This window comes from Nyctibius grandis, chromosome 2 (genome assembly GCF_013368605.1).
Source record: "Nyctibius grandis isolate bNycGra1 chromosome 2, bNycGra1.pri, whole genome shotgun sequence".
In the NCBI taxonomy this organism is placed as follows: Eukaryota; Metazoa; Chordata; class Aves; order Nyctibiiformes; family Nyctibiidae; genus Nyctibius; species Nyctibius grandis.
In genome coordinates, this window is record NC_090659.1 from 117,473,691 (window position 1) to 117,617,869 (window position 144,179).

Below are 144,179 nucleotides of genomic sequence, written 5' to 3' on the forward strand. Positions count from 1 at the left end.
CACTTGACTCTTCCACTGTTTCTCAGGTAAGACATCTCAGAAAACGAAATACAAGATCCAGTTGCTAAAGATATTACAGAAGTTTGTCTAACGCTCTGGAAGACTTTGCAACTGAAAATAAAGGACAAAACTCATCAAAAATTATATAGGTACTTTTAATGTTTTAAGTGCTAGGGACCCAAAATCCAGTTACCATTAGATAGGTATTGTATATCATTCTGAATCTCACTTAAAAACAGAGGATTCTACACAGGAATTCTATTCTATTCTATACAGGAATAAATGAGGCTTAAAAGTCTATTATTATGAACACAAGATGATTATCTAAATCTTATTTGAACAAGTTAGTCCCTAAATTTTCAAAACTGGGTTGAAAAATCTCTTATGCCTTCCTATCAAGAACAGAAACTGACTTTTTGAAGCTATGCAGACTTCTGTGAGATGATTATTGTGTATTGTGAATCTGTAGTGTTTTGTGCAGGCACAATATATGCAATTTCAAGACTCAATTATAAACCACTATTTGCTTGTACACTGTTCTGTGAAACAAAAAACTCATTCTATTTAACATCCCTGACAAAGAAGACAGATACAGCTCAGTAACCTTCAAAGAACCAATTATGTGTGTGTTAAAACTAACAACAAACTGAGTTTTCAGATTATTTTTCATTTTCTTTAATGTGATACACTACAGAATTTTGAACTCTGAAACAAATACATTCTTGATGGATTTGTTTCTGGAAGATCTAAAGGCACGTCTCCAAATCAGTGAGAGAGTAACTAGGTGTGGAATAGCACGATACTTTTTGGGAACTATATGGATTTTAAATTTTACTTTTCTCCCTACAAGTCTCCTCTGTGAGTGTTTGAACCAAACTTCATTACTAAGGTCATACGAATGCCACTGTTTAATCCAGTAAATAACATGCTGGTAAAATAACGCTTTTTGAATTTTTATAGAAATATTCTCAGAACAGAAATTGTTGCTGCCTCTGCAGAACTGTAACTTTTTTTCATTCCACAAAGCCAAAAAACGTTGGCTCCTTCTAAAAAGGAAGTACGCTTGCTCACTACAGATGAAATGCAACCACAGTCACAGCAATAGCACAAAACTTATTTTATGGATATAAATTAGACTTTTATTCTTATGTGGTACTTTCACTGACAGTGAATAAGATGAATTTAATGTTTTAAGAATGTTTTTTCTGCTTGAAACTAAGCAGCTTATCCTTATGACAAGCCCCGGCGGGAGCTTCAGATCAGAAGCAAACACTTGGTATTTGATGGCTCAAGCAAAAGTGCTTCTCGACCAAGAACGTGTGTATCTTTATCTAAGATACAATGAAGCAAGAAGAAGATATAATGAAGATATAATGAAGCAAGGGGAGCGCATCTCATAAACTTACAAGTTTGCAGAAGTTTAGGGCTACACTAGAGGCAGTCTCCTCGTTATCCTTTTTGCATCCTTAAACTTCCTTTGAAGAAGCACTTGTAGGGATCACTTAACCTGCTCATTCTATGCACATGTGCATTTCTATTTTAAAAACTGTGTAGTAGATGTTTAATTAGAAGAAATCAATTTGTAATTGCCTGCTAAAATGCTATAATTATTATATACAACCTATTATACTGCATCAGAGGAGTTGGCACACTGTAGAGAACACATAAACTTGTCAGCTGACAGGAGCATTCAGGGTAACTTTCAGGGAACTGAGAGAACATAAAAAATTCTTTTTCATAGTAATTTCTGATGTTAGTATCTTTGTTTCTGTGCAAATGAGACAATCCTTTAATACATACATAAAAGTTTTTTTTTTTTAATTAAACTCACATGTATCATAGACATTTAGGAAGTAAGCATTCATAGTTTCCTAATTACAGTGGTTTTATGTAGCCAAATATTTTTTGAAGTGACTTAGACAACATACATTCTCCAAAAAAAAAAAAGTTTAAAACTCGCCAGAGGCTGAGCATCCCCGCCACCAGCCCAGCAACAGCACTGGTCACGGTCGGAGGTGCTCTCCGGCCCCTGATGACCCCAGGCCGCAGAACACAGCCATTGTACGGCGCTTCCCCAGCCAGGCGAGCTGTGACCAGCCTCCCCAGCTCCTCCCGGGCCCAGCCGCCAAACGGGGCCGTGAGGAGGCCGGCCCGGCGCCACAAGGCCCTGGGGACGGGGAGCACCGCTGGGGGCCGGCGGCAAGCCACCTCCTTCTGCTGCAGCTGAAGGGCTTTCCAGAGATGTTTTACCCCGGCGCCAGCCCTGCCGTGGGCGGCGAGGCCACAGGCCCGCCGCGGGCTCACATCATTCGCCCTCCCCGGCGCCGTCCGTCCCCCGCGCCACACAGCCCTGCCCCACTGCGCATGCGCACGCCCCTCCGCCCGCTGCCTGCCCATCCGCCTCGCCGTGCGCATGCGCCCCGCGGCCTCCTGCCGCCCAGCACTTCGTCTGCTTCCTTCTCTCGCTCTGGCACTGGGTCCTGCGCCGGGCGGCGGCGCCTGCGCACCGCGGCTGCCCGCTCTCCCCGCTCTCCCCGCTCTCCCCGCTCTCCTCGCTCTCCTCGCTCTCCTCTTTCCCCGAAGCTTCGTGAAGATTCCGGAAGGCTCCGGCCGGCTCTTTCCGCCGAGGGAGCCGTCCCGCCCCCCCGGCGCTGCCCGGCTTCCGGCTGCCGCCTCCCGCTCCGCCGGGCTCCGCTCTCCCGAGCGGTGGGGCAGGAGGCGCCGCCGGCCGCTCTGCTCTGCCGCCATGTCGCTGCTCTGCTACAACCGGGGCTGCGGCCAGCGCTTCGACCCCGAAACCAATACGGAGGGTGAGAGCAGCGGGGAAAGGCGGTGGAGGGGGAAGGGGGGCGCCTCCCTCATCGCCCCTCCCCCCCCCTCCCAGCTTTCGGTTTGGGGGTTGTGAGGGAGAGCTTCTCGGGGGGTAACGGGGGGTCTGCGGGGGTGGGGGAGGCCCCTCGTCTGAGGGGCGATCTGAGGCGCCCGGCGTGCCCGCCACCCTCTGTGCCCTCCCCGGTTACTGGAGCCGCGTCGCGGTGCGGAGCTGTCACACGGGCCGTGGGCGGCGGGGAAAGCCCTGGCCTGCGGGTGTGTGTACACGGGCTGTGTGTGTGTGTCCCTCCCGCCTTCGCCTGTCTGTTACTGCACGGTGCTGGTCCCGGCTCGCTTCTCCCCCGGGGGAACTCGCCTTTTCATGCGGTGCCTTCTGTCGGTGTAGGGGCGGAGGGGCGGTCCGGTGTGCTGAAGCCGTGCTGGAGGCTGCTCCGTTGCGGGCTTCGCGGCAGCTGGACAGCGAAACCTGCCCGTGCTGGAAGGCGTAACGCGGCCGTGCGGCGCTGGCGGTGAGCCTGGCTCTGGGGCTCTTTAATAGTACAACTGTTCACAGCAGTGTGAGGGAAAAGAGGCAATGAGAAGCGGTTCTGTACATTGCTGTCATATCTTCTGAAGGTAGAAACTGGAGGCCTTGGGCAGCAGACGTTTGTCTCTTGAGGGCCTCTATGGGTGTTGCATACATAGCAGTTACCAACTACTTTTTTTTTCAGTATGTGGACTTGCAGCGGGTAATTAAATGTATCTTATGATACATGTATGTCTGCTTTGCCACGTGGTGTGAGCTCTTGCAGTGCTTCCCCTATGTATACTGGGAATCTAGTACCTGGTGAAACATCAGTAAAGCGCTGTCATTTTAGGTTTCATAGTTCCACGGAGGCTGCAAAAGGGTGATCTGAGTTCTCAGTAACTGGTTTGTAAAGTAACTCTGCTGGCTGAATTTCTAGAATGGCCACTTTGCATTAGCTTGATTTTTAGTTACCCACAAGATTAGAAGTAGGCTAACGTGTTCTAGCACGTGCGTATTCTGTGATTAAGAACCATGGCATAAGGTGTGTTTATTTTTCTGACCTAAGTATTTCCAAAGAGAGGGGCAGCATTTTGAGTAAGACTTACTAATAATGTTAGTAATAACAAAAGCAGGCACGGTTGTGGGATGTTTCCATTTAGTGATCTCTTCCACCACCATCCCCTGCGCCCCTTTGCCCCAAAAGACCGAGTAGATAGGGGGTTTTATACTAAAAATTCTCACTGGGGCTTCATGACCTGTACTCATTATTAAAATAACAGTTCTTTACCATGTGTTCCTCTGTTTATCATCAAGTTGTTGTAGAGTCAGCCTGGTTGGCGTGGCTTTATGCTAACTGTGTGGTGCTTGGATTGGGGAGAACAACTTCTTAAGATGAAATTTGTTTTGGTAAGTGACTGGAACACTTACTGGAATTACTGTGTCCTAGACTAAGCAGTTCTAAAGGTAAATGTAGTTATTCACAGACCACTTCAGAAAACCAAGTTTGACATTTTCTGCAGAAGTAGAGTGATTATAACTTTTGGCATCTCTAACCTTCACCAAGGTCAATGGGGTGATTTCTACTTAGGCATCAAAGTCCACATTTAGCTATGTATGGCTCTCAAGTTCAAATGTTTGTTTGTGTTTCAGAACTGTGTTTGGATTTACCTCTAAAATATTGTGGGGATTAAAGCTAGTACATTTGTTAAACACCAAAATACCCATCCCTTTAATAAGTTTTGCATTGACGTAATCTAATAGTTAAGATTAGGATAAATATATTATTAGGAAGTTTTCTTAAATGAAAATAGGTAGAAAATAAAGCCTTCTGGCCCCAAAACGGTTTTGGATCTTTCAGGGTTTTTTTGTCTACATTCAGCCTGCAGTATAGATATTCCCATAGTGATGATTGATGTAAGAGGCCATTAATCTTCTCTTCAAAATCTGATGGCTGAAATAATGTATGCATGTATTTTCTGTAGAAACTCTCATTGTTTCCAAAAAATGAGCAAGTGGCAACTGGCTGACATGAAGGACTGTGTGCCTCTTAAAGAGAGGCAGAAAAAACAGCCTGAGGGAAAGCATTAAAGGTATGTCTACAGTTGTGACTGAGTGCACAGTTATGAATTCATCAGTGGCGTGCCTGGCACATGCATTTTCACATGCATTTTAGATATGTTAACTACTAGTTAATCCATACTGTTAAAGGCTTGTACAGCAGCTGGCATAGAAGGTAGAACTTAACTTTGAAAGTGGTAGTAGGTTTTTAATTATTTTTTTTTTTTTAACCTGTGAATGACCATATGAATATTTCTAATCCATTTCAAGGCCAGGTCAAATTTTGTCACTAAAACCGTGGTATGAAGTAATATGTGCACACTTTGGCATAGGGTTGAAAGCAGTGCTGCTTAATGACAGTTGAAAAGATGGTGTACAAAACCAGACTGAATTTGTATGTTAATATGTGTTTGTCTCGCTTTCTTCACTGTACTGCAACCTTTTTTTGGTTTAGGCTGTAATTTGGATCTCTCTTAATGTGGTTTATTTTGGTCCATTGCCAGAACAGAAGCACATACTCTTTTGTGTTTGTTTATACCCTTTTTCCTTAGATCAAACTTAGGGATGCTGCACCTGCAGGATAAACATGATCACAGAGCTGATGAAAACTTACTTTATGTATTTCTGAGGTGGCATGAGTGAGAGAGGTGGTTGCAAGAAATTATAGCTTAGATTTTTGGAGTCTGTCTGCCCAGAGTCAGTTTTCTTTAACCTTGTCTGGTCCCCACAGTTCAAACTCTGTTCCTATAAAGTGCACCCCCTGATCCTCTGTCGTCCCCTTCTGTTTCTCAGGCTGAGCCTTTCTTTCTTCTGTGAAGCTCTTGCCATACCATGTTTGTCCTGTTTTCTATGTTTTTTCCCAACACTGTGAGAAATTCAGTGGAATTAGCTTCCTAGCTTCAGCAACCGCTTGAAGAAAACTCCCTCAAGGTGCTGAATGAAGTTCATTAGGTTTAATGACCTTCCATTGCTTTGGGGCTGTAAAGCATGTCTTGCGAAGCGTTGGAGTGTTTCTGTGGGATAGCAGGTTCATTTGCAAGTTGTATATAGACAGATATCTCATCTCATCCTCAAGATTTCAACAGGAATTCATTGTAAATACCTCTAAGTTTGGATGACATATACCGTTTTCTACTTTGACATTTAACAAAAAGGCTAATAAAGTGCTACAATGAATAAGCAAGGATGTAGCAGTAAGGTGACAGCATTGTGTGCATTGTGAGAGTGGGATTGGTTTGGGTATGAAATCAGCATTAAAAAAAAAAAAACAAATAACTGAAAATTTGTGTCACTTTCATCTCCAAAAAATATCTGAGGGTGAGAGAAGATGGCTTGCTTTGAAAAGCCTTATGTTTTTCCTGGTTAAGGAAAGGTATTAACAGCAGTGGAGAGGTAACTTGGTTGTTTGGTTTTTTTTTCAGTGAAAAGTGTAGAATAGCAACCAAAGGCTGGAATCTGAACTCAGACAAATCAGAACTAGAACATGCTTTTAACTGCTCAGGTGACTATCAATGTATCCTAAATTCCCATTTTTCCCCACCTAGTCTGAGATGAAATGGGATACTTTTATGGATGTAAACTTTACTCAGCTAAGAGCTGTTGGACTCAGTATGAGTGAAAACGAGTTGATATTTTACTATCCTGTGGTATGCAGAATGGTCAGACTGCTTAGTGGGTAAGTCCCACTGCCTCTGCTTGAGGCTTTGCAGAGCTCCTTGTCTTAGCATCTTCTGTTGTGGAACATGCATGGCCCTCATGAGATAGCAGCAAAGTGGGCTGTCATTTGCTCGGTGATGTACCCCTTGCAGAGAAGGCTTCAGGGAGCAAGGAAATAGGATTAGCCTTGGCCAGATGGACAAAGAGACTCTTATCTGTTCTCACTGTGAGCTGGAGGAGAGCTGCCCCTGAGTTAATTGATCATAAGATGGTTTTGGTCTCTAAAAATGTTGCACTGATTAACAGTACCTCTCATTTAAACCCACATGCTTGTGAGGGATTAGAAGTATTCATTTAAATCTTATGATTCAGAAATAATATTTGCTAATTATCATGGATAAAATAATGAACTCAAGATTTGTGTTAAGAGAATTTTTTAACAGAGTGCTTCTAGATGGGAAGCCTTGATCAGGTGTAAATAGATGTATTTGATGCTGTAAACCAGTGTTTTATGTCTGTGGGGTGACCATAGGGCCACCTTTTTACTTCTGCTGAATTACCGGTAAGGACTGATTATTGATGAAGGCAAGGGATGGCCCATAGAAGGTTTACTTGCTCCATATGGAAGTAGAAGTTTGTCTTAGATGCCTGCTTTCTGTTGTATAATACAGCAGAAAAAAATTGATTATTTAGGTTTAATATATGCACTCAGAAAGCTTGTTCTGTGGAGTCAGTATTTTCCTTCATAATTATGTGCACTTGGGGAAGTGGGACAGCTCATGGCATACATGAATTGCAAGTGTGAAATTTTTGCTGGGTTTGTGATCAGATGAATAAAGATTCTTGGTATGCCTGAATATTAATAGTAGTCATTTTCTTCTAGATTCATGCACATATCATCCAGGTGTGCCAGTCTTTCATGATGCTCTCAAAGTAAGTATGCAACTAGCTTTTTAAGTCGTATCTTTTCTTCTGTATGTATAAACCAGTATCTTTGTTTTCCTTTTGAATTCCAGTCTTCCATTGTAGAAACTGATGTCCAGCCTGGCATGTTCGAGTGACCCCATGAAATTAGAAAAGCACATTACTCAAACCTGAAGAAGAACTTAAAACTGTACTCATATGGTCTAAATGCCATGCAAGTCTGTATGACACATTTTTCCTGTTGATTGACTTTAGGTGTCTCAACAGTTTTTAATTAGGTCCTCTGAATAGGTCTTTGGAAGCATTGAGAGGTGTCATACTTTCAGTTAATTAACCTGCTTGGAATTCAAACCAGCTGCTTGTGGTCTTGTGTGGCTAGTAAACTAATATGTATGTGACATTTGCCTACTGTAAAAAATAATTGTGTTCTGTTAATCGGCCAAATGAGAATGTTGATTGAGTTGGGACTGGTCACCCATGCCTCTGATGCAGCTGTCCAGGACTCTTGGGCTACATTTTCAGTAATGAATTAAATATACCCGTGACTGGTCTCCAGTGCTTAGGCCAACTGCATATCACATATTAGTTATATTAAACTGTTTTCCTACAGGGAATTATTTGAGACGCAACTGTCAAAACAGTACTGGAAATCATTATAACAATTTAATTGTGTATGGTCAGAACTCTGGTGTTCAGACATGGAGCCTGGCATTGTTTCCTGTATTAATACAGATGTAACCTAAGTGACCTTTCTTAGGACACCAAACTGCTATTTAACTGAGCTTTGGGGCGAGCATTTTTTCTTGATATTTACGAAATGCTTCTACTGGCGGTGCATTTCAACCCTGTGCCATAATGTGGTGTCTTTTGGGCTCATGGAAGCTTGTACGTATGCGCTGGGTAGCGTGTTTTCTGTGAGCTATTGCTCATATTGCAGTACCTAACTCTGGAATCAGCCATAGTGTGCCACTTGCAAATTAGGACAAACACTGTTAGATCAAATGCAATACAGTTACTTAGACTATGGCAATTTGTTTTGTACGAAATTATAGTTGTACTTATAACACAGTACTTAAAACTTCTAATCGTAAAGACAGAAATTATAGTTACCTCAAAAGATTGTGTGTACTCCCTTTTATATATGCACCATTTTTAAAACAAGTACTTCTTTCCCTCCTCTCCTTATCCTATCTCTCGGCCTAATTAAAAATTTATCATAATTTTGTATGGGCAGTTTTCTTCCCGCTATGAATTCTAGATAATCTAAGTGGTCCGGGTGAATCTTTTGTCTCCTCGACTGTGGAAGTAGTTAATATTTTGAGGCTATTTTAGAACCATGTACCTAAAACCCATTGTGTCGCACTGCTTAAGCTCTCAAAGCAGTGGTGCATTTATTAGTCAAACTGTTGCCCTTAATAAGGTTCTTCAAGTTGTGAGATACATTATTCCCGTGGCAAGATAATTTTCCCTAAAATTGGATTTCTGTTTTATATAACAAAAAGTGCTCTTGGCTGATGTGGTTGGATAGATGGCTATGCAAGGCAGGTCTACAGCTTTGTGGTAGGAAATAAGCAGTTGAAAGACTTGACTAGTGTTCAAGGAAAGAAAAAAATCATCATCATCATCATTATTTTAGGAAGGGGGCCTGTACATTCTGCCACAGATGAGCCTAGTCTCAGGTGTAGTATTTGTTCGTTTTGCTTACATGTTGGCACCTAACTTGTCATGGAAATATTGCCTCATGTTTACCGAACTTTCTGATTAAGGCAGCATGAGTGAACTAGAAACGGCAGCCGTGACAAGTTTCTCTAGCTTTTAAAAATGCAGGTGATGATAATATTGTCCAAAGAAAGAAAGAAAATAATCTCTAATCATGATGTGCCGCATCTTGTAATGGAACATAATTAGTCTTTTGCTTTTTATAAGCTGTTGCCAAGTAAGGTAGTCATGCTTGGTTTATTTTTATTCCAAAATGTTTATAGGGTTGGTCGTGTTGTAAGAGAAGAACAACAGACTTTTCTGACTTCTTAAGCATTGTGGTATGTACTCATGGTAATTTACAATTTTTATACTTGTCAAATGACGGTGATAAATATTAAACGGTACATGTGCTTACGTGTCTCAAATTAGCATACTTTTGTTGAAACTGTCTTAAATCTTGCATGCACTATTTTTCTTGATATAATGTTGTAGTCGAGTCTCATTTTCAAGCTTTAGTGGTTATAATTAGTTCTATCAAAAGCTATTTAGACTCTTGTTAACAATGAAGGAAGGTCAATATTTTTGTTAGATGTTTAATTATGGAAAATATGCATTTTTCTTTAACATGCGTCCAAATGAAGGTATTTTCCACTTTAGTTCTAGGATTTCCTTTGCAGCCAATGTTTAGAGCGGCGTAAAGGAGAAGATGGGGCTGAAGAAATAAATCAAGAAAACTTGTTGCAGTTATTGATCATTTTTAATTGTGCACACAAACTACACTGCATATATATAAACATATGCTTTCCATAATAGGGCTGTACAAAGGGTTTCCATAACAGTGAGAAACCTCCTGAGCCTGTTAAACCAGAAGTCAAAACTACCTCTGAACGAAAGGAGCTAGCTGAACTGAAACCCAAATTTCAAGAACACATAATTCAGGCACCAAAACCATTGGAAACAATGAAAAGGCCAAGGTACAGTATACGAAACTAAAGTTTGAGAGATTTGTGGTCAGTTGGCCAAGTTAAAGCTCGTTTGGTTATTCAGTGTTACACATCTCATATGGTGTAAAAATTCCCAAATTAACTTTAAAAGAGCTTGTGTTTGGTTGCAGTGATGATGTTATCTTAAGCTTCAGAATGAGACAGAAGAATTAAGAAAAGACTGGACATGGCACTTAGTGCCATGGTCTAGCTGACATGGTGGTGTCAGGGCAATGGTTGAACTCGATGATCCCAGAGGTCTCTTCCAACCTGATTGATTCTGTGATTCTGTAGTTCTGGTTAGGACAAGGTGGTACTGGATCTCTCAGCATTTACCTTCACAGGAAGCAAAAATTGCAGTCTAAAGCCTTGTTGCTTAGAATGCCTCTAGCAGTTGTGTTTAGTTTTTTAAACAGTCATAAAAATAGTTTTAGGGTGCTTGTATTTAGATTCCTTAATCTCTGTGATGTATTTTTATAGTTGTAGAGTATTTAGGATTTCCTGTTGAAATCCAAGACTGTGTTCTAAATTTCTAGCCTGTTTTTCCATAAACAGTAAGAATTGGCATTTACAAATCTAGTTTGTTTGTTTTTTTGTTGTAAAGGAGGCTGGAAAGGAAGAGCCTTATAGCAACATTAAAAGTTACTACTTTGTTGTCTTTTGTAAATTATTTTTCATGAAGCTGACATGAACACATGGACATTTTTTTTAGCCCAGATGAGCCAATGACAAATTTGCAGCTGAAAGTGTCAGCTTCCTTGAAGCAAGCACTAGATAAACTGAAACTGTCATCGGAAAACGAAGAGAAAAAAGGTAAGGATATAGAGAGGTTAAGGAGGTGTATCACGCTAATTGTCACACAAATAAATGAAATGCTATTTTTTTGTTGTTGTTTCTGAAGTAATTATTTCATGTAATTATGTTTTGGTTCTTAATAATCTGGGAAATACCTTCCAGTCTAGGGAGTGGTAATCAAAGTTTAAACGTGAACGATGTGGAGACTTGAGTGTTAGGAGCAGTATGTTTCCATTAAAATTATTGGAACTGCCTATTTTGTAAGATTTCCTGGTAGAATGGACACGATGGTAACATCCATTTCTGAATATATGACTGAAAGAGTTTCCCAAGAAATGAACTCTACTCCTATGTTACTGCAAACATGATGTCATATAAAGCCTTTCATAAACTGGTGAAATTTCACTGAAGACCAGTTGGTTCTCCCTCATCTGTTTTTCCTCTTTCTTTCTTCCCACAGTTTAATTGGCATTTGCTTCCTGAACTACACTGCTCTTTAAGAAGCACTTTCTAATTTCAGCCTACATTTGTAGCTATTTTATATTCTCTTGTTCTTGTGCCAAAATGTCATTTAGCTCTTCTTTCTACTTGGTATCCAAATTCTTTCCTTGTGTGTATTTATAGGCAGCAGTTGGAGCTTTTTAGATTCTTAGTTTTACAAAAACAAACAAGATTAGTGATTGTTCTCTTCCCCTATGTAATAATCCTTTTCATGATTCTTTTTTTTTTTGCCCCACTTAAAACAGTGTAAAGGTATAGAACCCGGAATCTGATGGATAGGTAATACAGCTTTTGGAACGTCTGCGTAATTTGTGTTTCTTTGTACCTTTCTGGCAGACTTCAGTGCCAGGCAGAAAATAATAGACAGCTTGAGAGTTTTGGTGTTTTTTTCTCATCTACTCCTTAGCTCGTTTTAACTTTCAATAAAAGCAAAATATTTAGTACATGATACAATTCAGTTGCTATTTTCTATATGATTCTGTTTACAGAGGAAGACAGTGACGAAATCAAGATTGGGACACCATGTAAAAATGCAGGCTGTTCAAAAGTAAGTGGTTCAGTTCCACTCTTAAACCCAGCTGCTAAACTATTAAGTGTGCAGTTTTGTTTTCCTTTCTTGGGTGTCTTTTTGTGTGCTACAAATTGATTTGGAAATGGCATAAAGTCCATCAGGCTTAACCAGTGCACATTTGATAACACACTCTAGTATGGACAAATGTGGGCTGTTTTGTACTGTGGATGCAGTAAATCTAAGATTACTTTCTTTAAGCCTGTCCTGAACTTCTGATTAGTAAGCTTGCAGAACCCTTGATACTGATGTGCTTCAACTTAAAATGTTAAATATAGTATTGGTGAGAGGTGGCTTACTGATAACACTTGAATTGCTCTTGATAATCTGTGTGTAGGTCAGAAGCGTCTGCAGATCTTACCAGTTAATGCTTCCTGTGAGAATAATCCACAAAGAAAATGTTTTAACACTTCTAGCATCAAAATTAGTCTTTATATTACATGTTCGTTTAAATTGAAAGCTTTTTGCACTGACACCCATGTGTTGTACAGAATGGGACAGTAGAATTTAAATAGGTATTTCACTGGATATCTGACAGATTTTGCGTTTTCTACTGAAACTGGTGGGAGAAGAATTTATAGCAGTCTCTTGTTTGTGCTAGGAAGAACTGATATGATAGTGGCAGAGTTGTGTATTGTTTATTGTACTTCCTTTTGAGAATCCATATGTTTTATGAATTATAAATTTAATTTATTTTGCAGTTAAATACTTGTTTTCTGTGAATATTCGGAGTATTTTTAAAGATAGATCTGTTTGAGGGTCTGAAGTGACCTTTATGAGCATAGGTGGTGTCACCATTGATGTACTCCATTGAACTAATACGAAGTAGAGCTTGTTATAAGGAGCACCAGGGAACCTTTTGTTCAATGAAGGTTGAATAGTTACTTGGAAAAGCTAGGGCAAGTCATTAGATCTAGATTATTTACTCAGAAGCTTTGTAGTACTTTGTTCAATGTTTCTGTTGTGGGTTGGGTTGTGCTTTGTTTTGTTTTTTCCTTTGGTCCGCATCCTGTAACAGTAACACACTTGAAATGCTTTGTTTTACTAGACGTACGAAGGACCACACAGCACAGAGGAAGTATGTATATACCATTCTGGTGTACCTATATTCCATGAAGGGTTAGTATTCAGCTAACTTTGATTTTTTTTTTATTAGTCTATTATGTGTTCCTGCTTGCTTTGTAGACGCTGCCTTCTTTTCCTTCTGTATTTCTTCCATCAAAAATGGCAATGCTTGGAGAGGGTATACTAAATTAACAATGATATTGCATAAAGGAAAGATCTTAAGTACTCACAGTAAATAGTGTCCTAAATATTGTTTGTTAATTACTTTGTGAACTTTCAAGGATGAAGTATTGGAGCTGTTGTAAAAGAAAAACATCTGACTTCAATACATTTTTAGCTCAAGAAGGCTGCACAACGGGAACACACATATGGACTAAAAAGGATGCTGTAAGTAGCATTAACGTTGCATTCTGTAGCTGGCCATCCTGAATTTTGAGTGCTGAAAAGTAGTTAGTAGCTTGATTGAGTTATTATGGTAGTCGAGCTGTTAAAGATCACTACTTCTGAAATAACGTGGAGGATATTATGCACAGCATGACAACAGAGAAATGAGTTCGAAGTAATCTGTGGTAGGAGGATACTTGTAATAGAGTACAACCTTTCTTTTTGGTGAGACGTATAGTATCACTATTTTATAGTAAAAGTGTTTTTGGCAAATTCGGAATAAAAAAAGCATTCTTTACTGCCTTGTTAGTTAAGAAAGTCTATCATATTCCATATATGTTACTGTAAAGTGAGATCATTAGAAGTCTTCCTTCCCCCGAAGACCATGAGGAGAGCAGCTGTACGTGTCCTGTAGCAAAATAACTATACTTCCAGTTTCGTTCAGAGTAGTTGAGTTGTTGTTTAGGTTGGCATGGCAGGGCAGATGAGGTCGATGAGGTTCCATGGGTGCGGGGTGGGGATGGAAAGGTCTCTTTCTGTCTAATTTGGATTCTGTTTATTTTTCTGTCTGAATATTTTTCTGGTCTGAGTCTAATGCAGTGTTTGTTTTGGCTGCCAGTATAACAAATACAGAGGGAGCATGTTTGGTTTGTAGGTATTTCATTGCAATGTTGGAAACAAATGCAGAAGTACAAGGTGAAAAATGTTTCTATTCAAGGTTTAAAAATATTCTTAGAAAATATTATAGAACGTAATAATGGAACTGAACACTTCAAAAACATTAGCTGGTCACATGTTGGACGCAGGTGAACACAAGTCTTGTTATGAATATATTGTCTATTGCTGAGGCAAAATGGGTTTGATATGCAAACATCAGTAACATTTAACAGAAGAAAATAAAGATATATAAAGTGTAGTTCTGTATACCTCATTCTATAACAATTACTTCACAAGTCCTTTACTTCCTTTAAGTCATGAAATTTCTGCTTGCTTTGAAGATTTATGTTTGTATTTAAGAAATATTTTCAAATACAGAAAGGAAGGATTAAAACCAAAAGCTGAAGTTGTGAGCCTAAAGCAGGAGAGTATTCTTGTAAAGAATTTACCCAGATGTTTAGAAACTGTGTATATTACATGTGTGTATATTGAGATAATGGGCTTCTAGCTAACAGGGGTTTTTTGGCTTTACCTTTTTGTTGTTCTTTTGTTTTTTTCACCATTTATTTTTCCTGCATCGGGGAACAGCGGGTAATATTCAATAACTTTTTCAGTAATATGAAAGTTTCTTGAAGTCATGGCTTTTTCTTTGTTTGGTTTCTTTCTACTGCCTGCTGGATAACTGTGGTCTTGGAAAGGAAGTTAATCCAACAAGTAATGGTTTGGGGGTTTGGTTTTTTTTTTTTTTTGGATGTTTGGGTTGGTTTTCTTGCTAACTATGCTTATTGGCTATTAAAATAGTCCTGGGCTTTTATCTTGATTAATCTTGTAAAAATACTCCTGAATGCAATGTAAAGTCTTTTTTCTGTACCTTTTTCCTTATATAGGGTAAGAAAGTAGTTCCATGCAGGCATGATTGGCACCAGACTGGAGGAGAAGTGACTATTTCTGTATATGCTAAAAACTCTGTTCCCGATCTGAGCTATGTAGAAGCAAATAGCACAATGGTGAGTATTTACCTTAAGCTGTAATTCTTTTTTCTAATTCTTACAGCAGCTTGAAGTTAGGAAAATCTCTCTTCTGCTTTATTTACAAGGCAGAGGTATCATAAGAATCTTTTTTGAGTAATGGCTTTTTCTTGGCATTTGTGTTTGTTCAAGTATGTATAGTATTTTTTTCCCTTCTGTTTGGACATCTGTACTTTAATGTTTTGGGTTTTTTTATAGCTGCAATCTAATACGTCAAAAAATTTTTTTTAATTTGACTTCTGCCATTAAAACCCGAGTGTGATGGATTTGCATCATGATATGCGTAAATAATTACAGATTCATAATTTAATTGTATTTGGCTTAACATAATTTAGCATCATTCTTTGTACTATGCAGTTTCACAGCTACTAATATTAAACAAATGTTAAAATGCTTCTCTGATTTCTTAATCATGCCTTTTGAGAAAATGATACAGCTTCCAGGATGTGTGTATGGCCACTATTGACTATGATACTGTATCAGAATCTATTAGAATATATTTTCACTTATATGTTTGAGGGACAATTTGATCCCTTTGGTCATTGTAGGGTCTAAGTCCTAATTTGGTATATTTTGCTTGAACATACTTGATGTGTCAAATGTTTTATTAGCCTGACAATATTTTCTGTTTTTTTTCCCTGTTAAGTTAAATATCCATATTGTATTTGAAGGAGAAAAGGAATTTCATCGCAGTGTGAAGTTATGGGGAGTAAGTATAAGAATAGTTTTTCTATTTTAAAAAAAAAAAAATACACAACAAAACAAACCCTCATCTTCCTCTCTGTCAAAACAGTTTGTTTTTCTTCATTACTCTTCTTATTGAAAGAAATTCAGTTGCATGTCATTCAGTAATTACATTTAAATCTGAATCTAATGCCCCGATTGATCAGGTATGACATCATAGTTGATGCTGCTTTGAGCAGAAGGTGACCTCCTGAGGTCCTTTCTGTCCCGATTTATTCTAAGATCCCAGCACTGTGATAGTGGTGTTGCAGAAAACCCTTGCCACTATGTAATTGCATACTTAGGTATGTATTAGACGAATGTATATGTTACATATGCACAGGCATATGTTCATAGCTTGGGAATGGGAGAGGGTTGGTTTTTCCAGATAACAGAGGGAACTCCATCTACCTAAACATCTGCTGAAGTTCAGTGGTATGGTGGTACTCCTAACTTAACTCCCAAATATCTAGCAGTCTGTTTCTTAAATTGAAGCGTGAAATATGTTTTCTGTTCCAGGTAATCGATGTAAAGAGGAGTTACGTGAACATGACGGCTACGAAGATTGAGCTCACTATGAGAAAAGCAGAGCCCCTATTATGGGCAAGTCTTGAATTACCGGTATCCAACACACAACAAAAAGAAGAGAATTCAGATCAATAATGATTCCAAGAGACAAGTTATTTCCCATTATGAAGTGGTGACTTGCTACTGTAATCAAATATTTAACTTTTATATAGATTCTTTTTTTTAATGCTAGATCATGTGTTCCATTCTACAAAGAAATGAGACGCACAGTAAATGGGGGTTTAAACTTGGAGGTAATAGCTATTTCTCATCTTGCTTCCATGAGTATATTTATTCTAGTTGGAGTGTCTCCATGGGGATTTGGAGTAAAAGAGCTATTGCCCTTTACTTACAACCTTACCTACCACGCACTGACTATCCAAATAGATGGGCTCTCAGTCCGCTGTGTGTTAATTTTTCAAGTATTTGGTTGAGACTGGATCTACTGAGTAGCACGTGTTAAATTCAGCACGGTTCATTACGAAGCATACAGTAACACAGATATAAAAATCTGAGTTTATGAAGTTATTCCCATGCAATTCTACATCTAGAATAAAAAGGCACATAAACGTAAATATGAAAGAACACTTGCAGACTTGCATTTTTGCCTTCTGAAACTAAGGTTTGTTTCAATACCTGTTGGCTGTGGAGGGATGGAATAAATGGTATTTTGCTAAGGATTTCAGTACTTACTGACTCTTTTGCTGTCTTTCATGTATAAAAGCAGGAGATCAGATTAAAATAAAAACAAAGTTGGCAAGAGGGGATTTTTTTTTTTTATTCCTCTACCTTTGGTATTTGAATTGTTAAACATAAAAGCGAATGGACAGTGAAATACCGGAATAACTTAGCATCTCAGCTGTGGAGAATATACAAACATCAAACTATTGTAAAATTACCAAGGTGCTGTATATACTTGACAGTCTTTAGCATGTATATTCTTTCTTATTCTACAACATTCAAAATTACGAATTTTTTTTCAAAGTAGATGGATATGTGTAGTAGGAGAAGCCAGTACACACTGTCGGTGTCTCAGGAAAATTATTTACATGTAGATATGCATAGCTCTTGTTTCTGAGGGTGGTAATCTAAGAACCAAATTTATCTACAGGACAAATCTTAGGAGAAACACACAACAAACTTTAAAATGTCTTTCTCAAATAATAATTGTACCTTTCAATTAAAATATTTTTAAAATATTATTTCTTTTGAACAGCATGAGCACTGTAATCAGAAATCAAGACTTTATTTTTCTTTTCAGTTCTCCTTCAGTAAAGATTTGTGGCTGAAAACACGGTAGTTTTAAAGATGAGACTTTTATCCAAGCAGTGACACATGCAGCAATGTTGCTTTCTCTTTCTGCTTGAAATAGTTTCATAATTGTAGGTTGCAGCTGAAAGAAAAACAATGTTTTCGTATATGTCACGCAAAATGTACACCGTTACGTATTTCCGAAGCTTATATATGTAAACAAGCAGTCCTGTGAATTGTTGGAATGTGAGGGTGCTCATCTACCTACCGTGGCAGATCTGGAATAACACCAGGAGAAACGCAGAACATGGTAAAGGCATTCTGAAGCTAAATATACATTTCTAAGAATCTTAGTGTTTTCCAACAGGTATAATTTGACTTGAGCTCAGAGTTCTGTCTCTAGCAGTACTTGAAATCCTACTTCATGCTTAAAGTAGTAGGAAATACCCTACCAAAGAATCCATCCCCAAACACCAAGGAAGTAACATGAGTGCTGTATATACAAAATTTGTTTTGGTGCTTCTTTACCTTCATTTCAAGATCCTGTTTCCTCACTGACTTGGAGGGAGTGTGGTTGCTTGCTCCCTTGGGCCCCTATTAAAAGTTCCAGCTCCGAGTTCTGCCTAAAAGATTCTATTAACCTCTAATAATGCAAATTTTTTTTAAATAAATTTGAAAATGTCAGGTGCTGTGAAGTGATGGGGAACAAGCTTACAAAAATGTAAGCCTGCAAATGGTCCTCTAAAAATTGAACAGATGTCCCCTGATGTGTTCTGAACCAACAAGTGGACCTCTTATTAGTATAATACTGAGAACAGTCACTTCAGTGGATGAAAAATTCTAGACAGCTGTAGCTACTAGCATGCCATCTGTGTTTTTGTATGCACAACTCTGAACTTGGACAGCAAAATGGGCAGTGTTTAAATGCCAGGGTAAAATTCTTATTTAACAGGCAAGTTCAAATGTGTGTCTATCCATATGGATATATAAATATCTTATGTTTTCCACATTGTTGTAACATATTTTTAATTTATTTGCATCCTGACGTGCAGTAAGTTTACATCATATCCAGTCCATTTTAAAGAACTGCAAGGGAAATGGAATTTCTTGGGAGAACACAATTTCTGTTTTTAAGCAAGTCATATTCTCCCTTAGTGTATACTAAATGCTAAATGGAGAGAAATGTGGATGAATGGACCTTCTGCTGTTAATGCTGCAGGCTTTGGGACCCCCTAACTATTTGTTACACTCTTTCAAACTACATTTTGCTGGTAGCTGAGGCAGCGTGGTCATAAGTGGAAGAAAGCTCCTGTAAGCATTGTCCTCAGTTTTGCTTTTGTTTTTTATTCAACCCTCCTACTCTTTTCCTGTTTTGTTCATACTTTCAGGAGAAAGTTAAAGATACTTCAGGAGTCCCATAATGACTTTCCCCATTAGTGACAAAACCACTTTTCAAATTCAGCTGTTTAAAAAAGCAAGCAAACAAAACCCCACAACACAGCTTTGATGGTGTAGGTTTTACAAACAACAGCCTAGTTTTCTGTGGCCTGTGATGTTTTTCAAAATAAAAGGATAAGCTTTCTGATGGTATAGACTGCCATAAGTCTCTTGTTTAATTGCATTAATTCTTAGCAGCCTTATATAACTGTATGTCTGCATCCATCATCAAGCGGCAGAAGCTGTATCGCTTACTGAATGTGAGTGTTTGAGCAGTTGCTCAGAGCAGTTCAAGGCTCCGATGTTTGGTGCTGGTGTTTCATGAAATGACCTCTTGACATGGATAGTGGTAGTTGACACCTCAGTGGAATTTTGGTTTGGCTGTAGCTTTTATTAGTAAATGTGGCGAGAAGGTGAGACCAACTGTAGTGTACCAAACCAATCACAATACTTCTCCAAAGCAAGATTTGAAAACTAAGCCAAGTGGTTTTTGATCACTTAGGCTTTCACCCATCTAATACTAGTGAAATTAAATAACACGGTGCAAACAAGTATGTACTGGAATATGTGCTGTTAAAGTTATCCTTTTTTTTCATGTTTTCAGAAGTGGTGCTGTATTTTACAAACTGGTTAACTTGCTACATTCTTGCTATATTTTTATAATTAATGAGTCTGTAAAAGCTGTAGTGTGTTTCAGTAGGAGCTTACATGTTACACGTGTAGACAGTGTAATACATGTCTCAGAACTGACCATTCAGGTGCATATAAAACTTTTCCTTCACAGTGTCTTTTTAATATGAAAAACTGCATGGATATAGGAATTTGTGACAGAAATCTTAATCTTTTCCCTCATGTATAAGCCCATTTTCCTACCTAGCATTACATATTATATCTGTACCAACATTTCTTGGAGGAGTTGGAATTTATTTTTAATGTTGTTATACTGTTAAGCACTGGGCTGTTGAGATACTCTGACTCTTTATGTTTTACATGGCACTGATGTAACTTGACAAATCTTCCATTGGATGATCTTCTGAAACATGTACATTATCAAGTCACCATTTCAGTAGTTTAGGGACTAGTTTTACTAGGAATTTTGCCTTGAAAAAAAATCTACTTATTCTATGTAACGATGCATTTTTTGCTTGCATTCTTTAAACATGGCATGAGCATTGGTTAAATACTGTACCTGTTAATTATTGGTCTTTCACTGTTGCTACTACAGGTTTTTTTTTTATCCCATTCTGGAACAAGATCCTTTTTAAAGTAACGAGTTTTGTGTCTGGAACACTGTTTTAAGATGGTAATAATTTTGCTATTATGAGAGACTTGAATTACAGTCAAAGGGGGGAGATATCTTTTTGCATGGTTGTTTGATTCTGCACATTCATAAAACATATGCAGAAATTAATCTCATGTCTTCATGCTCTATTTTTTTTCTAAATATACTCAATAAAATTCTTATTATGTGCTGGTTGCGTTTGAGGCTTTTTTTGACTTCTTTTGTTATGGGAGAGAACTTCCCTTTGGATTTGCAACACAGTTGTCAAAATAAAAGGTAAGTGGGCATTTTCCACAGGTCAGTCTGTACAGAGGAGGGAAACTCTGTGGCAAAGGGTTTTTTCCCAGCCTTTGGTTTCTGTTTTTGCCTATTGCTTTCTAACCCGGCAGCCCAGTCCAGATAGGGAAGTGTTGCCGCAGTTTCAGTAAGTGTGGCTTATCAAATGGGGGCCTGTCTCATCCACGGAAATTGTTCTGTCCAAGAATTTTGAGCTGTCACAAACTTATTGGAACGGGAATAATTCCAAATACAACGTTTGGGCTGTTTCTAAGAGTGCTGAAGATACTATAGCTCTGCTGCTTTTTTTTTTCTGTTTTCTTGGTTTCTTGGAAAAAGGAAGATACCTGCCAAAACCTCTGGTAATCCCACAATTGAGAGAAAAAGGATTCATTTCTTGGGGCCTGAAATTTTCTGTCGTAATAAAAACTGTGTTTTCTCAAAGTTTGGGTAGGTGTTTTAACCAAAGATAACCGAGAAAACTTTAAACTGAAAGAGGGTAGATTTAGATTAGATATTAGGGAGAAATTCTTGACTGTGAAGGTAGGGAGACGCTGGCACAGGTTGCCCAGAGAAGCTGTGGGTGCCCCGTCCCCTGGCAGTGTTCAAGGCCAGGTTGAACGGGGCTTTGAGCAACCTGGTCTAGTGGAAGGTGACCCTGCCTGTGGCAGGGGGGTTGGAACTAGATGATCATTAATGTCCCTTCCAACCCAAACCATTCTGTGATTCTATGATAAGATACTGTCACAGACATTATAAACTCATGCCCAGCTACTGTGCAAAATGATTGTTAGTCAAGCAAATTCAGTTTCTCTTGAGTTTGTCTGTGAAATGAGGGGTAGGTGTTGGGGAGATTGGGTGTTAGCATAAGGAGGATGGGCGGGCAAAGAGTATGGTCCCTAAAACTTCTCTGTAGGCAGCACAGATTTCAACCCATGTTCATAAAGTCAACATTTTTCTGTTCAACTGCTGAACTTCCTAACACAATGTTGGCATGAACAGGAATGAAGAACGACTGTACATCACCACTGTCAACAGCATTTATAGTCAGTCCTGTGAGCCTAAAGGGAAAGGGGCTGTAGGAGCAGGTACCTGTAGTCTGGAGGTACGTGAAAGGCATCATTTTTCTTTAGCTTAACTGATCAACGTATATGATGACTGATTCTGGCTATCCAGAAAGTGTGCAGGTTTTTTTTGCAGCCATTGCACTTCTGTGTGAAAAGGAAGCATCTTCTTGCACAAAATGTTTTTATTACCTACTGGAAACAAGTATTTGAGAAATTGGTTCCCTTGTTAATAAAAGCTGCATTGCAACAACAGTGACTCAAAGCTAGCTGGAGGCAGAGCTGTTACAACCATCTATGAAATATTTTTAGTCCAGATACCTTGTTCTCTGAAATGTGTTCTAAATTTATGATAAAAATTGATACTGCAATATTACTGCTGAATTCAATGCTTGGGAGAAAACTAACGTAATGTGCTTCCAGCCTAATATGTTTAACCTAATTTGTGGTTCCTTTATTGAAAATCAGACTCGTGTATAAGAGGCAGGGTCAATACTGTGCGCTTCTAGACCCCAAGGGACTTAGTTTTTTTTAAGGGACCGCCTTGTAATCAAGTTAGATTGTTGTACACATAAGCATTAACCCAAACTTTAACTGTTCTGCCTTCATCTGTGAAAGCAGCTAACATTTGGAGTGTCTAGTCATGAACAAAACCTAAAACAAAAGCATTCTGTTTGGAATTATTTAGTTGTAGCTCTGCAAATCGGAAGCCTGTCAGCACTTCTATTTGTTACAAAATTTTTACTTCAATGGATTTGTAACTTAAATGGGATGCTTATGCTTTCCAAGAGCAGTTAACAGCTGTAAAGACAATAAAGCTGGTAAAATGAATGGACAATATTAAAATGTCATTGAAAATAAATTTTTAAGAAAACGGTTTTCACATGTTTATAGAAAAAATTAAATAGGTCATAGAAAACATGCTAAGACTGTGTGTACTAGCAATGAACTTGTCTTTACTTATAATGCGTGTTTCTTTCTGCCCGTAATAAGACAGGGAGGATGCTTGTGTTTGACTCCTCTGCCACGGCAATGGGCAACGCTATGCAAGCGCCCACACTTCTGCCAGGCCAGGTGCCAGGATAGTTCTGTGTGAGCTGCGGGCTGGCGATGGTGTTTTAGAGCAGGCAGGAGGTGCCAGGGCATGCAGGCTTGGGTGGAAAGAGTATGGAAACATGGCTTGTGAGATGGAGAGAGCTGTGGAAGCAAAAGCAGTGCTTCAGGAGGGGGTGTTGGTTCCAGGAATATCTGAAGGGACGAGTGATCTCAGAGGGAGCTAAATCTTTCAGTGCTCAGTGTTTGCAGCTGACCGTGTTTGCCCAGCCTGACGTCCTCCTGCTTATAGGTTACATAAGGGTGTGTTGTCACAACAGTCACTGTGTCTGGCTTGAGTTTCCTCAAGTTGAGCCAAGTTTGGAGGTAATGTGGATGGCAGCGTCAGGAATGCGTCAGCAGCTTACTGTCAGCAAGCTAGCAGAGCACATCTGGGGAAAGTGCCATGTAAACATAGCAAGTCTATTCTTATCTGATACCCTCCTGTGAAATGCTTTTCCCATTATCGCCTCTCCGGTTCTTTCCCTTTATGGAAGGTTGTAACGTGTTTGCAGTTTACTTGAACAAGGTCCAGCCCCTCCTGCATGAGGTGCCCGACAAACCAGTCCTCCTCCTCCTCCATTCTTTGAGCTCCCCAAGCTCATCCAGAAACTGGATATGCCTTACAGCTTGGGCTGAAGAATGGCTCATAGATTTTCTTGGATGAGGAAGATGATGTTTAAAGGTGTAGGATCCATCAGGATAAACACCATGTTGGCACTGACAGGAGCTGCCATGACTTCACAGATTATAACTGGCACAAGCAAGTACAGAAGCAATCCATGGGACAGACACCTCCCAAACCATTTAGGCTTTCTAAGTTCCTCCTGCTGACACTGATTAACAGAAGTAACTGCTGAATTTGACTAAGAGCTCAACTCCAATAGACTTGCGGCTAAACTACAGGGTTAAACGGTAGCCACTCTTGCTTTACTGGAGCTACTTTTAGTCTCAGTGGTGTAATGGAAACAGCCTTTTGCCTTCAAAAAGGATGCTCACTAAATTCAGCTCCTACTGGTTTCTCTAGGGACAATTTCTGTGTAGCTGGTGAGGAACGCAGCGCTTTGGTTCGGCTCAGAAGAGAACAGCGTAGCAGAAGCAAGATTTTTGTATTTTGTTTAATTAGTGTTGTCTTCTCTGCTTTGCCATAGGGAAGTCTATGACGTTCACCATCATTCAGCTCTCTTAATGGCACTCCTAACTGTATGTTAAAAATCTCATGAGTGAAAACAGAGGAATGTAGAGTAACAGAGAGAAAAAACAGGCCATGCTGAGTATATCCTATACCTACGAGCTGCAGAGAGGAGGTCTTCCAGAATCTCACCCTGCTGCTGTTTTCCTTAAGAATATTGTGGGGTCACTGCAGTAGCTCTTCTCTGCAGATGCTGCACAGCACCTCTTACCCTCTGAATGACACCACCGCAGGATAAACTATTTCTGCTCTCAAGCAATTTTGTTTTTTTAAAAAGATCTGTGATTGACATATTTAATCAATATCTTGGATTAGAGAGGAGAACAAGCAACCTTTTAAAGATACATTTATTTATTTTCATGGGTTTCAATCAGTGCACATGAAGAGGATCCACCAGCAGCACTTAGGGGGCTGTCTGTTCAGTGGAAAGCACTATGAGAGAGTGCAAAGTACTGTCTTTCCCAATAATCTCTCCATGGCAAATGCTTAAAGCAAGTAATGAAGCAAGTATGTTTTAATCCCTTCATGCATACATATGCTTTAATTCCCAAGTGCTTTAGAGCCTTCTGACTGAAAAGTTGCATCAGGCATGAGCACTCCTTGCACACATCTGATCCTTTTTTAACCCATTACACCTTTCACAAGCTCCTGTAGCAATGAGCTCCACCATATAATCACATGTAGTGTGAGTAATCCCTTTGTTTTAAACCTGCTGCTTGATATTTTATTAGGCAGCATGGACAGGAACAGCAATAGTTCCTCCACACAAGGAAAGGGTTTCAGGTCACTGAGGGCTGCTGGCCAGGTGTTCGGGTCCTCTGCTGTTGCAAAATACTATGCCGTTGTCACGGTTTAAAGCTGGGCTGGCAATTAAAGTGATGGAAGATGCTCTCTGTTAACCCTTTTCTCCTCCCAGAAGGGGAAGGAAGAGAGAAAAGGGAGAGAGAGACTTATGGGTTGGAAAGTTAAAACAGTTTTGATAAACAGTAACAATGAAAAAGAGTATAATAAAAACAATGGAAATAATTAAATATATACAACTATATGCAAAACCAAGATCGAGCTCCCCCGATGCCGGCCACGTCACCATCGGCACTGCAGGGCAGGCTCCGGGAAGGCCCAGGCTGGGCCCAGCGACGGACGGGAACTGGATTCAGGAATGCACGGATCGGGATCGGGGGCAGCAGGAGAACGGACAGAGTCCTCTTCAGACACTGGCCATAGAAGAAGGGGCGACACCCCCATGATCTCCCCGCTTTATACTGAGAATGACGTGTATGGGATGGAATACCTTTGTTGGTCAGTTTTGGGTCACATGCCCTGTCCGCTCCTCCCTGCAGGTGCGACCCCCCCTGCGGCTCTTCACTCGTAAGCAGTGAGGAATTTAGCAGTGACCTCATTAATGTTTATAAATATGTAAAGGGCAAGTGTCATGAGGATGGAGCCAGGCTCTTCTCAGTGACATCCCTTGACAGGACAAGGGGCAATGGGTGCAAGCTGGAACACAGGAGGTTCCACTTAAATATGAGGAAAAACTTCTTTACGGTGAGGGTGACCGAACACTGGAACAGGCTGCCCAGAGAGGTTGTGGAGTCTCCTTCTCTGGAGACATTCAAAACCCGCCTGGCCGCGTTCCTGTGTGATATGGTCTAGGCAATCCTGCTCCGGCAGGGGGATTGGACTAGATGATCTTTCGAGGTCCCTTCCAATCCCTAACATTCTGTGATTCTGTGATTCTGTGACCTTGGTTCCTATAGGAATAAGTCTAAGCAAGAGCCTTTCTGCATATCATTCCTGCCGTTACCTTAGTAATATCTCTAAACCTCGAGCGTTATCAGTCCTGGAAGCAGACACTGTCTGCAAAACGTGCGGTTAGTTTCAGAAAGTGCAGTTACTTAGAAGAAACTTAGCTGAAAGGAAAAATCACTGAAAAGAAATTTGGTCTGTTTTAGTCCAAAACAGGACAGCAGTCCATAGAGTTCACATTCTCTTGGCCCTTATCAACATGCAGAGATTATTTTAGAGGTCTTCTGTAGAAGAAGGACAGAACAATAGAAATTGAGTCTGTGGAAAAGTCAGCATACAGTACTGGTACTGACTGTGATCATCCCCTTCATGGGCTGATTGACTGCTTTAGGACCTTTCTCTTGCAATGTCTTTTCCTTAATAGATACACTGAGTTACACAGTGGACTTTATTTTTATGACTGTAGTAAAATAATTTATGATCAGCTGAAGTGATTTAAAAGTTTGACCTGGACTTGACAAATTGCTTTGGCTGAACCAAAAAACCAGACAAGTCTAAATGCCCTGTTCTAACACCTGAATGGTATAGTTACTGAGAAGATTTATGGAACTTCTTCAGCTGGTGTACTTGTACTTCAGCCATCAGGATACTGGGATAGGGAAATTTTAATTTCATTGCTCCACAAAGGCAGGCACTTGATGCATGAGTCAAATTCGGGAAAGGTTGCTAAATTACAGGGTGTTCAGAGACACACTGGCGTCACTTGATCCCAAACACTTAATCTTAAAGGTTTTGAATTCATTTGCCTTTTTATTAAACTGAAGATCTGCAGGGCATTTTTTATGTTGGTTCTGTTTCTATTGATTGAGTGATTGACTGAAGAACACAGCAAAATATTTTAAATTACTACCATTTTTGGTGCACATGAATGAGTGTTGTAACTGAAGTGTGTTTATAACTTAGTCAGTGGAGAATGGAGCATGTAGGTTATCCCCACTTTCCAGCCATCACTAAGTTGACCAAGTGTTATGATTTCCTTTCCAAAGGCAAACCAGTGGTATTTCAACCATGAAAGAGGTCTGAAATAAACTTCCTGGCACTGTCCCTTTGATACTGAGTTTCTAAAGAGACAACTGGCAAACCACATATCCAAGTGATATTTGGTTCATCTGAGTTTGATTTTGCCAAATTGTTTTGCAGCCCCAGTCCAGGCTGAAGGGTTTGTTTCTCACAGCTGTATGATTCACAGATGGCTTCAGCCGGATTGAGTGAATGAACTGTGCAAACAGAGTTAGGGGAGGACAGAGTAGGTGATCCAGTGTTATCCATTCGTAAGGAGAGCCTGAAAAATCCACCCACACTTTGAAATGATGGGCAGGCAGAGCTACACAAACACAGCAGCCTTTGGACTGGGAGACAGCAGCAGCTGCTTGGTTGCCCATCTATAGAAAAGGAGATCTTACTGACTGAAGCAGGTCAGCTCCCCTCCCTGGCAGTGTTTACGGCCAGGCTGGATGGGGCTTTGAGCAACCTGGTCTAGTGGAAAGATGTCCCTGCCCATGGCAGGGGGGTTGGAACTAGATGATCTTTAAGGTCCCTTCCAACCAAACCATTCTATGATTCTGTGAGCTCTGAGTAACTGATCCTTTCAATACCAAGAGTATGGGACTTTATGTAAATCAATTAGCATAAGCCATTTATAAGTGGTTTAGTTTCCTAAATTATAAGTGTTTCAGTATCACTCTCCTTCAGTAAAACTTTATAGAGAGGAATGGAAATAGGTTTAAGCTATTTTGTATACTTCTCAGGATGTAGCAGGTCATGATGAATCATACATTCATACAGAGTTATCAATTAAGTTGAGAAGAGGAACAAAGCAATCGCCGCCAGCTGTGCATTCAGCCTGATGTGAGCTGTAATTTATTCTTACAGCTTCAACCTGCACATGGAAACAAGAAGAGAGAATGTGTTCTTTTGCAGCAGCAACATAATGGCACAGAACTTCAAAGGCTAACTACCACTGAAAAAGTACGTTTACTGGTGAAAGATTTGTTCACTGGTTTATATAACAGGTCTCTTCCAACCTGATTGATTCTGTGATTCTGTGGTTGGACTCGATGATCCCAGAGGTCTCTTCCAACCTGGTTGATTCTGTGATATTATTAAGGAGATTTCTGTAAATGGAGGAAGCACACTTTGTCAGGTATTTCCTTTTTATGAGGAAATTCCTTGTTTGCCTTATCCTCTGATGATCCTACTGCAGCAACCACTGACAGCTCCAAAGTGTCCACAGGGAAGAGGCACTCATGGCTTTTTTCCACCATCCAGATATCCTGACCCTTGGGGGGCACATTCAGTTACTGCCCATGGCGGTTAACATGAAGCTATGACGGAGCAGGAAGAGTGGGTGATTCAGGGAAAGGGAAGAACAACCAGTGCAGTTAGCTACCACTCACCGTTCACAGCGTATCACATCCTTCGGTAACATCTCAAGCTCCAGATGTGGAGATGAACAACTTAATAACTGTGAGTGGCCCCAGTTCGGTAGAAGTAACAACAAAAATGTAGTCACTGTTCTGGCGTCCTCAGCATTGACTGCTCACATCTCTTATGTGCATGCTGACAAGGTCACTTAAGCAGTCCTTTTTCCAACAGAAGAGGTAAAGCATGGACTGTGGAAGTGTAATTTCCTCCTCATGTGCTTAAGGCTTGATTTGTGAAAAGCATTTTAACAGTAAATTATGAGCACAACATCCATAGTACAGAGCCCTCCATCTTTCAGAGAGGCTTATTGGAAGTGATGCCAATGAAAGCCTCTCTTCTTGGTGTCATATACCCCCCAAAACAACTTCCCAAAGAACTGAACTATTGTAATTTCTGGTTCTCTTGTCTGAATTCAAGGCATTTGAGAGGAGAACAACTCCTTCTGTAGCCTAGTAATTGTCCTGTTTCTCTAATTCTGTCTTTTTTAGTACCACATCTGTTCTATTCCTCATAAAACAAAAAGGATTTTATTCCCACAGCCTGGTGGGCAATTTATGGTTGTGAGAAAAACTGTCGTATATTTTACATAAGAGAAGAAATTGGTTAATATCAGCTCCCACAAACTGAAATGTGATTTAATAAAATTCTAGCAATTTTATTAGTTGTAAAGCATGTAGATGAGAAGTACATTTAAAGGGCAAATGAAGCAAGAATCATTTTTTTTTTTACAAATTAAACAGTTTTGTACAATTACCCTTCTCATGCATTTCAGTTTTTCTTTGAATGTAAAAGCAGCTCCTGATGGGAAACTTTCTTCAGGTCTTATTTGAAGACAGAATAACCTCGAGCCCCAATAGTGACAATGTCCTCTATCTCCCTCAACTGGAAGAAGACATCTGCACGAAAGAGATCTGGGAAAAAATAGGAACAAAAGCTGCCATGGGTTTGGGACTAGTGAAAGCACCAAAAGGAGCAGGGAGGTCAGCTGTCGGTTATCCCCCACAATCTGTATATTCCAAAGTGCAATAAAGGAGGGAGGTGCAGAGTGTCTTTCAGAGGGATGGACACTCACTCCCCAAGAAAATGCTTTTGGATTTCTGCACATAAGCAGCTGTTTTCTCTGATGATCAAGAATGGCTTGTATTGCTTTGGCAATTGGCAGGAGGACCAGTATTGTATTTTTTCAGGAAAAGAAAGCAAATCAGTATAATGAGCACTCACCAGTCCTGTACAATAGATTCTAAAATACAGAGATGCCTTTGGCGTCTTATATTATAAAAGTAGTTATCAGAACAAGAAAAATGCACGTGCTGAGGAGTGTTATATTTTTTCTCTTGAAAAGTGTGCTGTTGCTCATTGCTACGGACAAGATTTACAAGTAGCTTGGCAACTAACTGGTTTTGTAATTGTACACCCAAAATAACGGTTCCTCAAAATTGGCAGATCTTTCAGAAAAATCTAGTTTGGAACTGATTCTTCCTTCTCCCCACCCCCAAATTTGCTTCCATCTAGGGTTGTTCTTAAAGCTACAGCTTTGCCAGTATCAGAGAAGCAATAATTTCGAGCTCGGGAGTTTGATACGCAGAGCTCTTTCTCACCCTACCAGTACACTTGCATGCATTCAGAAGGCTGGAAACTCAGAGAAGTAGGCAGCCAGGAGAGACTGGGTCACTGCAGTCGCCCGACTACAGTGCATTTCAGAGTCTGCTATTTGACTGAGCTTTTCGAAGCCATTGTCCTACGCTACTTCTTTCAGTGTCCCTGCTGCTGCCTGCACAGTGAAGGCTGCAATGGAAATCTGCCTCTTTACTTGTTCCCAGGCTTCATGCTGATCTGCTTTGCTTTCAATATCAAACATGGCATCGTAGATCCCTGGGAAGGACTCTCCAGCATACTTGTTGTGACTGCTTGGAGCAAAGATGACGTGTCTGTGGTGAAAGAAAAAAAGATGTAGGTATACTAAATACAATAACCATTAGCGGTGTGCATGTTCATTGTAGGGAACTTTATGTGTGCCACCTAAAGCAGCTATGAATCCTGTGAAGATCAGGACTTACCAAATACACAGGAAATCTACCTGTACCTGTCTTTAAAAGGACAGGAGGAAACAGCCCCAAGGGCAAAATCTATGGGAAAGGGCACAGATTTAGGACAGGTAGCCTTCTCATTGGGAAGAGATGATGTGTTTGTCTAATTAGGAATGAAACCATGTTAAATTTTGTGAAAATGGGAGCTCAACAAGCCTGTTGAACTAATAAGGCAGCCTGGAACAGAGAATAAAACTAGTTATGGGTGTACAATGAGGAGTGGAATAGAAACCTCAAAAATAACTAAGCGGTTGAATGATGGTCAGCAGATCTGGGAAAGGAACGTAAAAAGAGGGGAAAAAAAATCTGTGGGAGAATTCTTGAGAAGAGCATGAATTCTTCAGAGAAGTAGGGATCATATTGGGACAGAACTGTACAAAAGCATAAATTTTATTTGTTGGTGCATATTTTTTTCTTAAATAATAAATAGTTGCAGATCTGCTTTTAAATTTATCTTATTCCTATGAAGTATCAAAGCACATTTGTAGCATGTGAAAGTCCTCCCAAAGCAAACACTAAAACTAGATTAATAATTGCAAGCAAGTAGAAAAAAAAAAAAATAAAATCCAGACAGCTCTGATACCTAACACCCCACAAGAAGAACTGTAGAAAACAACCATTTCATTCTTCCAAAAGCGTGAACCACAGTTTATCCTAGGAGGGTGGAAGTGTGATTCTCAATTCTACCTGCCTGAGGGACTTCTGGCTTAGTGTGAAAGCCATCAATCAGTGAGTCAGATATATCCAGTCATTAGGAAAAGGAGGTGTTCTGGTTTTACAGGGATAAAATGTATAGAATCAATTTTCTGTTACATTTTGTTTCAGTTTGTGGCCAGCTGTGGTATGGTGGTCAAGGCCATGAGCAGTTAAATCCAGGGCAGCTGATCCAGGAGGGCCCACAGGTGTATTCTATAACATTAACGTCATGTTCACTATAAATGAGAAAGCTTGGTAGGGATGGGGTGGCTTTTTGCTCTGCTCTTTTCTCTCTCCTTCTTCTCTCTTCTCAACAGTTGCAATCCCTGGAGGAGCTTGCCACCACTCTATGGGCTGAGTATAACTTTGTGTCTTTTGTATTAGTATTGATATTGTTTTTTTTTTATTTTATTAAATCTGTTTTAATTTCAACCCACGAGTCTCCCTCCTTTTCCCAATTCCCTTTCTCAGCTGGGGAGGGGTCTTGGGTGATAGAACAACTGGTTATTGTTTAGCCCTGGGTGGGGGCTAAATGGAGACAGGGGGATACTGAGAGTAAAGTGAGGTAGTCACATACCTGACCCTGGAAGCTAGCTTCTTGTCAACTGTTACTAACAAATACACTGGGTTTCTATAAAGGGTATTGTGGTGCACTGAACATTGTCTTTCTTCAGGCCCATAGGCCTGTAGAGAGAAAACTTCAAGAATAATTAGTTAATGATTTAAGCTAATAGGAGCATCTGTAGAAGCAGCTAAAGCTGGGACAGATGGATCTCTTCAGCATAGCTCATGGACCTTTATCTATCCTGTGCTCAAAGGTCACTCTCTCCAAGCTTTCTTTTCTGGACTTCTCTCTTCACCTGGCCCTCACTACACATCTGTTCTCATCCTCTTCTCCCTTTTACTCTATCCTTGTTTCTCCTTTCTTTCCATACAGTTGATTCTCCACTGAATCCTCACTTTGTACAGGTTTAAAAGAGCAAGTGGTAACATAAGTAGTACTACGCGTCTGCAAATAAAAGTCACAGAGTATGATGGCTGATAAAAACAGTGTGCCAGACCCAAGAAGAGGAATTAGGTGCCACAAGACTGGTGCAGCCAAGGAGATCTCCTTGAGGGTTATAAAAAAAGTCTGCTACTCACTGGATTTTGCCTAAAACAGAATCTGTTGAGCTGTAATTCCTGTATGAGGCCTATACAGCAGCTCAACTGACCAGTCAGTTAGGGTGGGGTCCACCTGCAAAAATACAGTGCCTTAGGCAGCTGGTCAGGAAATTTGTTGCCTCACCTGTAGAACTTCCTTCCTGGTAAGCCAAGAGGATCAATGAAAGCTCTTTCTATAAACATCAGCTGATCGTTCATTATTCGTACTGCAACTGGACTGCAGAAAATGGAGACAGAGACATTTCACACAATGAGGAAATGGGACTTCCCAGTTTCATTTAAACACTTTTCCTCCTCTTTGGAGAGAAAAAAAATTACAAAGATAGTCTAGAGTTTGCAAAACGATGAGGTTTTGCAAATGGAGATATTCAGTACATGTTATATCAATGCATTAGGATTGCTGTGTTAGAAAACTCAACTACAAGACTTCACACTATGAAAAATAAAATGGGAGACTTGCTGAGTTTATCAGATACTTGCTTAGTATTAAATGGCACTAGAAATATCCCACCTAACAGGAAGGAAGGGAAGGCTGAGATTTAGGTCAAGATGAAGATACCTAGATTTTGGTGTGCACCCATATGCCAAGTGTCCAAACTCCTGCCCTAATATATACAGTAACATAGTAAGGATGGGATTCAGTTGCCTAAACACAACTATCTATCTGGTACCATACAAGGTGCTTAGGATCTCCTGTCCTCCAGCCACTACACTCAGAGGGCGTGGGAGTCCCATAGGGCCCTTAAGTTTGCAAGCACCATAGGGATATCTTAGATACTCTGAAGCATCGTCCTATCTCCCTGAGGTGTGCTGAAAGCATAAATTCTGGCATCACCTACAACACTCAAGAGTAGGTCTCTAAATACAGAGCTCAGTCCCACTTTAACTTTCACTGTTACCTGCCTTTCCATATATTACAGGAATTATATTACATATATTACAATAATTTTAATGACAAGCTGATACTAGCAATAAGCTCTACAGCTGATACTATTTGTCACAGGAAGCAGAATTCATCTTGGCAGATATTGCCTATCTCAGAGTTCAAGGGCTCTATTTTAATCAGAGAAATTCCTTGTGTAGTCACTGGAAAGAAAGAACTGCCAACCTGAGTTCGTGAGGCAGATGTACATATATATAAAATATTTTTTTTTCAGGCTTACTCTTTCTTGTCAACTTGTTCAAGTCTCCTGTGAAATTCAGCAGCAGCCTTTGAGAAGTTCGCCACAGCAGAAAAAAGAGGATCTAGAAAAGGAAGGACTTTGTGAGCTACTTCAGAGTATCTCCTGAACCCAATATACCATTCAGTTGCCCAGTGAAAAATTACATTTGTGTTGCTGATATAATTGCATTAATTTTGTTGTTTTACATAATTCACTAATTTCCCCAGTGCAGACTTTAAAGAGCTGCACTGCTAGCAGTGATAGACAAAGACCTTGTGCAATGAGGCCAACAGTAAAGCAGAATGCTTGATATAGCTTTCACAAGTATACATCTTCCCTCTGCCTGGCAAGGAGAAGACTGGCTGGCATTACAAATGGCTAACTCTGCAGTTTCCTTTTTAACAAAGGGGTGGATTCATGAAAGGCAGGTCCTGCTTGACCAACCTGATCTCCTTCTATGACAAAGTGACCCGCTTAGTAGATGAGGGCAGGGCTGTGGATGTAGTCTATCTAGACTTCAGTAAGGCATTCGACACTGTCTCCCACAGCATCCTCCTGGACAAACTGGCTGCCCGGGGCTTGGATGGGTGGACTCTTCAATGGGTTAAAAAGTGGCTGGATGGCCGAGCCCAGAGAGGGGTGGTGAATGGGGCAAAGTCCAACTGGTGGCCGGTCACTAGCAGTGTTCGCCAGGGCTCAGTTCTGGGGCCGGTGCTGTTCAATATCTCTAGAGATGATCTAGACGTAGGGATTGAGTGCACCCTCAGCAAATTTGCAGATGACACCAAGCTGGGTGGCAGTGTCGATCTGCTGGAGGGTAGGAAGGCCCTACAGAGGGATCTGGACAGGTTAGATAGATGGGCTGAGACCAATGGCATGAGGTTCAACAAGAACAAGTGCCGGGTCTTACACTTTGGCCACAACAACCCCATGCAGCGCTACAGGCTGGGGGAAGAGTGGTTAGAAAGCGGCCCGTCGGAAAGAGACCTGGGGGTGCTGATCGACAGCGGCTAAACATGAGCCAGCAGTGTGCCCAGGTGGCCAAGAAGGCCAATGGCATCCTGGCCTCTATTAGGAATAGTGTAGCCAGCCAGTCTAGGGAAGTGATCGTCCCTCTGTACTCGGCACTGGTGAGGCCGCACCTTGAGTACTGTGTCCAGTTCTGGGCCCCGCACTTCAAGAAAGATGTTGAGGTGTTGGAGCGAGTCCAGAGGAGGGCGACCAAGCTGGTGAAGGGTCTGGAGGGTCTGACCTACGAGGAACGGCTGAGGGAGCTGGGGTTGTTTAGCCTGGAGAAGAGGAGGCTCAGAGGTGACCTTATTGCTCTCTGCAACTACCTGAAGGGAGGTTTTAGTGGAGTGGGAGTTGGCCTCTTCTCCCAGGCAACTAGCAATAGGACAAGAAGACATAGCCTCAAGTTTTGCCAGGGGAGGTTCAGGTTGGACATTAGGAAGAATTTCTTTTCAGAAAGGGTTATTAGACATTGGAATGAGCTGCCCAGGGAGGTGGTGGAGTCACCATCTCTGGATGTGTTTAAGAGAAGACTGGATGTGGCACTTAGTGCCATGGTCTAGTTGCCATGGTGGTGTCAGGGCAATGGTTGGACTCGATAATCCCAGAGGTCTCTTCCAACCTGATTGATTCTGTGATTCCGTGAATACCGTGAGAGACAAGGTAGATTGAAGTAGCCAAGTCCTGTGCTTGCTCCACATGTGCACTAGAGTTACAGCATAGGAGGTGTCTCTACATGACCCTGCATGCTGCCCCACAGTGCTGCTACTTGGACCCCAGGATTTTGCCTGTTATGCCTGACTATGTGCAGGCAGGCTGGCGGGTCAGTCAGTTGCTTTTTCCTGCTCTGTCCGTGGAAGTACGTCCAAGTCACGTGGAATAACTTAGCCAAAGAAGCAGCAGGCCTTTCTTTTAATAACATTATCAGCTGTGATGATTTTCCTGTGGAAGGGTCTATTTAATACAGACCTGGGAAAATTATCAATTTGTACAACTAATTTTTGTAGAATAAGTAAAAGGTAGATGTTAAAAGGAGAAGAACTTCTGGCCTTACCAAAATTCAACTCAATTTCAAAGAAGGAAGATTTACAACTTGTCCATTTTACCCACAAGTTTCAGAAAACTTTAGATAAACCAGGGTATCCTCTCTTTAATCATACAGGAATATGCAGCATAAGATTAGGTCATCTCCTAAATCCAGTCCTCTGTTGGCAATTATGGCCCTTCTTTCTTTATAAATTTATTGCACTATTTTAGCATGATAGGCTTTCTGTAGACAGATTTATCACACTGTTTAGTGTGATAGGCTTTCTGCTCCCAGGGTGCCTATTGAAAGCTGTTCTGCAGTCTCGTTTGCTCTTCTATTTCTAGCAAACTCATTTATTCATCACCAGCCTACACTTGCTTGTTCTTGTATTAATATTTTTGTTTAGTTTACATAATTAGAGGCACAGATTTTATGTATGCATACTGTTTACGGACTGCAGTATAGACAGACCCATATCACCTTGTGAGGGTGAGAATTTACACATGTCCACAACTGTGGCAATAGTTATAAGTTTGCCAGACGACAGAGTTCTGCCCTACTGATGTCATGGTTATATCATGGCAACAGATTATATTTCAGAAGCAGTAGGAGGGGATTTAGGAGAAAAAAAAAAGAAATGTCATCTGAAAATATGTAAGAGAGTTTGTGCTCATGTTCACTAGCTATTCAGTGCTGTCAGTGTTGTTTTTTTTAGAAAGTATCACAACATTTCTTTTTTTTTTCCTCCTTGCAAAACTTAGTTCCTGATAGAATATGACTACAAGTACATATTTAATGAAAAAATAAATAAATCCTTGTGTTATGCAAAATCTCAGACCAGATGATCCATCACACAAGGATTCCTGTCTTGAGTGGCCTTTTTACAAAAAAGGGTGACTTTTCAAAATAGTCAAGAATTTTTCACGTAAGCCATTACATGAAGTTTTTAACATCATTTTTAGTTTTCCCCAAATGAGGATTCGATTTGAGTTACGTCTAATGTTTCACACAACCCAAATGAGTACTGAATCTCCTAAAAAACTAGTTCATATCTCTAAACTACGGGTCCCTCAGATGGCAAGTGAATTAGGACTGACTAGAAATCCTCCTTGGTACAAAAATACAAGAGCTGAATGAAGCAGGAAGAAAGAAAGAAGAGAGAAAGAGAAAGAAAATTACTGTGGAAGCTGTCCTAGCCTGGCATCCAGAACACTCTGCTGCTTCTGACCTGTTTTATTTGCTTCATTGCAATGTGTTCAAGTGCTCAGCAAGTGCATGTATTTATGCAAAAGAGTTAGAGAAGTGCTTCTGTTGTCTAAAAGTGGTATCCAGGCACTGAGACAGATGGTAAGCAAGTTTCCCAGGGTCACATTAAGTCTTTGGATGAGGAGGAACGGGCACCTGTGTCTCTCAAGTTCCAGGCAGTTGCCATAAATATTTAACTTTTCTTACTTTTTAAGCAAGAAAGTGAGAAGCAGGCTGATATATCTCTTTGTTCTGCATTTGATTGTGGTCCATGACTGCTCATGAGCACTGTAATAATGCCTATAATTAATAACATGCATGAAAATTGTTATATCCATCTCATCTAGACAATAATGTGTTAAACCTGTGTTATTTTTATTAAAAAAAATAGAGGCTCTTTATTATGATGGCAGAATTGAAACAGGAAAGTAAAGAATTCGGTTTCAGAGCTGGAACAGATATAATGTGTCCTTGCATAATTGCAATTAATGTACTTATGAAATAGTCTTGGGGCTATTACTCACCAAACGATACTTTGTAAGTTTTCAGCTGTTCTTCACGTTTCTTGGCCAATTTATAAATTCTATTGCTATATCCTTTTAAGGCTTCTCCATAATCTCTACAGTCGAATGGAATGACCTGGGAATCTGCCAGTTCATAAACCAGTTTGCCTCGTAACTGGGCAATTGTTAGCTGTTTCTTGAAGGTGGGGTCATAAAACTTTTCCACTAACTCAAAGGTCTCATACACAGTGTGATAAACAGGATAATTGCTGAATTTGTCTGCTTTCTGAAAAAGAGCAAGCAAATTTGTCAGTGCCCTGTATTCTAACTGCAGTTGAGGGATGTATTGAACACTTAACGACTATGATGTTCTGCACAGTTTCCAAATCAAAAAAGCTATTTGCTACAAACCACAATTTACTATCCTTCCATTTTTGTGTGTTCATTTTAGGAAACTAAAACAACCTGAATCCATGGACTGTTGCACAAGATTAAGTGAGCAGGCTTCCTCCTCCCTCTCTCAACAGCCCTGCCTTCAGTTCCATTGTAGAGAGATTGCCTTCACTAAACGTGAAAACAGTTTGGGGTTTTGGATAGCAGAAATCCTCGATCATGGCCCTTTTTTATCTTGTGTAGTCATTTCTGAACACAACCAAGGAAGATCTGTATATTAAAAGGGCTACTAATAGTATGGTGGAATGAAATATACACCTCCAATCAGATTCTGTAAATATCTTTATGTGAACTCAACAGCCCATAGAATATACACATCACTGTGACATGTTTTAGTCTCCAAACATTTAGCTTTCTTGCTAAATTTAAAAAATGGCACTGATATACAAACAGTCGAAGATTCTTTGAGGATTTTTTATTAATTATGAATAAATGCTTTTAAGAGATGACTGTTCAGCACTATCAAGCTTCTCCAAGCAATCTGGAAGACTTACCCTATTCTTGGTATAACGGACTCTGCCTGATGCAATTCCCAGCCGCTGAAAGTAAGCTTCAAAATCACTGCCTGATCCCAGTTTGTTTATTCTACATGTGGAAAAGGCAACATCTTAGTGAGAGCACTTACTTTATAGTATGGTAGTAATTTATGCAAAATTCAGATTTTTCAAAGAAATGGAGGTCAGTTCTTCTGGAGGGCACATCAGGGACATTAGTAAGATCAGAGACTAGATGAGTGGCAAGCTTAATTAGTCTAACTGATTTTGTTCCAGCACAGTAATTCAGTATACAATATTGCTAGGAAGATCTTTTAAAGATAGCAATCCTGATTATGACACTGACCACATTTAAAAATTGTACACATTGTGCACAAGAGCCATCAAATTGTATCAGACATGTCTCTGCAATCTTAAAACATTAATCATCTGTTTCCAAACTAATATGAATTGGGCAGCAATATATGTCAAGACAGATGTGTTTATATACTTAGCATATTCCACAGTAGAATCAAAGACTCATAAATAATTTCCTCTGCAGAAGACACAATTAGCATTTGTTACTTACAAGTAAATATTGCCATCTGCTGGGTAGGTGTGGCAAGACAGAGGAAAGGAAAATACAATAAAGACAGCTGTACTACTCTAAGTATTTTCAAATATTTATTTAAGTTTTATACTAGTTTTATGTTTATATGTCTAGCCTGGTGAATAATTGGTGTTTCTCTGCTAAAAAAGAAAAAAGTTTCTTCTGTTCCAGCTAAAGTTCCTCTGTTAGTATAGATTTCTGCAAGGAACTATTTGTATCAACTGAGAAAGATCAGATCTGGTAGCTTTTTCAAAAGGAAGAAATCTCAGTGAGTTTAATGAATCTAGAAACTCATCTTTCCAGGGCCTGAAAGATGAGGTAATACATGCAGAGCAAGTCAAATCACACAAAGGGGCAGTTCTGCTTACCTTACGTGAGTAATGCCACATTGTGAATAAGATTTAGCCCCATGAGTCACAGGCTCAGAGTGTTTAGAGTTTTACTACCTTCCAATATGAAGTTTTAATACCTTCAGATATAGATTTGTAATGTATTACATTTACATCCATTGTATAAACAAAGAATAAGTATCATGAGAGCTTTTTAATTACCGCTCCAGGCAGTTTCTTTCAGCTGAGCATTTGCTTTTCCTAACAAGTTTGATATTATCTCGTCTAGTTGGGTGACTAAACTATATTTTGAACTCTTTCCCCGCCCTGCTCTTTATTGATTGCTTTCCAAATTGCTTTTCTACTAATAAAAGGCCTTTAAAAAGTGTGAGGTTTCATTTTACAGCAGGCATAGATGTCACCATCATAAAAAAAAAGTAATAAAATTTTATTTTATTTTACTTTAAAAGATATTGCTAGAGAGTCACCTTGTGCTAAGAGGTTTTTCCATTGCTGTCATCAATAGCACATCTTGAAAAGTTCTGGAGAGTAGCCATGCTATGATATGACAGAAATATTGGGAAAGAAAAAACAGGTTAACAACTTACCTGGGATAGCTATTATTTTCAGTTGCAGGATCTTTCTCAAGCCAGCTCTCATAAAGAGACTTATTTTCATAACCTTCATCAGGGCTTAAAATCTGGAGAGGAAAATATTATAGTCTCATTGGAAGTGCCTCTAACTCAATTCGTCACCAAAGGAGACCTTTACAGCTATCTGTATCACTCTTAATCAACACCACTGCTGCAGGCAGGGAAGTACAGATAGATACACTATTTACATTTGTTACATATATTTATGGATCCCAACCATGAAAAGCATCTCACAGGCACTTGGAACCAACCACAGTCAGTGGGGAAGAGCAGGTTAAAAGCTCAAGGACACTAGCAGGGGCTCATCCACTTCTGGGGGAAGTGGATCCTAGGGATTTCTAGGACTTCTTATCACCTTATTATAGCACTGTGTATGTACACACACAACAGCATATCTAGCACTATGGAGCTCCACCAGCAGCCAGATTGCCCCAGCTGCTTTCCTTTCAGCAGGGAAGGGGAGACGACAGCCCTAACCCTGTGGAGGTTTGCCCTGCACAGCAGCAATATTGTCTCAACAAGCTGAGCCTGAAATTTGACTGCTTTTTCTATAGGAAGAGTACAAAAGATTTGTGCTAGAAGGAAGGGTCAAAGCCAGTCATTAACTATATTACAGTAGTGCCAAGGAGACTCAGCCAAGACTGGAGCACCATTGTGCAAGACACTGTGTACAAATGTACATCCCACCCTTATCTTAAAAAAATCTAAAAGCTATGTAACCAGGATGGGAAAGGTAAGTATTAGTACAGCCACCATACAGCCAGGAAAACTATGAAAGATTATAAAATTAGTTGACCAAAGCTCTTAGAAAATCTGTGGCAGAGGTAAAAATAAATCAAGACTCTGGCCCTGGCCTCCATCTACACTTAAACAATCTTTAATAGACATGGTCCTTTAACTATAAGATTAGTTATGATGTGCAGAGGATTGGAATTTTTATTTTTTTTTCCAAAATACAAAGCATAAATGTTCATGGCTAGATACACAGTCCCACAGTATTGTTGAGACTTAAATTCTGCATTGAAAAATAGACAGACTCCAAATTGAAAATCCAAAGAGTTCTGACCTCTGAGATTATGTCAGCAGCTAGCAGAAAAAATAACAACTTTATGAAGTAAGTGCTTGGCTGCTGTCATTTTCAGGGCACTTCGGTCAAGTTCTAGGGCTAAATTGAAAATGGCACATTAATAAGAGCAAGCTGAACTCTGACATATGGGAGTAAAAGCACTCAATGCTCTGACAGAGACGTTATTCTGACAGCTCTGGTCATGTAAAAAACATTGGCCAGCTTTTTCATACAACACTGAGCCTAGTAAAACATACTATTTGCCCTGACTTAGATCCAAATCTGGAGTCAGCATAAGCTTACTGCTACCTCAAGGGAAGATGCAGCGTTCTTTAAGTTTAAATACAAAGTAAGAAGTGATGATCAGAACAGAGGAATTGGAGTTGGACTATTGCAGATGCTGACTGATGATGACCAATTGTCTAAACCTAGCAGTAGAGCAGGGCCAAAAAAGACTTTCAACAGCTAAATGTCCCATCTGTATGCTGAGGACCACACTTAAATACAGAACTCCTTGCAAGACAACACTTCATGTGTATACTACATTTTCTGGTGAGAAGTAACTCACTAAAAAATAAGAAGAGCAAAAAGATCCTGGGGTGTTGGACAGTTGGATGTTGAACTCTTGAATATGAACAGAAATAACTTTCTTTTGGACATGCACAATCACCCACAACTCCACTAATGTTCTCTCACATACTGGGCTTCCTGAATGAAATTCAATCCCATGCAAAAGCCTAATGCAAAGCATAGGGAACATTTAGGTCCCACTTATGCTGTTTCCAGGAATTAACTAGGACTCTGGAGGTGCACAGCACTTCTCATACTCCTGTTCAAGAAACTAATAACCAGGATATGCAAAGACTTAATGGGTTGAGGCTTTGATGTGTACATCTGACTTCCCAATGTCATCCAAAACCAAATGCATTGAAGTTGAAATAGCAAACCCAAGAATAGAATCACTGTGCCTTAATCCTTCTAGCCCTTAAAGAAATTAGGGTTTTTTTTAGGATAGTGAAAAAGACACAACTGATTAGCAAAGGTACAGATTGCAGTCTTTGGTTATCTTTATAAGAGGCTACCTAAATGCAAGTGAAGAAAAAAAAAATAAAGAAAATTAAGCAGATCCCTCTGCAAAACAGAGCTTCCCTGTTCTAGCTGTTGCTTTAGTTTCTCTCCCTATTTTGCTAATCCAGTTCACTGGAATTTTTAGAGGCCTGAAGAATAAAGATTTTGGAACCCCTGAATGAATTTTATTCTGTGATGCTAGAAGCAGTGAGCCAAGTAAAATGTGTGCCACGTTTCTACAGGGTCTATCAGTCATCTGTATACATGTTTCCATGCCAACAAAAATGGCGTCCAAGCTAGAAGTGGTCTTTCAGCAAATGCCCTTTGGTATCCCTGACTTCTCTCCAAGAGTCCGTTAAAACATCTTTTTCCTTGGGAAAATTCCAACAATCTCGATGAATGATCTTACAGAAAAGTTCAAAAGAGTGTAAGTGTTCCAGAGAAAGGTTTCACAGCCTGTGATTTATGCATCACTGAAAGTCATTGGTGGCACATCAACACTGGTAAATAAAAGATGGTTTGGAAATGAAAACGACAATGTTGAATCACTGTAAAAATTGAACCATGATTTTATTTTTCAAAAAGATGAGAGGAGGTCCCAAGTTTAGAAGTAAAAAAAGAGGAAAACACTCCTCTAGAAAAATGTAGCAAGTTGTATCGCAAATTTATTTAGTGAGACAGTGAAAAAAAATGAGTAAAAAGAAAAAAAGGATTGCAGATGAGATGCTTTGGACAGAGACAATACGATAAAACTGGGGAAAGTGCTCTTCGACTGTATACAGAAAGCAGGGAACAGCAGAGAATGAGAATGTTGTTGGAGAATCCTTCTCTGTGCAACAACAGAAAAGAAAAAGTAGTTGTGGGTTTTGTCTATAACAAGCTAAAAAGAAAAATAAAAATCTAAGATGTTCCAACAGTGGCTTTAAGGAGTTCAAGAAATAGTGAGACTTTTCACTGACAACTCTCTACCATAAGATAATCCCCTTTACAAATGGAGCTATGAAGAATATAGATGAATATAATGTACTTCTAGGAGCTTTTTAGCAGGTTGACAGCATAGAAATATGGAATAGTTGTCAGGTTTTTTATTGTCTACATTATGCTTCTACAGTTAAAAGCTTAAATAACACTGAATAGGAAAATTTTCAAAAAAGCAAGTCTCAAGTACTTTGTATGGTACTTTAATGGAAGTTTCCTACTCAAACCCAGCAGTAGTTGAACAGTTGACTTAAGACCAAGAGTGAGGTACTATTTTTAGCCCAGAGCATTTTTTTACTTTGCTTATCTTTTACAGAAAAATGTATCCCTGGGTAAGTGGCTTGCTGCAGACAGAAAGTAAACTATTTTATCCAGGGCCCTGCAGCACCAGGGACATGGAAATTTTTATAGGCAAAGCAGAATGCCCTTCAGTGTCTGAAATGTCACAGCTAACATTTGAACAAGCACAGCTTCTTCCCCAGCAAGGAAGAAAGAGTAAGATAGAAAGAGTTGATAAGAAAATAAAATATAATGTAGAAAAGAAAATAAAAACATGGGAATAGCATAGATAAACCACCCCAGATTAAAACCATGGCATTTCCAGTGTTAAAAGAAAGTGTACTGCATTTGAAAATAACTCGGTATGAATGCGCCTAATGGGATGGAGACTAGTAGCTGGGGTCATCCTACCAAGTACCATTACAGTGCAGATTTTTACACTGGACCAAGTCACTTGGGTTCCCTTAAAATCAGGGGAAAAAAACAGTTTGAGAGCTTTGTATGTACGAGAGCAGACAACCACATCTGGTCAAATGAATCTCATCCTAAAGGCACCTATTTCTATCCTTTGCCTTTAAAGGGAGCCTACGTTCCTTAAGTCAGACAGAGATGTCTTCTGTGAATTGGGATCAATCCAGATCTGAGGATAGTGACAATGGCTCATGCTACGTGCCTAATCTGGTTAACTCCTCATATGGCCAATGAAGTTTCATGCTTTAATGGATCCCAGTCTTTCAGCTTTATGATAATTCATCCTGAGAGATGAAAGCACAGGAGACATGATTAGACCACTTGTAATCATGCAAATCCATACATCTGGCCTGTTACAAAACATGCCAAATACAAATATTTTTATCGCAGTATTTCAGGGGCTCAATGAGATATGAAGGAGATGCGGGGGAACAGACAGAGAGAAAGTGCCAGGTAGCCAAGGTGACAGTGAATAGATTCTCTTTTGCACATGAAATGGAAATTTAAAATGCAATTTATTTCATTGAATACTTAACACTTTAGAGAATTGATCTTGCTTAAGTGTTTTGCTATCTCATTTTTATTATCATTATTCTTACTATATATTACAAATAATATTCCACTTATGTCAGTGACACATTTCAACCTTTCTAAGAATACTGAGGAGCTGTGAGCCTGGACTGTGTACAACTAACAGGATGTTTTGCTACTGATTTTGGTGGGATCAAGAGTCTTCCAGCACACCAATAACAGAAATCTAATATTATTCAATAATCCAATTTTATCCAATAAACTTGCAGTTTTACATTCTTAGAAAGTCATAATTAATAGACACTGATTCTGTACCTCTTTTGTCAGATTATACACCAGTTTGTAGAGAAGAGGGGTGCAGTCAACTCTTAATGTGTAGTTGCCTGAAAAGGAAACAAAGACACGGAAATTTTCCCTTCTCGTACCAGTGGTATTATCTTCTTAATGGATTAAACCCTGCAGTCCTTTCTTAGACAAACTTCTTGACTCCAAGGCAAGAATTTAGATCTTGCCTCAGAATATATACAGAAATAGACTACTTGGTCACATCATATAAGCTACTGCTATTACACAACAATGACGCACTGGTTATAGAACATACACAATAATGTAATTAAGCCTTCCCATCGTTCTAAAATACGATCAACTATCCCGCATTAGCTACACACCCTTGTCACTCATACTCCTCCAGAAGCTTGTGTTAAACAGAAGGCAATGTAGTTGGTACATTCAGGAACAGTGCAGGAGGAAAGATATATTCCCTGCAAGACATTCTCAGAAGTCTTGCAATGCAGCTGCTTCTTGTCTTATCATAAAGAGGACTTTTGCAATGTTTTTCCAGACTGTGTCTGAAAGACAGGTCATCTTCTGAGTAAGAGACTTGCAAGACATTTGGCATTTTGTATTTCAGAACTAAGTCTCACCCAAACAGTAGGCAACAAAGATGCAGAGTAATGTTTTCACCTACTGTCTACTAAACCTCCCCTTTTACCAGCACGCTGTGTCTTCTAGACTTTACACCCATGAGGCTTCCACACTGCCTGTGGGTTATGTTGAGCTAGGTAAGTATCTCATACCAAAGTTGTCAGTTACAGCAGCAAGAGCTCCATCAAAAAGAAGCTACTGCCACTTTTGAGGCAGGCAGGCAGGCAGTCTTCTCTATAGACTACAGCCACTGGACAGCAGCTGGGTAAACACCTCTGCCCTCAAATACAGACAACAACAAAGAGGGGAAGAGGAGTGAGAAGTCTTGGACATAAAAGAACACATAAACTCCCAGATACCACTGTTATTATGTTTTGATATGGTTTTAGACCTTTGGGTCATCCTTTGCACAGTGCGTACTTACAAAAGGACTAGACTGACAATTACAGAAAACCCCATGATGATGGAAAAAAATACTAGATAATATTAATAATGTTTCCAAGGAGAGCCTATATTTGACAACTGGATATTAAAGTCACAAAAATGCTCAAAAAGATGACCTACTATTCTTCTTTTCATTGATAAAGGACAATGAATAGAAATAATTTGCTGTCCAAAACATGGCATAAAAAGTGCTGTGGAGAATGTATGATGATAAACAAAATAATCGGCAGAGTACCTGGATGCTATGGCTCTATAGGAGATTCTAATGCCCATCCAGGTGAAAGATGTCCAAGACACTTAATACAGTGCACTGAATATGGTGTTCTTTTCCCTATTACATATTTCTTATCCAGTGGTTTTACTTTCACATTTTCTTTAGTTCATAAAGCACGAGACATGTTTGAATAATCAAGATTTGGAAGAAAATTGTTAAGACAGCAGCATGTTGGCTGCAAACCAACTAAAAATATGTGTTACAATCCATGCTGAGAATATGAAGAAGTTGTAAAGCTATTATTTCATTCCTGAGATCTTCTAGGCGTGAAATTCTGCTCTACTTTTTACACAGCATGTAGGCTGCATAATTGAAGGAACAGCTCGAAGCATCCCTATATCCCAGCTCCAACTGAGCATTTAGAAACTGGGTTTGGATTTTCTTTCTTTCCAATCCTTTTGTTACAGACAAAATTCTCAGCTGACAGGAATAAAAAGAGTTCTTAAATATGCCTGTTGGTATCCTTTTTATTCACACACAGTAAGCCCAAATAAGTTGGGTTTCACAAGGGAAGAGCAATGCCCTAAATAACTGAGGTTATGACACAGGACAGCTTCACAGGTCTGTCCTGACTATTATTTCAGCACAGGCAACAGTAAATGAAGTCCTTCTGTAATAAAGCTCAGTATAATTTAAGAAGGATTTTGTGATTTAGGTCATAATGTTGGGCCCAAAATTCAAAGTCCAGTTTGAATTGAAAGCAGCATTTCTGTATGACAGATTCTTCTCATAATCTGAAGGGCATAGTAAATTGGATAATGGTGGATCAGGTTTTTTGTGAAACCATCTTCACCGCTTATTTTTGTAGAAGAGGCCTGCCATAATACTTATGTAACCCCCTGCATATTCTCCTTGCTCATAGCAATGAACAAAGGTGCCCACAGTGGCCCAAAGCACCAAAATGGGTTCCACCCCACAAAATGTAAGCCTAATGTCTCGACACAAATTTTCTTAAGATTGTAATAAATTAGTGTCCCAAAATATTATAATTTCACAGGGAAAGGAGTTGGAAGCAGAACAAGGAGCAGTCTGTAAAACTGTAGTTGTAAATTAAAGCTAATGCAGTTGAGAGAGTTTAACATTCAGACCACTCAGTCCATTAGCGCAGAATACCAAACTCCTCCAGAGGAGACATTCTGGACTCCAGACACGTGGGCTGCAGCTCATGGATGGTGCTATTTGCAACAAGAAAGCAACAGGAGAATTTAAATTGTTCTCTCTCTCCACTTAATTCTGTATTTGCTACACTTATTCTGAACATCACATTATCTATCTCATATTTACCAGATCTTGATGCAATAAATAATACACAGTGAACTGTTAAAATTGACATCTGTGAAGTAAAGTGAGTTTAAAAACAAAAGACATACCTTCTATAGAAGAATCTGTGTTGATGTAAGCAACTGCCCGTTCCTGGAGGACTCTGGCATTTTCCTGGGGTTGTAAAAGTGTGATTATTACTTTCAATTAGTGATGTTTAGTCAAGGGCATATTAAGTACAGTGTTTTTTTACAGCATTACCTTTAGGAGCCCTGTCAGGATAAGGAGTACTATGTACCTTACTAATTATATTAATATTTGAAGATGGGTCAATGATCTGGGCATACGAAATTCACTCCTGCTTTCTGGGACTTAATTCATTGTGTAAAACACCCACAAAATGTAGGTGCTGCCTGCTGCATCACACAGGGGCAAGATGGAGCAGGAAAACTACTGAACAGCATTGTAACAGTATCAGTTGAGGTTACACATGTGTTTTAACTCTGCACTTGCAGTGCTTTTTGAACACGCATGTGACTATGAGGTAAGACAGAATTCCTCCATGCTTTTAATCCCTAGTTATTCATGTGAGCTTCCAGCACTGAACTCAATTTTAACACCGATAAACCAAATATTGCTGTCATTTCTACAGTCTTCCATTTCAAAAAGGGATGAGTTAAAGCACTGACATTTCTTATTAAAATGAATTTGACTGACTGTTTTGAGGCAACCACACATTGCTTTCGTGCTAAATATATACACGCACTTGTTTAATTTTTTGCAAACTGGTAATTATGTTTGAAATTGATATTCTAATCAGTAAGTGGTATTTTACTAAGTCTTGGCTTTGTTATAGATATTCTAATTAGGTTAGTAATTGTTATTTGATTCATTCAATTTATTACCCAACTAATCATCTGTAAGTCATATGAACTAAAAATTGAATTGGTAATTGATAACTTCATAATGAAATTAATCTTTAAAACAAACAGTAGAGGAGATTCTGCAAGAGAATATGAAGGGAGGGAGCAAGCCTGTATATGCATACATGAGGCCTTGCATATATGCAAAAGCATATTTGCAACATAAAGGAATTCCTTTGTATATGAGCAATGGAGATTGTTGTATGTAACAAAAGCAGGTTGCCACAGCTGCAGAGTCTTTTTGTTATATAGAAGATGGGGAATATCATGGGTTAATTTTCCTCAAGATTTAGTAAATGACAGATCTGGCAGCTGCAGAAAACACGAATGTAAGCTGTGAGGAATGCCTCTAGAGAAACGGAATCTAATTTAGGTGTCAAAGAGGAGGAATGCACACCACCAAGGTAAAGCAAGAAAACAATAATATAAAAACATTGAGGTTCAAATATGAATTGTGCTCGTGGCTCTCAAAGCTAGTACAGCTGCCATTTCATGAAATAATGGATGATAAATTACTAGATATTAAATTATTAAACAAAAAACATTACAGAACAGCAGTAGCAATATGTGAACAAATCAAACATAAAAATAACTCCTTATTTATTCATTACTTGCTTGAGAGAAACTGATTTTTTAAGTATCATTGTTACATATTCCTCATAGTTAAAACAACTGTGTGTTTTTTTCCTGACAGCATCTAAATATGTGTACAGTTACACAGACAAAGAAATCACAAATAAAGTTTATATACAGTATACTTTTGTTATCACTTGAGTTCAGGTGGGATGAAACTAATGCCAACTCTTTAAAATCTCTCAGTAAATGTTTTTAAAGATAATTTAAATTATGCTTTCCTCATCTAATGTCCCATAAGCCAACTGTAAGATGCAGAGAGTCTATTGCAGCGGGAACCCAAACAGTTTATGAGAGAAAGAATTAGTGCAAATCCAAAGGAAGTGAAATCTCAGCTTTGTTAACAGAAGAATGATGGTGTTTGGGAGCATATTTCTGGTTTTGTTCCTCCTCTGACACAAGTCATTTTCACAGAATCGCAGAATCCTCTTGGTTGGAAAGGACTTTTAAGATCATCGAGTCCAACCATTAACATAACACTACCTAGTCAACCACTAAACAATATCCCTAAACAATATCCTGAAGTACCACATCTACTCATCTTTCAAATACCTCCAGTGATGGTGACTCCACCACTTCCCTGGGCAGACTGTTCCAATGCTTGACAACCTTTTCCGTGAAGAAATTTTTCCTAATGTCCAATCTAAATCTCCCCTGGTGCACTTGAGGCTGTTTCCTCTCGTTCTATCGCTTGTTACCTGGGAGAAGAGACTGACACCCTTCTCGCTACAACTTCCTTTTGGGTACTTGTATAGAGCAATAAGGTCTCCCCTGAGCCTCCCTTTCTCCAGTCCAAACAACTCCAGTTCCCTCAGCCGCTCCTCATAAGACTTGTTCTACAGACCCTTCACCACCTTTGTTGCCCTTCTTTGGACTCATTCCAGCACCTCCATGTCTTTCTTGTAGTGAGGGGCCCAAAAATGAACACAGTATTCAAGGTGCGACCTCACCAGTGCCGAGTACAGGGTGACGAACTCTTCCCTTGTCCTGCTGGCCACAGCATTTCTGATACAAGCCAGGATGCTGGTGGCCTTCTTGGCCACCTGGCCACACTGCTGGCTCATATTCAGCAGGCCATCGATCAACACCCCCAGGTCCTTTTCCACCAGGCAGCTTTCTAGACACTCTTCCCCAGACTGTAGCAGTGCATGGGGTTGTTGTGCCCCAAGTGCAGGACCCAACACTTAGCCTTGTTAAACCTCATACAGTTGGCCTCGGCCCATCGATCCAACCTGTCCAGATCCCTCTGCAGAGCCTTCCTACCCTCCAGCAGATCAACATTCCCACCCAACTTAGTGTCATCTGCAAACTTACTGAGGGTGCACTCGATCCCCTTGTCCAGATCATTGATAAAGATATTGAACAGAACTGGCCCCAATACTGAGCCCTGGGGAACACCACTTGTGACTGGCCTCCAACTGGATTTAACCCCATTCACCACTACTCTTTGGGCCTGGCCATTCAGCCAATTTTTTACCCACCGAAGTGTACGCCCATCCAAGCCATGAGCAGTCAGTTTCTCCAGCAGAATCCTGTGGGAGACTGTGTCAAAGGCTTTACTAAAGTCCAGGTACACAACATCCACAGCCTTTCCCTCATCCAGTAAGCAGGTCATCTTGTCATAGAAGGAGATCAGATTAGTCAAGCTATGTAATTATTTTGCTATGTAATTTTATGGTTTACTGAAATACATGTCAATAAACCAAACCAAAAAGATTAACATATTTTATTTTGTAATTTTGAAAGCTCTATCCACATATCTAGATTTAGTCTTGTAAATAAAATTCTAACAGAAGAACAAGACAACACATTTCTATTAAACCATTCAGTACTAATAAATTGACATAGTTCAGCAGAAATGTGTTTCATCCCACAATTTTCTGCCTGCTCTACTTCTAACTTGGATTTTACAGACAAAGCAATGAAAACTATTTTAAGACCTATATTTTTTACCGGGGCTGAACAAATCCACTTAGAGGATTAAGAACTGAATGTGCCCAACAGGGAAAGGAAGAGAAAAACATTCAGAACCTCACTTCTGAATTTCCCAACATTCTTCTATCAGGCAGGAATATAATCAGGGATCCCACTACAGAATTAATCAATTGTCCTGCCCCTGAGACTCTACAATACTGGAAGTTCCACAGGCATCTGGAACTATTCATTTATAAATTACCTACCCTTTCATTTGCCCAGGAGGATTAATTTCCACACAAAGGGCTTGTTATGCTTATGGATCACAGGTACATGATCTGGACTTTAGTTTATAGAAACTAAGGAATTTCTCAAATAGAAAGTTAGAAATAAATCAATTTAGGTTGTATAAAATGCTATCATTCTGTTAAATGAAGGGATAGATTTCCACACAGAGACCACTGAGGGACATTAGCTTTGAATCAAAGTAGATTTTTAAATTTTAGAAGAGTTAGTGCACTTACGTTGTAAGAAGTTAGATAGGTAACTTGTACAAATATATGAGGGCCTTGCAGCACCTGAAGGAGTCTGTTGTGCTCCAATTTTACCTTGAAGCTATTGATTGCAGTCTAGGAATAGATGTCACTGGGTACTGCATCTGCCTGAAACAGACTTTCACATTTTTCTTTCTTTACACTATTTTTTATTTACCTCAGCCCATTCTGTGGAACCCAATAATCCAAATTCTTCTGCATCCCAGCTAGCAAAAATAATCGTTCGCTTAGGTCTCCAACCTGCAAGCACATAGTTAAACTTGAAAATTCAACTTAAAGTTAGAAAGTCTAGTGAAAGATCACCACAGTTAATTGAAATAACTTTTAAAAAATAGCACTTAATTGATATAGTAGTAAAAAAAATCCTCTCTGAACTCCTTAGAGGAACATATTATTGCAGAGGCATTTCTTCTTAATGCAATATTTCCATTCCACACAACTAAGAGGGTACTATTACACTGATGAGAGACGTGAGGGAATAAATTCAGCCAACTAAGATGCAATGCCACACATGCATCTCTTCAATGAATTTGCATCGTTCATAATGAGAAATCCAACTTTCTGTAGAGGTGAAAAGTTAAATCAGCACAACTGCTTATGGGAATATTCAACACGGTTCCTCAAAGCTGCTGTTTTCCATATGCATCATTTTATGCCTGTAATAAGTAAGTTACCTTCCACCTTCATTTTACCAAAACTCCGTACAACCTCTTGCAGAACAGCTGCACCCGTAGTTGGATCGATACCACCAAATACCCAAGAGTCTCTATGACCTCCTAAAATAATATATCTGTCTGGAAACAAACACACAATATCAGTACTTAATTAAAAATGCATTTAGGTTACCTGTATTTCCTTTGATTGAATCCCTACTTGTGTCAAGCAAAATATGAAGTTTAATACCAGTGCTACAAATTTATTTTTTAAGGTAATCTGCAATCATTCCCTTACTCTAATGAAGTATATAAATGAAGACAAGAAAGATTTTTTACATATTTTTCCACTTAAAAGTCTTTCATGTGTATGGCCTTCTACTAAGAATCAACAATAGTATGTTGAGGTCCCAAATCATCACTAGTTTTCTGTACTTTGCATTGTGTTAATTTTTTCAAAGGCAAAATGTATGAATGATGTAACTGGAAACCTACTGTAAAATGACAGGCATTATAAAAAAATTCTCTGACGTCTATCATTCTAGCACTCTCATTCAAACATATTCTTGGGAATGCTAATGAAAAAGAGTGTGATGGGAGGGACAGGACAAATATCAAGGGTTTCTCAGATTCCATATTATCCGGCTATCTAAAAAAACTTGAAGTTTCTTGCAACGTGAGAAGCATTTCACTAAACACAAAATAAAGAAGGAATTAAAATCCTCAAGCACCCAATGCTCACCTGGTTCCACAGCTCCTCTGAGGATGCCAATGACATTGTAAATTCGTGTTATTTTATTGTTTGTGTGAACATGCATTCTGACTTTTCTGAAATGAAAAGAAGTATGGAGTAACCATTTCTAAATGAGAAGGCAATAAAAAGTCAATGTAATAGCTTGTAAGCCAGAAAGTTCGTGCTTCTGTTCTGCTTTATGTATTCAGCACTGATCTAACCTGTCATGCTGTATCAGTGTCCCATTTTTTATTTCAGGCTAAGTTGCTGACAGAAAGATGCCTTAGAAACAGCCCTATGAAGTGGGCCAATCTATAAACTTTCAAACATTTACAGAATTTATTGAATTGTTATTTATGGGAGTCAGTTGGATAATCATGTATTAGAGTAAACTGAAAAGCATATACAGTAATTAAAAATACATTTACATTTTGACCAAAATTATAATTGTGGATATTACATATTTTTATAAAGAATACACTTTGGTTTTCTAGCACAATTCCATGTAATAAGATAGAACTTGGAAAGAAGGTCATTAGAAATATTCATCCAGGAATAAAATGAAATCTCTGTTTAGGACAGCAGATCTAAGTGATCAAGATTGTCAGTCCTCCATCCCTCAAGCCCCAGTAAAATCTGCTTGTGAAATTTCAAAAAAAGGAAGGAAATTCAGGTATTAGGAGAGCTAAAAATAATGTAGTATTCATCCCCTCTCAACCTATAGAAGAAACAAGGCATCAAACAATGCTTTTTTTGTGTCTGGCAAAACCCCAAGAGATTCACAGATGAAGTTATCTTTTCAGCAGCAAATCTGCATAGCTGTCAAAATCCAAACCTGCTTCAGGATACCTACTGGATCTTTGCCCAGAAAATAAATGACACCAGTGCCTTGAGCATGCATATACTTGCACACTTTCCATGTGCAAGTGACTTTCTACCTAGACTCAAAAGGTTCATTTTTATATGCAGCTACTCTGAGAAAGAAGTATATGTAGGATTAGCCCATATTTACAAAAACTGTGTCCCTATCAAGTAGGAAGGTGCTAAAAAGTGCATTCAAAAATATTTCCCATGTATATGTTTTGTGGATGAATCATATTGTTTCTTTTCTCACTGTTGCTCTTCAAGACATTCCAAATAGCACCTTAATTATGTCAAATACGCGTTCTTATTCATTTATTCCTACTTTATTAATTTTCAGCTAGTGATAAAGCAGAGCAGAAAAGAACAGTGATCAGTGAAGTCTTTATAAAATTATATATTCAGAAATACCCTTGTTTTGCAGGAGGTGGAGCAGTAATAAAGATACACCATTTTTACACACTGTTCATTGTGGTTCGCTATCACTCCTCATAGAAAAATATTTCATGTAAACTGAAAGTATTTTTACATGAAAAACTGATAGAAAAGTGATCTTTAGCTTTATCTATGGCAGCTTATAAGTTACAACCAAGGAAGAATGCTATGACAGTTCCTGACAGCCAGTCAAATCCCTGGTTGCCAAATGCAATTGTTATGTGGCTTGGTCTCCTGAAGAGCAAGTCTGTTAGTGCTGGAGACCTGGACAGTTGCATTTCTGTGTTAGAGCTGAAAAAATGTAAACCGCAAACATATTTTTGCTAATCCAACTGGTCAAAGGCCGGTTCCTCCCAAACAAATTAGTAAGATATATGTGCTTTGGGCTCTTCCGTCCTGTTATTGTTCAGGACTTTCAACCATGGGGCCTACCAGCTCTGGGGAACAGTTGATGGACTCGAATAATTTCCATACTTCACAGCTCTAAGTTCACAGAAACGCTGGGAGGCTTTCAGTGGGCAAGGGAAAAATGCATAGAAGAGAACTACTGAATTGTCACTGCTTCCCTGTTGGACCACTACAAGCTGGCTGTCCCATTGTCCCCTTGGCCATCAGAAACAGGAAAGAAAGACCAAAGCTTGAAGTGAGGAGGAAGTTTATGGTTAATTCACTAGTATTAAAAAATGTTTACTTATGGCTATATAGTAATTTTTAAAAGGACCAGTGAAACACGGTCTGAACCTTAAAGTAAGGATTAAAATTGGAATGACAGGGCTGGACCTATAATCTCTGAATCTGTCTATCCATTGACACTGGGGACACTGAGCAACACCATAGTTTTGATAATTTATTTTCAACTTCTGATAGTTAACACCAAGTGTTGCCCACTCAGAAGGAAGTAAATTTCTCCAGAATATCCCTAGATGTATTGTTTCACAGTCCTTCTCTTGTTGAGACTTTTTTTTTGCAATATTTTCTAAATAGGCAAGCGTTAAAACAGACCTTGTAGAAGAGTTGTCTGCAAATCCTGGCCCTATATTATAAGACACATTGAGACTTCCCTTCCAGCTGCTGTCTGGAGCTGCAGGTCCTCCCATTGCACTGTTAAGTGAAAACCAAGACAAATGTAGTTGACGAGTAGGCTAAAACCTCAAATTCTCTTAATGTTTACTGCACCTAAAACAAGGTGGGTTTACAAAATTCTTAAAAATATTATGCCAGAAAGAGATTGCTTTGGATTTTCCACATTTTCTGAAGCACACACTACTACAAAACAGCAATAAATACAAGTAACCACATAGATTTTACCATCTTGGTATAAAAAATTTTGCTGTACATTTGTGAATACTGACTTCTGGTGAGGAGGACTGATGTATACTCACCGTAATAATACTTCTGCATCATGATATCCAATGGGATGAACTGGGATTTTGGGAATCCCTACACCTTCATTAACTTTATACCTGAAAGTGTACTCTGAGAAACCAGAACAAAATGTCAAGTTTATAGCATTTCTTAGCAACTTTCACCAAATTGGAAATACTTTTGAACAGTGCAGCCACACAGTAGCCACAAGCATGTATCATTTTTTTAATTCTTACATAATTTCTTAGATATTACTTCTAGGAAACCAAAATGTAATGACAGAGCCACAAACCCAATAGTGCATATGCAACTGTGTAAGGGAAGTCCCCACATTTGATGCAAGGTTAGATTTGCTGTCGATCCATATTATTACATCTCCTTAAAGCTGACTGTGAGGTAACCAAGCTGGTGCGTGAGGTGAAGATGGCCCCTGTAGAGCCTGTTTACAACCCACAGAAGACATCCACAGATCCATTTACCTACGTCGAAGACAGTCAATGTCTCTCTGAATCTGGTGGGCCAGGCACACACAATCTATCCTGTTTGTTCAGTATAGTGTTGTCTGACGCCCCCAACAATGGTCACACAAGCCAGTGAGCTTTCCAGAAGCACCCCTGTGTTTCCATGCCCATCCCATGGGCAGACAGGACTGGTAGGCACCTTAGTTCAGACTGAGTTCAGGATGCCTACAAGGACAAGACAAGCACAAGAGTGCCAAGTTTCGAAAGGCTCCAGGCTACTGTCGCTTTTAATACAGAAATTTTACTCCCTCTGAAGAGGATTTTAAACTGTTTTTCTGCTTGGAATTTAGGATCAGCAAGGAAACATACCTCCAAGCAAAGCTATTACTTCTCTTTGATGGTAGACTATAATGTAGTTCAAACTGTTCCTCTTGAGAAACACATATTTAAAAATGGCTATAAATTCTCAGCCATTTTCTACTGCTTCACAGTCAGTAAACTTACACATCCTGCTTTTCTAAGAGTTACAAAGCTGGGATCATACAAAGAGATTTTCCTAAAAACTTACTTATCCTGCCTAACTCAATAGCAACCAGCTGAAATGACATACAGGTAGAATTTAGTCTGCAACAGGAAAATTAACTACTGCTAAAAATAATTTTAAGCAGCTTTTTTCTTTGCATCTGTACTGAAAATAGATTAATTTCTAGTGCCACAATAACTTCCAGCACCAGTTTATAAAGTACTTGATGGCCTAGGGTACAGATTTTTCACTCACCTTTCGCAGGATAACCTGGTGTTACAGGGTCCCCAGCTCCATTCAGGTTTAACACATTCCCACGCTGGACTCCTCTGCCTGGAAGGTTCCAGCCATCTGGATAAGCACCTACTCCTGGGGCACAGTAGTCAGCAGGGTCTGAATAAAGTATAATCCCTTGGGCTCCTGCTAATATGGCATTTTTAACCTGTGAAATTAGTTGCTTTTAAGAAATGCCTTTTTTTTTAATGCAGTAATAAATCTGAATGTTGCCATTTACTTCCATGGGGACATAGCTTTAGAAGTTGTATATGGGGAAGAGTGAAAATGACCACAGACTCAGCAGAAGAACAAACCACAGTGAAACACAGTATGTTCATTATGTGTGTCACACCTTTAGTCATAGCTCAAGGCTATGAAATAAAGCACAGGACATAAAACTGAGGCACAAAAACTGACCACTATCCCCACTGTCCCACTATCACCAATTTTGTCAGAGTTGTCTAAAGTCAGAAGAGTTAGTTATTTGATCTCTGTGCATCAGATACCTTGACAAATACTTATTTCTTCAAAATACTGCAGTTCTATGGATGAAAAGTATTAAAAGCCCTGTCTCAACAAACTACTCGGTTCCCTAAACTAATCTCTTGCAAGAACTGCCTAAGGAGTTTGTAGTCATCTCAGTTTCAGGAGATTAATACATTAATCTGTTTTTATTGTTTTGGAAGTTATTCTTAGAATGCAGCTACAATGGATACATTGCAGGCTTCCTTCTGCTCACATGTTCCAACTTACAGTACTCACAACTCCCACCGGCCCTGCCATGAGCAGTGTCTGACCCACAGAGGAAAAAATAAAACACAACCCTTACTTTGTTTCCTCTGAAGACCTTCCCATATCTGGCAATGACAATCTTTCCTGTACAGTTAATTCCCATTTCACGCTCCAGCTTAAAATAGTCTTCAGTGCGGCCATAATTCACATATACCAGATCTGCCTGCACAGAAAAGAAAAGCAGTTTCATGGCAACTAGTCATTCAACAAACAAAATATCTGTTTGCAGAAATACACTGTTTTATTCACTGCATACAATATAGGTTTTTTTTTGCATTTCTACAAATGAGAACCAGTGCCCATAAAAGCAACAGAAAAAGATTTCCATAATATTCTATAGGAAGCCTTGGCTCAAACTGTTGACCTTTCTGTATTATCCTGCACTTAACAGCAGCCCTATAAACTGAGACTGGAAACTAAACTGATGTACTTGGCTGAACTCACAAACTTCTGTGGCCATGAAAAAATAGTGGTATTCTTTGCATACACAAGCACTGACTATTATATAATTTCATTCATCTATGCAATGCAAAGTTGTGCCTGACTTGTTCTTCCATGATGAATTATCAGATTGAGTGAGGGACTTTTGTAGCCTTTCAAGACATTCACTTAATCCAAAATGTCTTCCAAATTGATTTATATATTGCTATTTCTACTTAAACCTTAAGCAAGTCCTCTCCATATGATTGAGTAACATGGAGTAATCAGAGATGTATCCAACATTTTTCATAAAGATACAAGCTTTTCACTTATTACATGATTCATATTTCTAGCAATTTGAGAAAGTTTTTTTTTCAAACAGGAGACTTCTAACCTTCGTACAATATGTGTCCTACCTGTCCTTACATGTTCTCTTATGCTAATGGTTAATCAAAACTACTAAAAGAAATATTTTGAGTAGTTGGAGCAATCTATCCCAGGAAGTGTTCTGCAAAATATGACTTCAGCTAATAATAATCTTACATATTTTTTTTTCTTACCTCTGGCACTCCTTGTGCTGAAAAAGCATTATATGGTGGCAGTATATCAGTAACATTTTCATACCCCTGTGGAGGTGGTTCAAACAATGATGTATTGAAAATCTATCAATAAATAATAGAAGTCTTTGGTCAAACACTCTACCTCCAGGCACAAGTTTGTACACAAAGCTTGGATACTGCAAATAATATGCTAGATTCCATAAATTGTTGGCAAAAAATGCAATTCTAACTAGCACACATAAGTTCAAACAGAAAACCAGCTAGGTATACATAGCTGAATTTTTATAACAGAATGCAGATATGAACACAGAAAGATAGATCACTTGTCAGAAAATGCTCATCAGTCCCTGCCTGAACCTAAGCAAAGAAGTAGCTGAAAATTGCCAAGAGGTGGTGACAATAAAAGACCTCCTAGTTCATCCATGCCATCACAGGTATTTTTTGTGATTACTCCCACCTGTATTATTACTCTTCTCTTCACCTCTTTGCTAGTCATGCTCCAGTTAAACATGCTGCCTTTCATCACTGTCTATTGTAACACTCATGTTGCCTCAAGGTTCCCATCCACTCTTTGTCACCTTGTGAGATTATAGCTGACAGACTGTTATGTAGTTTATGGAAGGATTTCTCCATTCTTTCTCCTCTAAGCTCATGTCAACCTCAAGCACATATTCCTAGTTTCTACCAGGGCTCTTCATCCCTACCTATGTGCTATGATGCTTCTCTAGCAGTCCTATCTCCTCTCCTCGCTCAGGCTGCTTGTCAGATTTTACATCTACTTCTTTATTCCCCTGGGTGTACAAATCGGAGAAGGTCACTATAGACCAACTGCTCATTATTACTTCCAACACTAACTTAGAAGAACACTAACTTACTAAGTTCCATAGGAAGCCAGTAGGATCAGGTTCAGAGCTAATGAAACGAGGCAGTACTTCATACAATGGATAGTATCTGTGTGGCATTCCTTACCTCAGCATGTTGTGGAAGCAAAAATTGTACAGATCTTCAAGTGGGGTTTGGATAGATACTTGGAAGAGAGATCTGACGAGGGTCACTAACTGGATAAATACTTGGAAAAGAGGTCTAATGAGGATTCTTAGAGACTAATTGCATCACGCTCAGAGAACCCCTGAGCTGAAAACAGCTAGACACTGGAAGAATTGCATGCCTTAAAAACCTTTCTTTGTTCTTAAAGTTCCCTGTGCATCCACTTAAGGGTGTTTATGGAAACAGGATATTGGCCTAGATGTATGTTTAATCTGAAACAGCATGGCCATTCTTACACCTTATGGTCTATTGGTGTTAATTACAGCTTCTCCACACATTGTCTCTCTACTGTATGAGGCACTGAGATTTCAGCCACTCTGCTGCTCTGCTGCCCAGTCTGGAAAACCACTTCTAAATATGAGTTCCCTTTGCACTGGATTTTTTATCATATTATAAAGCACATGATGGGATGAGTGGATGGGAAAACAGGGGAAGACACTGTTTCTTTAAAGAAGTCTTACATAAATATAGTTTAATCGTTAAAAAGATCACCTCATTCCCTTGATCATCAATTACTGAGATGTAGTTTGGCTGCTTTTCATTTGGGTATGAAAGAAGCACATCATAATGAACGAGTTCTGCTGAATCCAGTCCAAATTCCTTCCACTGGCCTTGAATTTGTTTGGCAAGAAGAAGATTCTGTTCAGTTCCTGCGAGGTGAGGCAACTTGGTAAATGAGCTAGAATAAAACAGAAAATCGCTAGTATGCAGCAAATGCAGAGAGGCACAATAGTGAACTCGGATCAGTGTGTATAAATCTTATCTTGAAGCCACATGCATGGATAGTAAGGTCTTAAAGTCAGAGCTGTATAACATGATTGTTTATCACAGTCTGCATCAGCATAAGCACAAAATGTAGTCAGAGCAGAGGATCTTTTCCTGAGGTCTTAGGATAAGTCAACTGAACCTTTCTCTTTGCATAACAGAAATAGCCACATCTACACACAAGCAATGAAAATCAGTGTCAAAGACATTCATCAAAAGAATATGAATGGTATGCAAGGAGCAGAAATCGATACAGAAAAGCTACACATACAGAAAGGAGCTCGCCAAATAATTCTGGTATCTGATGATGGGTTTGTATATTGCTGGCATAACATGTACTAATAAGTTTAACTTGAAAATCATTATGTCAAATTATCTGCACAGTTCTGTTCTTTTTTTTCGCAATCAAAATAAAAGTCTTCTTAACAACGTTTACATCCAGGTCAGATATAACACATAATGGTGATAAATAGACAGAAACAATACCCAGTCCCTCTTGGGCTACCCTACAGTGGGCCTACAGTCTGTTTGGCCCACTGAACAAATGAGTTATGGTGAACGTTGATCAGTCAGTCATTCAAATTGCTGATCAATCAGCACCAGCTTCGAATTCCCAACAGGCTACTTGTTAATGGTTGCCCCATAGATGTCAGATACCATTAATTACTATTAATTAGTGGTACCAAATACCATGATTAGTACCACTTCAACCTGTCAGTTCAGACTATTTTCAACCCATGTAACAACTTGTTCTTCAGTATGCGGTTCCTCAGCTTCCAAATGAGAATGCTGTGGGAGACGATGTCCAAAGTCTCCTTAAAGTCAAGGATGTTACAGCCACTGTAACATCTCCATTGATACACAGAGCCAGTCATTTCCTTACAGGAGACAATCACCCTGATCAAGGTGATCATATAAACACATAGGAAAAAAATGTTGACTGTTCCTAACTATCTTTGTGTACTTCACGTGTTTGGAAACAGATTCCAGAAGAATGTTTGGTCACCCTTCCAGGGACTGAAGTGAAGCTGACCTGCCCACGGTGTCCCAGGTTGTCCTTCTTGCCTTAAAGACGGGCACAACATCAGCTTTTCTCAGCCACCACGGACCTCCTTCAATAACCAGAACTTCTCATAGGCAGCAGCCTTGCAATCACAGCATCCAGGTCTTTCATGTGAATCCCACCTGCCCCGCTGGGTTTGAATGCATCTAGATTCTCTGTGTAGACCACAACCTTCTGCTCTTTGCTGTTGTCTTTTCCTCTCTTTAAACCGTGCAGGTAGGCACCAAGGTTCAGAAGCAACCTTTGCCAAAGCTTGTTGCCTGTCTTATTGCATTTTAATTCTCTAGAGTATTTTAAATACCTTTCAATTTCTTAGTTACTCTAGTTTAAATCCTACATATTCCATGAGGAAAAATATACTGAACAACATATGATGCCTTTTTTTTTCATTGTTTCTCTTCCAAACACTTTCATCCTTTCCAGAGTTATGATTCAATGCTAAGGTCAAAGTGTCTGCATTTTCTGAGACTCTTATTTTGCTTTCACCACTTGATAAAAGCAGATTTAGTGGTCTGAAAAACTAAGAGCATGGATCAAAATTCTCAAGTTCACTTTTTAAAATGCTTTTAACAAACTTTTTGGATAGTGTATTATAATTTTTCTGCAGTTCCAGCTTTTCATTTGAATTCATGAAAAAAAAAAAAACAGTATGAAGCATCTGGCCCATCATCAAGGCAAGCAGATACCATTAATACCCTATGGCCAAGAAACTTCAGCATAATTGAAGAGCTATTTCATGCTGTCATCAGTCTCTTGCCTTGACACTCACTCAAACATAATCTTCAGGAACTCTCCAATATACTGAGAGCAACAAGTACAAAATAAGATAAGGCCTATAGACTTAAAAAGCTAATTGATGTTAGAAATGAAACCTTTAGGTTTTAGAATAAATGTACAGAAAAAAAATTTCTCAGTAATCCTTTGATGTTCATGATGCAGCTGCTGACTTACATGCTGAATACCAGCATGTTATTAACCAGAGGTTATATTTGTTTAGTTTTTGTGTGAATATATTTGTTCCTCTGTACAAGATATAAATATGCACAATAATGATTGTTCTTTTCATTTCCACAAAACAAGAGGGTTTTTCTATATCCCCAGCATTTTAGATGTTTTGAAAGAACCACATGGATGCTCTAGGATGCAAAAAAGTATATTTAATAACAATTACATCATGCAAGACTTAACCAACCATACACACACACTGTGCATGGACAGGGCCCTTCATCATCTTGTGAGGAAAAACCAGACACTTATACTGGTGTACAGTATTAAATCCAAACTATGGAAAAACGTAATAAAAAACCCATGATAAGCACTGGCAGTAATGCAGCTTGAGGGAAGCACACTTAACAGTACAACCACTCCAAAAAGGTAACTTCAAAAATAGAGGCAGGGGAACAGAAGGGTTGTGAGTCTCTCCCTTCTCCTTCCCCCAGACATTCTGTACAAATCAAATACTTCCAAAGCATCTATCTTAACAGCTCTGCTTTCAGAGGCTGCTCCTTGAAGCTGATGTTATCAGTTTCTGGCTTTTGTGACTGATAAAATTATTCAAAAATCAAGATGCGCAGGGCTTACCGAAGGAATTGCTTGAGGTTTTCTGCTTTCATTTCAGCCACGAGTTTCTGTCTCACATTTTGATAGACATCCGAAGAGTTAGAGGTTTTTTCGGTCGGTTTTGTAAGCCATCCTGAAACACATTTGAAAAGTTTCCTACTTAGCAAGAACCCCAGTCCTCACATATTTGAGCCCATTTGCAGCCTAAAGTACTGAGCAGTCTCATTAAAACCACGAGGATGAACAGGGCTTAGAGCACCCTCTGTCACTGTCTGCTGGCTCAAACACAGAAGTGAAACAGAAAAGTAAAATATACTTCATTGACTGAATTGCCACAGAAGTGACAGAATTAAAAGAGCACACCCTAAATCTCTGGTAAATACAGTCCCCTTTTTGAGGCTGATTCATCTCTCATTGTTTTTAAACTTTAGTTTAAATTCAGTTTGCAGTGGGAGGACTGAACTCCTAATACTCACGATGAAATTCCTTTATTTAACATATACATATATTTAAAAATATGTGCATAAGCATATTTAAAGTGAAGGTCTAGGACTCAACAGCCACTCTGCCAGCATTATAGTAGTTACAGGTTTAGGGAAAGGTAGGGTTAGGCTATTTAATAATTAAAGGAATAAAGTAAACTGTCACCCCAGTCAGTTTTAAAAAGTTAAAGATTTTTCAGTTGCCATAAATCTGAAAGGAAGGAGTATATCATCTATATGAATTTGTCTTTAAAAAAAACCAAATCATTTTACCATTATAGCTAGAAAATCCGAAACTGGGAAAATTGTCATAATAAAGCCAAGTATATGTGCTGTCACATGCACAATATATATGAACTGTCAGATTTAAATGCAACTGTAGTAACACTGAACATAACAGTGATACTGGATCAGACCAAAGGTCCATCTTGCCCAGTATCCTGTTTTAGAGAATGGCCAAAAGATGATGTTCAGGGAAATGTATAAGAATAGCACAAGCACCAGAAATTTGCAGCTCAGGGATCTCCTAAATCAAACTAATGTTTTTTACATTTAACAGCCCTCACGGATTTTTCTTTCAGGCTGTAGCCTTAGGTGTGTGCTGCAATACAGGCTTAAAAAGGACAGATGAAGACATGAAATTTTAGATTTAAAATCAAATGCTGCAAGTGACTGCAGAAAAGAATCTAATGTTCTAGTGAAGTTTATTGTACATGATGGAAAATTTAGCAACTCCACTCTTGGCTGTCAGTCAAAACTCCTCCTCCACATTCTGCCCTTAGTTTCTAAAATAGCAACTGAATAGGAGCATTTATGTAGATCTTCAGTAAAAAACAGGAAATACAAATAATAAAATAATCCTGGAGGTTTTGCAATCACAGAAGTCTCAAACACTTCTGTTAATGTCTCCTCTTTGAATGCCTGACTGCCCGTTAAGCGAAGCTGTCAATTCAGCAGGGCTCGTCTTTGGCTGAAGCATGCAGCCTTTATATTCCTCACTCCCTAAAGACCAAAGTTGCTAGAGGGAACAACCTCTTAGAAAAACAGCGGGACGAGCATTTTATAAGGTCCCTAAAAAGCAGTAGAAGCTCCCTGATGGGGGTTAATCACAACAGAGGTCGCATGTAAGTATCTGTAGAGGGCACAGGCTGCGGGCTGAGCCCCGGTGTTTCTGTACTCACCTGCAAGAAAGCCCAGCAAGAAGCAGCCGAGCAGCCCAGTGCAGCCTAGCCATGTGCGGAGGGTGGCCTTGCTCCTGGCCATAGGGACACCGGTGGCCGGCAGCTTTGCAGGCTGCAAGGAGAGGACAGCAGGCAAGCAGCTGCCTTCCTCCTCCCTCTCCTCCTCCTCCCGCCCTCAGCCCCAGGGCTACCCCTGGCTTCTGTGATTCTCAGCTCTCATCCTGCCTAACCAGCCTTAATCCCTGGATGACGATACGATTTTCCGAGTGCAATAAAACACCTCCATTTCTTAGTCTCACCCCACAAGACAGCTTGTGTGTAAGATGTATGTGTATCTCTGTAACAAATATGCACCTAGACTGTGCACTAAGCAACGCATAAGTACTGTTTTAAAGGCTAATTTCTATTAATTATCAGGACTTTCTGGTTTTCAAAATTCCTGTTCTAGGCTTAGTCACAGTCAGTATTTGTTCCAGTGGCCAAAAGATGAAATGAAGGAAGGGAAAACTTGTTTTCTCTTTACCAAGGAAGCACTGAATTGCTCCCCTTTGTAATCCCTGGTTACATTAATCCTTGGCAAGTGATGAATACTTCGAGCAGCTCAGAATACAATTTAGATTAGCCAATGGGGACACTTCCAGTTGTCATGCAACTCGCAACTGGGAAGAGTTTCAAAATTATTTCCTATATTCCCTAGCTTTTTTGCATTTGGGATTTCAAGGTTCTTAGGATCAAGTTTTCCTAGTCTAATTCAGCCAAACCCATCAGTATCTCATGTGAAAGGACATAACTTCAGCCCAGGGAATAGTCAAGATATTTTCACAGAATCATAGAATTGTCTATTTTGTACAAACTTACCCAGCCCTGCACATTACTCCCTGCTGGTGAATTCCTGCATGGCTACGCAGAAGCCAAGACTAATCTTTCTGGAACTGAGGACCTGCTCGTCTGAGACCAGTTATCTGGCTGAAGGGAGGAAAGCTTTTCTGGGAGCGTGGGCATGCTCTGAGTTCTTACCACTTGCTCCCAAAAGAGTCCAAAGTAGATACATCTTGTGAAAGATATGGCAGTGCTCCAAGTATCAAAACTTTCTTAAATAGACTAGGTTGAGCTAAAAATAGAAACAGCTGAAAAGACTAGTTAATGTCCTAATTACTTCACTAAGGCTTTTCAGAGATTAGAGAAGAATTACACTACTTGGCTATTCTGCACCAGTCACAGCCACTGTCTCAAGCATACGTCTGGACGTCTTGGTTCAAATGATAAGCACGTCCAGTTTTGTGATCTTTTTTTCTGTCACTTCCCAACTGCTCACAAGCCATCACAAATTCTGAACAGCAAGGACTTTTCACACCAACATCTCACTTGACATATACAAACCAGATGGAATTCCACCTACAGAACTTATAAAGAATGAGCATATTGATATATTATTAGCATTTATATAGCACCACAGGTGTAGGACTGGCACATGATAGACAGTAAAGTGACAAGGGTTTTTGGAGATTACTATCTAAATTAGACCTCACATGATGATAACATCAGTGGAGGAAGAAGGTAAGAATAGCAACAGTGAGAAAGTATGAAATGTATTTATTTTTATGCCTATATCTTTTTAAAGTGATAAGAGCATCAGCAATGCTGAGGTTGAACAATAGCAGTAACTAAACAGCTTCTACCAGTTAAAATACAGTCCTAGTACCATTAGTTATTAGTTGTGGCATGTTCTTACGTTCCATGGATTGGCCACCAGTGGAGTATATTTTCTTCCATTTAAATGCAAGTATAACATACAGTATAAAGCTATGCCTTGAATCACACGCCCTCCACAACAGGACAGGGGCAGGAAATAAGATGAAAAAGCTCATGGGTTAAGATAAAGACAGGGACATCACTTGCCAATTACCATCATAGGCAAAACTGACTTGACTTAGGGAAAAATAATTTAATTTATTGCAAATTAAAATAGACTTGAGTAGTGAGAAACAATGACAAAAATTAAAACAACATCTTCTCCCACACCGCACCCAAGGCTGGAGGTGAGCCGGAGGATGAGCAAAGGCTGAGGTGAGAGGACAGGGAAGAGGGCAGGGAAGGGGACGGCTGGGCCACAGGCAGGGAGGCAGGGGGTGCCTGTGGTGCAGCAGTTGGAGGCTGCTCTTCCTTCGCCTTCCAGGGCCAGAGGCCCCGAAGAGAAGGCGGCCAGACCATGTCACACCCCTGTCCTCAGCCACTCAGCTGGAGAGATTTGTGACTTTCTACAAGGACATCGAAATAAAGATAAGGAATCAAAATAACACCTGGCCGGTGCCATTTTTGAGCTATCTGCTCCTGGCACCAGCCCCAGCATTGTAGTGGCCATGCCACAGTGGGCAGCAGGCTGGTGTTGGGGTTGGTGAAATGGCCACCGCAGGACGGGTGTCTCCAGGGAGATGTGGGACTGAAGCCTTGGCCTGAGGCTGGGAGAGCCCTGGGCAGGGGTTGTCCACGGTGACCGAGGGTGGCTGCTCCTGTTGTTTGTACACATTGTCCTATTTTTCACAGCCTCAGGCCCAGACAGGGACACAACTAGACCCTGGCGCGCTCCTGTCCCCTCCCTCCTCAGCCACTCAACCACTCTGATAATAGCTGGGTATTTTATTCAATGTTGAAAATACCAGCCTTAGCCTAAGTTTAATCAAAGTTAAGACCTGAGGCTGATGAAATAAAACTGGTACTAAGTAAGCAGTCACAAAAATCACGCAAGAAAAGCAATGTGAAAAGATTACTAAGAAAAGAGATTTCTTTTCTCAGACCAGGTGATAAAACTGAAAAAAGGTCCAGAACACAGACAAATTCCTGAACACACAGTACTTCTTCAAATTAATATCACTTTTAAAACTAGCAAGAAAACTATCAGTTACTGCATAGGCCTCATATTGAGCTCAGGAGCAGTGAGAATTGCACATGTTAAGAGTGAAAACAAGAGTGAGGTTCAGCTGAAGCCAGCAGAACTTGCAGACAGCTACATATATTCTACTTAATTAAAAAAAAAAAAATCCCTGGTAAAATAGAAAAGCTCCAAAAATGGCAAAGATACACAGGCCAAATGCAAAACTAGCATGCATTTGTTTGTTGAATGCATAATTATGCTATGCAGCCAATTAGCAAGAACAGTACATAAAAACACACAACAGGCAGAATGAATGCCAGGGTTTGTAAACTGTAGGTTGTAGCTGCTCAGCAACTGGGCCCCAAAGGTTAATATCTGCAGCAAGAAAGATATGCTACTGTTGTGCTGCTTGACCTATTGTTTGACTAAAGGTTGAACTTGTGGCTTGAGAGATCAAAGGGCCCTGGTTTGTGGGAAAGGCAGCTCTTGAAGGATAAAGGGCAATGTGGGAATGCTCAACCACAATTTCAAATCAGTAGTTTCCTTCTGACTCTGCCAGTTGCACAGTCCTCCAGAGCTCCCTGACGGCCTCTGCATTCTATCTGCCTACCAGATTAAAAGGGTAGAATATTTTGATGCTTTGAGTCAGTCTTTGTTATCTTGAACTTCAGGAGCCCATTATCAGATCCCAGCTAAAATAAAGTTTACATTGCTGGCAGCTGACAAGTTCAGCTTGCAAACTTTGGCCCTTTCTTCCACAAGAGGAATGTACCCAGTGAGGCAGAGAGAGTAAAGGACTGTGCATTGAACATAAACCAAATTGTATCTTCCAGCACTTACGAGAAGTTTCTCAAGAAGACAGAGCCAGCCTCTTCAGTGGTTCATGACAGGAGGATGAGAAACAATAGTCATAAACTGAAACAAGAGGTTCTGTCTGGATATAAGGAAAAGCTTTTCCACCATGAGGGCAGTGAAGCACTGGAATATGTTGCACAGAGAGGTTATGCGGGCTTCATCCTTGGAGATTTTCAAGACTGGACTCGATAAAACTCTGTGCAACCTGGTCTGACCTTGGAGCTCACCCTGCTTTGAGCAGGAGTTTGGACTAGAGACCTCCTGAGTTCTGTTCCAACCCTATGATCCTATGATTGTGTGATATTCTTCCATTCATTACAATCCCCTGCCCTGGGGAGCTGCTGTCCCTCAAGTGAAAGAATACAATTTACTCTGACTCCAGCTGTGAGAGTTGGCTGCTCTGCTCCACCACAGTATTGTCTGTAGTCCAGCAGCACATTTCAAACTGTTTATACAAGCAGAGATGAGCGCAGGTCCCATCTCAAAGATCTTGACTAGCAGTGATTGCTCTGTCTCAGCTAAACCAATACCTGAAGTAAGATCTGTGTTGACAGCATCTTAATCTAGTAATTATGCTGCCAGGTCAACAGACTTTCCAGCCAAAGTAACATTGACATTGCTGGTTTCATGATAGCAAGGATTCATTTTAATACAAGTATAGTTTCTCCCTTTTCCACACATGGGTATGCTTTCATTTCATTCGATATAGACTCTTAGTGCATAGGATGGTATTTGTATGGAGTTCTTTCAAAAATTTTGACAGCATCCAATTTGTGATTGTATGATAGGAAGTACTTTCTTCAAAAAATATTGTTCCTTTTTCATTTTACTCCAGATTCTTTAATGTAATTGCTCAAATCGGAAAGGATGCTCTCAACAATGCCACTGTGCCAGCTAGGTTCTTCCCTCTGCTTACTAAATACTTCTGAAGCTCTTGGTTTGTAATTATCTGCTGCTATATATAAATCAATGACTTGGTGAGTTTGTCTGCAGTAACTCTAAAAGCCAAATGTGTGTTTGCAAGGACCTGTCTGGGATTAGGATGGTAGTTCTTCCAAGTATTAATTACAGCATATTTAGAAAATAAAAGAACTGAAAGTTGATTATAGTAAACAACTCTGCTAATGGCCATCTCTAGCTGAAAACATCTGTAGATACAGGAAAAACTGGCTTATGTTAGATGATCAACTGTGAATTCAACATACTTAGCTGATTTTGTTTTTCATTCCTGTTAACAACTGAATTATTTTTTTTTTACTTAATTCAATAGCCTTTGTTGGCCAGTTACTATGGAATAATATCAAAACTTGAGAACCAAACAGCTAATCTGGTCAACAGCACTTGGCAGTGTTAAGAGTGAATTTCAACTCACTGTAGAGGTCTAGAATAAAAGACTTTTTTATGTCGCTTGAAGTTCTACTTTGCTGAAGGAGAATTAGCACACAAACCTTATCTTGACTTCTTGTACAGAAAAGGATTTCACACTCAGGGCTTCAGTTAGCTAATAGCTATGCCCCTGAGATACTCCGACAGATCTAACAAAAACCACAGATGCTTAAAAAGTAGTTATTCCTCTATCTGGCTTCTCATTGTCTGCCTTTCCTTAGTAGACTGTGTCATAATATACATCACCTTCCTCATGTGTCCGGTTCAAACAGTTTTTTGAGCTCTAAGATTCAACGGACTTGAATTGTTTCTCAGTGCAGTTACAAAGTTTGCAAGAACATATTAACAGACAGTGGTTTTAATGCATATTATTTATTAACCATTGTTCTCCACTTGTCCGGTAGGAACTGGATGTCTTCATTCACTGACATATGTCAGTTGGCCTGATTTTGTTCATAAATGTCAAATGTGACCCTTGCTTCTTTGTATCATCCTAGTAAATGAGTCATGTGAAATGACATTTCTCAGTGCATACACACTGCAGTGTCTTTCCCTCTCAGCAAGTCCCAGATAAAGATGCAAAGATGTCTTAGCAGCTCTTGAAGAAGCTGTTGAACAGGGACAAGTTGAAGCCCAGTATATTGAGGAAAAACAGAACGAGTGCTGGTTTGTCGTAACAATTTTGTAAATTGTGGTGGTTTTCTGCAGTGGGGCCAGTAACATCCAAGATAATGCTGGATAAGGTAAGGATAAGAACACAGTGGCTGTCTCAAGAGAAGTCAGCACCAAGTGTTATGCTTCTCAGAATGAAGATCAGAAAAGCTTCATGCTGACAAGCAAGTGGGGAAACAGCCCCACTGATAGCATGGAGCATAATGTCTCCAACCTCAAATCCCTTTGATAAATGACTGAGTTAGGGCTTGCAGAAAGAGCTGGACTGAGTCCATCTGAGGATCTTCTCTCAAAAAATTAAGCAAAGCTCCATTTGTTTTTAAAATTCAACTGCTACAGGTTGTAGTTTGCACTGAACAGAGATGGGTCAAAAAGTAGACACAAATCTGGGAGAAGGCACTGAACAGTTTGAATGCCACCTTACCAAACACCATGTAAACCATTGTGTTAAAACCAGCCTATGGGTGTTTCTTCTCTCTGGACCAGTCAGCCTTGAATTTTTTGTGTGCAGGGGAACAGAGTCAACAGGAGAGAGAGAACTTCTGTCCCAATATCCTATTCCCTGCAGTGGTTAGGGGACAGCCCACAGATTTTTTTTTTTTAAAATGGATGTTGCTGTAGTTTAAGAGTATAACTATCTCTGTATTTTGTGAGGTCCTGGGCCCTGACATTGTATATTATCTGTTAGCTGTTGCCAAAAAGGGCCTTAATTAAACTTAAATGAAGTAATGCTATGGTCAGGCCAGAGATTAAAAAATTATGTCTTCTGGGCTGAGAGAAAAAGTTGCTGAGGAAGCTTACAGGTCATTTAGGTAATGATCTCCATGATTTTGAAGTTTGGTGCTTCAGTTCGTCCTCCTTAGCAATAGAAAAATACTCTTTTTGTATCCACCTGGTCAACAGAAGCTGTTTATTGCTGCCCCCTCCGTATGGTGGATTTGCATTATCATTCCCTTGATCGCTGCAGACAAAACCCTCTAGGTTAACCTAACTAATGATCTAAACTAACCTGGCTAATTTTGCCAGAGGTGGATTATAGACCATCATAATGAATTCTCCATTGGCAAAAGGAGCAGTGGAGCAGCCAGCAGTGATGAAACAGAGACAGCAATGTCTCCCATAAGCACAAGTAGATTTGGGGGAAGACATTTCTCCATGGTTTTACTTCAATCACTTTCATAAAAATGTGAAAATAACTGTGGGTGTAAGAACATTTTCCATTATCTGGTAAACTGGATTATTTTATGAGACAGACCAACAGTTATGTAAAATAATGACTTAATTATAGTAACTTGCCTAAAGGGTTTTAATGTGAAGAGTATAAATATTTATGAATAAATGAGGTCTTATGGAAAAGAAAAAAATCTACCACGACACCGAAAACCACCAGATCATGGGACAGTCTTCTAAGACATGGTGGAGGCCTCAGCTAAAATGGCAGATCAAATTACACAAAATATTTTCTGTGCAAGAGCTTAGTAATCCTCCAGTGGCAGAATGTCAGACGAAGGGACCTGATTTTCTGAGTCTTCTCTGTCTGATCTCAGTTGTCCCATTGCAGTCTTTTGAGCAGTCTGTCATAAGAGTAAGCTGCACACCAAAATCAGCAATACAGACTCTACTAAGATGGTAATAATTTGGTATCATTTCAAACTAAGGACATGATGAATTTTCTTTGTTTCTAATTGTCTTCATATTAAAAATACCTTGACACAGACAAGGCATAGCAGGGGTAGATTTTGGACAAAAGAATAAAAGTAGGTCTTCATCTCAAAAGACACGTTTTCTGAGATGATTATACATCTGACAATATGTATTGCCTTGCTTTTACTCCGGTGACTAGAAGGCTTCTTGCTTAATTTTATTTGCAAACAGCTGCACGACTCAGCATGTGAAGAGAAGAATGTCATGGATGAGTATTCTGGGCTGGCTGCCCAAAACTTGTTATGATCATTATACATCCCTCACACAGTATGTGACAGTTTTCCCATCTTCATACGTGATTCTTTGTGTAAAAGGAGAGCTGAAAGGCGTATCTTGGAGTATAATTATGCAACTCCAAGGTAAATAATAAAAAATCAACAACAAAATTAAAAACTGATAGGAACATGAAATGACTTCTGGCTTCCTAATGCACTATAAGTAGTACTATAATAGTCAACCTAGGAAAATTCAAAGCTCTGAAAAAAAAAATCCAGTGGTTAGCAATTCTTAAAATATGAAGCTGAGAGAAAACATGAAACTTTTTAACTCTCACTTCAGAAGTTATCTAAAGCCTGGGCTCTCTGAATGGAGTACATTACCTTGTTAACATTGTTAAATGCATTCCACTTGGGTAAATTATTTGCAAAGAACAAGATTTTTTGGATTTTGTGTTCTTTGTAATAATCCTCCTAGTGTTTTCAAGTGCTCCATTTTTAAGGCTTCTGCAAACTGTCATACGTAGTCTTCGTTGATGATTATGTTGTTGATATTTATGCTACTTCTTTCAGTGTCCCTGCTGCTGCCTGTACAGTGAAGGCTGCAATGGAAATCTGCCTCTTAACTTCTTCCCAGGCTTCATGTTGATCAACTTTGTTTTTAATGTCAAACATGGCATCATAGATCCCTGGGAATGATTCTCCTGCATACTTGTTATGGCTGCTCGGAGCAAAGATAACATGTCTGTAGGGAAGTTGAGGGAAAAAAATAACAATATTCTGCATTAGGAAAATAAAACATTATTTTCTGAATAAAACTAATCTGTTTCTATATCATGTGTTAAATTCTTGACACTGAAGATGTAAATAAATAAGAATATTGCAGCAATAGTATCTATAATCACAGAATCACAGAATCACAGAATCACAGAATCACAGAATGTTAGGGATTGGAAGGGACCTCGAAAGATCATCTAGTCCAATCCCCCTGCCGGAGCAGGATTGCCTAGACCATATCACACAGGAACGCGGCCAGGCGGGTTTTGAATGTCTCCAGAGAAGGAGACTCCACAACCTCTCTGGGCAGCCTGTTCCAGTGTTCAGTCACCCTCACCGTAAAGAAGTTTTTCCTCAAATTTAAGTGGAATCTCCTGTGCTCCAGCTTGCACCCATTGCCCCTTGTCCTGTCAAGGGATGTCACTGAGAAGAGCCTGGCTCCATCCTCTTGACACTTGCCCTTTCCATATTTATAAACATTAATGAGGTCACCCCTCAGTCTCCTCTTCTCTAAGCTAAAGAGACCCAGCTCCCTCAGCCTCTCCTCAGAAGGGAGATGTTCCACTCCCTTAATCATCTTCGTGGCTCTGCGCTGGACTCTCTCTAGCAGTTCCCTGTCCTTCTTGAACTGAGGGGCCCAGAACTGGACACAATACTCCAGATGCGGCCTCACCAGGGCAGAGTAGAGGGGGAGGAGAACCTCTCTTGACCTGCTGACCACACCCCTTCTAATACACCCCAGGATGCCATTGGCCTTCTTGGCCACAAGGGCACACTGCTGGCTCATGGTCATCCTGTTGTCCACTAGGACCCCCAGGTCCCTTTCCCCTACGCTGCTCTCCAACAGCTCTGTCCCCAACTTGTACTGGTACGTGGGGTTGTTCTTGCCCAGATGCAGGACTCTACACTTGCCCTTGTTATATTTCATTAAATTTCTCCCCGCCCAACTCTCCAGCCTGTCCAGGTCTCTCTGAATGGCTGCGCAGCCTTCCGGCACATCAGCAACTCCTCCCAGTTTTGTGTCATCAGCGAACTTGCTGATAGCGCACTCTAATCCCTCGTCCAAGTCATTAATGAATATATTGAATAGAACTGGTCTCAGAACCGACCCTTGCGGAACTCCGCTAGACACAGACCTCCAACTGTACTCTGTCCCGCTGACCACTACTCTCTGGCTTCTTTCCTTCAGCCAGTTCACAATCCACCTCACTACCCGATCATCCAGACCACACTTCCCCAGTTTAGCTGCGAGGATGCTGTGGGAGACCGTGTCAAACGCTTTACTGAAATCGAGATAGACCACATCCACAGCTTTACCATCATCTATCCACCGGGTAACATCCTCATAAAAGGCTATCAAGTTGGTTGAGCAAGACTTCCCGTTGGTGAAGCCATGCTGAGTGCCCCTAATGATCCCCCTATCCTTGATGTGCCTAGAGACAGCACCAAGAACAAGTTGCTCCATCACCTTTCCGGGGATGGAGGTGAGGCTGACCGGTCTATAGTTACCCGGGTCCTCCTTCTTGCTCTTTTTGAAGACTGGAGTGACATTCGCTTTCCTCCAGTCCTCAGGCACCTCTCCCGTTGCCCACAACTTAGCAAAGATGATGGAGAGTGGCCTAGCAATGACTTCCGCCAGCTCCCTCAGCACCTGCGGGTGCATCCCATCAGGGCCCATGGATTTATGGACGTCCAGGTTGCTTAATTGGTCCCTGACCCAGCCCTCATCAACCAAGACAGATTCCTCCTCTATCCTGACTTCTTCTGAGGCCTCAGGGGTCCGGGGCTCCTCAGGACAGCCTCCAGCAGTATAGACAGAGGCAAAGAAGGCATTCAGTAACTCCGCCTTCTTTTTATCCTCTGTCTCCAGGGCCTCCACCTCATTCATCAGTGGGCCTACATTGCCTCTAGTGTTGGCTTTACCTGCAATGTATTTGAAGAAGCCCTCTAATCTATGAAGCAAGAATCTTACATAAGCTACATTATTCCACGTGAATTCCAGAACTTTGTAGATAAGAAGACTTGAGATAAAGTTGACTAAAGTATTTTCCTTTCCCTCATTTTAGATGAAATGGAAAGATAAAGAAAAGCCAGCTTATTTTCTCCACGGGTATACACAGTCTCCAACAGATACAGGCATGCTTTGAGGTAGGAAAGCTGATGCTTTAACAAGACTGTTCTCAACAGATTTTTAATCAGAAGCTGTGAGAGGTACAACGATTGTAGATTTTAAGTTCTCTTTCTACAGTTACTTTTTAGTGGAACTTTTTAGTGGAAAGATTACTGTTCTGAATTATGCAGACTGGTAGAAGGACCAAAAAGCTAGACTCGACTCGACTATTCTGTCTCTCAAACAAGATTTACTTCTTGAACTGGATGAGAGAACTACTGAATTCACTTCACTGCTGTTGAAGTACTGCCCTCTATGCTGTATTTGCTAGCATGACTGTTCTGCTATAATCAATCAAATTGTAGATACTTCAATTATGCCCTATTTCACTTTCAAATCATAGTAACTTCCTAAAGATCCTTTACTTCTGAAATTACTTGAACTGAGTCCAGGGCCAAACTTCTAGATTTGTTTAGAAGCCCACAGAAATCAATGGAAATGGGTTTATTGATCTGAATAGGCTTCCAACAAGACTTTTCCTTATTCTGTATAGTGTATCTCACTGAAGCTTTCCCTTTTCAGTCCTTTGTCCTGTTTAATCTACTTTTACCATGTTTAATAAAATCATTACAATTCCATTTAGAGACCTGTAAATCTTAAAGGAATTCTCACAGGGCACTCCAGGCAGAAAGTGAAAAGTAAGCCTTTCTTACCTATAGAATGGCTTGCCAGGTAATCCAAGAGGATCGATGAAAGCCCTTTCCAGAAACATGAGCTGATCATTTAGTGATCTGACAGCAAGTAAGCTAAAAAGAAAACAGAGGAATTTGTTAGCTACAGTGTTTGGCCCACTCTCATCCTATGCCCAAATGTACACAGCTCTGGATTTATGAAGGACAGTAGATCCAAGATGTTGAACTTAAAGTGTAGCCCACGAGACAGCCCATGTCAGCTAACCTGCACAACAGAATTATGCTGATCTGTACTATGAGAAAGTCTGGTTAATAACCTGAAAGTTTCTTAAAGCTGTTTGTAAAGGCCAAGGAACAGTGTCAAAGACGATAGACACTTTCAGGTATTTTCTTTCATGTTGCATCTTTTATCTCCTTTTCATTAGGACACTTAGGCAGACCATTCTCTTCTTTTGTACAATAGTTTTCTAAAGACCCTATTTTCCACAAAGCCAGCCAGCTGCAAATTACTTCAATAAAATCACATTTATTTTTCTGTAAAACCACAACATCTGAGAAACAGCAACCTTGTGATGTTAGAATCATCTTTTGAATCGTCCAAGAATTGTGTTTTTCTGATGGTAGACTGTAAATTCCCTAGAGCAGAGACCATCTGTGTCAGTGTACTTTGAATAGCTCTGAGCACACTACTGATGCTTAACAAATAAAAGAACTGTGAAGAAGATTATACTGAATATATGTGGGTTTGGTAGTCTACATCCAAAGTAACTTATTGTAGAGCTTCAAAGGCATTCACCAATTGAAAAATTTATGTCAAAGTAAGCCTGGAGTAACTCTGCTACCGTCAATGAAATTGTTTCAAGTTTACCTTGGTGTAAATGGAAATCGAAACTGCTTGGTTGAACTAAAGCTTAGATTTAGGCCATCCATCAATGAAATCATTCTGAAAATGTCACACACATGTCATATGTCATATTTTACATAAGAAATTTTTGTTAACTCATTTATCTTGAAAATTGCTGCCATTAAAAAGATAGCTTTTATTCTCACTTAGTCTTCCACAAGGGTAAGCATATGGCTAAATGAGATTCTTGCCAGGAAGTGTAACATACACATACGTATATATAAAAGGAAGTTTGGTTTGTCATTCTGGGTATGGCCTACAAAGAATAAATTAAGAATTAAGTCAAGTGCAAATTAAGCCTTTTGGCATAGGCGGTACATAGAATGTTTTGAAAGCTCATCAAAAAGCTTGCTGTGACTACAATCATGGTACAGCTATTTATTTTTTTTTCATTAAGTGGTATCAGTATCTTGAAAACTAGAGTGCTGGCAAACTAAGACCACAAGTCAACATTTGTTCTTTAATGATAATCCAGCGACAAAATTCTAGGATGTGTCTCTACTTGGAGGGAGTTACACACCTGAGCTGGCTCTGCTCACGCTAACTAGCATTCTAGTCACATCCAGGTATCATCCTGGCACTGCTCCTCAACTAAAACCTATCAAGAAATGATATTAATTAGCTTGGACAGTTTTTGAAGCTAACATGGCTAGATTCCCAGGCTCTGCAGTGTGTCTGATGTCCACTAATTCAATATTTCTATACTTTGTTTCCTAGAGTAACCAGATCCTTAAAAACAATAGTTCATAAGGACTTTTAATGAAAAAAATGACTGACAGTCAGTTGTCACTAAGGTTATTCTGAGACCAGAGGAACACATGGTGTATTTGACTGGAAAAAAAAAAAAGTTAAAACTTACTTATTGATATCTATCTGTTGTAGTCTTTCATGAAAGCTAGCAGCAACTTCTGTAAAATTCTTCACAGCTGAAAAGAGAGCATCTGGAGGGAGCAAGAAGGAAGTATTTAACTTCAAATTACGAAGGAATCATTTAACAAAACAAATTCTTCAAATTAAAGCTTTTTCTTTCACTGTGACCATGATCTGTCAATTCTCACTGAATGAAAATCAGACGACCCCATATTCCTACATTAAAAACTATGTAATTCTGTGTGAAAACTTGCCTTGGAGACAATAGAAATCAGTATTTTTGTGAATATTGTTTATTATTTGCTACTTGAAGAATGTGCAGAAATATCAACACTAGAGCATGGATTGCGAGAACCAGACTGTTCAGGTAGGTCTGGGATTTTATAAATCCCAACAACCTGTGTTTTACTGGTATGTCCCTCTACACATACAGAGTTTTGAGATACGTGTGTATGTGTGCACACACACGTACCTGATATTGGTCATTAGGGCCCAAGTCCTAAAATGAATGCTATATAATGTTGCCAATAAAATAAAGGCTTCTCAGGCAGGAGGCATATTGTGAATCCCTACACAAAGTGAAATTTCACATGCCAGCACAAGATAACTGCTGTGGCATAGGGATGAACCATTCCTGCCTGACCAAGCCCCAAGGCAAACTTCTCATGGTGCTTGCACTTGCTATCATGTGCACATAAACTGAAACAGAAGTTCTGCCTGGATTTAAGGAGAATCTTTTTGCACTGTGGTCCAGAGAGGTTCTGCAGTCTCTGTCCTTGGAGGTTTTCAAGACCAGATGGGATAAATCTCTGAGCAACGTTGTCTGACATCAGAGCTGACCCTGCCTTAGGCAGGTTGACCTAGAAGACCTCCTGAGGTTCCTTCTAACTTGAATTATCCTATATGCCTATGGCCAGTGTTGGACAGAGAATTATCCAACACCATAGACTGCAAAGCAGTGTGATTTTTTTTAGGGATCAAGACAAAGGTATCGTTGCCAATATCAGTGAACCATGCACAGGTCAAAGAACATGCAACTGTAGCTCTACTTGGCAGTGGCATAGTCTCTACACAGGCATACTAGTGACAGAATATCCAAATTTCAAATTACTGGACGGTGTGGCTCTTGTTTTGTGTGTTGTTCATACAGCACAAGGTAAATACCAGCTCATGGTTAAGATATACATTAAGATAAGGCACTGCTAGCATTAACAGAGGAGTGCAATGAAAGACTGTACGTACCAAAGGATACATTGTATGTTGCCAGTTCCTCTTCATGATTCCTTGACAAATTATAGATGATGTGAGCATAGTTGCTTACAGCTGATGCATAATCTCTACAGTCGAAAGGAAGCACAATGGAGTTGGCCAATTCAAACACCAGCCCTCCCCGTACCTGAGCTACTGTCAGATGATTCTTGAAAGTGGGATCATAAAACCTCTCCACGATTTCATAGGTTTCATAGACACTGTGGTAAACTGGATAGCTGCTATATTTTTCTACATTCTGAAACAAACAGACCCAAACAGAACCATTATTCAGCTGTGGATACTTCAGCTTTGCTTGAAAACCTTTGCTGTGGGATTCAAGGCTCTGTAAAGTTAAGTGTTCAGGCCACACTAATCCTATGTAGCCACTACAGATAGTCGAATGACAAGAACTACTCAGTGGTGGTTCTCTTAGACATCAGCCTATGATGAGATGGTCATTTGGAGATGTCTCCACTGACCATGTACAGAGCCTAAACAAGGCAGCTAAGAACAGACACGTAACCTTTAGTTGGCTAAATTAAGGTGAGATTGCCCTTTCGCTCTTTGCTTGGATCTCAGCAGTCATTTCTGTTTGTGTCTTTGGATTTGGATATGCCTTTTTAGAGGAAAAGACCACACTGAACAGATTGCTCCTTGAACATTTCTCGGTTAGTCTCATCTCACAGTACAGTCCAGAGTCAAAACCATATTTTCCACAAAACGTGAACCATTTTGAATTCAAAGCTTCAAAAGTTATTACAAATCATTCAAAAGTCATCATAAGCCACTCATAAACCTTCACCAACCATAGGTAAATTTGAGCACACCCATTTACCCTGAGTATAGGTCCTTTTGTCTGACTGACACCAAGTTGACCATTCCTATTTATTAAATATTTGCGTTGTAGTAGCACATAGTTTTAGTAATGAACTGGGACTTCACTCTGACACACTAAACTGAACTACTCCAAAAAGCTGGCAGTCTAAATGGCTCAGTTACGGGTGATATTATTCAGGCAGTTACAGGGGAGAAAAAATTACAAAGATATAGACTTACCCAGTTTTTACTATAACGTGCTCTGCCTGAAGCAATGCCAAGACGTTGAAAAAAGACTTCAAAGTCATTGCCAGAACCCAGTTTATTTATTCTTTTAATAAGAAAGAGGAAAATGCCTTGAGTGACAATACTTAAAGTATGATTTTAGTTTGCTTCCAAGTACTGTGGCAATTCTTTATTCTGCAGTTGCAGTCACTGCACAGTCTTTCCCTAGTACGTTCTTTCTGTCAATATACCATGGATTGCCTGTGACCCCTACATTACATGCACCTCATCAGTTGCATTCTCAGAGGAGCAGAGTTGTCATTCTCAGGGTCAGAGAAATCAAATTCTCAAAAGAAGAATTTAACTCACTGTCTTTAACCATTGAGAAGATCCAATGACCTTCCTCGTGCTGAACTTCCACTCTCCCAAGCTCTCAACTCAGAGAAAACACAACAGTACCAGCATGGCTCCATGGAATAGAATCAGTCTTTGAGATTCTATAGAGAAATCCTCATAAATTTGAAGGACGGTGTTATAAAATCCTGCCTGGTGTGCTCCCCAGCCACCCAAACTCGGAGAGCCTGGAAGCAAGTTTAAGGGAAAGCTGCTGTATTAGTGCCTTGTGTGCCTGCAGCTGGCTAGTGCCTGCTACCCTTATTTGTCTAAATCTCTATAAACTACACGAGCACTTTACTTTTCATATATAAGGCCACCTGTTCATGCTACAAAGTCAAGTTCACAAAACTGTTGTAGAACAGTTTGTCAGCTGCAATCAATAAGACTCTGAAATTTATACCACCTGAGAATCACACCATTTCTGTTAGGAACTCAGTTTTTCAAGTGGATATTTCTTTAAAACCCACACTCTACAAGTTACAATAACTTTTGGTATATTGTTTATTTTCTTTTGTCACTGACCTGGGAACCTCTTTATATACTCTTGATGGATTTTTTTTATACCAGCTCTCATAAAGAGATTTTCCTTCAAACCCCTCATCAGGACTTGGTATCTAGAAAAAGTATATTATAAAAAAAAGACAAAGGGTACAATTTTAAATGTTACCAAGCAACAAATCTACAAACTGTCATCACATAAAACCTATGGCTTAGGGCAATGAATAAGTCACAGTTTTAAGTCCCTTGACCTTTCTGTATTTTCATCTTAAAATTTCAAATGCACAGCATTTTCTAGAGGAATAGTTTATTTGCTAAAAATAGGTAATTTTAGATGGCAGAAAACGTAGGGAAAGCAAAACATTTGAAGTCAATATTTACATTCTGATATTTCTTTATGAGATTTTCAGCCATTTAATTTAAACATTCAACACAAATCCCTCACAAACCCAAAACTTTTTCTTTCACTTTGGCAGGAAATTTCCATTTTGTCTTGGTTTAATTAAAAACTGTTTCTAGCTTGTTTTAGTTCACAAAAAATATTTTCATGGATGCAGCAGTAACCTTAGAAGGGCAAAGCGTACAGTACTTGGTGTTTATGTCATCATAGCTGCTACAGAGGTATACAAATCATGATCATCCTAAAGTTCATTCCTATCACTCCGGCTACTTTCCCGATTACTGATTACTGAGGAGGTTAAACTCTGTGGGTATTTTTTCATCTTTCCTTTTTATTTGTGGGCTGCTGAGGTTTTATTATCTTTAATCTATCAAAGATTATTAATATCTATTCTATTATTAATATCTATATCTACTGTCTAAGGATTACTCCACAATAAGAATCAAAATAAAACTAACATATTTGGTTTTTTGGTCATGGAGCTAATTGCTCATAGAACAGCATTAACAGTGTTAACACTTTTTGCCACAAATTAACTTTGGATGGGATCACACGGGACCTGCTTCCTGATCAGCATTCTCTTCAGATATCAGCTACCAACAAACTGTGGTTACATGCATTCATCAGCCTTTGTTACTTCTTCCCAGGAAGGGAACCAGAGGAAGGGTTACACAACCATGTTTACTGGTATTTAGGTCAACATTTTAACGATGGCTTTTGGTGTCCAAACTGAGAGTCTGCTGACCTGATTTTCTGACTGTTCTGAACACCTGCACTTAGCACAGGTTACCATGGGAACTGCAAGTGATCAGCTCATCTGTAATTCAGGACAGAAATATCTTTATCTGGGCACCTAATTTTAACAGAGTTAAATTTTATTTGTTGTCTTTCAATTGCCAGAAAATGATTATACTGAATTACTCCACCACTAAGTGGTGGAGTCACCATCCCTGGAGGTATTTAAAAGATGAGTAGCTGTGGTGCTTAGGACATGGTTTAGTGGTGGACTTGGTAGTGTTAGGTTAACATTTGGACTCGATGATCTTAAAGGTCATTTCCAACCAAAACAATTCTATGATTCTACTACATTTCCTTTACTTTTATACTACTCTAATGCCAGCTTCCAAGAGATAACAAATTATCAACCCTGGAAAAGACAGATGACTGAATATATACAGCAGATGAAGACAGATACAGTAGATTCATAGAATATATACAATAGTTGAATATACATTATATATATGTATATAAAACACACATAAAGAAGACTAATTAAATGTTCATGCTTTAATACAGATGAACAGAAAAAAAAACAGAAATAAAAAGCCTTAACGCCAGCCTCTAAGACCCACTCTCAAAGCAAGGAACATCTTACATTTAAGGTGGTGAGGCTATTTCCTGAGAAAGGTCCCTATCTTTTAATTTTGTGTGCCACACAGATATGTGTGAGTGCATCATGGTCAGAGCCACTGAATATCTAACAGAACACACTGAAGCTGAGCACATTGACCAAACCTGTCACATCATTCTGAAAACAACACTGTAGCAAGCCTAATTTCTTCCCTTGCCTAAAGGGAGTCAGAGTCTCCCACTACCCTGGGCACCCTCGTAGTTGGACTGGGCAGCCAGGCTTGTGCTTGTTTCTGTCCTCTGCCTCATGGCATTTTTTTATTCTTTCGTTCTTAGAAGGAATACTTTCACAGGAGGAGTGGAAAAATCCCCTAATCCTCAATAGCTAATAATTTAAAGGTATAAGCTTGAATCCTTTTGCCACTCCTGGGAAAAAGCTCCAGTTACTTCGCTATTGACTTAAAAGGGGTACTGCAGTCAGGAAAGAAAGGAACAGCCGGCACCATATTTTATACACAGAGCCCCATCCAGTAAGTGACCACTGAACGTGCTGGCAATATTCAAGCCATATTACCTTTTTAGTCAGACTGTACACCAGTCTGTACATCAGTGGTGTGCAATCTACTCGTAGTGTGTAGTTTCCTGAAAAACAGGAAAAACATTTATTTGAAGAAGCAAGTTCTACTCAGCTGAAACCTTGTGCCATTATTTGTTAATAAGAAAGGGACTAGAGAGCTACACTCTCTACAAGGAACAAGCTGATTCTCCCTGTAGAAGAGTTCTTCTGTGATCTCGTCAGTGCATTTGTATTGGTTAGGATGAATTACAACCCAGCTTTTGAAGCAAACCTTAGCTTTTCTTATGTCCCTATGTTTATTACTCACATTGTAAGAGGAGAAGCTGACTCTAAAGAGTTGCCATAGAACTGCTGACAGGGACACAAGACTTCTTGTCCCTCCCCATGACTTCCCCAATAGTGTAGCTACTGTAATGGACTTCTTCCCTGAAGCAACAGGAATATCTGAAGGATACTCTATGACTCTGAGTCATAGTTTCCCCCCATATCTACTCCCGAACTACTGCAACAACTTTATCACATTGAAGCTTTCATGGATTTCCAAGCCACAATACCTCCCAGTCATCTGTGTACACCATCACTATTCCTCTAAAACATAAGTCAAAACTGTACCTTCGATGGAGGAATCTGCATTGATATAAGCCACTCCCCGTGCTTGCAATACTTTGGCATTTTCCTATGAGAAGGAAAAGAGGAAGAAAATGCAGATTAACTTTTTTCCTCAGAAATATTTTCCCATCCACAGAAGCAGCAGCTGTTTCAGGGAAAGACATCATATACTGCAAGGAGCCATATATTATTGGTACTTCAAAAGAAATTTAGAGAGAGAGTAAGGAAGAGAGAGGGAGGGAGGGAAGAAGTGTTGCTTTGCAGTACAGATTTCTCAAAGTTCTGCCACTGTGCAAATTTCTCTTTGAACATTATTGGTTTACCTCAGCCCATTCTGTCGATCCTAACAAGCCAAATTCCTCTGCATCCCAGCTTGCAAATATCACTGTTCTCCTTGGCCTCCATCCTGCCACAAAAGAACATGAAAATTGTATTACAGAAATAAAGACTGCTTGTTACATGGTAACTAATGTGAAAACAAATATCACTTTTTGGGGGCTCATCTTTTACCCTGATCTGTGGGGAAAGAGGTGTGTTTAAGGAACTCTAACACCAACATCTTCACTAATCTAATCTAATAAAGGTTTGCTAATTTTGTAGCAATATCTCACTTCTACTTCAATATTGTGCCAAATAATGTATTATTTTTCTTCTCTCAGCTTTAATTGCAAGAAAATTTCCTAAAATTTAAAACTCAACAAGGGAAAATAATGTGCTTGTGCACAAATTCTTGAGAAAGCTTTTCTACTCTTTTTGCTCTCTTCGATTCAGTATCCATTGTATACCAGTGTCTGATTTGACAGAAAAGTGTTTTGCATGTTTTCATATTTATTACTGAATTTCTTTGACCCGTCTCCCAAATGACGGATTTCAAAACCTAAGGAATTCCCTGTAACTTGACAGATCACCTTCAAAACAAAGATCTTTCACTTGAAGTTCTGCATTCTATTTAAACCCAGGCCAAATGGAACAGGCTCTATTGCCCTGCCTCTCTATCTCTGCCCAAAGTTTTGTTTGAGGCTACTGGAACATTTTCATCTTTTGCTCCCTTTCTTTTTTACCTTTTTTTTTCCCAGCTTGCATTCCAAAGACAGTTTTCCCTGATATCTAATAACTGGGAGGGAATGGAAAGAAAACTAAATGTCAATAGGTTTTAAGTGTAATGGGTAAGCAAAGAAAGCTCCTCTAGCACTGTATTTGAGTTATGTCAGAGCTTCTTTCCATGGGATGTCAGATAGGGAGAGAGCATTTGCTCCGACAGCAGCAGAAACTTGGTACAGTTGGCATTTGTTCCTATTCTAATGTAACTAGGCATGAGGTATTTTTAACCATTACCTCCTACTATGTTTGCACAGCTCATTTTCTGCATTACACAGACATGCTTTATTTATTCTTGTGTTTGTCTCCAAACTAGTCAAGTGCTGAGAAGGCTGTCGATGTTGCCCTGGTGAAGCCTTGATAAGTCCACCACTGTATCAATTTTATAGGACCACTGAAACATCCAGTCTGACCAGCCTGAAATACACCATAATCAATTGTACCTAAATGTCATATTTATTTCAGTACCCTCAATTTTGTGTTTTGGTTTCCTTTAGGTGTACTTTCTCTTGCGTAGAAATACCTCACATATACCAAGGCTGTAACTGGAACTAGTTAACAGCTGCAAAGCACCGTGCTTATTCAAGAGATCAGTGAGATTCAGGTGTTTAATTTTAAGCATATGCTTAAATCCCAGAGAAGTCAACGGGCACTGCTGAGAGCAGTGATTTTGGTGTGCTTTATTCTTTCATTACATTACCTTTCCTTTTCAGTTTTCCAAAGCTCCTCACAATCTCATGAACCACAGCTGCCCCACTCTGAGGATCAATGCCACCAAATACCCATGAGTCGCGGTGGCCTCCCAGGATGACATATCTGTCTAGAGAAATTAACTATGGAGGTTTACTTAGAAAAACATTTTTTCCTGCTGTAGAGATGTTAACCGGAAGTAATTTCTAATTTTCCATGTAGCTATCAGGCAACAAAGCTTAATAGTTTATAATATATATGATAGAAAGGCAAAAGACATTTTAAGACTCCAAAGACATTTTTCTCCATTTTCAGCCAGTGCTAAAGAATTTGTCAAACACAATAACTTGATCCCATAAGATTTAAAACCTCTTAAATTCCATAACGCTACTTCTATTATTAGAAATACTGCAGCTTTCCTCTAAAGATAGAAGCATCTTTCCATCATTTAAAATAGTGTATTTCATGGTAAAGCTGATCCACTAATTATATTTGTACAGCACACCAACTCACAAGGTGTGCTGAATACAGTATTTCTCTGAATATGTATATAGTCAATCATAAAAAGGGTTGTCCAAATCATGACAGAGATGTGATTAATAAGATCAAAGTCAGACTAGATCTCTGTGCTACTATAATATGGTTAACAGTTGTGTTTCAGGCCACAGGGAAGTGCTGCAGTTACAAGTTAAATGATGTTATCACCACCCTAAGGATGTCTATATAACTGGGGTTTAGAGTGTAAAATCACACTGGTTACAAGAGACTGTAAGACAGACAAAAAGTCAATAGTGGTGGATCTGATGTCTTCAGTTGGAATGCAAAATCCATTCTTGTGTTACTAGGGAAGAATATCCACTTAAGAATATCTTTTCAATTGAAAAGTTACTTGCCTGAAGACAAATATTTCTGTCTTGGTTATGACTCCCCCTTGAAAATCAGCATTTACGGTGAAAGTGCTGACATACCCTGAACCATATGAAAGCTGGTGCAACAAATATTTCAACACCAATGATCATGTAGGGCAGAGAAAACTATATTTCTCATTTCCCCCTTGTAACTATGAAGTGCATGTGCAGGTCATTGTACGGTCAGATTACTCTGAAGACAAATGATTTTACCTGGTTCCACTGTGCCTCTGATGGTACCAATCACATTGTAAATCCTTGTTACTTCATTGTGGCTATGAATGTGCATTTTCACCTTTCTAGTGTATTGGGAAGAAATTCCAAAGAGAAAATCCACCAGATTAGATAATAAAACATCTTGACACCTTTCAAAAGTGTACAATATAAACTATAAGGAAAGCATTTTGGCCAAATTTACCCTCCGTTAAATGAAAGTAAATTTGAAAATATTTCAGTGTAGCTTTTTCTGGATTTATACTTGTGCAACTGAGAACAGCATTTAGCTCTTGAAAGCTGTGTACTGTTATTTATGTCAGTAAGATTTATAGGGATAACAGGCTGAGAACTCCAAATTCAAAGATTTTTTGCTAGCAGATAGTTTTTAAATTTGGAAGAGTGAAAGAAAAATGAAAGAAGGTAAATAGTTCTAATCACCTAGAGGCTGGTACAAATCAGAACTGACTCCAGCACAGTCAATACTGATTTGGCACCTCAGGCAGCAGAAAATCAGACAACCTGCGTTGCGTCAAGAGACTTTGTTTATCTACAACACAGCTGGAGGTGCAACAACTCATCCTCAAGGACTGTCTGTATATTTTTCAGAAAGAATTTTTCATGTAGTATGATTAAGATATAGAGAAAAGGTCAAACGGTTCATATGAAGTCAGTACAACAGCTCAGCCAATATTGAAGCACTTGGGCTTTAGTCCTAAAATGTAATTACTAAATCAGTTTGAAAACAATCTGAAGCAATAAAAATGACATTGTAGTTAAGGCTTTTTTTCTAGAAAACGTGACTTGTATGTATGAGGCAATAGGTAAGACCAGAAGCTAGACTCATACGAATTTAAAAAAGACAACACCCAAATTCAGTTCTCAAAAATAATCAGTCTCATCAAACACTTTGTCAAAGGCCAGATGCTTTTCAAATGAAACTGGTTCAAGACTAACTGGAAACTAAAGCAATTCAGTCATATCCGACATAAATCTACTGAATTTTTGCATTGAGCGCATTTCAGCCCAGGTACTGGTCATAATGAAAGGAATGATGACAATAACCCCAACTACTCTACCTTTGGTCAAATTCTGTTACTCTACCTGTTTTCCTCTGATCCTGCACATGCTTTCCTTATGAAACAAAACTGACCTTGTAGAATAATTTGTTGTGAAACCAGGACCAACGTTGTAAGAAACATTCAAATTTCCTTTCCAGCTACTATGAGGTGGTGCATATCCTCCCATATTACTAGTACAAAAAAAACAAAAATTATCATTATTAGTTACAGACATCTTACAACAGCACCAAACACAAATGAGGAACCAGGGACCACACTTTGATAGGTCCCATGCACATGCAAACCACAGTGATGGACTTTGTCTTAGACAATTTCTACTACAAGCTTCCACAGGAGAATAATCTGTCTTTTTACCTACATTAATACTAGTAAATTAACATAGAGGAATAGTCCTGGGCATTGAGATCAGCTTGGAATGGCCTACAGCTATCCTGGAAAACAGTGTTGGCTTCTAAAGGTTTTGCATACAAACTGCCTCTTCTAAATGGTCCCTGGAACTTTCTACTGCCTTGAACTGCATTTCCATGTGAATCAGCAGAGAGTAACTTGGACCATTACAACAGTTTAACAGCATAGTCAGTCATCTTCCAGTGCCTGTCCCTGGACACTGTTTAATCTGGTAGCACAGACAAAGTTGATGTGTTTCAAAGATACCTAAATTGGAGAAAGATGATCGGTCCAAGTCACCTTTTCTTATTCTGTTGTCAAAGATGAGATGTTTTTTCTCAGTTAACACAACTGGAAATGCAGTAATTCGATGGATTGCATTCACCCATACTTATTCACCTATTCTAAAGTATTTATATTTTTGACATGAACTTGTGAGAAACATTAAAAAAATATATTAAAAAGTATGCTGGATGTTCTGGTTCTTATTAGGCAAAATATATTTATTGTAAATGAAAGTACATCCTTTACTGTAAAGGCATGCTTCAGTCAGAACACTTCAGCATGTCTTCAAGTCCTTGGTATATTTTTTATATAAAAATTGATAGCAAGAATAACTAGAAGTTATAACTTCTCAAGACAAAAGTGAAAACAAGGACCCCGTATTTTCAGAGGATTTAGATTTCATTCATAATTATTAAAACCAAGTTCCAGAATTATTTACAACTTATTGAAGAGAAATACCTAGCTACATCATATTTATACATATTAATTTGCTCTACCACTACTAGTTGGCAGTGGAAAAAAGAGGGTTTTTTAATCTATACCTTTATCATTATGAGCAGTTAACCTCATAACAGTGATTACCATAAAGTTTTAATGAAAAGACAGTTTGGAGATATATTAGTCCATAAAAGTTTGGTAAGAAATAGGAAAAGCACTAGAACAGTGTTAATAAACAAAGACACCAAAGACAGTAAAATTCTGCCTCATACAAAAATAACTAGCTTCAATACTTCAAAGGAAATCTGCACAGAGAACCAAGACAGAATTTTTTTTTTTACTCAATATTCAAACCGAGGCATCAGACAGAGCAGAATGATTGCTCATGTGATTGAGATGTAAAATTCCTAGACAAATAGACACCCAAGACTGTGTTCACTTATTGCCCTAAACACTTACTCATGGTACTGTTGCCAACCCTGGTATTTCCTGCTCTGTATCTCTACAGTTGATACAGATGATTACTGCTACATTTTTAGGGCAATGATACAATTGCCAACTCAATCACATCTTAGTTTTTTCAGAGAACTTACGTTGTTTGTTAAGATAATTCTGAATTTTAATGTGTCCTCTGGCAAGCTGGCAGCCTGTCTTCATGTCACTCACATGTTTAGTAAGCACACTTTCTTATACATCGATGTCTATGTGTAAGGAGTTTCCCCAGTGTCCTTATATTAGTTCGCTAGCATCATTTCACATTTATGCAACATAATACACCTGATGAGAGAAAGCACACGCCTTCACTTAACAGAGGACAGTACAGATACTGTCCCATCAAATAGGCATGGCAAGCATTTCCCTGGACAAATGAATGACTTCATTTGAGGTCTTCTTCACAAGACAGTTATCACGCCATCCTCAAAACTTTTTGCCTTTATTCAAACTGAGAGGCACTTTATAACTTCAGTATACTTGACTGATCATGATATATTACAAATGATCCTTTCCAGACCACTCTGCACATATCTGATATGTAGTAACAGTTAACATGTTTACCTTCTACAGAGAAGCTAATGACAAACATACACTATTTCCACAGCTACAGTAGAAGCACCGTGCCAGTCTTTTCCCTTTCTTTTCAAACACTCTCAAAACTTTCAAAAAAAAGTCTGCTTAAAATTCCTCATGTCTCCCATACACTTACCGCAGTAATGACTCAGCATCATGGTAGCCAATGGGATGAACTGGAATTTTTGGGAGACCTACACCTCTGGCTTTGTCTAATCGGTAGATGTATTCTGAAAGCAAAAGACAGATATTTTTATATTTAAAACTCTCAGAAGGAATCTGTAGTTCATAGCACAGTCCTAACACTGGAGTCAGGGATAATCATTTCACTTTCATTGAAGTCGGGCTGACATTTCTTCACTGATTTCATTCTTTATGCTTTATCAACATGTTTTCAGAGAGACATTAACAAAGGTTCTCCCATAGTGTCTGCAGTCATGCATTTAGAGCTGGCAGGAAATTTTAAAATTATTTTTTAATTTTTTGTGTTGAAATGCTTTTAGATAGAAATATTTCTCTCCATGGGAAAGAACTTCAGACTAAGCCACAGATAAGTAACCATCACTGGAGGTATTTAAAAGACGAGTAGATGTGGTGCTTAGGGACATGGTTTAGTGGTGGGCTTGGCAGTGCTGGGTTAACGGTTGGACTCGATGATTTTAAAGGTCCTTTCCAACTAAAACGATTCTATGATTCTACAAAGAATAAGAGCAAAGAGGGAGCCCGTAGTCTGATGCTTGGAACTTTCAGCCGAACTAAAAAAATTTTGCCAGTTTATAAGAGATGCAGATAAAATCTATACACTGGGCTAGTGAATATTCTGTTTTGCTGTTTTTGTGAACAAAATGAAGTCTAGGTTTTGTTCTGACAAAATACAAATCATAGGTTTTTTTACAAATGAGAATCTTAATTTTCACAATGGACAAATATCACAGAATCACAGAATCACAGAATATGATGTTTGCAAGCCAGCAGGTATGGAAAAGAATCGTTTCCTCCTTAATACAACACCCACAGAGACCCTTGTTGAGGGAAGCAGACAGGGATTCATCTGTGAGATGGGATCCTCATGGTCTGCTCCTGCCATGCTGCCGTTGTGAACATATATCCTCTTCCAGCATAACTTGTGCTGGCTAAAGGCAACTTTCCCCATCACTTAGGGACTGCTCTTCTTGAGGTGACTGCCTCCCTCAGATATGCTGGCCCAAGTGCTGGCATGAATGTTTCTTAATGCATTTCAGTCAAAATGATCTGGGTTAGGGGCTAAATTAAACAGCTTAGGCAGAGCTCAAATAAGCAGCTGAGGAAGCATGAGGTGAAGGGGATGAACCAGTGGGGAATGATCATCTTCTCAGAAGTCTCAGCTGCATCCAGGTGACATGAGTCCCATCATGAAAGATCTCAGCATTGTCAGTAGGGGCTCTTGTGGAGGGAAAGCAGCCCAAATCCTGCAGAAAGAACTGCAGAAGCAAAGAAACTTGTGAGCTGTGCAAGCTGGCTCCTTGCTGACTTACTGATGAGAAGCAGAAAGAAAAGACTAGGGTTTCAGTTGTCAAATACTCCTGTTGATCTCTGGGCTAACTTGGGTATGTCTGTGAAATTAAGCAGCCCAGCACTGCACTGTGTGGCTCCCTTAACATCCCCTCACTTTCTCTTATGCACCATTTACAGAAGTGGCCTGCTGATGTGAAACCCAAAGTTGCCTCTTTTGAGCAATAGAAAGACCAAGAAAAAATGTGTTTTGTTCCAAGGGAAAGAACATCCCCATTAGCTTTCCCCACCTTTCCTGAAACCAGACCCTCAGAGAGCACGACTTCTCTAGTGTTACTCACCTTTTGCAGGATAACCTGGTGTCAGAGGATCCCCTGCCCCATTCAGGTTTAATACATTTCCACGCTGGGCTCCTCCACCTGGAAGGTTCCAGCCGTTTGGATAGGGATCTACTCCTGGGGCGCAGTAGTCAGCAGGGTCAGAGTACAGAATAACTCCCTTGGCACCTGCCAATTCAGCATTCTTCACCTGCAAAGCACATCTCTGGTCCCTATTCAGTCCTTTAGAGCTTGACACCAGAGCTCAAGGAGCAAAAGAAAGTATTATAAATTACAGTGATTATTCCTCATGGCCTTTTACAGTGCTTGCGCTAAGTAAAGGGTCCATAACTGCCTCATATAAAATTTCCTGAAAATATATATACAGATATCAGGATCCATATGAAAGTAAGAGGTTTGCTGTTGCTTTGAATTTTAGTTAGGAGATAACTGCAGTGACATGGAAAACGTCCTTCACAGTATTACTACTTAACCTGAGTTCGTATTCTGTCATTCAGATCAATACAATCAGCTGACTATTGAAATGCACACATCATGGATGGAAAAAACTGTATCACATTGATGCAACCTTGTCTTTCAGTTAGCCATGTATTTACCTTATTTACCTAAATGATCTGAACATATCTCAGGGTTCGGACTACACAGGAAGGTTATTATTGGAGAACTTGAAACTGTCTTTGGCTGTGAACACGACTAACTCCAGAGAGGGTGAATCTTAGATTTATTATGGCAGAAGGACTGACCTGAGTGATGTTTTGATTTAAAAAAAAGTCTTCTCATGCAACTTTATTATTGTATAATACTGGTTAGTAGAGAGTGAAAGAGAAAAAATATATGTCATTCTGACATTCCAATCTGTTTTGCTACTAGATAGGGCAGTGGTGTATAGTGACTGAGTGACAACTAATCCTCAACAGCTTTACATTTGGGTATTTTAATTCAGAAATACCATAGCTTTTTTTAGGAAATACAGTACTTGCCTTCATCCTCTATCCTATTCTTGCACACCATTAGGAAGTTGGAAAATGACAGTACAGTTCTCCAGAATTTATACAGGCTAATAAATTCTTCAGTATATCAACAGTCATTAGAAATACTACCGTAAGAATGAACATATGATCCCTTTGTGTCAACAAGGGCATGTAATTTCCAAGCCACAGGACAACTGCCCCTCTAGATATTAGTAACGCCGAGGTATCTGTATTTCATTTTAAGAAAAGATTCATAGACAGCAATACCTTCCTCATTTTTTAAGTCTTTTCCATTCAGATAGTATCTTTGAGAGTGGTAAACAATTTAGTGAAAATAATATCTGACCCAGAATATGAGTTACATGTCACTTTTCACTGGTGAAAACGCTATCTATATAAACCAGTGAGTTACCCACTTGAAAGCTCACAGAAGATTAGTTAACAGCTTATAAGAAGAGTTGGCATTCCAGCGAGGAGATTCAGTGTTTGATACCCTTATGTAACTGAGAAATACAAATTATAGTCCTGCCCAAATTAGGGTCAAACTAATTTTTGTACAAGAGCCAAACACACTTAAAATAGACTGTGTCCTTACATCCCTATGGAGGAAATAACTTGAGTGTATGCCTGAAGTATGCACATGATTATGTCCTTTCCTGTCAGGTCATGGAAATTTGCAGAAATCTGTAGTTTTAAAACATTTATATGATAGGAATATTGAATAAACAAGTATAGAATTTAAAATAACCTCCATATAGTTATAATCTCTGCCTGGTGTACAGAAACCATTATAAAGAAACACAATATAGGCATCTTACAGCACAGCCGAACCAATAGGGAAGAACAGTCCCGTTCAGAGTGTATTACCCAGCAATGTTAGTAATATTTTGGAACAATTTATAGTATGCAAATTAATATAAGAATATATAACATTTTTCAACTTATTTACTTTTATCCTATAGATGTATTACATACATATCAAATATATATTTTATATCTTCTACTACAGAATCATCTTTGTACACAGCTCTATGAAAACTCAGTTACTCTGAAGTCTCCAGAACACTTCAGGTAAGTATTTCAGTCTCTTGAAATCAACTGAAGGACAGCACAAGTAACATTTTTATATAGAGGCATTACCTTATTTCCTCTGAAGATCTTCCCATATCTGGCAATAACAATCTTTCCTGTACAGTTAATTCCCATCTCACGTTCTAGCTTAAAGAAGTCCTCAGTGCGGCCATAATTCACATACACTAACTCACCCTGATAGAAAGAGGCAGAATTTGAAACAAGAATGTCAATGAGCATATCAAAAGGAGGATGTGATCTAATAAAAGAACAACAATGATCTCTGGGACTGGCTCTGGTATGAATTCTGCTTTGATCATGAGACAATTAGGTAGGCAAGTGACTTTTAATGAATTTAGACTTCTACCACTCAAAGCTGCCAGACTTTGTCCACAATGGAGAATGTAAAGATATGACTGACTTCTGAACCAGAAACTTAGAGTAAGTGCTCAGAGTATGGCATTTATTTCTCTTCGTAGTCTGTTTAAGCTATAGTCAGTCTTGGACAGCTGGAGGTATTTTGGACCCCGACACCACAGTAAATATCAACTGTATTTTATGCAGTAGAGTAGACTGAATGATGCCAATATCCTATGAAATTCTCAGGACCGGATTCTTATTCAGTACAGCACAAGCTATAGGTGGTTGACTGTCAAAACAAATACACCTTGCACATGAATATTCTTCATGATGTGTTCCAACTATGTTATTCAACACTTGGTGCATGATTCATCTTCCTTCATGTCAGCTACCTAAAACTTGTGTGCATTGTCTAAGAAGGTCCTATAGTGCACTCCATAGCCACTGAAGAGATGGGAAGTTCTCCGAGAACTCACCCTTTCCAGGAGAATTCACCCCAAATCTGTTTTAAACACCTATTTTAGGAAGGAATAAAATGCCCTCTGGACATACCTCTCATTGATTATACCTCAAAGACTGTTTTAGAGTAAATGTCTATAAAAAGCCTCAAAGACTGGTTTAGGGAAGATGCTTACAATTTCAGACAACTAAAATTAGGTGACAGGAAACTCTTCCTTAGTGCATTTCTCCATATTACCAGACACCTCCAGAGAGATCTTCAAATTAATTTCAAAAAGATATAAGCTTAAATGTCTTATACTGATGAAAATCACTGACTAGACGTTCAGGTGGTCTCATATAACAGCATACAGCATGTCCTGATAAGACTATGGTACAGTCATTTTGACTGTACTGGTTTCATCAGTGACCAGCTCAAATTGCAATTTCTTCTTAAATTAAGCAAAATGAACTCAGGATAAATTAATGAAATAAAGGGGACTGTATTTAAATAAGGCAAACAGTTTCACACCTAGTTAGATTCTCATCCTCTCTGTTCAGGATAGTATTATGCCGCAATTAACATCAAAGAAGGATTATTCTTGGGGAGGCTCTTCTGAATTTATGGAATAGTTTTCCCTCTCAGTAAAATCAAGTGTAACTCTACTGAAGTCAAGACAGTTCTCCCAGTCTGTTTAGATTAAGTAAAAGGGGAATTTGGTCCTCCATTTTAACATAATTTCTTTAGAATAACTTGTACTGAATGCCTACATTTGTAAGATATTGTATTTTTTATGACAAATACAAAACTGTCGATTTCAATAGTTTGGCTTACATAATTGCAGAGCTGTAATTGTAACAATTAATAGCAACCTGTGGGGTTCTAATGTTCAGGGCCCTTCTTCCACAATGAAGTGCAAAACAAGTTAACATGAGACTAACATTTTATGATGAAAACCTGTTCACACTTTACAGGGTTTTTTCAAATCTCTTTCATTAAGTAGATGCCATAACACAAAGAACAGTACAGTTCTGATCTTTAGAAGAAGCTCTAATAACTTCTCATAACTATATCTGATATAAAGTATATAGTCTGTATTCATAGTATTTTTCCTGGTGTTGCAGAATAATTCATATTTATTCAATCTCTAGATTTCTGAAACTACAATAAAAGGTACTTATTTGAAGATTCTGGCAAAATTCGATATAGTGCAGAGTAAATCAGGCTTCCTTAATTAAATTCTTTTAGCACCTCTGAAAATTCTTCATCTTTAACTTTCATAACAGGACTAAGAACTATATTGATATAATAAATTTCTCATCAGAGCATTGTGACAGATTTGTAATATAATTTCCTGATGATGTGATGAAATCCCTCCTGTTATAGAACTATTACAAAATACAAGCTTTAAGAATGTCGTATGGACTCATAAAATGTCTTGTCTGGGTTTTTTCAGTGTATTTAGAGATCTTGGGCACACCTCTTACTTGTGACCATCATTAACTAGGTGGGACTACTTTTGCAGTCACTTAAAAAGGAAGTGAAGAACAGAATTTTACCATTATTTATGATGCTAATGTTCGTAAAAACTACTACTGTCTGACAGAATGTGACTTTGCTACTTTGCTAAATATTTCTGTTAAGTTTCTGTTCAAAAGTTAACTTTTTTCACCTGACTATTTATTGGGATTTAGTTAAAATACACCACACAGAAGAAACATACATTTTCTGACAATCTGTATGACAGACTAGGATATATTCCAGTTCTGGGCCCCTCAGTTCAAGAAGGACAGGGAACTGCTAGAGAGAGTCCAGCGCAGAGCCACACAGATGATTAAGGGAGTGGAACATCTCCCTTATGAGGAGAGGCTGAGGGAGCTGGGTCTCTTTAGCTTAGAGAAGAGGAGACTGAGGGGTGACCTCATGAATGGTTATAAATATGGAAAGGGCAAGTGTCATGAGGATGGAGCCAGGCTCTTCTCAGTGACATCCCTTGACAGGACAAGGGGCAATGGGTGCAAGCTGGAACACAGGAGGTTCCACATAAATATGACGAAAAACTTCTTTACGGTGAGGGTGACCAAACACTGGAACAGGCTGCCCAGAGAGGTTGTGGAGTCTCCTTCTCTGGAGACATTCAAAACTCGCCTGGACGCGTTCCTGTGTGATATGGTCTAGGTAATCCTGCTCCGGCAGGGGGGTTGGACTAGATGATCTTTCGAGGTCCCTTCCAATCCCTAACATTCTGTGATTCTGTGATTCTGTGATATTCCATCTTCCATCTACCGAGAATCTGAAATGAGTCGGAACTACTTCCAAATCTCTGCAGGGACACCCTCTAGTAGGCAAGTAGCTACTGTCCCACTCTGACAGTATTTAAACTTCAAAACACTGACACAGCTGCAGGAAAAAGTAATAGTGCTACCAGCACCGAACTGTATTCCCACAACTCCCTGATTATAGCACTCACCCAGAAATTGTGTGAGCTGCGTTCTCTCAGTATGAAGAACTTTGACCATTTCTGCCAGTTTTCAGGAAGGTGGCCTACTCGTGAGACTACAGTTAGCCTGGGATGCAGGTACTTCACAGCCTTCTCCCTTCATTGAACTTGGAGCTTTATGCAGGAATCGCTTGCAAAATTAATGAGCAGAAAGAGAACCTACGACTGATGATTGCACTTGGCAAGTTCCAAATATCTCTTTCCACAGCTTAGTTCTGGTTTTTAATAAAATGTTTTTTAACATAAAATGCATAAACAGGCCCAGGAGAACTCAGAAGAGCCCTGACCTCACTGAGTATTCCCACTGCTGAGCCATATACATGCTCCCTCCTGTGCTGTTTGCAGTACAGGCACAGACAACTGCTCACTGGAGAATGTTCTTGCTAACAGCGCTAGATCGGTACCTGGAGTTTTGTCAAAGATTATGTAATAAGGAGAACATAAGCATCATATTTTGAAACAACAATCTGTCTTTTAGGTATTGGTTTTTTTTCAGAAACCAAGTTCTTATATTTAATTAAAATAAAATCATTTTCTAAAGAAGGAAGATGCAGCTTCTTAAATTTGTTTTTATTATTTCCCATATCCCATCACTTACTGTAGCGCTCCACAAACCAAAGAAATCAGTGAGGTTATTCTGTCCTTCTTTGGGGATATTATGTTATGATACAAAGTCAGAACCCATGAATTTTACCTTACATTACATTCCAAAATTCCCACTGCAATTCTTGAAACACTCAAAGCTCTCTTATCCTAGGGTACAGACTATCTGCCTGGTTCTCCAGCTTCCTTTGAGTATCTGAGGCAAATGAATACAGGATACCTTTTGTTTTCCGGACTTGCACAGCTTATTAACAAACTTCAGAAAATACATGACTCTAATACTGGGCTGTGTGAGTAAAAGCATTGCCAGCAGGTTTCAAAGTCAGATCCAACTTTAAAGCAGAGATTGGACCAGCTGACCTCCAGAGGGCCCTGCCAGCCTACATTATTCTATGTATAGACAGGAAAGATACCGAGAACAACAACAAAAAAATTCTAATCTTACAAAACATTAATTGAAACCACTAATGATCATAGGATAGAAAACTCCTGTTATACAGGCCAGCTTTATAAAAGAAAGCCCATCAGCCGGTACCATCTGTACAACAAGATAGAAAGGATTAGTGTTAAGCTTAGATCACAGCAAAACTTCTACCACCAGCCAGAAATGCTAGCAAAAGCCATTTTCAAGCACACTGTACACTGTGCAGTTGTACCTGTCAGTGTGAGCCTTGGGCAAGAAGCATTTTGAAAATTAGATTGTTCATTTGGCTACATAAATGTAACAGTCTTATTTGTTCATCAAGGTGGGAAACAATAGTGCATAGTCACAGAAATATCTGGAGAACCTTATAGCAGCTGACAACATTAAAGATTTTTTACCATATTTGTTAAGGAAAAGGTAAAAATAAAATACAGTTCTGACTCAAACTGTAGAAAAAAATTAGACATATATGTATGACTACTCAGTTTGAACATTGCTTCATCACAAAACTCCCAAGAACATCAGAGTAGGACATCTTTCCTACCGGTGATAAGTCAGGTTTTGAACTAAAACCTAAGATCTAGGAATTTCACATTATTCTGTATCACTCTCTGCTATTCTGTGCTACGCTACGCTACACTACACTATGGTATTCCATCTTTTCTATTGCTATTATTCCTATTTCTGTCTCTATTTCTATTTCTGTTCGTACTTCTATTTCTGGTTCCGTTTCTATTTCTATTTCTTTTACTACTCTACTATGTTACCTCAGGTATTCCTTGGGCTGAAAACGCACTGTAGGGTGGCACCACATCTCTAACAGCCTCATATCCTGGAGGAGGAGGCTCAGATAATGATGTGTTGAAAATCTGGTGGGAAAGATGAAAAGAAAAAAAGTAAACCAGGCAATATGGAAAAGAAGTACTGTCTATTCAGGCACATTTCACATGCATTTGCAATTTAAAGGACTCTAGTTTTAGAACTCTAAATGAGGAGTGGCCAAAACTTTAGCAAGCACCAGGCATCCTTTTCAGTATGCAGGTTCAATGTGTAATCTTGCAAATCCCATCTCCACTCTTCACACAGAATCCTGCTTAAATGAACACAGGGTCCCTTAAGGTGGCCTCAGTACAGCAGATAAGTGCAGGTTAGATCATAATGGTAAAAACCACTTGCATTCTGCTCATCCCTGGAGCTTCTATGAGCACTAAAGCTGCTCTGTAATGAACTGATGTTACTTGTGATAGTACATGTCAAGGCCTAAACTCCAGTTTTCAAGAAACTGGATTTAGCACAATCACCAATACTGGATAATGAATCAATGCAAATAATGATGCTGCCCACAGTTGCTTTGCTTTTTCTAAATAACAGAATAATTTTAAAACAATTGAATTACATAAAGTAATTCTATTACATAATTCTTTAATCCATATACATCAGTGTGCTATATGAATCAGGGTAATTATGAGTATTCCTCCCACATACATTAAGAAACAAATATACAAAATATAAAAGCAAACTGGAACCCCTCATTTCCATGAGCTTTGGATCAGGTCCAACACCATTAACAGAGCAGAGGATAGCTTTCCTTCCCAGGCTTCCCAGGTGTATGAAAGTGAATTTCTTCCCTGGTTAGCAAAAACTGGTGTTTTCTGTACCTCATTTCCATGCTCATCAATTATTGAGATGTAGTTGGGCTTAGTGTCATCAGGATAAGAGAGCAAGACATCATAATGAACCAACTGAACAGAATCCAAACCGAACTCCTTCCACTCAGCTTGGACTTGCTGCGCCAGATGCAGATTCTCCTTTGTTCCTGCTAGGTGGGGAAGCTGTGTAAAATTGCTAGAGGAAAAGAAGCAACGAGTCACGATCAGGCATTGCAGCTCATAATCACAACTCTTCTTAGCCTACCTGGAAGTAAACCCCCTAGAGATGACCAGATGTACCCAGGCTAAATAAGGACCCAGACTCCTCTGCATCTATGTTTTTGCCTGTTTTATACATAAGCTGAGGTAAATGGTTTCAGTCTGTCCTGAGTTACCACAGGTGTTTGTATCTTCCTCACAGTGTGGCTTAGCAAAAACAGCACAATGACATCAGCTTTGGGGTTTTGTCCTTGCTTTACTCCTTGTCTTCTGGGTGACCTTAGGCCAATCACTCCTATGCATAATGAGACTGACTTCCTCGTGAAGTGATGAAGTGATAAAAGAATTGAGTATAATTATCTCTGCATATTCAGTTTAGAAATATGCGTAATTACTCTGATCCCTACATTTAATTGACCGAATATTCTCCTCGGATTCCACTATTTTAATTAATTTTGGCACAAATAGTGATTTATCTAAAAGTTTGCTCCGAGTGTGTCTTGTAGGCAAAGAGAGAGTGAGTTCACAGTGGCTTACAAACAAGGAACAGAAAAACTCAACAGCTTTGACTTAAGAGAAAAAGTCATCCAGTGTCAATAACAAACACTGAAAGAAACCATAAATAGTGAGTAACCCATTGTCTGAAAAAAACATTGTCTAGACCATTGAGAAAGCCCAGCTGTGAAGTAAGCTGAAGAAAACACCAGCTGAATGAGGCTGTCATCATGATGTCCTCACCCTGTCACATGGCCATGCCATTAACATGCCACAGAAGCATGTGTCGCACCAGCTGGTGTTAATGAAGGAAACTGGATCTTTGATAAGGGGTATAAGGTCGGGAAAATTTTTAATTCTTGAGTTCCAGTGAGAACAAAGCCATCAAACAAAGCCCTTCAAAAGAACTATACCTTTCTGCTTTTGTCTTGAATGCTCCTAGACAAAACCACATTTCTCTGATAGCACCAACATCCAGTACTAAAAGTCCCTGCTACAGTGACAGTACCATTTTCTGGATGACATACTGAACCAAGAGCACTGTTACGTGTTATTGTTAAAGCCAATGGCTGTTTTCTGTAAGAGCCAGGAATGTTTAAGTCTCATGTTTTCACTAAAATTTGACTTATACAATAACAGTCCCCTGTATTATATTCCCATTTAACTGAATATTGTGGTTTTCTTCATTTCCTCTTCTAATCTGTTGACTGCCTGTACCGGTAGTTCTGAGTAGTGACTAAATATCTGTCAAATTTCACCACAGAACTGGCCGCATGACAGTAAATGAGGTACAATGTTTCCTGTTGGCATAAAGACGGAGTTTAGAGGGCAGAAAGCAGTCCTTTTGCAGAGCTGTTTCACAACAGTTGACTTTGTAGGAGCCCAAAACACAGGTTAAGACCGTAAAAAATCCTACATCTTCAGTTTTCAATGTTTATATAGAGCAGGACATGGCTGTTATGTAGTAAAGAGAATGGACGTACCAGCTAATTTATTTGCAACAGTTTGTGGCAAGTGCACTTAAAATGAAATAAGTGGGATTGCCACAATCTTATAAATGTTTTTTTAGTAATCTAGTTTTGTAGCAAGATACAACTTCATATTGTTTAATCAGGCTGGGAATTTAAGGCAAACCCGAATTCGTTGATTACTCCTAAAATAATTGATACTCTAACACTTTCTTTACACAGAAAGTAAATTTCTATCAATAAACTATGACTTCTGGTCTATTACTTACTGGAATAAATACAGCTTTTAACAAATACTACACTCTACTAAGGAAAAATAATCTGTTTACAAGATTCCTAAAATAAAGAAATAATAGTACATCAGCTTCCTTGTAGTTAAAGCTTCCAATTATGAAATTAATTACGGTAATTACACTGTAATAGATTTTAAAAAATCTATATTGTCATCTTTCATTGTTTGGATTTACAGGAACAAATGTCAGCTGCTTTGCTTCTAGGATTTAATAAAAGAAACAGAGTATATTTAAAATCACCTAATTTAAGTACTAAAGGGTAGATGAGATGAAAAAATTATTGGGGAAAAAATATGGTCTTAAAAAAGACTTTAAATCTTGCAGACTATTCGATTTATTATGAACAGTCTAATGTACTATCAGATGACTATCTACTATGTCTGTTCTAGCTATTCATTGTGCAGAGGGAGAGAGCTTGGAAACATATCTTTCTTCATAAAAGTGAGTACCAGGTCAGAACGGTGACAGATTAACACATAAATTTGGTCACAGCATGAGAAAGTGTGAAGGGAGAGTAGCAATAAGATTTTAAGGCCTAAACTGTAGGAAGAACTAAAGGCTTGAACACTGATATGATTTTCTCCTCTTTTAAACTGATGTACCCCGCTATTTTCCATTTAATCTCTCCTGACTTAAGTTCATTCATACAGCCTAATTTGAAGCGAATGGCTTTTCCCTAAAAAACTGTGTACGATAAACGCTGTAGATGAAACAGGACATGTTAAGAGAAAGGCTGAACCTCTGCATCATTGTACAAGCATTCACTAAAGCCTGAGCACAAGCTTGGCCAATTTTTAATTACTTTAAGTACTGAGATTACTGACAACTCCTCAAATGTTTCCGATGCAAACAAGAATGACAGGAGCTGAGATGGACTGTTTTGTCAATCTCAGCTCACTGGAACACATTAGATAAAATCTGTGGCCAAGAACCCGCACACCATCCTCTGTCTGGTGGCATCCTTGGGCTGGTTCCTGCTTGAGGTTTTTTTTTTTTAATTTTTCTGATGATTAGTCCACACATTGCTTACTAAAGAAACTGCTTGATGTTTTCAGCTTTCATTTCAGCCATAAATGCTGCTTTCATGTCCTCATGAGAACTCACAGATGTCTTCTTTTCTGTAGGTTTTGCAAACCAGCCTGTACAACACACCAAAATACAACAGTAAAAACAGAAGAGCAATATGCCCATGACACACACTATTTCTCTTTGGTATCACCACAAGATTTTCACTGTGTATTTTACAACTGTTTTTATCACAGCACAGACAAGCAGCCACAACCTAATGAAGGCTTGCACAGTAATGGCAGTGGCAGTTCCACACACAGTAAGAGAACTTATTTACCTAGGCAGATACTGAGGGGAATAAAATACTGTATTATATTTATTCATCACAGTTATTTTACTGCAGATGCTAAGGAGACTTGTCTATCTTCCTTCAGCACCAGAACATCATGCTGCCAGTCATGTCAGTCGTATCAGTCACCTCAGCAATAAGGCGGCAGCTTTACAAAAATGCACAGAAACACAGACACCCTTTGTAAGGAACAGATGTCTTGTAACTCCTTTCTCACTCTCTGCTCTGTCTGGCTCTTATTCTGGAATCCTTCCCTTACTGTGCCAGCAAAAACAGAGTAAGTGATGAGAGGAACACCTGGCTAGAAACAAAGTGTTTCTGACATCTGTTTTTATTTTTAAGTCAGAGACTGGACATGTTCAGTGTTTGCGCAGTTTGCAGCAGCAGTTACATGGGCAGCGCAAATCAGAGAACCAGTGGGGACCAGAGAGCAGGTAACAAGCTGGCACTGGCGAGGCACTGGTCCCTGGCATGGGAAAAGGCTCTTGCCACAGGAGAGAGTAATTGAGTCAGGGCTTCCCGATGGCACGAACCCCAAGTACGTACCAAAAGGCATTTCAAAATACAAGTGGCTCTTTTGTTTTCCTTCCTCCCCCAAACTGATCCTGGTGAACCAAAAGGGAGGTAGGGAGGGGAAATCTCTTCTGGCAGCAACCCACAGGCTCGCCTGCTTGGGCCGAGGGGGAGGTGGGACATTAAATTAAAGACTATTTCACCGGTCCTGTCAGCGCTCCTCCAGCCCCGTATTTATCTTCCTGCCTTTCTGGTTCGGGCTGGTGCAGTTTCAAGGCAGCAGGATCGAGGGGCCTGTCTTCTGTCCCCTCCTCACAAACCCGGCGCCTCTTCTCTCCCTAACGTAACTAATTTATGTAAAAGGAAATCGAAAAACAAGTCACAAAGACACTCTCAACAAAAGACCCCTTCTCCTGCGCAGGAGCTAGAACTCCCAGGAGGGGTCGGCGACTGCACCGGCGTGGCCTGAGGGGCAGGAAGGGAGGGAGGTGTCGGCCGGGCCGAGCACGGACTCACCTCGGGCACCACCGGCACTTGGAAACCCGCTCGCTCCTTCCCCCCGCCCCGCCCTTCCTCGGCCCGGCTCCGAGCCGCCTCCCCCGGCTGGAAGGGCCGGGGGTGGCCGGGAGAGCCCCCCGATCCCAAGGGGCTCTGCACTGTACCGATGAGGAACCCGAGGAGGAAGAGCCCCGCCGCTGCTCCCAGGACGACAGCCCAGAAGCGGCCGCTGGCTGCCCGGGGGCCGGCCGGCTCCGTGGCGGCGCCGAGCGACGTCCACATCGCTACCGGCCCGCTCCGCGCCGCTGCCGCCAGCGCCCGCCCCGCCGGCCCGAGTCCCACCGCGGCCGGGCCCGCCCCGGAGGTGGCAGGGGGCGGGCGGGCGCCGGCCTTCGGTCACGGCCCCCTCAGCGGCTCCCGCCTCAGCCCGGCCGCCTCACCCGCACCCCCGGTGGGGACTCGGCTCTGCCCGCCCGCCCAGGGGTAAGGCCCCCCCGCCATCCCGCCCGGCCGCGGCTGTCAGTCCAGCCGAACGCACCCAGCTCCCTCCCGCCTTCCCCCCCGTCTCTCCTCGTTATCCCGCCACCCCACGTTTCTTTTAGCTTGCTACAAAGCGCGGCGAGGAGGTAGAGCGATGATTTCGACACCTGTTTCGCCGTGGCCGTTGCACACAGGGCTGTGCCGTTCCCTCCTCCGTAGGGCACATGCCAGAGTGGGCAACACCAGCATGGCAAACGTGAGGGGAAAAAAAAAAGGTAAACCCCATTATTTTAAGATATTTGTTTTAAGAAATATTGTACCCAATACCCAACACTCTCTGAAAGGCTATAAAGATTCTTCAGAGAGATACGTGCCCCTGTGGAGGTGGGCTGACTACCACACATCTCTGTGCTCTGTGTTTTTTCCAGGTTATGAAGGTAAAACCACAAAGAGTCAGGGTGCATCCTAGCTGCTGGTTCAGAATTGTAGAATCATAGAATTGTTTTGGTTGGAAAAGACCTTTAAGATTATCAAGTGCAACCATTAACCCAGCACTGCCAAGTCCACCACTAAACCATGTCCTAAGCACCTCATCTACACATCTTTTAAATACCTTCAGGGATGGTGACTCCACCACTTCCCTGGGCAGCCTGTTCCAATGCTTGACAATGTGGAAGACCACCCTTTCAGTGAAGAGGTTCTTCCTGATATCTAATCTAAACCTCCTCTGGCACAACTTGAGGCTGTTTCCTCTCGTCCTATTGCTTGTTACTTGGGAAAAGAGGACAAACCTCAAGCTTTGTACACACTTGACTTTGCTGGAGTCTTTTTTTCCACCTCTTAAAGTCTCCACTACATGATTTTGGAAAAACCTCTCCATTCAGTTCAGTCATTGCATTTGGGATGAGGCTGTACTTTTAGGTCCATGAACTGAGAGGAACTTTGCACACAGAGGGGACCTCCTGGGCTCTGCATGGATTTTCATCCTTGGAACCCTTGCTCAGGTGCAGCTAGGGAGACAGCTGATGTTTAAGACAAAGTCTGTAGTTATGTTTTGTCCATGTCTGCATATAGCAGGGGCAGCCTGTTCTCAAGAGCAAGTGCAAGCACTCTACAGGACTGCTCCTATTGCACCACGCTACTTGATGATGCAGACAAAACCTAAGTTCAGGATGAATTACAGGCACTGGACTTTGACTGACCTCATCTGCAGAGCCCATTGCCCTAGGAAAATCTTAGTACAAGACCACTAGATGGGCCCTGTGGAAAGCAGAAGTGTTGGTTGCAAAGAGCAAGACACCAATGACACAGCAGGAGCATGCTTTGAAATTTTATAGGACACAAAAAAACCTCCAAATGACCAGACACTTACAAAAAAAAAAAAAATGCCAGTATTTGTGATATTAGTCCTGTTTCCTGCTTTATAGCGTCCTACGCAGTCTGGCCCTATTGTGCAAAAGCCCTGCTTTTAATGATGCTCTGAACCAGGTACTCTGCCACATTGTCAACTCAAACCCAGATGACTGCCAAGTTGCCCTCAGCATGCTGGCTGTTGTAAATACGATTCTGGAATGCCCAGCTCTCCTCTATAATATATAGGGAACCTAAGTTTGGAAATGAGCACAGTGGAAGGTTGTACCCCTACCCAGCAGTCTACTTTCCTTCCCCATTCTGTACCTGGAGGAGCATAAGGTGCCCGTGTTCACTACTCCAGCACTACTCATTGATGGAAGCTGAAATCAATGCGGTCTTTGAATTAAGTGGGCTGAAGAATGGACACATCTTCTGGTATTCCTAAAAAGATTAATATGGCCAGGGCACCTTTGGGCATAGGAACTTGGAAGAGCTCCTGGATCAGCTAATTTCTGTTTGAAGCACTTGGAAATTAAGTTAATGAAGCACCATGGGACTAAGCACTGAGCAAAAGCATATCTTATCTCTTGATTAATATTCCAGAGGGACTTAATCAGTCCCAGTGGCTTATGGCTACACTTATTCAAGTAAAATAAGATGGAAAGGAACAGTGAGGAAACTGAGATGGGAGTCTTGTCAAAAGTTGGGTGCTGTTCAGTATTCTGAAACTAATTGACCTGCCCACACCACTTAGAAGCTCTGAATTACTGCTTTGAGACGTTTTATATATAGTGTTCCAGTGTGCCTGCAGCTTGGACAAGACATTATGACCCTTAAATACACAATAGCAGCAGCCAAAGGGCATAGGAAAGCTTTATTCAAGAACAAATTACAGTTATGATAAATGCATAAAATGTTATGCTTGTTCCTATACAGAATTGTATAGGTCGTTTTGCAGTCAAAGCCATTTCACTAAACCAAAAATGTTCAACAAACCAAAAGTAGGAAAAGTTAATGCTTCTCCTCTCTCTGTGCTTTAGTGGAAAATATTCTGCTAATTGAGGTACTATAAATTATTTTTCTTATCTCTGAGCTGTGAGCAATGTATGAAAAACTTTTTTTTTCAATTCATCCACCTGAATAAACAAACTCACTGTATTTTGAGATGCAAATCTTGGGCAATGCTTTGGTTAGGCTTATCCTTTAACATATCATTTATCATGACACAGTTTTCCTTAGGTCCAATTGAAGCCAATTTAATGTGACTATTTTAAATAGGATCTGTACTTGCAAGGTGTTGAGGAACCTAGTTGTATGTTAAGGTGCTGTTCAAACACAAATACAATAAGATCAACTTCTTTTCTACTTTCTTTTGATATAGCTGCAGGATTACTATGTAATTCTTTGCTAGCCCTTCCGCATGTGAAAATGTTGTCACGTTAATCTAGTGCAAATAAGCCTTACAAATATTTGTAGGGAGGGTTCTTGATGTACCTACTAAATGCATGCTGTCTTTTTACTCAGGTTTGGGATTTGGGGAAGGGTGGGGAAAAGTTGTCTCAGTGGCAGTTTTTCAGTAGCTTTTCATTCCTCAGAGTCACAAAGCTAGTTCGATAGGTGGTTGGGACAGGAGCTTCCAAATTCTTTTGGTTAGAGCATAAAGTGAAGAAGGTGAAACCAGTTATGTCACTTGAAACCCACTGGAGGAATAACCAGTTTAGTGTGGAGGCAACACTACGAGTTATTCTGTAGTGTCTGAGGACAGCTTCTATAGCTTGTCAAATAAAGGTGTGTTTGCTTACAGCTGCCAGTTTTTGTTACAGTTTTAACTGTGAGAGAGTGGATGCAAAGGAGATGCTCAAATTCACAGAGTTCTGCTGTGGAATTGGTGACAGGCTGGCTGAGAGCTTATGTGCCAGGGTTCAAGGGGAGGCCAACAAGGGGACATCATGTGGTTCATCTGCTACTGATTGTTCTCTCAACATGAGAAAACGGATGAGACTACAAGTCTCATGATTACAGGTCCTTCAGCATGGGAGTGGGTAAGCGCTGGAACAGGCTGCCCAAAGACGTGGCATATAAATTCTTGGAGCTTTTCAAAACACCTGAACAAGTCCTGTGCAACCTGATTTAACTTGGACATTAGCTCTGTTTTGAGCAGGACTTGGTCTGAAGTGGCCTGGGTTCCTTCTAACATTTTTCTATGATTCTGTGATTTTAATGGAGAGCTGCTTGTGGATTAATATGCAGTCTGCTTTGTAAATATTAAAGTCTGTGTTTCTCTGTTACAAATTTGCAATACAGATAGTGAAATGAAAAACTTGCCTAGTTCCCAAGGGTTCTGTAGGATTAAATCATTTATTTTGACAAAAGTAAAGAAATTCATGAGTTCCAAGTCTCTATTATGCTAGAGAACCACTCACTAATTAAATTTGAAGTTATTGTTACATGCTTCATGAGTGAATTAAATTAGAGGTATTGTTGTAAAGTGTCAATAGAAGAGCAGGAAATGAAACCTAGAAGACTTTTTACCTAGAAAACTTTTTTTACACTTTATTCTGCCTTCATATTTTCAAACTATCCAAAATACCTGCTTCACACTTTTTACTCATATAATATGTCATGCAAATAATAAGTAGGTTTATAACTCGTGTTTTCCTTTCCCCTTCTATATATTCTTCTCATTGTATTTGCAATAGAAATTGCATAGATAAAACTTTCTCAGGTGCCTAGAAACCATGCTGCTTTTGATTTTCACAAGTCACTGCAATGCTTCTGAAACATCCCATTCTGCAAGGTGCCACATATGCCTATGTACGGGACACAAAACTTGAGCTTTCTTAATATCTTTTTCCCTATAGGTCTCCATATAAAGAAGTCAGAATGCTACCTCTGTGCCTGCATGAAGCTCTGAGCAATGATAAAAGTCAATGTAAGCAGCACCTCCCTGATACTAATTTTTGGTAGTCAAGTTTATTAGCTTTCCGTGTTGGGTTTGTGCCTTGTCCCTATGCTGTGCACTTAGCGATCTGTGAAGTATCTACATTGCTGTGATAACATTCCTTCTCCTGAGGCTCTGGTAACTATCCAAAAAAGCAGCAGAAGCAGGGCTGCTTTTCTACTGTAATGGCTCACTCGTTTTGTCCTCTCTCTCTCCTCTGAGTTCCTTTTGTATCCTCTTTCTTCCTCTCCCAGCTCTTAAAACTCTGCAAGGGAATCCATTCTTATGCCCTAGTGAAAATGGCAATGAATTGGCCATAGTAACTACCTGCTCAGGTGTGCTCTTCTGTTAACTCCCTTCTGTCTTGAATGGTGACATTAGTTACTCTGCCAGAAATAATGATGCTCCCCTCTTCTGGGGCTTGCTGGTGAAGTGCTGGTATGCTTTAGCCTCTACAGAAGTCACAGAAGTGAATATCCATCTATTTGCAGAAGAGAGTCTGGTTATTCAAATAGTACAGAATTTTGGGGTACTACATCGTAAAAGAAGGAAGAGGAAGGTACTGTGAACTAGCACAAAGGCCTCTAAGGATCTGTGCTACACATGGAAAGACCTGAGGTGATTTTGGATTGTAACACTCAGCCCCAGTGTTGCAAGATGCAGAAGGATAAAGCTAAGGAAAGATGCCTGCACTGATTTAGCAGCTTGCCATACTGAATGAGGGAGCTTCTGCTGTTACTCCCGCTCTTGGCTTCACAAGTCATTTCTCTCTCAGTTGTGGTGCTCACTAGACTGCTCAAGAACTGATTCATTAGGCTTCATCTGTGTGGCACAGAAAAGTATTTACTTCTCTCACCTTCAGTTTGCTCTGGATTATGGTGTTGAATCGGCCCACGGAGGAGTCAGACAAGCTGCAGATATGGCAAAAGGTGATCCAGGGAGTATCTGTCCCTTTTGTGGCAGCAGAATGTTAAATCAGCTCAAGCTGCCCTGTGTTAATGTCACCATGAGAACATAAATGGCTCGTTATTTCTGCAGAATTAACTCCACCATGGCTGAACTGCCCTGAAACTTTCTATGGACTGAGAACAAGTTTTTACAGAAAGGCAATTTCTTCTGTGGCTGTTATCAGCTTTTGTCTTCCCAGGGCACTACTGATCTTTCACGTATAGCAAGCACAGATTTTTCTGGTGGTTCTTCTAGCAAAGACTGGGATGCCAATGTGGACAACAAGGAGAATGAAGCAGAATTAATGATGTATCCTTGGAAATCCTCTCAGGTGTAAGGTCGTAGTTGATATCAAAGTATGTGCCTTTCTGCTCTGAGAAATTAATAAACTGCAATTTAGTCATGTTGCAGCTGCCTTAAGATGAGCATTGTGACCATTTTTGCTTTCCTCATAGCTGCACTGGAGTGCTCTGAAGCCTACTAATATCCTAGTTTTTGCATGCTTCAGGAGTAAAGTATAAGAGGGTTTTTTTCTGTCCTTACCTACACAGACTTAAATTGTATTGCCTGTTAAATACTCCTCTTTACTGATAGTGAGTCACAGTCAGCCAATATGTATGCTTTGATTTTTACAGAATAGTGGTGTTGCTGTGGTTATCAGTTACATGTGTTTTGGCAATTTTGTCTGCTCCTAGATGTTCATTCTTTAAGATCTTCTATTGCAGCTGGAAGAGATTTAGTACATGTAGTCAGAAGCAGGGATCCATTTCAATTCTGTTGGTGAACAAGACATGGTGACTTTGAATTTTAAAAACAAGTTAAAAATAGGCACCACTGTTATGGACATTTGTGTTTGTTGTGTGATTGCATCGTAATGCAAAGTATGAAGATTATTTTTTAATAGTTTCCTGTTGTGAATTTCATTTTCTCAGAAATGAGAGGTTAATAATTCTCAGTGGGACTTTTTGTGGTCAGATGTAAGAAATAAATATTTCCTCCAGAAGTTTACAAAGTCTGTTTCAATTTTTGTCCTATTCAGGATAATCCTGTGGTTGGAGATTTCATGCTCTTTTATTTCTTTTTATTTCTTTTATTAAACAGAGAAATTAGAATACTTGGCCTTAGATAGCACCATTTCTCCTGGGTAGTTTGAAGCACTTTATGCAGGGTACTTCTTTTCATCCTCACTGAGTCTGAAGTAGAGTCTTTCTGACTTGTCTGAGGTCACTGTAGTAGACAGGAAGGTCTCCAATTTCTCAGCCCTGTGTCCTGACCACAAGACTACAATAACTTCCCTGAATCCAAAGCCTATAATATTCCTTAAGTTCACACTTGATTTTGAGATGATGAGCTGACTAGTTCTTGGTCTTTGCAGCTGCTGTTACTGCAAAGGCAAGTTGTTTTGACAGAGATGGTTATGAACTCTGTGCATGTGGAAAAAAATGCTGCCAGGGAAAGTTCCACTTACTGTATCATAATTTCTGCTGTCAGTAAAAAAGTGGGGAGGGCTTTTTTCCCCCCATTCATCTGCATATTTCAAGCATTGTCTTTCTTTGAAAAAATATCCCAGTGGCTCAAATGAACTGTCCCCCAAACAGACACCTAAATACTTCACTGATTTTCAGTTCTGCATACAAACCTGTAGTGTTGGCCTGAATCACAGCAGTCTTTCTTACTCTCTAGTGCCTTTAAAAAGAAACTGCACTGGTGTGAAATTGGAATGATACACAAGTAAATCAGACTCCTGAACTTTGTGTGATCACCATGTGAAGGACAAACTGAAGTACACTCAACCTCCTGATAAAAAAAGCAATTGAGAGAGCAATAAAAGGACATGCAGCTGTAGAAAAAAAATATGAGCAAAGGACAGAGTTCAGATTAAAGACAGAAGCTGAAGAAAGGCAAGGCAAGAAATAAACAAGTCTTTAAAATAACTCTCGTGAAAGTCCTGCAAGTGTAATGGGAAAAATGCTTTCTCCTGCCCTGACCTCTAAAGAGAAGTCATTAGTTCTCTGAAATTCTATGTGAAAAGGAAGTGCTAACATCTGTTTCCTCATGTTCAGTCAGTGAATTTCATATTGTTTGAAGAAAGAAATTCACTTCAAGAATTCAGTTACATTGGCTGTTCTACCCAGCAGTGTCAGGAAAGCCCGCTTCTGCTGAGCTTTTTTTACATTGAAAACGCATCATCCTAGCAGAGCTTGAAACAAGCACTAAACTAAATTGACTGAAATGAGAGTCTGGCAGATTGCAGGGTGAATGAAATTGGATCTGTGGGGTCCACTTCTTCCCTCAGTCACTACAAGATTAATTACTTCAGTTGTAAACACCTTTCCTTCTTCTCTTGTTAAGAGATACCTTAATAATTCCTGTGTCACAGAATCACAGAATCACAGAATGTTAGGGATTGGATGGGACCTCGAAAGATCATCTAGTCCAATCCCCCTGCCGGAGCAGGATTGCCTAGACCATATCACACAGGAACGCGTCCAGGCGGGTTTTGAATGTCTCCAGAGAAGGAGACTCCACAACCTCTCTGGGCAGCCTGTTCCAGTGTTCGGTCACCCTCACCGTAAAGAAGTTTTTCCTCATATTTATGTGGAACCTCCTGTGTTCCAGCTTGCACCCATTGCCCCTTGTCCTGTCAAGGGATGTCACTGAGAAGAGCCTGGCTCCATCCTCATGACACTTGCCCTTTACATATTTATAACCATTCATGAGGTCACCCCTCAGTCTCCTCTTCTCTAAGCTAAAGAGACCCAGCTCCCTCAGCCTCTCCTCATAAGGGAGATGTTCCACTCCCTTAATCATCTTCGTGGCTCTGCGCTGGACTCTCTCTAGCAGTTCCCTGTCCTTCTTGAACTGAGGGGCCCAGAACTGGACACAATATTGCAGATGCGGCCTCACCAGGGCAGAGTAGAGGGGGAGGAGAACCTCTCTCGACCTGCTAACCACACCCCTTCTAATACACCCCAGGATGCCATTGGCCTTCTTGGCCACAAGGGCACACTGCTGGCTCATGGTCATCCTGCTGTCCACTAGGACCCCCAGGTCCCTTTCCCCTACGCTGCTCTCCAACAGGTGTCGCTGTGGTTGGGTAAAAATTACCATCTGCCTCAGCCTTCACATATGAGGTCAATGAAATTAGTGACTCTGAGGACACCTGCCATGTCTACTTTTTTTTTCTTTGATTGTGAATGGCAAGCATGAGAGGGCAGGTCCCACTCATGTTTTAGTCTATTTTCATTGCTGAATATCATTATCACAAAAAAAGATCTCCTCGCATATGCTTCAATTGCTATGTGAGAAGTGCAAACCAAACCCATTTCCTGCACCTCCATAGTGGAACACTGAAGTGAAGGGATGTATGGCAGTAGGTACATATGGGGACCACTTGAGTATGTCCTGCCTGAGTCTTACTGGTGACACAAAATTTCAGCTCTGTCAAAGTATTTAGTGTTACAGCATTTAACTCACAGGTTCTTGCCCTTCAGTGGCTGCTGATGGTCGGTGAAATTGATGTAGACTTTAGGTTTTGTTGCTATTTGTATCAGAAATAGTGTAGCCAGCAGGACTAGGGAAGTGAACATCCCTCTCTACTCGGCACTGGTGAGGCCGCACCTCGAATACTATGTGCAGTTTTGGGCCCTTCACTACAAGAAGGACTTTCAGGTGCTGGAGTGAGTCCAGCGAAGGGCAACAAAGGTGGTGAAGGGTCTGAAGAACAAGTCTTACGAGGACCAGCTGATAGCTTGCACGTATAAGTAAGTAATGAATCTTGGAATATCTTATACATGTTACTAACCCTGAGACAAAAGAAAATAGTGATAGTACACACCTATTCTTTAAAAATGCTGTTAAGAAAGCATGATCGAGGGGAGTATTTCCTTATTTTCCTGTACTATTTACATTTAGCCACCAGATGGCAACCGCAGACTGCCCACCGATCTGAGCATACTCGCCCATTTATTTAACTCCTATGACCCGAGACCGTAGTCTGCCAGAGCCACTTTGCTTTCAAGAAAGTCAGAAAAAAAGAAAGACAACGGTAAAATGAACATCACGGGTTTGATTCTTCTAGTTTGCACTTATACTTGTCTTATATAAGTGCAGCTGCAGCATTTACAATTTGTGAATGTGAGGAATCAGGCCCGCTGAATTCGTATGTGTGCAAAGATGTGCCTACGTCATGCATTTAAATCCATAGAGTAAATTCATTCTTTGCGAGTTACATTCTTCTCACAGCTCTTTTTCTGGTCTAGTTAGGCAAGGTCAGGTCAGGTCCTCAGCTTGTGGAAGGAGACAATGATACACATTCAATCGAATTGTATTAGCCTAAGCTAGTGAAAACAATAGTCCTAGTTTTACGGCATCTGGTGTCATGCGGCCTACCAACTGCACTGACACTCGTTAAGTCTCATACATTCAATGTGAGAGACTCTGTTCAACTTTCTTCTCCCCCATTCATTCTTTCCTTCCTTCTTGTGCCTTCTTTCAATCCTCCGTCATGTCTGCTGAGTGGGACATATGGCAGTACTACAGCTTACTTGGAGTATGCCTCCTGTGGGGAGCCTGCTAGGATGTCATCTCCTTGTCTCAGCCCAGCCTTCCACTCTTGTATAATAATGTTGAAAAAACCCCCTCTGTTCTTCCACTCTGACATCATCAGTAGCATGAAAGTTGAAGTCTGACTTCTGTACCTTGAAAGCAGATGCTTAAATTCTTCAGTCAGAGAGATGATCGTCAGAATTTTGCAGAGTTGGAGTTCTGCTGGACTGTACCCTGGGCAAATTTGTCATGGGATGGGACCTTCTTAGAGGAGGACTTACAGTCTAAATAGTGTGGGGGAGTTATCACCAGGATGAGCAGGGACGTGTCCAAAATCACACAGCTTATCAAGACAGAACCAAGAGAGATCATAGAATCATAGAATGGTTTCTTTTGGAAGGGACCTTAAAGATCATCTAGTTCCAACACTCCTGCCATGAGAAGGGACACTTTTCCACTAGACCAGGTTGCTCAAAGCCTCAACCAATCTGGCCTTAAACACTGCCAGGGAGGGGGCATCCACAACTTCTCTGGGCAACCTGTGCCAGTGTCTCACCACCCTCACAGTCAAGAATTTCTTCCTAATATCTAATCTAAATCTACCCTCTTTCAGTTTAAAACCATTCCCCCTCCTCCTATCACTACATGCCCTTGTAAGAAGTCCCTCTCCATCTTTCCTGTAGGCCTCCTTCAGGTACTGGAAGGCTGCTAGAAGGTCTCACCGGAGCCTTTTTTTCTCCAGGCTGAACAGCCCCAACTCTCTCAGCCTGTCTTCATAGGAGAGGTGCTCCAGCCCTCTGATGATCTTTGTGGTCCTCCTCTGGACTCGCTCCAACAGCTCTGTGTCCTTCTTCTGTTGGGGGCCCCAGAGCTGGATGCCATACTGCAGGTGGGGTCTCACGAGAGCGGAGTAAAGGGGCAGAATCACCTCCCTCGACCTGCTGGCCACACTGCTTTTGGTGCAGCCCAGGATACAGTTGGCCTTCTGGGCTGCAAGCACACATTGCCGGCTCATGGTGAGCGTCTCATCAACCATCACCCCCAAGTCCTTCTCCTCAGGGCTGCTCTCAATCCATTCTCCGCCCAGCCTGTATTTGTGCTTGGGATTGCCCCAGCCCACATGCAGTACCTTGCACTTGGCCTTGTTGAACTTCATGCGGTTGGCACGGGCCCAGCTCTCAAGCCTGTCGAGGTCTCCCTGGATGACGTCCCTTCCCTCCAGCGTGTAGACCACACCGCACGGTTTGGTGTCGTCGGCAAACTTGCCGAGGGCACACTCAATCCCACAGTCCATGTTGCTGACAAAGATGTTAAACAGGATCGGTCCCAATATTGACCCCTGAGGAACGCCACTCGTCACTGGTGTCCACTTGGACGTTGAGCCATTGACTGTAACTCTTTGAGTGCGACCATCTAGCCAATTCCTTATCCACCGAGTGGTCTGTCCGTCAAGTCCATGTCTCTCCAATTTAGGGACAAGGATGTCGTGTGGGACAGTGTCAAATGCTTTGCACAAGTCCAGGTAGATGACATCAGTCGTTCTTCCCTTATCCACCAGCGCTGTAACCCTGTTGTAGAAGGCCACCAAATTTGTCAGGCACGATTTGCCCTTAGTGAAGCCATGTTGGCTGTCACAAATCACCTCCTTGATTTCCATGTGTCTCAGTATAGTTTCCAGGAGGATCTGCTCCATGATCTTGCCAGGCACAGAGGTGAGACTGACTGGCCTGTAGTTCCCCAGGTCTTCCTTTTTTCCCTTCTTGAAAATGGGGGTTATGTTTCTCCTTTTCCAGTCAGTGGGAACTTCACCAGACTGCCACAACTTCTCAAAAATAATGGATAGAGGCTTAGCAACTTCATCTGTCAGTTCCCTCAGGACCCGTGGATGCACCTCATCAGGTCCCATGGACTTGTGCACCTTCAGGTTCCTTAGCTGGTCTCGAATCTGATCTTCTCCTACAGTGGGTTGATCTTCATCCTTCCAGTCCCTGCCTCTGCCTTCTGCAACTTGGGTGGTGAGGCTAGAGCACTTGCCGGTGAAGACTGAGACAATAGAGTCGTTGAGTACCTCAGCCTTCTCCATATCCCGGGTAACTAGGTCACCCGTTTACTTCCAGAGAGGGCCCACATTTTTCCTAATCTTCCTTTTGTCACTGACATACCTATAGAAGCATTTCTTCTTGCCCTTGACATCCCTGGCCAGATTTAATTCTATCAGGGCTTTAGCTTTCCTAACCTGGTCCCTGGCTGCTCGGACAATATCTCTGTATTCCTCCCAGGCTACCTGCCCTTGCTTCCACCCTCTGTAGGCTTCCTTCTTGTGCCTGAGTTTATCCAGGAGCTCCTTGTTCATCCAGGTAGATCTCAGGTATTCTGGGTTACTAGCACTATAGCATTCACTGAACAAACAATATCATTTAAGTCTATTGTTTTCCTTGAGCTCTTAGAACTGGTTTAATTTAGATGTAAAGGCTACATAATTTAGAAATTACTGTCCAAGGAGGACACAAGAATAGCAACACAAGAAGCTGAGGTTTCCTGCGAGCTGCCAGCTGTGTGCTCTGTATTTAGCTTTTATTTTGCCTGTGTGCTGTGAGTTTTTCTGAGCTGTCAGAATTTGAGGAACATAAAAAAACCCAGCATATTAATAACCTTGCTTCTCCAGTGGATAATTTGGGTACGCAGCCTGGGAGGGGCCATACATAACAGAGACATGCATGAAACAAAATGAGGCCTAGTGACTAAATGACATTTGTTTATGTCCAGAAGAAATCTCTTGATATTAGTGGAGTTTCTCTGTATTTCCTGGATGCAAAGAAGGGCAGCAAATGGCTCTCTAAATCTAATTGGACTTTGGCCAGCCTTGAGAGTATTGATCTAAAAGGATTGTGGGATTTTTATTTAGTTCTCTAAATACTTTTTTTCCTTAAAAGAAAAAAAAAAGCGCCTTCAAAGGAAGTTTAAATCCAAAAGAAAAACTTGCATGGATGAGTGGCTGACAAGAAAGGATGCTAGAACTTCCCCAAAACTGCTTTGTAATGTAGGATGGTGCAGGGTAGGGGGCTTGTGTGTCTTTTCTCTATGAAAAAAAAATCCAAACTTTTTGCATGATTAGGGATTTAGGATGTGGTAATGACTGGAGAATCTTGCATTTGTGTAGGCAGAGGAAGAGACAAGCCAAATAACATAATTTTCCTTTCTTCAGTCACCATGTGATGTGGACAAAAAAAGGGAGGGTTTCCTCCTTGCTGCAGAACTACTTCTCTATAGATAAATCTAATCACTCTGCAGCATGACATCCTGGCCATCAGCAAGCTCCTGGCTCAGCAGGCTCTAGTGCCACTTGGAGGTTACTCCAGGCTGATGGAAATCAAGTCATGTACAAGCTCAAATGGGAAACTGTCCTGCAGTACTGGGATCACAGTGTCTCATAGTAGGACTGTGTGCTCTTTAGCAGGATCCTGTTGGATTGTAGATCTGTAGCTGAAGCCCAGTGCCACAGGCTCTTCTCTTGCTCTGTTTACCTGCAGCATGGTGGTGCATTGCAGCTCAGGTCAGCTCGTTGAACACATTAGCAGGAAGGAAGCTGTGGTGATGTACCTTGATGTACCTAGGTGGGAGCACAAAGTGAGAGTCACTTGCACAGGTCTCTCATACTTATGTCCTCTTTCTTACACATTGGTTGAAGGAGAGTGCAAGAGGCTGAAGCAGCCTTGGTTCTGTGAGCAGCTATTTCAGTTTTCTTATCCTTGGTTTTCATCTGACGACTGGTATTCAAAAGGGACGTGGCTGTGAAGTTGATGCCTAAGTAGCCACTTGTTCTCATTTCTACCTTAAACAGCAGCCTACACATTTGGAATGCTGCATGGTTGAGAAATCACAGGCCCCCTTCTTTCCTTCCCATGTATTTCATTTGCTGGTGGCTTTTCTGAAAAGCTTTACCATTGACTGCTTCCTGACCTACTTTATTTCACATGTTTAGAGTGGGAAGGATTTCAGCAGTTACTGTTCATTCTCTTCTGGAAATTAAAGCTGGCAATGCTATTTTTATTTTCATTTTTTTTAAAAAAAAAATGTTACTCATGTCCTAAGGCAAGGTCATCGTTTACCTTCAGATTAGGTAATGTGAAAGAACACACCTATTAGAGATTTTGCTTTGAATATTAACCTCCAGTCCTTCACTAAAATAAAAGTTGCTGCATCCTTATATCTTCAGGATGATTTGAGTCCAACATGGATATCCTGAGCTGTTGGTGCCTGTTTCTAGTCTTGAAGATCAGGTGGTCAGTCTCGAATAGCTAAGCTACTGTTAATTTCTATTAGAGCTTTTGAGACTTCCTAATGACTTTAGAAAAAACAAACAAACAAACAAAAGCAATTTCACACATCTGAGAGTATAAAACTGACCCTCGCTGCTGTGAAACAATATCACGATTCATAACAAAAAGATTGTTTTTATTGAAGTTAGTATTGCATTAAAGCAGTGGTAAAACCTGAACTCGTAGACTATATATTGTATAATTTATAGAGCTCTAATAGCTGCTATATTATATAATTTCAGTAGACAGATACACAGGAAAGAACGAACATGTTATATTGCTATTACTTAAGAGGGACACAGACTGTAGAGCACTGCAGGAACTGTAAATTATTTGCCAGAGTCCTCTTTGCTGCAAAACCAGAGTTATATTGTTCTTTAAAAATGCATTTGCAATGGTACTGTCTATGGAATATTTACATGATGACAGCTCCTTGAGGTTGCTAAGTGCTTTGGTTGGCGGTGGGAGATATTTTATTTTATGTTAGATCAAGTACTCTTGCAAACTTCTTTATCTGGTATTTTGCTGGGCTGTTGGGGTACTTCATCGTTTTGTGAATGGAGTCATTAGTAAGGATGATACTATGGTGCTTAGCCAGCCAATTGCTTTTAACAGGAGAAATGTTTGTGAAGCTCAGTTTGAGCGTTGGTCCTTGCCTTGATCCTACTGCTTCAGGAACTGGTTGTGCAAGGACTCTGCTCTTGGACCTCTTTGATGTGCTCTGTGCTGCATGGCTACAGAAGAGCTCAGTGGTTGTTTTTACCAGATGTTATACATGAGGAAATTCCATCTTGCATATTTGTTTTTTTGGAATAGAAACATCTTGAACTTTTATTATTATTACAGAAGATATCTGTTTATATTCCAGTGAGCAATGTTGGTACTACTCCTGAAATCACATGAAAATGCCGCTGCCTTTACATCCCCATCAACTGCACCCTTTACAATATATGATCTTATATCTTTGCCTGCTTCTCATATGCCACACTGGAATGCATGTTTGGGGGGAAAGAGTGTTATCTAACAACTGAAATAGAAACCTGTGTTAAGACTTTCCAAAATTACTAGTTATTGCAAAAATTCAATTTGAGAGAAAGCAAAAGAGCTTATCTTTTTGTTGCTGTTGTTAATTTGATTTTGCAGACAGGCATGAGAATCTACTTTTGGAAAATCAGTCTCTGAGTTGTGTGAAGCTTTGCATCTGAGATACTGTCTTTACTCTGGCTCTGACTTGCTATGTTAACCGGAAAATGATCCCTTGTGTTATTTTGGGGACTTACACTTCTTTAGAATAAATCACACCCAATTTTATTCAATTTTCAGTTTCATTCAAATCGACGTATAAAGCAGTCCTCAAATGAAAATTGTTACAGTGAAACAGGTCTTGTTTTTTCACTCATTTCTACTCTTACAACTATGCAGAGGACAGTAGAGCAAAGGAAGAAAGTGATCAAGCTAGAAAAGAAAGACTGCTTCTGCAATCATAGTGATAGCATAGCAATTGTACCTACAAAATTCTTATTGAATAACTGAATTATGCATCGGAACAAAGGGAGGAGGCAAAAAATGAGATGGGCATAGCTGAAAGGGTCTGTTGAACTGCATATCTCAACAACAGATTGGCTAATCAGATTCGCTGCCTTGAATTTCACCCCAAAATAATTTGGAGGGTAGTTTTGTTAAAGGACTGCAGTGTTTTCTGTGTGTGATACCACAAAGAAAGCACTGCAGTGTTCCAGGCCAATGATCTGGAGGACGTGAATGGTGCTGTGAGGTTAGAGATGAGCACTGTAATCACATTGGGTCAAGGAATGTTGTACTGTCACTTATAGCTGTTTTCTAATGTGTGTATTTGGTTTCTAACATACCCTAAGGTACTATGCCCCATAGACTCCTCTGTGTATGAAATATAAGAGAAATCAGCAGAAGGTGAAGGAGTCTCAAACCAGAATATTGCCCACTATGCTGTGACATGGCATCCTTACCTTCTACTACGCAGCCTACCCTGTCCCATCTCCACCACTGCCTCACTCAGACAACCAAGCTCTCCCTACCTTCACCCTTTTTTCCCTTTCTACCCATCATTCAGTAATATACGTCAATGTGACTTAGCTGTCTCTGCAGATTGTTGACAGATACTCAGACATCAGTCTATTTTATAAATGAAATCCTATTCTATTTTTGGTCAGCAAATCTACCTAGGCTGAGGCAATTGCTTTCCAGCTGCTCTGTGCTCCTGTAAAAGTTGCTGTCATAAAACTTTACATCAGAAGAATGAGAACTTGCTCCCTTCCTTGTCAAAATTTGTGCCGTAGTATTTATAAGAGCTTTGAATAGTCCTATTCGTTTTTCAAATGATTCAGGCAAATCACTCAATAATTTACTGTTTAAATTATGTGTATATTCATGTGCTATCCTTGTCCCCATAGTGTCTGAACTCCTTTTAGTTAAAAATAAGACTAAAGTGTGATGTCTGTGAGGCTCCCTGTTTTCTCTCCTTGGAGGTATTTACAGTTGTGTATCCTATCCACTACACCATTAGGACAGCAACAATATTCCTGAATTTAATAATTCTTCACACACTGCCTTGGTAGTGTCTAGTAGTTTTGTGGCATTGTTGCATTAAAACCTTTTTTACAGTTATTTTTCTTTTTTTTAGCTAACACGCTTGTCTGGATCTGGTCCTTTAAATTTAATAGGCAACTATGAAATCACAGAATCAACTAGGTTGCAAGAGACGTCTGGGATCATTGAGTCCAAACTTTGACCTACCACCGCTGTTTCAACTAGACCATGACACTAAGTGCCACATCCAGTCTTTTCTTAAACACCTCCAGGGATGGTGACTCCACCACCTCCCTGGGTAGCCCATTCCAATGCCTAATAACCCTTTCTGTGAAGAAATTTTTCCTAATGTCTAACCTGAACCTCCCCTGGCACAGCTTGAGGCTGTGTCCTCTAGTCCTGTTGCTAGTTGCCTGGGAGAAGAGGCCAACCCCCACCCCGTTGCAACCTCCTTTCAGGTAGTTGTAGAGAGCGATAAGGTCTCCCCTCAGCTGCCTTTTCTTCAGGTTAAATAATCCCAGTTCCCCCAGCTGCTCCTCATAAGACAGACCCTCTAGACCCTTTACCAGCTTTGTTGCCCTCCTCTGGACTCTCTTCAGCACCTCAATGTCTTTCTTGAAGTGAGGGGCCCAGAACTGGACCCTGATGATAAACCTGTCCTCAAAACAGCTGCTTGATATAGCTTCCGTAGAAAATTTCTGTTGACCTTTGGACATGTCTTCTGATGCCATGCTTTCAGAATATTTTTCATGATGATTTCCAGAGCAGTGATATTTGGATAAAAAACCTTTGAACTGCAAGATTTTCAAGTAAAGGCGTGAAGATGGATGATGCTTGGTTTCTAAATCATGTACCATTTATTTGAGATGAGTCAGTTACATGGTTAGATGTCTGTCTTCTTGCATCCTGTTTGAATAGTGTTTATAGACTTGAGCCCTGCTTTTATTAAAGTAATTGACAAATCTCAAACTGTAATGAAAGTAAAGCTGCACTTCTTTGTTTAGGGCTTATTTTAGGATAGCTGCCAAAGCCCACAGACTATGTGAAGAAATCTTAAGATGGCGTGGTCTGATGCCACAGTATAAATCCAGGTTTTAAATTTTGTTATATACATCACATGCATACATTTTCTTGGGTAGTTTTTAAATAATAATGGTGAAACAGTTTGTTTCATTTAGAATGAAACTTCCCTGTGCAGTGTTTGCAGTCTGCAAATTGCAGTTCTGTGTTAGGAAGAGAGCGAAAAAGTGAAACTACTAAGGAACAAATGAGCAATTCATTTGTTACAGCAATACTGCTTCAAATGTAGAATTGCATAATTGGAGTGAAATCAGTTTGCTCTTGACAAACTAAGAAGCTGGTATTTTTTGTGGGATTAGAGCTCTACATTAGGAAATTCACATGTTTTCCTGTAAATCATAGTCTGGGTGGGGTTATCCTTCCCATTATTAGGTTGGCTAGGATGTTTTTTCTAAGTCAGTTAAGAGTTTGATCAGATTTGATAGCTTTTTTGAAGAGCAGGACTAATGGCCTTTACTCTCCAGGATTAATGTGTGTGTCTCATGAGTAGTTTAAGTTTGAAGACCCTGTCACAAAGTCTCCGTTATGATTAAAGCTGTCACTAACTGAAAGCCAGGTCAGCCTCAAAAAGATTTTCAAATATATCATGCTGCCAACATCCTTTTCTTGCAGGATATTTATACTTGTCATTATAGTAGCTATCTGAAATGAATAGCAGTAGTGATATCAGTCCTTCGTGAACTTTGCAAAGATGTGGTACTTTTCTCTTTTTAGAACGGGTGGCAAGAGTGGAAAGAAGTTCTTACTGGATTGAGTTTTTTTTTTAATTAGTTTTTTTTCTTGTCTGGGTGGTGGGGCACACTGGCTGGTGAGAATTTAGGGACAGTACAGTGACAGTGTTGCCATGTATAATGAAAAGATCTTTTTCCTGCCAAAATTGGAGTGAAAAATATCAATCAGCTTCCCTAAGAGGGCCAGACTCTGGATTTACCTGTTGTCTGTATTTCTACTTTCTTGTGTTATTTTCTTTTTTTTTGCCTTGGGTGTCACACTAAACAACTGCCTTTTTATGCCTCTTTTAAAGTAGTTTCTGTTCACTATTCAGCACAATTTCTACAAAAATTAAATAGAAATTAAGGGTTGACTCAGTGCTTGAATATTAGGCCATTTCAACCAGCATCTGGTTTGCTGGGCAAACTCAAGTGGAAGAAGAGGGTGTACAGATCGTGGAAGGAGGGGCTGGCCACTTGGGAGGAATAGAAGTCTGTTGTCAGAGGATGTAGGGAGGCAACTAGGAAAGCTAAGGCCTCCTTGGAATTAAACCTTGCAAGAGAGGTCAAGGACAACAGAAAGGGCTTCTTCAAATACATTGCAGGTAAAACCAACACTAGAGGCAATGTAGGCCCACTGATGAATGAGGTGGGGGTCCTGGAGACAGAGGATAAAAAGAAGGTGGAGTTACTGAATGCCTTCTTTGCCTCTGTCTATACTGCTGGAGGCTGTCCTGAGGAGCCCCGGACCCCTGAGGCCTCAGAAGAAGTCAGGATAGAGGAGGAATCTGTCTTGGTTGATGAGGGCTGGGTCAGGGACCAATTAAGCAACCTGGACGTCCATAAATCCATGGGCCCTGATGGGATGCACCCGCAGGTGCTGAGGGAGCTGGCGGAAGTCATTGCTAGGCCACTCTCCATCATCTTTGCTAAGTCGTGGGCAACGGGAGAGGTGCCTGAGGACTGGAGGAAAGCGAATGTCACTCCAGTCTTCAAAAAGAGCAAGAAGGAGGACCCGGGTAACTATAGACCGGTCAGCCTTACCTCCATCCCCGGAAAGGTGATAGAACAACTTGTTCTTGGTGCTGTCTCTAGGCACATCAAGGATAGGGGGATCATTAGGGGCACTCAGCATGGCTTCACCAACGGGAAGTCATGCTCAACCAACTTGATAGCCTTTTATGAGGATGTAACCCGGTGGATAGATGATGGTAAAGCTGTGGATGTGGTCTATCTCGATTTCAGTAAAGCGTTTGACACGGTCTCCCACAGCATCCTCGCAGCTAAACTGGGGAAGTGTGGTCTGGATGATCGGGTAGTGAGGTGGATTGTGAACTGGCTGAAGGAAAGAAGCCAGAGAGTGGTGGTCAATGGGACAGAGTCCAGTTGGAGGTCTGTGTCTAGCGGAGTCCCGCAAGGGTCGGTTCTGGGACCAGTTCTATTCAATATATTCATTAATGACTTGGATGAGGGAATAGAGTGCACTGTCAGCAAGTTTGCTGATGACACAAAACTGGGAGGAGTGGCTGATGTGCCGGAAGGCTGCGCAGCCATTCAGAGAGACCTGGACAGGCTGGAGAGTTGGGCGGGGAGAAATTTAATGAAATATAACAAGGGCAAGTGTAGAGTCCTGCATCTGGGCAAGAACAACCCCATGTACCAGTACAAGTTGGGGGCAGAGCTGTTGGAGACCAGCGTAGGGGAAAGGGACCTGGGGGTCCTAGTGGCCAGCAGGATGACCATGAGCCAGCAGTGTGCCCTTGTGGCCAAGAAGGCCAATGGCATCCTGGGGTGTATTAGAAGGGGTGTGGTCAGCAGGTCGAGAGAGGTTCTCCTCCCCCTCTACTCTGCCCTGGTGAGGCCGCATCTGCAATATTGTGTCCAGTTCTGGGCCCCTCAGTTCAAGAAGGACAGGGAACTGCTAGAGAGAGTCCAGCGCAGAGCCACGAAGATGATTAAGGGAGTGGAACATCTCCCTTCTGAGGAGAGGCTGAGGGAGCTGGGTCTCTTTAGCTTGGAGAAGAGGAGACTGAGGGGTGACCTCATTAATGTTTATAAATATGTAAAGGGCAAGTGTCAAGAGGATGGAGCCAGGCTCTTCTCAGTGACATCCCTTGACAGGACAAGGGGCAATGGGTGCAAGCTGGAACACAGGAGGTTCCACTTAAATTTGAGGAAAAACTTCTTTACGGTGAGGGTGACTGAACACTGGAACAGGCTGCCCAGAGAGGTTGTGGAGTCTCCTTCTCTGGAGACATTCAAAACCCCCCTGGCCGCGTTCCTGTGTGATATGGTCTAGGCAATCCTGCTCCGGCAGGGGGATTGGACTAGATGATCTTTCGAGGTCCCTTCCAATCCCTAACATTCTGTGATTCTGTGATTCTGTGATTCTGTGATCTTCATTCTGTTGCATTTTTCTCTCAGTAGTCTAACTAAATGTATTACTTTTTGTTTATAAATTTTTAAGCCTGCCTTGGTACCAGGTGGTTGGGTTACATTTCTGTAACTCTAATCAAATGCCATCATTCGTCCTCATGCAGCTCTAGCATTCAGCTATGCACATTGACTCAACAGTGCCAGGAGACAATAAATGGTGATGATTTTGTTCATGAGAGACCAAGTATCTGAGATCTGTTTTCACTCAGAGTTTGCAATGGGGGCAGTTCTTTCTGCAGCAATGTCTGCTGCTGAAGGGGGTGTCCAGGACTTACTGCCAGCTTATTTAAAGTAAGCTGTCTAATTTGAAGCAGGAATCCTGAGGCCTGGCCATCCCTTCCTGGGCTTAAAACAGGCGTAAGGGAAAGACTTCAAAACAAGAAGACACTCTGCTGTACATTTGACTAATGGCATCAAACACCATTGCCCCTCACTACAAGAAAGACATTGAGGTGCTGGAGTGAGTCCAAAGAAGGGCAATGAAGCTGGTGAAGGGTCTGGAGAACAAGTCTTATCCTCATAAGGATAAGGGGCTGAGGGAACTGGGGTTGTTTAGCTTGGAGAAAAGGAGGCTCAGGGGAGACCTTATTGCTGTATACAAGTACCTGCAAGGAGGTTGTAGCATGGAGGGTGTTGGTCTCTTCTCCCAGGTAACAAGTGATTAGGATGAGAAGAAATGGCCTCAAGTTGTGCCAGAGGAGGTTTAGATTGGATATTGGGAAATATTTCTTCACCAAAAGGGTTATCAAGCTTTGGAACAGGCTGTCCAGGGAAGTGGTGGAGTCATCATCCCTGGAGGTATTTAAAAGATGTGTAGATGTGGTGCTTAGGGACATGATTTAGTGGTGGACTTCGCAGTGTTAGGTTAACTGTTGGACTTGATCATCCTAAATTTCCTTTCCAACCAAAATGATTCTATGATTCTATTCTATAAAACAGTGCCAGTATGAAAGCAGTGAGCTTATAGATGTGCAGAGAGCAGAATTGATGATGAACTTAGATAAATGCAAGAAAGAGATGCTTATTGGACTTGAGTATCAGTGTGTGATACGCTGCGTGCTCTTTCTGTTACTGGAATGCCAAGGATATTGTCTTGGTCTGTCTGTTCTTGTGGAAAGATAATCCATCACTGACATTGCCCTTTTTTCCTCTCAGTGGGGCAACAGGAGCAGGCGTCATACCCGTAGTGCATGTATATCTGGGTCAATCCCTCTCTGCCATGACAAACAGCTGGTGCAGCCAACGCTGTCAGTGAGGCTCACAGGGCTTTTGGAGCCTGGTACAGAAATCTTGCGTGCCCAGGAAGTGACCAGACTTGCTGCACATTCACTGTCCACTCAGTAGATCTTGCACAGCTGCTGTTAGGGCTATTTTGTGCTGGGTCCCTTTCACATCATGGGTCTAGGACTGACATGATCCACAACTGAAAACAGCACTGATGAACTTACTCTTATATTTTATATCAGCATCCAGGCTGACTGGAAAAGCTCAATAGTCACTGGAGCTCAGAAACCCCCATCCCAGGTATCGGCTGCAAAATGGCAAACCTGTAAAAATGCATGAAGTAGTTGTTTTTCTCTTTACTTTGCTCTCGGGTTTGGTCAGAAGAAACCTTTCACAGTCTTCCAAGCTTTCTTTGGAGGAGGATCCCAGTTCTCCCTTCTATGTACCCAAGAAATGAGCAAGCCACTGTCATCAGGCTGTCTTTTCCTCCTCTGAGGTTTGTAAGGTGTTTTTACAGGACTTTAGACACCTTGTGAATGTACAACTTGCAATGCTTGTTGGTTTTGCTGACACTGCTTCCACAAACTCGATGTGTGCCTGTCTATTTCCTTATCTGGTCTTCAAAATAATATTTGGGTCTGTCAGCATATCCTGCCACATTTTTGCAGAAACCCAATTAACCCCTCTGCACCCCTTTAAGAGCAGCTAGAAATCATTTGCTAATGCTCACTGAAGTGCAACTGCTTTACTCTTGTATCTTAAAATAGCATTTTTAAACTCCCGTACCTAATAGCTTCCTTAGAAATAAACCTTCCTCTAATCAAAATAGCATTACTGAAGCTTTGCAAAGGCATGTGCCTTTTATTTCCTCTCTGGAGCCCAAAAATTATAAGTTTTTTTGCCCTGGGTATACCACCTTACAGCTAATTAAGTCCTTGGGTATTCCAGCACAGAAAAGCTAAGGAGATTAGTATTCTAGTTAAACATAGTATTTATATCCTTACCCTTTAACAACACTGTTTTCAGTGGAGACTTTCGGTCAGGCTTTTAATTTGGCATAGGTGCCTGTGTAATTCAAAGGTCTTCTCACATTTTCAGTTTATTTTTTATAAATATATGATGATATTTGCATATCGTATGTATGTTCTGCTCTTGTGTATCCAATGTGAAAAGATAACCTATTTTTCCATGTTTTTAATTAATGAAACAGCAATAAAAAAGAAACTTCCTAAGTTAGTTGTTCAGAGCTACACACCTACACCTAAACAAAGGGATCTTAAGGATTTAAGTTACTTCACAGAATTTTTTTTCTTCAAATATTTGCCAGGACTTTCTTAAGCAACAAAACTAAAATTTCGTTATTATTTTCCCTTTTCTCATTCTTTCCTCAAAATCTAAAATCCCCATTTGTTAACCAAAGCCCTCCAAGGGGAGCCATACTAGGAGAGGAAAAAATAGAAAACATTCAAGTAGGATTAAAATAACTTTGCTGAAACCACTCCTTGTAACTTGACTTCGTTACCAGCTCTCAGTCCAGAGCATTCCAATATTTGTGTTGGTGTTTCATTCACTTGGGTATTTTACAAAGTGGGGAACTCAGGTTTTTTTTTCAATTTATCTTTTGGCAGTCTAAGTGAACCAGTACTTTATGCAGCTGCTTATGTGAAGTATGTCACTACTCAAAGTTCTTCAGACATCATGAGCCCACATCTGAAAATGAATGAATATCTATATTGTCTCCATTGTATCTAACATTTTTCACATCAAGGAAATATGCCTAGTAAATTAACAATAGGCCAGTTGTACCAAATAGACACTATTCCATGTTACTATCTCCCTACTTGCTTCAGCTGTCTATCCGCTAGCTAACAAGCAAAACTCTGTGATGCCATTTTAATACCTTCAGAGTATGCTGCAGAGATGCTCCAAAATCTAAGAATTCTTAGCATGCAGGAGTCTTTATATTGAAGTTAAAGTATTAGACTGCTGCATCATCTAACCCATCTGAGATATTCCTAGCTTCTTGTTTGCTGCAGAATATAGCCATCTAAAGCAGTTAATCTTTACAAGAGGCAGAGATTAATCAGGCAAATCAAAATAAAGAGGAAAATCACAAGTATGATGAGGTGCATCTGCAAAATGAGGATATCAGATCAATGTTAATTAAATAATGATTTTTAAAAGGCACATAAGCAATAATTTTAATAAATGCAACATGTTTTTTCTTACCTTTAACTCCTGTTATATTTGTGTATGTTTCTTTCATTAACAACGCTTGTCATCTTACATGTGGCAAACACTTGGCTTTTTTCCTTTGTATATTGTTTGAAGCAGAAAAGCAATATATGAAAGCAAGCTAGACAGGAAGGGGAAAACTCCTGAAAAAAAAAAAAAATTAAAATGCTTTTATTTCAAAGGATTAGAAAAAGCACATTTCACATTTTTGCAAGAGTTTCTTTGTTGCAGTCATCATTTTCCAATATTATTTTTCTTTATAAAAGCCTTTTTGCCTACTTGAAAATGAAAATATTCCTGAAACAAAGTCACTAGTTTTAGATAACCATTTGGAAAAAAAAAAAAGAACAGGAATAGAAACTTTTTCAAGCAGAGGAGGGAAGGGAATCCTATTGTAAAAACTTTTAATTGATTCTTGGTTTACTCTAGGCAGCAATTGCCAAAAGTGAGGACTTGAATGTTTCCCTGAGCCCAATTCAGAGCACGCTGAAGTCTATTAAGAGCACGGCAGCAAGCGACAATGGTAGAGATAGGTGAAATGGGATATAAAATCTTAAACTTAATTGAATACCTTTGGAGCATTTCAAGTGATATTCACTACAGTATAAATTGCAACACTGAATCTTTAATTAATAACTTTGAGGCTGTATAATTCTTCAGTATAGACTTTCCTTATTCCACATAGAATCTACCCTTTGCAAGTGAACTTTAGGTTGTGTATTATGAAAAAACATTGAGCAACTCTGACTCAGTGATTTCCTAAGCCAGAATTCATTACAGCCAGTGAGAGTAGTGTGAAGAAGTACTACTGTGTGTTTTTCCTGTTACTACACTCTTCTGTTTATATCTGTTTGAGATAAAATTCTGGACTACAAAGACCCTTGTATTGACCTGATATAGTTGTTCTTAGGCAGTCTAATTAATTTGCTCATGAATGAAAAATAGGAAGAGGCTACCCACAGTAAGGACATAATCTTTTCTGGAGGCTTTTAAAGGCAGGTGACATAAATTTATGTGGCTTTTGAGGGGAAAGCGAATGGCTAAGAAGGGGAATGGGCTCTATCCTTCAATTGTACTTCATGATTACAATGTCAAAAGTCAGGGAAACGTGCTAGGAAAAGGGAGGAGTGTGCAATTAGAAAAGAGTGTAATCTGAAGTATTTTTTCCAGCCACTTGTGACAGTGACATACATGAATAATCCAGTGGCATGAATAATCCAGCCACTAGGGATAATGTGATAATGGCAATGCCATTATGGATTGCATTTGTGTCACAGATGTCCACTGCTCATGGCCTTTCTCCATATTAGACAACAGGGAAGATATGTTTCCAGGTGAGCTGATAATGCTCTGTCAGGCAAGCAAGCTTCATCACTCACTGAATAAGCAATAATATATTGATCATTCAGGAAACATCTCCTATAGAGCTGCTTGCCCTGGAAAATCAATCCTTAAGTAATTGGTGCATTTTGTAGAATCAGAATCTACAATAAGTCTTAAATGACTTGCATTTCACATTCTGTACTTTCAGCTGGGTATCTTGTGGGGTTTTTTTTGTAGAGGATGCTTAAATACTTGTTCCAAGTTCACTGCTTAGTGTTAAAAAATTGTACTAATGCCATTTTCTTATATCTTCAATGACTTCAGATCTTCTAAGTTTCTCAGATCTTCTCAGAGTTAGGAAGAAAACGGAGCTTAAGTAGGTAAACTTCCATGGTACTTTCACCATACCATTAGAGGCAGAGAATTGTGGATGGCTTCCAGTGGTGAACAGAGAGGCTGAGCATTAGAAAAATTTTTAAATTATATATGGACTGAAACATTTTAATAAGCTATGTAAAGTACTGCAGAATACTTTACCTTCTGTAATAGAGCATTCTATTATATTCATTAATGACTTGGATGAGGGAATAGAGTGCACTGTCAGCAAGTTCGCTGATGACACAAAACTGGGACGAGTGGTTGACGTGCCGGAAGGCTGCGCAGCCATTCAGAGGGACCTGGACAGGCTGGAGAGTTGGGCGGGGAGAAACTTAATGAAATATAACAAGGGCAAGTGTAGAGTCCTGCATCTGGGCAAGAACAACCCCATGTACCAGTACAAGTTGGGGACAGAGCTGTTGGAGAGCAGCGTAGGGGAAAGGGACCTGGGGGTCCTAGTGGCCAGCAGGATGACCATGAGCCAGCAATGTGCCCTTGTGGCCAAGAAGGCCAATGGCATCCTGGGGTGTATTAGAAGGGGTGTGGTCAGCAGGTCGAGAGAGGTTCTCCTCCCCCTCTACTCTGCCCTGGTGAGGCCGCATCTGCAATATTGTGTCCAGTTCTGGGCCCCTCAGTTCAAGAAGGACAGGGAACTGCTAGAGAGAGTCCAGCGCAGAGCCACGAAGATGATTAAGGGAGTGGAACATCTCCCTTCTGAGGAGAGGCTGAGGGAGCTGGGTCTCTTTAGCTTAGAGAAGAGGAGACTGAGGGGTGACCTCATTAATGTTTATAAATATGTAAAGGGCAAGTGTCATGAGGATGGAGCCAGGCTCTTCTCAGTGACATCCCTTGACAGGACAAGGGGCAATGGGTGCAAGTTGGAACACAGGAGGTTCCACTTAAATATGAGGAAAAACTTCTTTACGGTGAGGGTGACTGAACACTGGAACAGGCTGCCCAGAGAGGTTGTGGAGTCTCCTTCTCTGGAGACATTCAAAACCCGCCTGGACGCGTTCCTGTGTGATATGGTCTAGGCAATCCTGCTCCGGCAGGGGGATTGGACTAGATGATCTTTCGAGGTCCCTTCCAATCCCTAACATTCTGTGATTCTGTGATTCTTCTGCCCTTCAACAAAAATACAGTTTGACTTATGCTGATAGAGCTGGTGGCTGATTGTATTTTACAGTCATCATTCAAGGGACTAGAGCAAATTGTTATGTTAATGAAATAACTTACCAAGTTAACTAGAAAAATATAATATTGCAGCCTTGCTCTTTTCCCAGAACTGATTCAGATGACTCTTGGCAGCTTGGGATTTTCATATCAGAAAAGTCCATAAACAGTTATTTAATGTTCTATCAGTGTTCTCTCTCATAAGACTTTCAGTAGAGATATGTTAGAATCTCATGCAGCAAAAAATCTGGCAAGCAAGATAAGTATAAGAAATAAAATGAACATCATCAAAATTCTGTGGCCTGACACTAACAAAGAGTGCTAAAATCCACTTATCACACAACCCCTCCTAGATTTGGTATCTATGTAGCAAAATAGAGTCATTAGCTGCAATTCCATAGCTATCTTTTTCTACCCAATCAATGGAAGTGTCTAGAGAGAAAAAATAGCATATATTGGAGAGGTTGCAATTGCATTTCAGAGCCATAGAAAAATCTGACTTAAACATCAAACAATGAATCTTCAACTGAAATGCTTCTTCGTATTATCTGAAAATGTTAAAGTTGGAAGTACATCAAAAGTCATAGATGTCTAAGTGCCTTCTGAAGTGGATAAGGGCTGGCTGAAAAACCTCTCTGAACTCAACTTAAAGGGAAGACTTGATCATAGAAAATAGGATTGCAAAGGAGCACCGATAAAGAAGAGGACAGTATACATGAAGGTATACATGAAGTAGGTTTACATGAAATGGATTACTTTTCTGAAAGGTACCTATCCAGCAAATCCTTAAAACCTTCTCTCATGGAGGTTCCACCAACTTTGATTGACAACTTATTCCTGTGCTTCATTGTCCTTATTGCCAGGAAGCTTTTCTTTTCCAATGTTGAACAAAATCTCTACTACTGTAATTTAAAACACTAATACTGGTTTTACTCATGGTAGGCATAGAGAGCAGTTTAATCCCTTTATCTTTTTATGGCTACCTCTTAAATATTTGAAAAGTCAATACACATTGCCCTAGTCTTCCCTCTCTAAAGAAAACAGCTCCATTTTTTCTTTTATCTCATAAATGTTGGTTGTCTTTTTACTAGCCCTGTTCCCTGAACATTCTCCAGTTGATCCACATCCCTTCTGGATTGCCATGTGGAAAATTAAGTGACTTTACATGCCAGACATGTAAAGAGGTGTCCTGGAAGAGATACAGATGGTAGATAATAGTCTTCAGTCTGACAGAATGGAATGCTCCCGGATTCATGCATATGGAAAATTGAAACGCAAGCATAGGTGAAGCTGTGCTTAATCAGTCAAGCCAACTGTCATTGAACTTCATCAAAATCTGACACCCCAGATAAGGTTGTCAGGCATTCCCAGATGATATATCAATTGCATTATGAATTCAATATATTTGGAGTCAGGTTCTGCTGCACCACACCCTTGTGAAGCTGAGACTTCTGTGCTTTAAAAGGTATGAAGTGAAGTATGAAGTAGCTGTCATTTCTTTTGAACAGGCTGTTAGCTGGATTACTTTGGTGCACAGCTTTGGTGCGCTTGACTGAGGTAGCCATTCTAACAGACAGATACCCCAGGTGGAGTGATTGGTGATATATCAATTTTGTCATTGGTTCCCTTACATTCACTGGTTCCTTCACATTTAACATTTTGCATGAAACACAACACCTATTTTGAATTCAACAGCATTGGGACCGGTCCTGTTCAACATCTTTGTTGGTGACATGGACAGTGGGATTGAGTGCACCCTCAGCAAGTTTGCCGATGACACCAAGCTGTGCGGTGTGGACAACACACTGGGGGGAAGGGATGCCATCCAGAGGGACCTGGACCAGAAGGCCAACCGTATCCTGGGCTGCATCAAAAGCAGCGTGGCCAGCAGGTCGAGGGAGGTGATTCTGCCCCTTTACTCCGCTCTCGTGAGACCCCACCTGCAGTACTGCGTCCAGCTCTGGGGCTCCCAACATAACGACATGGAGCTGTTGGGATGAGTCCAGAGGAAGGCCACGAAGATGATCAGAGGGCTGGAGCACCTCTCCTATGAAGCAGGCTGAGAGAGTTGGGGCTCTTCAGCTTGGAGAAGAGAAGGTTCCAGGGAGACCTTCTAGCAGCCTTCCAGTACCTGAAGGGGGCCTACAGGAAAGCTGGAGAGGGGCTTTTTACAAGGGCAAGTAGTGATAGGACGAGGGGGAATGGTTTTAAACTTAAAGAGGGTAGATTTAGATTAGATATTAGGAAGAAATTCTTGACTGTGAGGGTGGTGAGACACTGGCACGGGTTGCCCAGAGAAGCTGTGGATGTCCCCTCCCTGGCAGTGTTTAAGGCCAGGTTGGATGGGGCTTTGAGCAACCTGGTCTAGTGGAAGGTGTCCCTGCCCATGGCAGGGGGGTTGGAACTAGATGATCTTTAAGGTCCCTTCCAACCCAAACCATTCTATGATTCTATGATACTTCACTGCTGGAAGGGTTGATCCACATATCATGTTTCCCCAAGATGTTTATCCTAGAACAGTATAAAACTTTTGAAAAAAAGCTGGAGTATTTGTAGATTGGCAGTGTGTGGAGTTGAAAGTTGACAACATGAACTAGAATAAAAAAAAAAAAATTGGGTCCAGAGTCAGGAGGAAGAAGAAATCTGTTTTGCTAACAAAGACATTTGAGGTTGCATGGAGAGCAGCTCTCCATAAGCTTACAATATCAGAATTTCACAGCTCTCCTACTAAAGAATGTTTGGATGTTTTGAGGCTTTTTTTTCTTCTTGTCAGTTTTGTTGTTATTCTTACACTGCTACATGGACCGAGCAAATCACTGCAGCAACTGACCTGATGTTATGTAGTATTTTCAGGTTTGAGGTCTGTGCCCACTGTTCTGTTCTGGGCTAGCTGTGTTTTAGAAACCTTTTCTTGTTAGGCAGTGCAAGTGCTATTAATTTTGGGGGAGGTCTTGATGCAGGAATATAAATTATTAAACAAAGAAATGACTTCCAAGATTAAAGGTCTAAATTCATGTGAGAGGGATCATTGAACCAGACTGATGAATTCCTAGAGATGATTAATGATTAGAAATGAACTCTTCAGTCATCAGTTTTGTGGGAAGAGCCTTTTGAGTGGAGTCTGTGTAGCAAATCCTTAGAATTTTTCAGGACAATTTGCCAAATAGCTGAAGAAACTGTACTGCTGCTCTTACAGTGAGAAGCGAGTGTAGGCACAAGTGTGGTAACTCTGATGCCTTCTTTAAGGCTTAAGCAGAAAAGAAAGGAATTCATTGCTCAAGGACATGAGCATACTCAGTATGAGAGTTGTCTCTTGCTTTTTATCCATATTTTGCATAAGTGCAAGTGGTGCTGGCCTTTTTGCTAAGACACTGATTGCGAGGCTACCAGAATAGACTGCAGTAATACAAGTTTTGCAGAGGTAAAAATACATGCATATCCCAAGTCTGCTATAATGTAGATGTTTCTGTACTGCTGCTTGTGGACCTTGAATTTGTTAAAAGCAGCTAATATAGTGAGTTTGCATATTCTTATATCAGTTTAGTGTTTCTGATGTTAAAATACATGAAATGGATTTATGTTTTTACCTGGCTCTTACCTGCCTCCAACAATCCTTTGTTTATTTTTTTGTTTTTTTTTGTTTGTTTTCTTTTTATGTTGTTCATGGCCCTTCCTTATTTCTCTTCCTTCTTTATATTCCACTTACATGTTGTGATTTCCCTGGTATCTAGGAAAAACTGATCAGCATTCACAGTCACCCCTAGACCAGTCTGTTAGAAAGTGTGTTAATGAAGAATAGCTGATGAATTCCCAGCACCAGATGTCCCAGCACTGTCCAACTGCTAACAGTTAAGTGAGAACCATGCAAAAGTATATTGCTCCGTCACCTTCATGATCTAACAACATCTGGTTCATTTGCAGGTGCCCTCTGCCTCAGTAGCATTGTATTGAATTCTGTGCACTATATTGTAAAGGTAACTAACTTATTTTTTATCAGGCTGTGGGGTAAAATTGCTGCTTTTGTCAGTAAATCACTCTACTACTAGCTGTTGAAAAAAAATGACTGGAAATAAATTAGTTTATTTCCTGCTGTTTAGATTCCCAACTTTCAGATAATCCAAAAATGTCAATGGCTGTTATCTGTCTAACTGAAGTTTTAAATCTGCACAATTGTTTAAAAAAAACCCCAAACAAAACAAACCCCAAAAAACAGAAATGACATGCACGGTTTTGCTTTCATTAATTTTATTGTTTCTGGGAATACAGTCACAAGTTGTTAATCTCTTGATTGTGAAATTTCATAGTTCAGGAATTCAGAAAGTTATGTTTTTGGAAGATCAGATAGTTAGCAGAATGTCAAGCTGGGACAAAATTTATCTGCAGTGCAGTACTTTGGTAGAATGGTATGATACTGCCTAGTCCTACACAATATTACAAAAGGGAAAACAGTGGTGGTGTTAAATTCATCCTTGACTGGCATGTGCACGAGTGATTCCCACTGCTGGCAATCTGAGGCACCTTAGATTCCAAACTTTGTGGTGCAGAACGCAGGATGGAGTGAAGATCTCCAAGTCAGCCCTGGTCTGAACACGGTGTCTTCTCAAACATGAGTTTTGTTAACCAGTTCATTTCTTCCTAGCTGCCTAGGTCCCATGGCTGATGTTCTCTCTCTTGTATCTTTAAAGAAGGGAGCTTCCTTGCTACTACTGATGTGGCTGTTACCTTGGACCTAGGCAGTGCAATGTCTTCTTGGTCCTGCAAATCAGTGGGGAGAGAAGAGAGCGCTGCAGGACTCTGGAATTGTAGCTGGGGAGCGCTCTGGCTCTAATGGGATGTGCATTCCTACAGGTGTGGAAAGAAGGCTGCTATGAGGTCTGATAGAAAACATTATAGCCTCAACAATAAGCTGTTTTTTTCTGAGAAGGGCCACAACTAAAACATCCCTATTGCAGGCAATCTAAGAAAAAAATATGACCCTACGTTGTCCTTTCTTTGAGGACAGCTGAAAAAAATCTAAAATGAATTCTGCTTCTGCATACAAGAGGACAGATTAAATTTTTCATCAAAGATATGTAGCTCGTCCAGAGCCAAATTTTTCTCTTTAATTCCTCCTCTCATGTTTATTATGGTGTAAAGACTTTTTCCGGAGATACGGAGATTCGGATCCAGAGGTTTGATGGGAACACAATGAAATTCAATTCTTTCTTGTTCATCTGAGGACTCACTCTGCTCTAATTTTATTTGCCCGCTAATCTTCTAGATTAGTAGAACACAAGGTACGTGTACGAAAGGACACGCTGCTTCTTGCTGCTGAAATAGGACTTTAGCAGTCTCTTTATTATGGGGCTTACTGTGATACCCTTTTTATTTCTTTTAATAGGTCTGTTCAAATACACCAAACTGCTAGGGGTACCACAGTCTGTCAACTAAGCACCGCCAAAATAATCCAATGAAATCTTGGGTTCACTCTAATTTCATGCTTGGTTACATTGGTACAATTAGACAGATAAAGTTTCCATCAACTGCAGTTGGAGCTTCATCTATGAGAAAGGATCTGAACCAGTTCCAGCTTGAGGGCTGTGAACGTTGCTTGGAAATATGATTCATATTATCCTCTTTGGCTGGCATAAATCTGGCCAGCAAGCTGATCACTGTTGACACAGACATCTCATTGTTGGTCATCTGAGTTAACAGCAAAAGAAATGCTCTGCCTAGTCCTGTTCCTCACTGTGTGTCTGTTTAAGGACTTTTTGTTGATGCTGTCTTTCTATTAGCCCAATCTGCAATGGTGTGGTTAGAGCAACTCTGGTTGATGGTTGTTCTTCAGTTCAAACACCAAATACAAGAAGCTTCTATGTAATCAAGCTTTTCAGCTCTGCAGTGAATATTAAGACTGTAGAACAGTACTTGACATTGATGGTTCATATACAGAACCATATATGAGATGCAGCCCTTCTGCCTCATTTAAGGCATTCTCAGGGCAGGGTTAAAGATATTCCTCCCAAACAATCAATTTAAAATGCACTGCCCTGTCTTGCTCTTAAAGTCCTTACAGACATCTTCATGGTAGCATGATGCACTTACTCCACATGAATTCACAAACACCACAATGAAAACATAAGGTTTTCTTCTCTGCTTCCTAGTATTGGTATCAATTAGATCACAAGCTCTTTTTACAAGATGAGAGAGAGAGGAATTTGGATGTTTGCAGTGTTGAATGCCTGTTGTTAACAGCTTTAGAAAGAGCTGAGGTATCTAGATACATGTCTTATTTGCCAGTATTGACCTACAGGAAAGAGCAGGCTTTAATTCTTAGAAATAGTAGACAAAAGGCACACCGGAACAATGTGATAGAAAAATCCCTGAGCTGTTGCTTGGTGGTTTTTAGACAATGAACTTGGTTGAAGTCGAGAACTATTTCTGTAGCATTTTTCTCCATTGGATATAACGCGTGTCCCCATTTAAGCACTTTTTTGTATCAGCCCCAGTTGTCTTGGTCTGGTTAAGGTCATAGATGGGATTTTCTTTGTTAGTAACAATGTGACTGACACCTGTATTCTGTTTCCAGGCTGAGTGTCACATTCTGCAAGGAAGCAGTCTGTCAATCAGACTGTCCCTCAGCCAGGACCAGGACTTTCACTCAGTCCAGACCAGCCACCGAGCTCTTAAACAGGAATGTAGTGTGGAGAATCTCTGCTGTATGCTGTTCTCCCCAGAAAGCCGCTTCACAGAAAGCACAGAGATGTGTTAGTGTTGAACACTGTTAAATCCTCATCTAGAGATGCAGTTTTGGTGAAATTGAGCAGTGTTTCTATTTTTGCTGCATTCCACCCTATGCACCTCACTTTGTAGGAGAGAAGGTTTAAGTAGCTTAAATGTAGGAAGACAAATATGAGTGCTATTGATTTTTGGAGCAGGTGAATTGCACTGTTGAGGATATCTTACTGTTAGTGGTAGTGCTTTTTCTGTCTTGGATGAGATCAGCTGTGGATAAGCATTCATTTGTTTTGTACCTGTTTTTAGCACTGGTTCATCTGTGCTTCAATGGCCTTGACGGAATATGCTCTACTGAGTTGTGGTGGGTAGACCCTGGCTGGACACTAGGTGCCCTCCAAAGCCACTCTGTCACCACCCTCCTCAGCTGGACAGAGGATGGAAAATACAACGAAAGGCTCATGGGTCAAGACACAGACAGGGAGAGATCACTCAGCAATTACCATCACAGGCAAAACAAACCTGAGCTGGGGAAGTTAGTTTAATTTATTACCAATCAAATCAGAAAAGGATAAGGAGAAATAAAACCAAATCTTAAAACATCTTCCCCCACTCTTGTTCATCAAGGTTCATCACACTTTGTCTCTGCTGCTCCTTCCTCCTCAGGGGGAGGACTCCTAACATTCTTCCCCTGCTCCAGCATGGGGTCCCTCCCACGGGAGACAGTCCTTCATGAACTTGTCCATCGTGAGTCCTTCCCACAGGCTGCAGTTCTTCACAAACTGCTCAGCGTGGGTCCCCCACAGGGTCACAAGTCCTGCCAGTAAACCTGCTCCTGCGTGGGCTCCTCTCTCCATGGGGCCACAGGTCCTGCCAGGAGCCTGCTCCAGCACGGGCTCTCCATGGGATCACAGCCTCCTTTGGGCATCCACCTGCTCTGGCGTGGTGTCATCCATGGGCTGCAAGTGGATATCTGCTCCACTGTGGACCTCCATGGGCTGCAGGGGGACAGCCTGCCTCACCATGGTCTTCTCCACAGGCTGCAGGGGAATCTCTGCTCTGGCTCCTGGAGCACCTCCTGCCCCTCCTTCTTCACTGACCTTGGTGGCTCCAGAGTTCTTTCTCTCATATATTCTCATTCCTCTCGACAGCTGCAATTGTCGTTGCACAGCAACTTTTCCCCCCTTCTTAAATATACTATCCCAGAGGTGCTACCACCATTGCTGATGGGCTTAGCCTTGGCCAGCGGCAGGTCTGTCTTAGAGCCAGCTCTCTTGGACATGGCGGAAACTTCTAGCCGCTCTCACAGAAGCCACCCCTGTAGCCCCCCCACTACCAAAACCTTGCCATGCAAACCCAATACATGTGTTATATATCTAAAGCAGGGTAGCTGACTGAACATTGTATTTTTCCCATCATAACGGAATATTAAAAGGAGAGTTGTCCTGTGAATTTTGCTGAGAGCTATGCGTGTGCCTGTGTAAATGCATCTGTCATGAGGCTGTTCTCTTTCTTCTGTGTTCACTTTTGTATTCTTAGTTCCTTCTCAAGGAAACACTGAACTGTGTGTGTTCAGTTTGTGCTGCATTTCTCTTTTACCTTTTCTTTTTGATATTTTCAGCTTCTTTGCTGGTAGGCCATTCATCTGTGATTTGGATTATAGCATTCTACTATTTGTTTTCATTTGAACAAGATAGAAGCTGCTAGTGGCTGTAGCTAGATTTCTTTTAGATATAATTTTGCTGAATTTTTTCAGTTTTCTTACAGCATTGCCTTACTTCTTTCTAATATTAGACTTTATGGTTCATTGGATTATATTATTATTACTGATTTTTCTTCTTTGTTTTCTTATGCGTTTTCACTATGTCTTCTGACCAAGTGCTATATTCCTTTCTCTTTAAAAAGTCACTGCTGTTGTGTTCTTCCTTTAATTTCTTTATTGGCTCATCAATGAAGAACAATCTAGACATATTTCCTCATAACGGGGTAATCTGTTTTGTAAAGAAAGGAATTTATTTTAATTATTTGGCATTCCTATGTAAGTATTCATCATTCCTTTGTATTTCCTTGGGGCAACAAAATCGCCATCTCCAGTATAGTCCTGAAACACTTTTTCCAATCTAGGTTTGCTATTTCAGTGACAAAGAAGGTTGCAGAACAGGAGTCAGTACATTAGGGTTCTCTGATATTCTGCTGAGATTTGGGTTTCTTGCACATAAAATATTGCTGCAGTCGTTAACTCATTTTTGTGTTGTTTTTTTCCTTTTCTTGATTTGATGGTGTGCTTGGTGTTTTAGAGTAGGAGGATGGACACTCAAGTTTGAAGCAAGCATCAGAGAAGGCTGGATATCTTAATGCAAGCACATTGCTTCTTCAGCCTTAACTCTCTTCTTCAAGGAAGCAATTATAACAGCTGGTTTGTGATACTACAGTCTCTTGGAGATGAAGAAAAAATATATATTAATAGTGCAAATGTGCACTGGATTGTGTATCAGCAGGGGCTGATGTGAGTCAATAGTTCCCTACCTTTCCACACCGCTTACATGTTTCTGAGGTGAAGGCACGCAGACAAGGCACGGAGTGCTGTGGTTCAGCAGAAGTTGGGGACACATTCCATGCACATGTGTTCTGAACACATATGTGCTTTGAAAACTGGGCAGCAGTTTGGGGCCATCTCTACTTTGGACCCTGTGTATGTTTGAGTTGCTGAAGTGGATGTGAAAGGCTTTCAGGTGTGTAGGTGTGATTCGGGAGTTCCCTTACTGATAAATTTGATAGCTTGGTCTTGAAAAGCAACTGTTTACAATGAAACTTCAGTTTTGTGGCTTTTGCTTTTGAAGCATAGCTCTAAAGTTTCATCCTTAAGTATTCTCAGAAAAATGGTAAAGTTAAAAAACTTCATGAGCATGGAATGAAACCCTTCCAGGTGTCTGTGACTGATGTTATTGTTATTGTTACTGTTATTGTTAGTATTATTTAACTTAAACTTTGGTATCTGCCTGAGTGGCCTTCTCAGAATAGCCATTTCCCCTTGTCATCATTAGAAATTAGTCTCTTGCTGTTGCTAAAGAATGGGGTAAGGTTTGTTGGGATCTTTTTCCTCATTTTTTGAAGGAATAGGTAATTAAATGGTAAGAAGGCAGGGAGCCAGAAATATTTATTGTCTGAAACCAGTATCTTTCCTGAAATAATAGTTTCAATAAGGCTGTCTTTTCTCATTTGCAGAATTCAGTTTAAATAATTATACTATGGATAAAGCTGTTAATCTGGAGATTAGGCCAGTTGTGTGATATGTTGGGAAATGCAGGTCCATACAAGTTCCCTGCCTGATTTAGAGTACATATTTGCCATCTCCCGGGTGAGTACATTCATTTCACGGAAATTCTTCGTAACTGAAAACACTGATCTTCCTCGTCTGGCACTTTTTAATCTCAGCTTCCAAAGAACTTCTCAATGCCAGACAAGTTGCACAATTCCTGTTTTTTTGGGAGAGACAACTGAAGTATCAAGCGGACAGCATGCCTTGCTACACTTGTACACCATATAGGACTAGAGCCAGTGTCTCTTAGATATCCACTTGTCTCCCTAAATACTCTCAATTTTCTCATGGTTATTTCTATACACTGTAATATTAACAGGCACTTCAGCTGGAAATCGTCTCATTTATTCAGTGATATTATTCATGAACAGGCATGTTAGTAGGACATATCTTGCTTTGGATGATTTCTATTACCTCTCATGGCAAGAAGGATGCTTGATTTGAAGATAAAATGTATGTATGGAAGGCAAAGTTCCTGGGATCTAGTTCTGAATGATGCACTTCTTCAGTTTTGTCTCAGCACTTATTCCTGTGCCTTGATTTCAGCCATTCTGATGAATAAACTGTAAACAAGGTCTGGCTCAATCAGTGATGTGAGGCTGAACACAAAATAACTGTATAATGTGAAAAAGTGTTCTTGTGAATAAATTACTGTCACAGAGCAAACAATGACAGAGTTCTGTTCCTAGGCTTGTTGTGAGACATTGGGAAACTCAGATGTAATTACTACCCTGCCTCAAAGGGATAACTATGTGAGGATAAATATATTAAGACTTAAATGATCTGTGATGGTAGAAATGGTTGGCCATGGAAACTCTACATGGAATTTGATACTAATACTTTGTCAGCTCTTGAATTTGGTTAAGCAGATATGATTTTGCTCAGTGTAAAAGTCCCAATTCTAACGCATTTTTTCACTTAGAAAAAAGAGACTGTATGTCATGTTTATAGATTAAATCTCAAAAACATGTTCAAAGTAGCTTAGATATTTAAATGCGAAAATGTGCCTTTTTTAATTACTTTTTTTTTTCCAATTGCATTCTTTGGAGCTGACTCATAGACGTATTTTTAACACTTGAGTTTGGCAATCTTCTACCAGCTGAATTGTCATCCAAAGGTAAAATCAAAATAATATTATAACTCTTAAACCAGGAAAAGAACATTTTATACAACAAAACAAGGCTAAACCTGATCTCTTGCTAGACGGGATAGAAAGAGAGTTGGATGTTACTTGTTTCTGCAAGTTCTTGGCAGAGTTTGAAATCACTTTTTGACATGGTCGTAAGTGGAATTAGTCCCTGGTGCAAAGCTAGACTATTTCAATATGTGGTAAAAAGAGAGAGAATGAGTTTTCTTAACCTCATTTATCTCAGCAGTTCCCCAGTCTGAGATGCATCCTGAGGATGGCTCTTTGATTTAAATAATTACTTATTAATATGTTTGAATTAATAAGAAAAACTGAGCAGCTGCTGAATTTCTGGATGTAACAGACTGAATGCTAGTTTTAGCTCCGAAGTTCAGGTTATAACATGCTCTACTGAAAGTCAGAGTTCCTCTTTTGGGGGTTGATTTTACTATTTGGGATATATAGACTTATCCTCCTTTATTGGCAGATATTCTTGGAGAAATGATGCAAGAAACTATCTGGGACAGAGGACAGACGTGGCAAAGCTTCCAATTTCCTCCTCTAGCAGCCACACTTCCAGTTGCTAGATGTGCTCCTGCTGTTGAGGTTTTGTATAAAGTACCTCAGCACCCTCAGAGCTGTCACCTTTCTTCAGAGGAGTAACAGACCCCAAGAGGTGACTGCACTTAGGACAGAGCCTAAGTGGAAGCAAAGTTAGGTCAAAGGGTAACTAATGGGGAGAGTGAACTTTCTTTTCCCTCTAAGACAGCTAAACTGTAGTCTCTGAGGGTTTACTGGTTTGCAATGAATGCTGATTAAAAGAAAAGGAGCCTACAACTTTCCTCCAACTTTCTAGTTTCTGAAGACAGCTACGGATTACACACTCCATAAAATATTGCAATGTGAGTGATGCTACCTTTGTACATATGATTTGAGCAATGAACAGAATATGATTCCAAGTTGCAGATCTTCTGTGTTGCTGTAGTCCAAAGCAATTAAGAAAAAAAATTGGGCTTGCATTCTTAACTCCTGTGTATCTATCTTCAAATGAAATGTCAAAGGACTGGAATCTGTTAAAATGCAACTCACTACTTAGATCGTGTGCTTACGGGGAAAAAAACACCTTGGGCTGTGCATGGCGTATCGCTCCAAAGGATACCTCCCAGCCCCAGAACAATGACGGAGGTTATGGTTCAGAATAGTGAGATGAAATGGCCCTTTACCAGAAGGGTTGCCCACTTTCCAAAGCATACGTGGTTACTGGAAAAAGCCTGCCTAGGAATTTGTTTTTAATTTCTACAAAGGGAATCTGGGTTTATCTCCATCTGTGTGTTGTTCTTGCTTTCCAAAGCTGAAAGTTTCTTTCTTTGCTCACTCCCCTCAGTCTGAGAGAAGGAAGTTATTACCTGAACTGATACAAACCTATGTCCGTGGATTCACACTGCTGGGATCATTCCTAGGTGTCTGACACCCATTAAGTGCAAAGGTGATGTGTGCATGTACTGCAAAATCAACAGTGCATCAGAACTAGATGGCTTGTTGCTCTATTCAATAATGTTCAGCTTCTGTCTGAAAATGAGACTATTA

General features: G+C 40.2%; 3 protein-coding genes across 7 annotated transcripts; 1 reads left to right on the forward strand and 2 right to left on the reverse strand.

The window, feature by feature from the left end:
• The first annotated feature begins 2,439 nt into the window (after positions 1-2,439).
• CHORDC1 (cysteine and histidine rich domain containing 1) lies at positions 2,440-20,608 on the forward strand. Of its 3 annotated transcripts, XM_068425537.1 has the most exons (11): positions 2,440-2,810; positions 7,437-7,486; positions 9,460-9,516; positions 9,992-10,152; positions 10,874-10,974; positions 11,946-12,004; positions 13,074-13,144; positions 13,372-13,477; positions 15,019-15,138; positions 15,806-15,868; positions 16,402-20,608. In XM_068425537.1, the coding sequence occupies exons 1-11, from the start codon at positions 2,747-2,749 to the stop codon at positions 16,543-16,545; spliced, it is 996 nt and encodes a 331-aa protein (XP_068281638.1). In that variant the 5' UTR covers positions 2,440-2,746; the 3' UTR covers positions 16,546-20,608. The 3 variants fall into 3 exon arrangements, with proteins under 3 accessions (XP_068281638.1, XP_068281639.1, XP_068281640.1); XM_068425538.1 differs by lacking the exon at positions 9,460-9,516; XM_068425539.1 differs by lacking the exons at positions 2,440-2,810; positions 7,437-7,486 and having other exon boundaries at positions 9,482-9,529.
• Positions 20,609-28,951: 8,343 nt separating this feature from the next.
• LOC137660667 (N-acetylated-alpha-linked acidic dipeptidase 2-like) lies at positions 28,952-72,330 on the reverse strand. Of its 2 annotated transcripts, none has more exons than XM_068395639.1 (19): positions 72,272-72,330; positions 62,542-62,653; positions 59,625-59,811; positions 58,086-58,187; positions 57,143-57,268; positions 56,293-56,479; positions 55,071-55,164; positions 54,691-54,789; positions 52,402-52,487; positions 51,681-51,800; positions 51,164-51,246; positions 47,093-47,156; positions 44,396-44,463; positions 39,643-39,734; positions 38,117-38,207; positions 37,191-37,455; positions 33,384-33,465; positions 32,345-32,437; positions 28,952-30,201 (listed from the first exon to the last, which is right to left on the reverse strand). In XM_068395639.1, the coding sequence occupies exons 2-19, from the start codon at positions 62,571-62,573 to the stop codon at positions 30,012-30,014; spliced, it is 2,061 nt and encodes a 686-aa protein (XP_068251740.1). In that variant the 5' UTR covers positions 62,574-62,653; positions 72,272-72,330; the 3' UTR covers positions 28,952-30,011. The 2 variants fall into 2 exon arrangements, with proteins under 2 accessions (XP_068251740.1, XP_068251739.1); XM_068395638.1 differs by lacking the exon at positions 72,272-72,330 and adding an exon at positions 64,184-64,265.
• Positions 72,331-72,388: 58 nt separating this feature from the next.
• LOC137660669 (putative N-acetylated-alpha-linked acidic dipeptidase) lies at positions 72,389-104,002 on the reverse strand. Of its 2 annotated transcripts, XM_068395642.1 has the most exons (19): positions 103,885-104,002; positions 102,383-102,491; positions 99,387-99,573; positions 98,496-98,597; positions 93,472-93,597; positions 91,364-91,550; positions 89,668-89,761; positions 87,425-87,523; positions 86,272-86,357; positions 85,161-85,280; positions 83,686-83,768; positions 83,366-83,429; positions 82,751-82,818; positions 80,451-80,542; positions 79,548-79,638; positions 78,483-78,747; positions 77,230-77,311; positions 75,488-75,580; positions 72,389-72,632 (listed from the first exon to the last, which is right to left on the reverse strand). In XM_068395642.1, the coding sequence occupies exons 1-19, from the start codon at positions 104,000-104,002 to the stop codon at positions 72,443-72,445; spliced, it is 2,256 nt and encodes a 751-aa protein (XP_068251743.1). In that variant the 3' UTR covers positions 72,389-72,442. The 2 variants fall into 2 exon arrangements, with proteins under 2 accessions (XP_068251743.1, XP_068251742.1); XM_068395641.1 differs by lacking the exon at positions 79,548-79,638 and having other exon boundaries at positions 78,483-78,577.
• Between the last annotated feature and the right edge of the window lie 40,177 nt (positions 104,003-144,179).

Excerpts from the sequence above, each read along its gene's own strand:
- CHORDC1 (XM_068425537.1), top strand. The coding sequence starts at position 2,747 with ATGTCGCTGCTCTGCTACAACCGGGGCTGCGGCCAGCGCTTCGACCCC. Across the intron at positions 7,487-9,459 it reads TCTTTCATGATGCTCTCAAA|GGTTGGTCGTGTTGTAAGAG; the intron begins GTAAGTATGCAA and ends AAATGTTTATAG. Across the intron at positions 15,869-16,401 it reads GCAGTGTGAAGTTATGGGGA|GTAATCGATGTAAAGAGGAG; the intron begins GTAAGTATAAGA and ends TTTCTGTTCCAG.
- LOC137660667 (XM_068395638.1), bottom strand. The coding sequence starts at position 64,265 with ATGGCCAGGAGCAAGGCCACCCTCCGCACATGGCTAGGCTGCACTGGG. Across the intron at positions 52,488-54,690 it reads GCAGACAACTCTTCTACAAG|AAAAGTCAGAATGCATGTTC; the intron begins GTCTGTTTTAAC and ends TTTTCATTTCAG. Across the intron at positions 47,157-51,163 it reads GTTCCACAGAATGGGCTGAG|GAAAATGCCAGAGTCCTCCA; the intron begins GTAAATAAAAAA and ends TTACAACCCCAG.
- LOC137660669 (XM_068395642.1), bottom strand. The coding sequence starts at position 104,002 with ATGTGGACGTCGCTCGGCGCCGCCACGGAGCCGGCCGGCCCCCGGGCA. Across the intron at positions 87,524-89,667 it reads GATGCTGAGTCATTACTGCG|TAATATGGGAGGATATGCAC; the intron begins GTAAGTGTATGG and ends TTTTTGTACTAG. Across the intron at positions 79,639-80,450 it reads GTATATAAAGAGGTTCCCAG|AATAAATAAACTGGGTTCTG; the intron begins GTCAGTGACAAA and ends TCTTATTAAAAG.